Genomic DNA, 144179 nt, shown 5'->3' with positions numbered 1-144179 from the left:
GAAAACGAAACATCCCAAGTTAATTATTTGCCATAATTTTCATTAGATAAATTGAGACAGAAACATACAGTAATTGAAAATTTTATGTGATATGGGCCTCCCTGGTGGTGCAAGGGGTTAAGACGCAACCTATGAAGCTCTCCACAGCTACTGCAGCACAAGTTCAATCCCGCGGCAGCCCTGGGAGCAACCCATAAGGCACAACAGACCTCTCCTGACTCACCCGCTGCTCTCCTCAGCAATGTATTTCAGTCAATCTGCCTGTTCTGTTCCCCACTCTGTTTCTGGTGAATCCTCTCACCCCCCACAGCTCTGGTCAGTACCCCAGCTCTTGTATGTATTAATAAATAAATATTTTTTAAAAATTATGTGATGTAAAATCATTCTTCAAATATGTATCAATAATTTTATTTTATAAAATTAAAATTGAGTCATTCAAGATGCAAACATGTAAGAATAGTCAGTAAGGCTGTGTGTATAAAAATAAAAATTCCAGGGCCTCCCCGGTGGCGCAGCACTTGAGCGCTGTGTTGTGATGCTGCCCGCAGCCTCTGAAGCGCTGGTTCTATCCCCGGCTGCTCCCCGCCTACCAGAGGAGGGTCCCACATGGCGCATAGACCTCTTCTGCCGCCTGCTGCTCCCCTCAGCAGTGTACTTTGGTCCTTCTGCCTGCTCTGCTCCCCGCTCTGGCTCGGTGAATTCTCTCACCCTCCCACGCTTCTGACTGTACCCAGTGCTTGCATAAATAAATAAATAAATAAATCTTTAAAATAAATAAATAAATAAATATAACTAAATAAATAAATAAATAAAAATTCCAGAATGCTCATGGAAATATTCATGCACCTGAAAAAACTTGGTTAATATGCTCAATGGCGTGGAAAAATAAACCTCAAGATCATATTTGACCACCAAATGATATAAGAATTTACAGAGGGTTTTGAAAGGACACTGGATAAATAAACTTTACTCAGCATGTTAGCTGTCTTCAAAATTGGGAGATATGTAATCAATATCTTTTCCTTAAGATATAATGTCCATTATCAACTTTTGAAGGATTTTACAGTTTCATAGCCAAGAGGCACATTTCAAACATATTCATCATAAGTTATCGTGAGGGAAATGCAAATCAAAATTTCAGTGAGATAACACCTCACACCTGTGAAAATGACTTTTATTAAAAAGACCAGAAACAAGTGCTGGTAAGGGTATGGAGAAAAAGGAACCCTCTTCCACTGTTGGTGGGAATGTAGACTGGCCCAGTCCCTGCAGAAAGAAGTGTGGAGATTCCTCAAAAGATTAAAAATAGGGGCCTCCCTTGTAGCATAAGGGTTAAAGACAGCACTATGAAGATATCCACTGCCACTACAGCATGAGTTAGATCCCCGACAGGCCAGGGAGGTGATCCACATGGCTCAGCAGGCCTCTCCTGTCTCTCCTGCTACTCTCTTCAGCAATGTATTTCAGTAGATCCACTTGTTCTGCTCCCCACTCTGTCTCTGGTGAGTCTTCTCACTCCCACACCTGTGGCCCACACTCTAGTTCTTGTATGTATAAATAAATAAATCTTTGAAAAAAAGATTAAAAATAGATCTGCCACCAAAACTCAGCAATTTCACTCCTAGATATCTATCCAAATAACACAACACATTAATTCAAAAGGAAAACTACACTCTTATGCTTATTGTAGCACTATTTATAATAACCTATATATATGTACATTATATAAATAGGTTATTTTATATATATACACACACACAGACATAACCTAAGTGTCCAAAAATAGATGAATAGATAAAAAAAAGGTGTGGAATAACACTTAGTGATCAAAAAAGATGAACTTAAGCTATTTGTGGCAACTTGGATGGTGCTAGAAGGGATTATACTAAGTGAATAAGCCAGAAAGAGAAAGATAAATACTGAATGGGGTTGCTTATATATAGTATATAGAGAAAGCAAACAAAAGATCAGAGATAAACATTAAAACCAATCCCTGAAAGCTGACAATAGGTCTAAGGCATTCAGAGAGGGTGGGGGTGGGGGAAAGGCGATAATGAAGGAGTAGAGCACAATGTACATGGCAGAGGATTATGGGTGCCTTGGTGGAGGAAGAGCTACAGTCACCACAAAAAATAGATATATACCCAACTGTAGAACTGAGCCTACCAGAGGGGTAGGGTGGGTTGGGGAACAAAGTGGGGAATTGTCTATGATCTATGGTAGAGGTATACAGGTGATTTGGTGGTGGGTATACTGTGGTAACATTCATTTGAAATGATTTGAATGTACACTCTGAATAATGTACACTATTTAAAACCAAAATTACCTCAATTAAAAATTAATAAAAATATTCCCCATACAATTGCACCCTTCTTATTTTGACCCCACCCCCTCCTCTCCCCACTCCCCCCACCCCGTAATGTATCTCTGATTTATAATTGCTTGTTGATTTTGATTTTTTTCTTTATTATAGTTATTCTTTTTCATGGTCTCTTATTTAGGTTTTCTAAACTCCTGCTATGAGTGAAACCATCCGGTATTTTTCTTTTTCTTTCTGGCTTATTTCGCTGATGAACCCATTCCATTTGTGGCAACATGGATGGAATTGGAAGGGGTTGTGCTAGCCAAAATTAGTCAGAAGGCAAAAGACAGATACCAAACAGTCTCACTCATATGTGAAATATAGAGAAACCAAGCAAAAAGTCAAGAAAATGTCAAAATTAGCAAACTGTCCATAGAACTGAGGCATACAACAAAGGAGGGTGTGGGAGGGAAGGCAAAACAGGGACGATAAGAACACAAGGGAATATGGTGATGGTTCACTGGTGATAAGGTGGTGGGAGAACTATTGTGATTACAATGATGTAAGAAGAAAATTTAATTAATAAAAAATTTTTAAATGAAAAAAATTAATAAAAATACAAGAAATATTTAGGACATGCTTTCTTTATGATAATCAATTTAATATGATGCTTTCAAACATATCCAATACATATATATTCAAAACAAACAAAAAATTACAGAAAATCTATGTGCACAAGTGTGAAAATGTCTAATGACTCTTACCATTTTCTATTATATCCATACCTGAAAAACAAAGAAAGAGATAGGTCGAAAAATCAATTCATTCAGTCTTTGTCATTGAACTTTAATGCCATATTCTCTAAAGTACCATAAATATGATTTTATTCACACCTAGACCATCAGGGCAAAGAACTTGGAGGATAAGTCTGGCAAGCATCAATATGGCAAGTATCAATATATTTCTTGGGAATGATATGGGAAAATGAATGAACTTCAGATAGAAAATGTTTACTCCTTGCCTTGAATAGTTGAAAATATACATTATTCATAAGGTACATACCAACTTGGAAGCATACAGATCACAAGGAATTAATTTCAAATATGTTATCCAGAAAATGATGGTACATTTCAACAGTGGATATGTTGATCTAATTTTTCTCCTCTCAGTAACCTAAACATGAAAGTATAGTATGTTTCTGAAGCACCAAAGATATGTAGATAATAAAAGAAATGGAAGAGATTCAGCAAGAGATTCATTCTGGCCACTGAGTGAAGATGAAGATTTTCCTCCTCTGTGTATCTATCCTTACCTCCAGTGCTGCAGAAAGGAGCGGAGATGCTCTAAGGAAAGACAGAGGACTGTGGTATGCACCTGAAATAAAATTTATCGGAAGGGAGCCCTCACCTGGCTGTTGGCAACACAAAATAAGAAAACTACAGACCAATTTCCCTCTTGAAAACATGTGCAAATCCTCAATAAACACTTAGAAAACCAAATCAAACAGTGCATTAAAAGGATCATACATCTAGACCAAGTAGAATTCATACCATGGACACAAGATGATTCAATATCTGAAAGTCAATCAGTTTAATTCACCACATCAACACAGGAAAGATAAAAATTCGTCATATGAATACATGCTAAGAAAGCACTTGATAAGATCCAATATCTATTTATGATGAAAACCTTCAAAAAACTGGGTATAAATGAAACATATCTCAACACACTAAATGCCATATATGGATTTTAGAACAGGGACATTTCTCCAGTAAAGACTGCCTGAAAACAGCAGAAGGCTCTCGGAGGAGCCAGAGGTGAGCTGGGAAGTTCGCCCATGCCAGGCCCATTCTGGCCTGCAGTCCAAGCCCAGAGGGGGAGCAGGAACCCACCGCCGGGGCAGACCGGGCATGCAGGGAGTACGTCCAGTATCGCCATTTTAGAATAGGGACATTTCTTCAATAAAGACTGCCTGAAACCAGCAGAAGGCTCCCTGGGGAGCCAGAGGTGAGCTGAGAAGTTCGCCCATGCCAGGCCCTTTCTGGCCTGCAGTCCAAGCCCAGAGGGGGAACGGGAACCCACCGCCAGGGCAGACCTGGCACGCAGGGGAGCATGTCCCCACATTGGCATTTTAGAACAGGGACCTTTCTTCAGTAAAGACTGCTTGAAACTGACAGATGGCTCCCGGAGGAGCCAGAGGGGAGCAGAGACGTTCACTCAAGATGCCGGCCAGTCCCAGCAACACAGTGTCCCAATGCATATGGTAAATTAGAAAACAAACAGGAGGGAGTAGAAGTACCTCACACAACCTAGCAACTCCTCAGGAAAAAAGCACACCACAAAAAGAAAACCACCCCCAGATTGCAACGACAGTAACTTGGAAGAACTTCTGAGCCTTCCAGAAAGAGAATTTAAAATTCCCATGATTAAAAAACTGACAGAAGTCATAAAGGAAAACAATGATAAGGGAAAAATAATCAACAAACGGAAGAATGAAATTGAGTCCCTAAAGAGGGAAGTAAAAGAAATGCAGGAGATCAAAGAATTAATGGAGGCACTAAAGAATGCTGGGAAAAGCAATGAAAGCAGAATAGATGAAATGGAAGAACGAATAAGTACCCTTGAAGACACAGAAATAAAAAGAACCAAAACAGAAAAGGTAAGAGAAGTACAAAGGAAAAAGACCGAAGAAAGACTTCGGGAACTATCTGACTCCATGAGGAAAGGAAATATAAGAGTTATAGGAATCCCAGAAGGAGAGGAGAGAGATGTAGGAACAGAGAAAATATTCAAGGAGATAATTGAAGAGAACTTCCCAAATGTGAAGAAGGAGCTGAAAATTGATATACAAGAAGCAAGAACACCAAACTTCCATGATGAAAGGAAAAATACAGCAAGACACATAATAGTAAAGCTCCCAAGAATCCAGGGCAAGGAAAAAATAATGAAGCTGACAAGAGGGAAGAAACAGATAACATTCAAAGGAAAACCAATCAGGCTGACATCAGACTTCTCCAAAAAAACACTACAGGCAAGGAGAGAGTGGAGGGACATAGTCAACAGACTCCAAAAAAACAGATGCCAACCAAGAACACTCTATCCCGCAAAGCTCTCCTTCCTCTATGAAGGAAGAATAAGGACCTTCCCAGACAAACAGAAACTCTGGAATTTCATTACGACTAAACCCCCACTCCAAAAAATAATACAAGGAGTCCTAAAGCCAGAACCTCAGAGGGACGAATAACAACGAAAAAAGGCAAAAAAAAAAAAGTTATTAAAAGAATAAATAAATAAAATCAAAGGAAAGACAAACACAATGGCAAATACAGATGCTACCATACCAATATTAACTCTAAATGTAAATGGACTAAACTCTTCAATAAAAAGACACAGAGTCGCAGGCTGGATTAGGAAACAAAACCCAACCTTTTGCTATCTCCAGGAAACACATTTAGCTACAAAAGATAAAAATAGCCTCAAAGTTGAAGGATGGAAAACAATCCTACAAGCAAATGGACCAAAAAAGAAAGCTGAACAGCTATACTTATATCAGATAAAACAGATTTCAAACTCAAAAAGATAAAAAGAGACCCCAACAATCACTACATTATGATCAAGGAGACAATACTTCAAGAAGAAATAACACTCATTAACATATATTCACCAAACGAAGGAGCACCAAAATATATGAGACAACAAGTTTCTTCTCTGAAAACAGACATCAGAGAAAACATATGTAGTGGGAGACTTCAACACACCACTATCAACAATGGATTAATCAACGAGACAAAAAATAAGTAAATACACTAAAGCTCTAAATAAGGACCTAGAGCGCTTGGGCTTAACAGACATCTATAGAACACTAAACCCAAAAAAAACGGAGTACACATTTTTCTCAAGCGCACACGGATCATTCTCCAGGATCAATCACATACTGGGACACAAGACAAACATCAACAGATACACCAAGATTGAAATCATGCTGTTATAGGGCAGCCCTGATATTGAACGGGTTGCCTGGCTGTGGGTCCTCACCCGTGTGCTTAAAAGGGACTTATTAATACTCCACTACAGGCACACACAAAAGGTTAATAAAAGGTTTATTTACAAGGGAAAAGGAAATAAGGAAAATGTACAACTCAGGGAGAAAATAGGGAAATAAAGTCTTTAATGCGTCCTACCCAATCCGCCAACCTGGAAACCCAAAAGCACTCTCTGAGCTGGCCGGATGCTGCGAGCTGGCAAAGAGCCAAAATGGGTGACCCCCTCCAAAGTCCATGTGTCTGTCTTTATACCAACCTGGCTGTTTAACCCCACCCTCAGGTCCCAGCCACCTTCCCTTTGGTGGTGATGGGATTTGGAGTTCCCAGTGTCTTTGGCTCTGGCCTGGGGTGGGGGTGGAGTCCACAAAGCCTGTATGGAATTAGCTTTAGGACATCCTTTTCCCCCGAACAATACCAACCATCTTTTCTGATCTTGAAGGCATCAAACTAGAAATAAACCATAAAAAGAAGGCAAGGAACTCTCCTACCTCATGGAGATTGAAAACCACACTACTGGAAGACCACAGGACTAATGAGGAGATCAAAGAAGAACTTAAAAAATTCTTTGAATTGAATGACAAGGAGGACACCAATTTCCTAAATGTGTGGGATGCAGCAAAAGCAGTAATAAGAGGAAAATACATAGCAATAGAGGCTCACATCAAGAAACAAGAAAGAACTCAAAGAAACAACCTAATCTCATTGAAAAAATAAACCAGTTTAGTAAAATAGCAGTTTACAAAATCAATGCACAAAAATAAGTAGCCTTCCTATAGGCAAATATCAATCTAAAGAGGAATAAATTAAGAAAACTATCCCATTTACAATTATACCAAAAATTTAAATTCCTGGAAATAAACCTAAAAAATGAGGTAAAAGACCTATACAAAGAACATTACAAAACACTGTTAAAAGAAACAGAAGACAAAGAATTGGAAAGACATTCCCTGCTCAATGGATCAGGAAATTAATATTATCAAAATGGCCATCCTCCCAAAAGCTATATATACAGATTTGAAACAATTCCAAATAAAATCTCAATGGCATTCTTTGAGGTCATGAACAAATATTGTTGAAATTCATATGGAATCACAAAAAAAACCCACAAATAGTCAAAACTCTCCTGACTAAAATGGGGAAGAATGAAGGTATTACACTCTCAAACTTCAAACTATTCCACAAAATCATAATAAGAAAAACAGAATGGCGTTGGAACAAAAATGGACACACAGACCAATGGACTCAAACTGAAAGCCCAGAAATAAAACCACAATTAATCTCTGACAAAGGAGAAAAGAATATACACTGGAAAAAGGAGAGCCTCTTAAACAAATGGCCCAGGAAAACAGGACTGCCACATACAAAAGCATGAAAGTAGACTACAGTCTCACACCATACACAAAATCAACTTAAAAATTAATAAAAGACTTGAATGAAAGACCTGAAATCATAAAATGCATTGAAGAAAACAGGGGCAAAACATCCCAATACATAATCTGCAGAAACATCTTTCTGGACACATCTCCAGAAGTCAGGAAAACGAAAAAGAAGATAAACAGCTGCCACCACATCAAACTAAAAAATGTCTCTACAGCAAAAGAGACACCAGCCAAAATGAAGAAACACCAAACTGAATGGGAGAAAATATTTGCACACTATACAACTGATAAGGGACTGATATCAAAGATTTACAAAGGGCTTATACAGCTCAACAAAAACAAAGCAAACAACCCAATCAATAAATGGGCAGAAGAAATGCAAATGGCCAACAGAAATATCAAACAATATTTAACATCACTTTATTATCAGGAAAATGGAAATCAAAACCATAATAAGATATTACCTCACATCTGTGAGAATGGCCCATAGAAAGCAGTGTGGAGGTTCCTCAAATTACTAAAAATGGATCTACCATATGATCCAGCTATTCCACTCCTAAGAATCTACCCAAAGAATAGAAAAACACTAATGCTAAAGGTAAATGGCACTCCTATATTTATTGCAACACTATTTACAATAGCCAAGCTATGGAAACATCCTAAATGCTCCAAAACAGGTGAATGAATCAAGCAGATGTGGTATATATACACAATGGGATACAACTAAATGATCAAAAATGATCAACCCATGATATTTACAGCAACATGGATGGAGATGAAAGGGATTATGCTAAGTGAAATGTCAAAAAGAAGACAAATATCATATGGTTTCAGTTACATGTGGAACTGAAACAAAGGGTCAGGCATAAGACAAAACTTTAAACTAACCATAGATATGAAGCACACAGCAGATGAGGGCAAGGGAGAGGAGTCAAAACAGGGAAGGAAGAATTCAGGGGGGGATGGTGGAGGTAGATCACGGGTACTGTGGTGGGAGAAATATGGGGATTACACCTATGAGGAGAAATTAACAACAATGTAAGGAAATAAATTAATTAAATTTTTCTTCCTACATGTATGTATTTGAAGTAAATAAAATACCTAGGAGAAATAAAAACAAAGGAGGTGAAGGATCTGTACAAGGAAAAGTATAAGACATTACCTAAGTAAATAGCAGCAGAAATGAAGAAATGGAATGCTATTGCTTGCTCATGCATTGGAATAATCAATATTGTCAAAATGGCCATCTTACCCAAAACAATCAATAGATTCAATGTAATTCAAATAAAAATTTCAATCGCATTCTTCTAAGAAATGGAATGACCATTACTGAAACTCATATGTAACCACAAAAGTCTTCAAATAGCCAAAGCTCTCCTGATAAAAAAGGGGGAAAATGGAAGTATTATATTTTTAGACCTCAGACTACACCATAAAGCCATAATAATTAAAACAGCATGGTAATTGAACAAAAATAGAAACACAGACCAATGGAATAAAATTGAGAACCCAGAAATCAACCCAGATCTATATGGAAATTTAACCTATGAACTAGGAGCAAATAATATATAATGGGACAGGAAAGGTATGATGTTGGGAAAACTGGACTGCCACATGCAAAAGAATGAAACTAAACTCTCTCACAATATACAAATATCAACTCAAAATATTTAAAAACCTTGAATGTAAGGCCTGAAATGATAAAATACATACAAGGAAACAGGCAAAACAGTCCATGATATAAACTTCAGAGATATCATTTTGAATATGTCCCCAGCAACAAGTAAAACAAAACTGAATATAAACAAGTGAGGCTATTTCTTTTTTTTTTTTTTTTTAAGGAAACAAGGAGGTTGCATCATGTTTTTTTTTTTTTTTCTATAATGAGCTTTATTCATCTAATAGTGCTTCATTAATATTTTTCATTACTTGGCACGTATTTTTCCTTATCCCATAACCATTCTCATATTGATGGATATTTAGGTAATATCCAAATTTTGAACAGATGTAATGCTGCAAGGTATATGAATGTTTGAATGTTAATGCTAGTATTTCCCTAGGATAGAAGCCAGGAACTGAGGCTATTTCAAACTAAAAATCTGTTCACTGAAAGAGACCATGACTAAAACAGAGGGACATCCTATGGAATTGGAGAAAATATTTGCATACCATACATTTTACAAGGGGAAGGTACCAAAGTTCTACAATGAGCTCATACTAACCAAAAAAAACCCAAAAAACAAAAACAAATAACCCAATAAGAAATGGGCAGAGGAACTAAATAGACATTTCTCCAAAGATGACATAAAGATAGACAAAAAGCACTTGAAACAAAATTTCATCCTGACTTGCCAAAGAAATGTAAATCAAACTGTGACAACACATCACTTCATACCTGTGAGGAGGGCCCATAACAAAATGACCAGAAACAAACAAACAAAAAATGATACAGAAGATGTATCAAGAAAGGAACAATCTTATACTTTGGGTGGGGATATAGATAAAATATCTTAAGGCATGATGCTAAGATTGGTATTGAATCACAAAGAACATGATTAGTCAAAGCAACTTTGAGAAAAATGTACAAAGTTAGAAACATTATATCCCATGATTTCAAACTGTATGATGAAGTTATAGTAATTAAAACAATATGGCATTGGCAAAGAAAACAGCAACAATGGCATACACACAAAGGAACAGAATTAAGATCCCAGAAATACATTCACATTGACTAATATTTGACAAAATATCCAAGAATACTCAATGGGAAGATATGATAAATTTCTATATAAATGGTGCTCACATACAAAGGAATGAATATGGAACATTATACACTAATTATAAAAAGTAAATTGAAGTGGATTAAATATTGAAATATAAGACCTGAAACTACAGAACTCTTAAATTAAAACCCAGGGAAAAATCCTGGACATTAGTCTTGGCAATGATTTTTTCAATATGACACCAAAACCACAAACAACAAAATCAAAAATAAAAATCTACAAGCAAAAGAACAACAACCTACAAAACTTCTGCACAGTAGGATAAATGAAAAAATACAAAGAAAAAGGCAATTTACAGAATGAGAAAAATATATAGATCATGTATCTGACAAGGAGTTAATATCTAAAATACATAAGGAATGCATACTACTCAATAGCAAAACAAACAAACCCAATAACTCAATTAAAAAATGGGCCCAAGACCTGAATAATATTTTTTTTAATAAAAAGATAAATAAGTATCCAGTAGGTACATGAAAAGGTGCTCAACATCACTAATCACAAGGAAATAACAAATGAAAATCACAATGAGATATCATCCAACACCTATAGAATGACTATAAGTAAGAAAATCGATAGGAAGTTCAGATTAGGATGTAGTGAAAATGAATACATAGAGACTGTTGGTGGACATGTAAATTGAAACAGCCATTATGTATGGAGGTTTCTCAAACACTTAAAAACAATATCATCTTATGATCTAGTAGTCTAAGTTCTAGGTATACATCTGTCCAATGTATATGTATATTGGTGTTCAAATGGCTAATGAAAATGTGGTTTATATGTGTAATGGGATATTATGCAGACATCAAAAAAGAAATAAAATCATGCTATTTGCAACAATGTGGATCACCTTTGAGGGCATTGTGGTAAGTGAACTAATTTAGCCACAGAAAGGCAAATATGATCTCACCTATATGTGGAATCTAAAAAATAGTGAATTCATAGAAATAGATGATAGATTCTTGGTTACCTGGGATGGGGATATCTGGAAAATGGGTGAAAGTTGGTCAAAAGGTATAGACTTCCAGTTATAAGAGGAATATGTCCAGGGAATATAAAATATTACATGGTGACTATAGTTAAAAAGAAAATTATATTGGTAAGTTTATAGTTAGCAAAACTATTGTTAAGTGAGATCTTATAATTTCTTATAATATACACAATATTATAATTATGTGATAGAACTGTTAACTGTATTGTAGTAATCATTTTGTTATATATATATATATATATGTATACCCTCCTTTTAACTTTCTTCAGAAATTGAATACATATTTAAAAAAAATCTTGTCCTTATAAATCTTCCCTATCATGGATTACATAGTACTAACCTATTCTGGTTATACATTTACCTCTTTTTTTTTTAATCTTTCTTAAAGCTGTCAAAATTTGTTTGACAGAAAATGACACCTGAACCATTCATCTTCAATTGCATGAAAATAAATAGGATAAGCCCTTTTCTCCTTTATAAAAGTTTGTAAGACGATATAATCCTCTAAAATTTGAACATAAAATTTTGATTTGATTATTACAGACACCAGGAAAAAGTTGACTGAAGTGTAGGATATAAAAAATCATATTCAAAACCTGCTTCTTCACAAAATACAAAATAATATAAAGGTAGGGTGATAAATGCTACTCACTTTTTTTCTTTAGATAATGTCTCTGTAAAACAAAGAGTAAAATAAATGTACTTATTTATTCAGGTATCACATAACTTTTGAATGAGTTTTCTAGGAAATATAACACACAATTATTTTTAATTTTATTTCTTAAAAAACAATATAAGATTTAGTTCTTAAATTTAGAATTGGGGAACTTTTTCCACAGTTACTTTATCAGCCTCTGTCATGTTAGATTTCATAATTTTTTAGTTTAAGCAAGATATCCATGTGAATTTTATAGACATTTATAGTAAGCAGTACCATTTATAACCAAATATAGAGGATTAATTAGATTACAAACAATCTCATCTTCTTTACAGAAAGTAACTATAAACTTTAATGAAATATAAAAAGGATTGTGATTCTCATCATTACTGTTCAACATAGTTGAACTTAATTAGATAAGAAAGAAAAAAGAAAAGAAAAAGAATCAAAACTGGAAAAGAAGTAAAACTGCTGCTATGTGTAGATGACATGATAACATACACAGATATTATAAAAACTGCATCATAAAACTACTTGAAATAATAAATACATACTGTAAAATAGCAGAATAAAAATATCTATTTACAAAATAATCAGCTGCATTTTTATATGCAATGAAATAGAAAAAAGAGAAATTAAGGCAACAACCCAATTTACAATCATATCATAGAGGATAAACAACTTGGAATAAACTAAAAAAAAAGAGGTAAAAGATTTACAAGCTGAAAATGGTAAGACAAAGAGATAAAATAATGAAAAGATATTTTAAGTTCATGGATTAGAAGAATAAATATTATTAAAATGTCCTTCTTACATAAGGCAATTTACAAATTCAAAGAACTCCCTGTCAAAATCCCAGTGGAATTTTTCAAGGAAATAAAACAATTCTAAAATATCTCTGGTACCATAAAAGGCATTAAATAGTCAAAGCAATCCTGGTGGTGCAATATAGGGAAGAAAAGAAAAATGAGTATCTCACTTATTACTTTATGTTATGAAGGATAATAATCAAACAAGCTTTGTATGGGAAAGTGAAACTAGATCATTATTTAACATGATGCAAAACTTTAACTCAAAATAGATTAATGACATGGATATAAGACCTGAAACCATAAAATATATGGAAGAAAATTTAGGTGATGTCCTTCTGGACACTGTTCACAGAGCTGTCACTGGAGACTCAACCCCAACAGCAAAGGAAACAAAAGCAAATAAATAAATAGGACTTTATTACAAACTATTAATGAAAAGGTTTTATACAATGAAAGAAATCACCACAGAAAGGAAAAGATATTTTACTAACTAGGGGAAGAAATTTGCTCATCATATATCTAACAAGGAACTGATACTCAAAATCTATAAAGAACTCATCTAATTAAAAAAAATCAAAAATTGGGCAGAAGATTTGAATAAACAAACACTTCTCTAAAGAAGAGATTCAGAAAGTCCATTACACACATATAAAATGATCAACCTCAATAATTATTAGATAAACACAAATCTAAACTACAAGGAGATATTACCTCACACCTGTGAGAATAACCTATATCCAAAAAAAAGAAAGGAACAGCATGTGTTGGCGAAGACCTAATGAAAAGGAACTTTCATTCACAGTCAAATGTAAATTGATACTGTCTCTATAGAAAATTATATGGTGATTCCTTTAGAAATGAAAATACTATATGACTCAGCAACACAATTCATAAGTATTTAATTTAAGAATATGAAAGCCAGACATGGAAACAACCTAAATATTCAAGAAATGACTGAGTAAAAACACTGTTGTGTACTCTATGGAATACTAATATTTATAAAAATTAAATCTTGCCTTTTGTAACAACATGGATTTAACTTGAGATAATTTTGCTAAGCAAAATAAGTCAAGAAGTGAAATATAGGACCTCCCCAGTGTCGCAGTGGGTTGAGTGCAGTGCTGTGAAGCTGTCCGCAGCCTCTGCAGCGTGGGTTTGATTCCTGGCCGGGAAGAAACCCACATGGCACGCAGACCTCTCCCACCTCGTCCACTGCTCCCCTCAGCAGTGTCTTTGGTCCATCTGCCTGTTCTGCTCCCCGCTCTGTCTCTGGTGAATCTTCTCACCCTCCCACGCCTCTGGCCTGTACCCCAGTTCTTGCATAAATATATAAATCTTGAAAAAAAAAAAGAAGTGAAATATAATTATTGGGGTTTTTTTTTAAGATTTATTTATTTTTGCATTCAAGACTGGGGTACAGGCCAGAGGTGCAGGAGTGGGGTCGTAGTGAGAGGATTCGTCAGAGACAGAGTGGGGAGCAGAACAGGCAGAATGACTGAAATACACTGCTGAGGGGAGCAGCGGGTGAGACAGGAGAGGTCTGCTGCACCATTACTAGTTGTTTTGCTCTTATGTGGACTATAACAATAAAAACAAACAAGCTAATACATCTCAACAAAAATAACTTTTCTACTGAAAAATATGGTAATTACCTGAAGGGGGAAGGTAGAATGGAAGAAATAACAGGGAGAGATGGTCAATCTGCTAGTGGGAATGGCACTAGTGCTTTCATGATGGGTAAGGGGAGACTTAATCACACATGAGGATAAAGAGGTAACTCTGAAATTTATATAGTATTGTAATCAATGTCACATGAATAAAATTTTATTTTTTAAAAAAGGAAACTTTGGAAGACCAAAGGCAGTGAAAAAAACAGCTTTACAGTGTTGAAGGAAGTAAAATAAAGCAAAACATTTAAGAAAACCTCTTAATCCAGATCTATAATTTAAGCAAAAAAAATTTTTTTAAGATTGATGAATAATAAAAATAGTTTCTGGCATTTGAAATCCATGAGACTATCACCCTCAGACTTATACTTCAAAAAATGATAAAAGAAATTTTTCAGGCTAAAGGGAAAGAATACCAGAAAAAGCCAGAGCTTCAAAAATAAGTGAAGAGCATCAGAGGTGGTAAATATCTAGATACAAAAAAAAATGTAAAGCTATAGAAGTGTTTTACATATGAAAGACATAATATCAGTTTAACGATACCTGGAACATTGGAACATTGTCATGTGGTGTGTTTAACATGGTTTGATGATAATTATATCATAAATCATCAAAGGACCTATGTGGTTGCCAGGTTATTGTATTTTAAAGGAATATGATATAAGAATAATACAAAGAGTTGAAGCTAAAAAGTCAAATGATAAATTAGATAAAATAGGATCTAATTCTAAAATGATAGAAGTAATACAAACAAAGCAAACAACAACAACAAAAACAACCCAATTTAAAAAGGTAGACATAATAGAAAAGACATTAATAATTGCACTACTATACTGAAGCATATATTCCAGAAGAAAAGTGAATACAAAGTAGAAAAAAAGGAAATACTTACACTAGCTTGAGTGCTTTGGTAACAATTTGCCAATTTCTACAAAGCAACAGAAATCTATAAAATAAAAGGGATAAATAACTATGAAAATACTGGAAGCCAAACGATGGTTCTTAGCAAAAAGTAACAAATTCATAAAATCCTCATTTACTAGGTCAAGTATTTTTTTAAAGCTGCTCTCCTGACTACCTGTGACTATGCAGGTGTTTCTCTTCACAAAATTTTTCCCTTTGCAAAGCAGCAGCAGCAGCTCTTTCTGCCCTCTTGTGTCCGTGCAAGTCTTCTCCTTTCATTTTCCTAAATAACCTTCTCTTTCAAAATGTTAAAAAAAAAAAAAAAGGCACCAATGAGCTGTGATGAAGCATTATTTGCTTAGGTGGTGGGTGTGGTAAGGTAACGTACACCTAAAGAGTTGTGACCAACCTCCTAAATCATATACAGTGTTGTAAATAAAACTTACCTCATTAAAAAAAGATACAATTAAAAAAAAACACAAAGGAGGAATAAAAAAGATGTTGTCAATATAAATTCTCTGGTATAACAAAGTGTTTTGAAATAGAAAAGAAAAGTGTAATTGGCATAATTACTTTGTTTTTGAAAAATAAAGCTTCTATTTGGACACTGGTGTGAAAGGAAGAGAATTATGTTTTGAAACCTTACTGGAATCTTTTGACTTACAGTATAAATATTATTATTATGCTCTTTATCCTGCTTTAAATAATATTATTAGAAAAGTACTTAATTAAGAATATAAGGAAGAAGGCCTCCCCAGTGGCCTAAAAATAGTTTCTGGAATGAGTTCAATCCCAGGCCCAGTAGCTAACCCACCTGGCGCAGCAGACCTCTCCTGACTTGCCTGCTCCCCTCAGCAGTGTATTTCAGTAGATCCTCCTGTTCTGCTCCCCACTCTGTCTCTGGTGAATCCTCTCACCCCCTGTACCTCTGGCCTGTACCCCAGTTCTTCTATACAAAAGAAAAAGACTTCATGTGATAGATAGATAGATAGATAGATAGATAGATAGATAGATAGATAGATAGATAGGGAAGAGGTCCCATTTCTTTTATTCCTTTATGTGTGATTAATGTTAGGAAAGAAACAATACTTAGAATGTTCTCACCTGACTATAAAAGTCCTTGTTGTACAAACCATGATGGAAGAAAACCAGAGGTATGAAGGTTAATATAGAGACCAGGGAAGGGATTAGTGTGGAGAAAAAGGAACTCTTCTGCACTGTTGGTGGGAGTGCAAACTGGTCCAACCACTGTGGAAAGCTGTGTGGAGATTTCTGGACCTACTAAACATAGAGCTTCCATATGATCCAGCAATTCCACTCCTAGGTATTTACCCAAAGGACACAGAAACATCAATTCCAAAGAACACCTGCACCCCTATGTTTATAGCAGCACTGTTTACAATAGCTAAGCTTTGGAAACAACCCAAATGCCCAAAAATAGATGACTGGATCAAGAAGATGTGGTACATATATACCATGGAATATTACCCAGCATTCAAAAAAGATAAACACATGCAATTTGCTGCAACATGGATGGCGCTGGAAGGGATCATGCTCAGCGAAATAAGCCAAAAAGAAAAAGAAAAATACCGGATGGTCTCACTCATAGCAGGAATCTAGAAAACTTAAATAAGGGACCAGGAAAATGAATAACTATAAGAAAGTGAAAATCAAAATCAACAAAAAACTATGAACCAGAGACACTTTTAGGGGGGCGGGGGCGGGAGGGGAGGGATTGGGGTCAGAATGGGGGGCTGCAATTGTATGGGGAATATAACAATAAAATTTATTAAAAAAAAAAAAATAGAAGCAATAGGATACAGACAGTTTCTGAGGACCAGCACCTAGATCCGATGTTGGAGAGAACATCTTTTCTATAAGAATTCTAAAGGTTTTTCTAACTAGGGAAAGGAATAAATTAGAGGTGCATAAATCATGAGGAGGGAAGGAAGGAAGGCAGGAAGACAGGAAGGCAGGAAAGCAGGAAGGCAGGAAGGAAGGAAGGAAGGGCCTCCCGTGGTGGCGCAGGCGGTTGAGCACCACTCTGTGAAGCTGCCTGCAGCCTCTGCAGCGCCCGTTCGATCCCAGCTGGCCAGCGAGGGTCCCACATGATGGGCAGACCTCTCCTGCCGCCCGCTGCTCCCCTCAGCAGTGTATTTCATCAGTCTGCCTGGTCTGTTCCCCGCTCTGTCTCTGGTGAATCCTCTCACCCTCCCGCGAATCTGGCCTTGTACCCTGGTTCTTGTATAAATAAATAAATAAATCTTAAAAAAAAAAAGAAAAGAAAAAAAAGAAAGAAAGAAAGTCAAATAGGAAAGCAAGTGAGAAAAATTGCTTTATTTCTGACTGAAGCAGTGGGGTGTAGTTCCGCTATTGTGAGACCACTAAGAATTACAGGAAAAAAAGTTCAACAATGATAAAGGAATTACTGGAGAATCATTGAGATATTTTTTATTTTAAATCCTTACCTCATATAAAGAAAATTGTCTCTGCTTCCCCAATTGACATTAGCCCATGTCTCCCTCTGACATAACAATCCTATGTGCAACCATCCTTGCATTTTAATTTCTGACACTTTTTTATGTTTTGTGTCTGTGTTCACTTAAGTATGAAAACCATCTTCCAACCTGCTGGTGCCAGAATGCTGGTTGAACCAGGGACACTTCTTTTTTTTTTTAAGATTGATTTATTTATTTATGCATACAAGAACTGAGGTACAGGCCAGAGGTGTGGGGGTGAGAAGATTCACCAGAGACAGAGTGGGGAGCAGAACAGGCAGATTGTTCTCAAAGTAATAATCTATACATCTCAGTTTCCCAAAGTTTGCAGGTTATCCCATCACTGTTTGCCATGAGTTTGCTATCAAGTGTAATACAGAGTCTGTCATTCTCTTCCTATTCATTACCTTTTTTAAAAAATCATACAAATACTGTCAATGTCAAGAAAAAAAAATACCTGCAGCCATAAATCATCTACAACTAATGATTAGCAAAAATACCTGTGCTATGAATCAGCTGACATTTTTATTATTTAATCCATGAAACTAAGGAGGGGAAAATTTATTATTCATAGGAAAGTAATTTGATACAGACACTATTTTATGTTTCATTGTTTAAAACTGAGAGATTTTTCTAGGATTCCTATAAAGAAAGATAAAATACTAGGCAAAACAAAGGAACCAACAAAACTAAACCAAAACAAACTCTAGAAATATGACTGTAGGATAGAGGCTAATAGAGGGGGAGAGGGCATGAATAAAGTGAGGAGGAGGCTAGGGGGATTTTTAGAAAGTCTGAAGAGCAAATATCTGGAAGGAGCCAACAAAGCATTGGAAGATTATTTCTACACAAAGACATCTAAGATTGGTTATGGATTTAGCTGGGTCTATAGAAGCACAATTCTGAGCTCAGTTTGGGGGTTGTGAGAATTAGATACAAACCTCATGAAGCAGGGCAATGTGTGGGCCATTCTCTCATAAGGGCAAATGGTAACAAAGACAGAACATGATAACTGAGAGTCAAAAATGCAATGGAGAACCTGGGGTCCCAGTTAGAATCTACCATTCGGACAGCTTCCTCTTTTCTGGGGTTTCTAGACCTGATGCAGATGATGATTCTCTTCACTAACCTTCCCTAAAACCATTCACCACTCATCATATGTTAATAATGTATTTAATAATGTATTTAATAATGAATTGTGTGTCTGCCCAAGTAGGCTGATGGGAGGCAAACAAATTAGTCATCCTTTAAGGATCTTCTCAGCATGGAGAAGCAAAGTTTCTCCATTTTTTTTAAAGAGTTATTTATTTATTTATACAAGCACTGAGTATAGTCAGAAGCACAGGAGGGTGAGAGGATTCACCAGAGCCAGAGCGGGGAACAGAACAGGCAGACTGACGAAGTACAATGTGGAGGGGAGCAGCAGACACAGCAGGAGAGGTCTGCGCACCATGTGGGACCCTCACCCGGTGGCCGGGGATCAAACCGGGACTGAGGAAGCTACAGGCAGCTTCACAACCCAGCACTCAACCACTGCGCCACCACCGGGGAGGCCCAAGTTTCTCCAATTTGATGTCCCTATTGGAAAAGAGATTGTGTGACTAATAGTATCTGGAAGATTTCCCAGCTTGGTTCAATCCACCCATTGGTAATTGGTGATACTACCCCAGGGTAGCTCCTTTGCCCCCATCTTATATTATAAGAAGAAGCCATTCTTTTTTTTTTTTTTTTTTTTTTATTTTCTTTTTTTTTTTTTTTTTATAAATTTTATTGTTATATTCCCCATACAATTGCACCCCCCATTCTGACCCCAATCCCTCCCCTCCCGCCCCCGCCCCCCTAAAAGTGTCTCTGGTTCATAGTTTTTTGTTGATTTTGATTTTCACTTTCTTATAGTTATTCATTTTCCTGGTCCCTTATTTAAGTTTTCTAGATTCCTGCTATGAGTGAGACCATCCGGTATTTTTCTTTTTCTTTTTGGCTTATTTCGCTGAGCATGATCCCTTCCAGCGCCATCCATGTTGCAGCAAATTGCATGTGTTTATCTTTTTTGAATGCTGGGTAATATTCCATGGTATATATGTACCACATCTTCTTGATCCAGTCATCTATTTTTGGGCATTTGGGTTGTTTCCAAAGCTTAGCTATTGTAAACAGTGCTGCTATAAACATAGGGGTGCAGGTGTTCTTTGGAATTGATGTTTCTGTGTCCTTTGGGTAAATACCTAGGAGTGGAATTGCTGGGTCATATGGAAGCTCTATGTTTAGTAGGTCCAGAAATCTCCACACAGCTTTCCACAGTGGTTGGACCAGTTTGCACTCCCACCAACAGTGCAGAAGAGTTCCTTTTTCTCCACACCCTCGCCAACATTTGTTGTTGCTAGTTTTTTTAATATGTGCCATTCTCACTGGTGTAAGATGGTATCTCATGGTAGTTTTGATTTGCATTTCCCTGATGACAAGTGATGTTGAACATTTTTTCATATGCCTGTTGGCCATTTGCATTTCCTCTTCAGAGAAGTTTCTTTTAAGCTCTTCTGCCCATTTTTTGACTGGATTATTTTCTTTGTTGTTGTTGAGTCTCATCAGCTCTTTGCAGATTTTTGTGATCAGTCCTTTATCATTAGTGTTGGGTGCAAAAATGTTCTCCCAGTTGGTGGGGTTTCTCTTTGTTTTTGTTATTGTCTCTTTTGCTGTGCAAAAGCTCTTTAATTTGATATAGTCCCAGCTGTTTATCTTTGCCTTCACTATCACAGCTTTGGGTGATGTGTCTGTAAAGATGTCTTTGATGTGCAAATCACGTAGTGTTTCGCCTATATTTCCTTCTATATATTTTATGGTTTCAGGTCTTATGTCTAGTTCTTTAATCCATTTTGAGTTGATTTTTGTGTATGGTGTGAGGTGGTGGTCAAGCTTCATTCTTTTGCATGTAGCGACCCAGTTTTCCCAGCACCATTTATTGAACAAACTTTCTTTGCTCCAATGCATAGTCTTTGCTCCTTTGTCAAAGATTAGTTGACCATAAACCTGTGGGTTTATTTCTGGATTTTCTATTCGATTCCATTGGTCTGTATGTCTGTTCTTGTTCCAATACCATGCGGTTTTGATGATTATGGCTTTGTAGTATAGTTTGAAGTCTGGGAGTCTGATGCCTCCATTCCCTTCTTTTTTTTTCAGGAGAGCTTTGGCTATTCGGGGTTTTTTGTGATTCCATATGAATTTCATCAATAATTGTTCTATTTCTTTGAAGAATGACATTGAAATTTTGATTGGAATAGCATTGAATCTGTATATTGCTTTTGGAAGGATGGCCATTTTAATAATGTTTATTCTTCCAATCCATGAGCAGGGGATGTCTCTCCATTTCTTTGTGTCTTCTTCTATTTCTTTTAACAGTGTTTTATAGTTTTCTTTGTATAGGTCCTTTACCTCTTTTGTTAGATTTATTCCCAAATATTTGATTTTTTTTGTTTCAATAACAAAAGGGATGGTCTTTTTGATTTCTTCTTCTTCAGATTTATTGTTTGTGTATAGGAAGGCTACTGACTTTTGCGTGTTGATTTTGTATCCTGCCACTTTACTGAACTGATTGATGAGTTGAATTAGCTTTTCTGTGGAGTTTTTGGGGTTCTCTATGTATAATATCATATCGTCTGCAAATAGTGATAGTTTGACTTCTTCTTTTCCTATTTGGATTCCTTGGATGTCTTTCTCTTGTCTTATTGCCCTGGCTAGGACTTCCAGTATTATATTGAAAAGCAATGGTGAGAGTGGACATCCTTGTCTTGTTCCAGATCTTAATGGAATTGCTTTCAGCTTTTCACCATTGAGAATGATACTGGCTGTTGGCTTGTCATAGATGGCCTTTATGATGTTGAGGTATGTTCCTTGTATCCCAAGAATTTCAAGGGCTTTTATCATGAATGGGTGTTGCACTTTGTCGAAAGCTTTCTCAGCATCTATTGATATTATCATATGGTTTTTATATTTCTTTTTGTTGATGTGTTGGATAACGTTGATTGATTTTCGGATGTTAAACCATCCTTGTGCCCCTGGAATGAATCCAACTTGGTCGTGGTGAATTATCTTATGGATACATTGTTGGATTCTGATAGCTAAAATTTTATTGAGGATTTTTGCATCAGTGTTCATTAGGGAGATTGGCCTGTAGTTTTCCTTTTTTGTGTTGTCCTTGTTCGGTTTTGGTATTAGTGTAATGTTGGCTTCATAGAACGTGTTTGGTATTGTCCCTTCCTTCTCAATTTTTTGGAAGAGTTTGTGAAGGATAGGCACTAATTCGTCTCTGAATGTTTGGTAGAATTCATTTGTAAATCCATCAGGTCCTGGGCTTTTGTTTTTGGGGAGGTTTTTGATTACCATTTCAATTTTGCTAATTGTAATTGGTCTGTTTAGGTGTTCTATTTCTTCTTTATCTAGCTTTGGGTGATTGTAGAGTTGTAGGAATTTGTCCATCTCCTCTAGATTGTTAAACTTGTTTCCATATAACTGTTCATAGTAGTTACTGATTATTCTTTTGATTTCTGCTGTGTCCGTTGTGATTTCTCCTCTTTCATTGATGATCCTGTTTATTTGTGCTTTCTCCCTTTTTTCCTTTGTGAGCCTGGCTAGGGGTTTGTCTATTTTATTGATTTTTTCAAAGAACCAGCTCTTGGTTTCATTGATCTTTTGGATTGTTTTTTTAGTTTCAATTTCATTTATTTCTGCTTTGGTTTTTATTATTTCTTTTCTTCTACTGGTTTTGGGGTTTTTTTGTTGTTCTTTTTCTAGATCTTTGAGCTTCGAGATTAGGTTGTTTCTTTGCGTTCTTTCTTGTTTCTTGATGTGAGCTTCTATTGCTATATATTTTCCTCTTATTACTGCTTTTGCTGCATCCCATACATTTAGGATATTGGTGTCCTCCTTGTCGTTCAATTCAAAAAATTTTTTAATTTCTTCTTTGATCTCCTCATTAGTCCAATGGTCTTCCAGTAGTGTGGTTTTTAATCTCCATGAGGTAGGAAAGTTCCTTGCCTTCTTTTTATGGTTTATTTCTAGTTTGATGCCTTCATGGTCAGAAAAGATGGTTGATATGATTTCAATCTTGGTGTATCTGTTGATGTTTGTCTTGTGCCCCAGTATGTGATCGATCCTGGAGAATGATCCGTGTGCGCTTGAGAAAAATGTGTACTCCATTTTTTTGGGGTTTAGTGTTCTATAGATGTCTGTTAAGCCCAATTGCTCTAGGTCTTTATTTAGAGCTTTGGTTTCTTTACTTATTTTTTGTCTTGTTGATCTATCCATTGTTGATAGTGGTGTGTTGAAGTCTCCCACTACGTATGTGTTTTCTCTGATGTCTGTTTTCAGAGAGGACAACAGTTGTCTGATATATTTTGGTGCTCCTTCGTTTGGTGAGTATATGTTAATGAGTGTTATTTCTTCTTGAAGTATTGTCCCCTTGATCATAATGTAGTGACCATTGGGGTCTCTTTTTATCTTTTTGAGTTTGAAATCTGTTTTATCTGATATAAGTATAGCTGTTCCTGCTTTCTTTTTTGGTCCATTTGCTTGTAGGATTGTTTTCCATCCTTTAACTTTGAGCCTATTTTTATCGTTTGTAGCTAAATGTGTTTCCTGGAGACAGCAAAAGGTTGGGTTTTGTTTCTTAATCCAGGCTGCAACTCTGTGTCTTTTTATTGAAGAGTTTAGTCCATTTACATTTAGAGTTAATATTGATATGTTAACATCTGTATTTGCCATTGTGTTTGTCTTTCCTTTGATTTTATTTATTTATTCTTTTAATAACTTTTTTTTTTTTTTTGGCCTTCTTTCATTGTTATTCGTCCCTCTGAGGTTCTGGCTTTAGGACTCCTTGTAGTATTTTTTGGAGTGGGGGTTTAGTTGCAATGAAATTCCGGAGTTTCTGTTTGTCTGGGAAGGTCCATATTCTTTCTTCAAAGAGGAAGGAGAGCTTTGCGGGATAGAGTATTCTTGGTTGGCATCTGTTTTCTTGGAGTCTGTTGACTATGTCCCTCCACTCTCTCCTTGCCCGTAGTGTTTCTTCGGAGAAGTCTGATGTCAGCCTGATTGGTTTTCCTTTGAATGTTATCTGTTTCTTCCCTCTTGCCAGCTTCATTATTTTTTCCTTGTCCTGGATTCTTGGGAGCTTTACTATTATGTGTCTTGCTGTATTTTTCCTTTCGTCGTGGAAGTTTGGTGTTCTTCTTGCTTCTTGTATATCAATTTTCAGCTCCTTCTTCACATTTGGGAAGTTCTCTTCAATTATCTCTTTGAATATTTTCTCGGTTCCTACATCTCTCTCCTCTCCTTCTGGTATTCCTATAACTCTTATATTTCCTTTCCTCATGGAGTCAGATAGTTCCCGAAGTCTTTCTTCATTCTTTTTCCTTCGTACTTCTCTTTCCTTTTCTGTTTTGGTTCTTTTTATTTCTGTGTCTTCAAGATTACTTATTCGTTCTTCCATTTCATCTATTCTGCTTTCATTGCTTTTCCCAGAATTCTTTAGTTCTTCCATTAATTCTTTGATCTCCTGCATTTCTTTTACTTCCCTCTTTAGGGACTCAATTTCTTTCTTCTGACCATTGTTTTCCCTCTTTAGGGACTCAATTGCATTCTTCTGATCGTTGATTATTTTTCCCTTATCATTGTTTTCCTTTATGACTTCTGTCAGTTTTTTAATCACGGCAATTTTAAATTCTCTTTCTGGAAGGCTCAGAAATTCTTCCAAGTTATTGTCGTTGCAATCTGGGGGCTGGCTTTCTTTTTGTGGTGTGCTTTTTCTCTGGAGAGTTGCTAGGTTGCGTGTGGTTCTTCTCCTCCCTACTGTCTGTTTTCTAATTTGCCGTATGCGTTGGGACACTGTGTTGTTGGGACTTGCCGGCATCTTGGGTGGGCTTCTCTGTTCCCCTCTGGTTCTTCCAGGAGTCATCTGTCAGTTTCAAGCAGCCTTTACTGGAGAAAGGTCCCTGTTCTAAAATGCCGATGTGGGGACACACTCCCCTGTGCGCCTGGTCTGCCCCGGCGGTGGGTTCCTGCTTCCCTCTGGGCTTGGACTGCAGGCCAGAGGGGGTCTGGCGTGGGCGAACTTCCCCCGCTCACCTCTGGCTCCTGAGGAAGCCTTCTGCAGGTAGTCTTTACTGAAGAAATGTCCCTGTTCTAAAATGGTGATGTGGGACACACTCCCTGCGCTTCTGGTCTCAGGCACACTCTTCTGCGCGCCTGGTCTGCCCCGGCTGTGGGTGCTCGCTCTCCCTGTGGGCTCAGACTACTTGTTCAGAAGGGGCCCGGTGTGGGCTAACTCCCCAGCTGGCCACTAGCTCCTTCAGTAGCCTGTGCTGGGGTCAAGTCGCTAGGTGGCACCAGAGATCTCTCCTAGAGCCCTTGGGGAGCTGATTTTCCACCCCGTGGGACAGGGAGCAGAGCGGGGATGGTAGGGTACACCTCAACAGCTTTGGGGTGCTGTGTCTGCCTTGTGCCCCACCGTCGTGGGGAACCCACGCCCCTAATTTCGTGCCCCGGGTCTCAGTTCCAAAGCCCTCAGTTCCAGGACGCGGGCTGTAGCCCAGATCAGTGGCGCGGGAATGGCGCCTTTTGAATCCCGCTCCCCTGCCTGGGCGCCTTGTTCCTGCTCACTCAGGGAGGGCCTCGCCCGGGTCTCAGTTCCAAAGCCCTCAGTTCCAGGACGCGGGCTGTAGCCCAGATCAGTGGCGCGGGAATGGCGCCTTTTGAATCCCGCTCCCCTGCCTGGGCGCCTTGTTCCTGCTCACTCAGGGAGGGCCTCGCCCGGGTCTCAGTTCCAAAGCCCTCAGTTCCAGGACGTGGGCTGTAGCCCAGATCAGTGGCGCGGGAATGGCGCCTTTTGAATCCCGCTCCCCTGCCTGGGCACCTTGTTCCTGCTCACTCAGGGAGGGCCTCCGCCGTCTCCCCGCAAGCCTAGGTCGCAGGCGCAGGGGCCTGGGCAGCTGCAATCCGAGCGCCGCTTTCGCGCAAGCTTACCGGGCGGCCGGGGCTGTGTGCTGGTGCTGGTCTCCTCCTGGTGGGCGGGGCTCTCTTTTTAATGGCGCGTGGAGCTCACCTCCGCGGCGGATCCTGCAGGGTTCGCCTCAGCTCCCGTTCACGGGGTGTGGTGGCTGAAATAGTTCCTTTCCACTCACAGTCCCGCTTGCTGCATCCGTTTTTCTTGTTGGGCGTTTTGGTTTGTTGTTTCCCTGGTCTCTGCTGGTCGGAGAGTGCCGCCTCTGTGGGCGGGGGAGGGGAGCAGGGTTCTGCGCTTCCCTCCCTTCTCGTCCTCTTTTATGGCAACTTTCTTCTTCGGGCAGTTTGCTGGAGTCGTCCGTTTATCTTCCGTGTCCCAGTTCTCACTGGGACCTGCCTCTTTTCCTCCCTATTAACTTTTTTTAATGGGAGATCTTACTCGCAGCGTCTCCTCGCCGCCATGTTGCTCCGCCCCTCAAGAAGAAGCCATTCTAATCTTATCTTGAGGGTCAGTGAGGCCTGTGAAGGCTGTGCAGCTCCTAAGTAGGGGCACTGGCATCTTGAAAGGGAGTTTCTGCTGATGGGGTTCAAAGTTACCAGTAAGTGGTGGTCCTTCTTCCCATTCCTCCCCATTACAACTTTTGAGGTAAAGAGAAAATTATTCCCTTTTTCTTTGTACCGTCAAATAGACTTCTGCTTGTATGGTTTATGGAAGGCAACCAAAATTGTTCTTACGCAAACTCTTAGCCAAAATAAAAACTCACCTCCTCCCAAACTAGAGAAAACCATAGATCTCACACACACACACACACACACACACACATACACACGCATGGAGAATCATACTGAAAGCCAAGGACTCCTCTAAATTAGAGAGAGAAAATTCTGCCATGTCTCCAATAACAATGCATATATAGTGGCCATTTAAAGGAAAAGACATGGAAAATTCCCAAGCACAGGTGTCTGATCCCACACTGGGCACCAAGCTGAAACTGGGTAAACCCAAGGGGCATAACTCTGGCTGTGGATCCTCACCTAATTGCTTTCTATAACTACTTCAGGATATGACTCAAAACGAGACACACTGGGAAAAGCAATAATGGGATTTGTTTACAAGGAGACAAAACTTGGGAGAGGAGAGAGGGAGAGAGAAAGAGAATTTATTGGTTTGCCTGTGACCACATGCTATCTGACCAACCCTAGATAGCATTCACTGAGCAGAGACCAAGGTTCAAGACAAAACCATACATGGCAACCTGGCAGCTTCTCCATACACATCCCTCCTCAATAGTGTTCTAACTGCCAACGTACCAACAACTTTTTTAAACTGCCGACAACCCTGCCCCACCCCTATTTCCCATTAACTGCACAGGAGATCAGGGTTTGAACTTTGAAATCTCTATTTTCTACCACTGAGTTGGCTGTGAGTGTGATTCTCTGACTTAAAGGGTGTTCTTTGCTCGTCCTCTTATAGTGGCACAGAGCAAATAACCATTTGGGCTAAATTACAGGACATATGTCCTCATGATCCAGCATATAAAGCTTGGTTAGGGTCCCAAAGCATGACTTCAACTTCCTTGCCTCCAGAAGCACATCTAAGAGACACAGTGTTTAGGTCTCCTGTGTGTGGCCAATGACTGGTCTTCAGCTTGCTGGTTGCGAGCTTCCATATCTAATCAACTTGTCACGGTCACAGGAGAAAATGTCAGAATTGCTACTGTTGGGTGAGAAACAGGCACAACACACCCACCCCAAGTGGCTCTCATCCTGGATGGTGTGTTTGCAAATACCCAGAGTATTCCATAACTTAGTGATCTTATCTCAAGAACCAGAGATTATCTGCTGGTTGTCAGAGGAGAACACCACACTCAGAATATTCTTGGCCTACAAATCTGTGCCTGATAGTGGGTATTGTGAGATCATAGAGCTGCACAGTTACATCCCAGCATTCTGAGAGGGAAAACTGGCCATCTGAAAAGTGACTACATCACTAACTAAACGAAATTGACTCCAAAGAGCATGCTAAGGGATGCCATAATTGTTCTCATCCCTGGTCATTTTTCCATATGTTGATAGCCTTATTTTGAGAGGCAGAAGGTATCATGTCCAGGAACTGTGAAGTGGGGGTGATCAGTTACCCCTTAAAGGTGCCACAAAGAGTTGTCAACTTAGTCATGGTGATTGCAGTTGGGGGTTGTGGGATTCTGTAGCAACAAGGATGAGTCTGGATAGTTCAAAGAGATAAGCACCACATTGCTTCAATTTCTTTACTCAGATTGTCTATTTCCTCCTGATATAGTCTTGGGAGGTCATATCATCCTTAGAATTTTTTAATTTATTGACTACTTATTGACATGTAAATATTTATGGTAGTTTCTTATGATATCTTGCATCTGTTGTAATTTATCATCTTTTGTTTCTGATTCTATTTATTAGTTTTGTCTCTTTTTTTCTTAGTGAGCCTAAGTAAAGATGTGTCAATTTTTATTTTTTTAAAGAAACAACTCTTGATTTCTTGATATTTTGTATTGTTTTTCTGATTTCTATTTAATTTCCACTCTAATATTTTTATTTCCTCATATCTACTTCCTCATATCTACTGACCTTATTTCTTCATATTTACATTATGTGTAAGGCTAGATTATATATTTGGAATTTTTCTTCTTTCTAGATGCAGGCCTGTATTACTATAAACTTCCTTGTTAGTACTCTTTCTACTCTATCTTTTAGGTTCTTGTAGAGAATATCTTCATTTTGATTTGTCTCCAGGTAATTTTCTACTTGTCCCTTCTTTTCCTGGTTGATTCAAGGACTACTTGTTAACATGTTACTTAGTTTCCACATGTTTGAGGTTTTCACCCTTACTTTTTGTGGTTACATTCTATTCTCATATCATTTTGATCAGAAAGGATACTTTATATGATTTCAGTGAACATTAATTTGATACATTTTGTGCCCCAACACATGGTCTATCCTTGAGGATCTTCCATATTCACTTGAAAATAGTGCACATCTATACTTTTTTTGTGGGTGGAGTTTTTTCTATATTGATATATACAAATACCAATATATCTATTGATCCATATGTCCTAATGCATCATTTAAAGTCCGTGTTTTTTGTTGATTTTTTGTCTGGATGATCCACCTATTGATTTAAGGGCGGCATTAAAGTCCCCATTAGACCGTGAGCTGCTAACATCTTTCTTTTGGTCTGGAAAGCACCTGACCCATAGGTGAAAGAATCCCAAAAACCATCCTTACAATATTGGTCTCAGAGGTAAGAAGCACTAGGGAATAATCCCAGTTCAGGGTCACAAGTAGGTGCCATCCTGGCATCTCCTCGGTGCACTCTTTTCTTGTTCTTTTGCTAATCAGTAAACCCTGATGCCTTGCCTGCTCTCACCAGTATTTGTGGATCCCTGTTTTCAATCTTGATCAGGAAACCTTAAGAGCCCTTTCCCTCAGTCCATCCCTCTGACTCCGGGCCATGGGAACACTGGACAGTAACTGAGTAAGTTAGCTTATTCACCTTGTTTTGTGGGAGAGGTTGGGATCCCGCTGAGGAGCTACCCGACTGCTCCTTTGTCTGTAACATTGCTATTTAGCACTTCACCACAATTATTTGAGTGTTCTTGATCCACAATATTATCTTTGTAATTGTAAAGATGTTGTGTTGCCATACCAATAAAATTAATTTGTTTTATGCCAATAAAATTAATGAAGGTAGTTAACTGTAACTGTTGATCTTTGAGTAAAGTTATATAGAGTCTTTTAATTTTACCTTATTTCCTGTTCCTTATTTTTCTAAATACTCTTATTTCAAGGAATATATAAAGCAAGATGACCTCTGAAATTAGATTATAAAAACTAAGAGCTTACTTGTGAAGAAATTAAAGCTCATTACTCTGTGATTACACCAAATAAAATTTATTGCCATCTTATAGATATAGAGAATCCAGTCCAGACTTCCTTATGTATGTTATATTAGCTAGTCATTTTAATTTTGTGTGTGTGTTTTATATAAAGTTTTTACATAAAGTTAGAAGACTATGACTTCTACCTATCATTCCAGTATGTAAACTTATGAAACAATTCTGGAGAATCTTGTGGTCAGAAGCCTCTTTTACCTGCTGTTCATAAGTTTTTACTGCTATCTTCTTTGTTTCTGGTTTGAAATTTTATATAAAGCTCAGTATATTTGAGGTATCTAATCTTCAACTCAATTTGTAATGTTTATGAAAACTTCTCATGATTTCAGCTCTATTGATAACCATTAAAATTTCATCTCCATGTCAAAACTGTGATATTTTAAAGTCCCTCTTCCCCTTTGGATCAGTTTTAATAAAGTGGGTTATGAAATATAGGTCTCAATGTTTTAATATCCCTTGTGTGTTTAAGAACTTACAGAGACATTTAAGTTTTTAAAAATGGAGAAATTTTCTGACCTTCAATCAGACTAATAATGTCTTAAAGCTGATTCTTTTTTTTTTTTTTTTTTTTTTTGTGGGAACCTCGCTGGTGCCGAGGAACGAATTGGCGCAGCAGAGGCTGCGCGCAGCCTCGCAGCCCAGCCCTTAACCACTGCGCCACCAGGGGAGGCCCTTAAAGTTGATTCTTTTAAGGTACAGAATTTGGTATCATTTTTTAAAATCTCCAAAACAAAGGGCTTGATTTTCTCCGCACTTTTTCTAAAACCACAAATGCAACCTCAGTCACTAGTCATTTAATAAGAATGTCTTGCTTTTTCTGTCTTATTTTATTTTAAATAGTCAACAATGAATGTTTGATTGTGGGAGAGGCCGGTACAATAGATGGCCATAAGGTCAGTGAAGAGGACAACAGTGCAAAGGGGTTTGCATGGCAATGAACAAGCTCATTTATCTGCACTGCATGCTTGTATTTGGAATTATTACTGTCAGGACAGCAGCATACTTTATGTGCTTAACCCTCTCTGCATTCTAGTTTATAGTGACTGTTGGGGTTTCAGTCTAGATTTATCATTTTTCAGTTTATCAATTTAAGTCTCATTTTTCTCATCTATAAAATGGAAATTATATAAAATTCACAACACATTGTAAATATCTAATGAGATATTGTATGTGAAACAGTATGTCAGTTTAACAATGTATAAACACTCAATAAATGTTGGTTTTGATTTTGATCAATAAATTGTCAAGAGGGTACTTACGAAGTAATTGTATTATTCATATTCTCAGCAAAGTTGTCTCTTCATGTTTCCTGGAGTATTCTTTATCCCTTTATATCTTCACAGTCTTTTAAAAAAAAAAATTTGTTTATGTGTTTTGTTTGTTTGTTTATTTATTTATTTATTTATTTATTTATTTATTTATTTATACAAGAACCGGGATACAGGCCAGATGTGTGAGATGGTGAGAGGATTTACCAGAGACAGAGTGGGGAACAGAACAGGCAGACTGATGAAATACACCGCTGAGGGGAGCAGCGGGCATGACAGGAGAGGTCTGCAGTGCCATGTGGGACCCTCGCCAGCTGGCCAGGATTGAACCGGCACTGCAGGAGTTGCAGACAGCTTCAGAGCGCTGTGCTCAACTGCCTGTGCCACTAGGGGAGGCCCTATATCTCACAGTCTTAACTACTCTGTCCTGGGTAGCCAAGCAGGTGACTTTGAAGCTGGAGAAACCCTGCTGAGGGGTATGCCTAATCTTGCCTTTGGTCTGATTTTAGTCTTGGTTGGAACCTCATTAGTTCCTATAACCATCCTTGTAAGAAACAATTTATATAATTTCTGCAGATACTGGGCTAACAGTCAAAATTACTCCCTACTCCCTGAAATGAAGAAACCCATTGATTAATCCCAAAATAAGGAAGAGGAGAAAAACCCCGACATGTAGAAATCTTAGCTTGACTAAAATGATTCTGCCAAGCATTTGTAATGCATGTTAAACAGACTTTCCAGACCAATACTTTCATTATCTGAAGATTTGACAGATGGTCTTCTGGTCACACCCCTAAACCATATTCCAAATGTGCCTCATAATTTTAACAGCATATTGTTCCACTGATTTTTAGCTATCACAAACTATTTCCATGTATTTGCAAACAGCAGAGAATGCATATCAATACCACTTATACAAAATCTCACACTCTGGCCCAACAAGAAAGACCTGGGATTAATTTTGGGCAAATTATATTGTTCTCATTTTCAGTTCCTTTTTGCTCCTTCTTTTGTTTGTATTACTGTAATTGTCAACATTAGAGCAATCCTTTCTCTAGTAAAGGATTAGTAAACGTAGTAAATGAATAATGATTAACTGGATGAACAAACATTTTCTCCTGAAAATAATATATATTCAAGCTTTCATTCCTCTTGAACTATCAAAATTTCTGTTCAAATCAGTATATATTACATGGCTATAGATACCCAACAACATAAACTAGATAACAGGGAAAAGTGTGATTTCCTTTTTCCAAAGCAATTAGTGAAATATCCTCAAAAACTTCCTTTCAAATGCCTAATTTTAAAGTTCCTTTAAACTCTATATATTTCATAAAGGCTAAGAGTTATTTTGTTGTGATTTGTTACCTCGGGGGAGAAAAGGAGTTGGAACTAGGGGTAGAGGCTTCAACCTGATAGAGAGAAAGGCACTAGAATTTGATAAGTGAGATGAGGCTTATACACATATAGAAGTGAAGATGGACCCCTGAAATTTATATAGTTTTAAAAACCAATATTAATCAATAACATTTTATATATAAATAAATTTAGAAACAAAAATTTAAAAAAAATTTAATTTCTTATTAATAGTGCCAAACTTTTCTAGAATCAGTTCTCTTCCATTATTTCAGTAACTATTATTGTGCATGTTTTTTGCATATATAACACTTTACTATGTATAGAAGATCTTTTCTACACCAATTATTGCTCTAGTAAATAATTGATTACAGTACATAAAAAGAGCAACATAAAAATGCATCAATTAAAAATGCTTAGTTAATTAATACTCTAATTAGACTCTATCCTAGTGCTTATTTAATAACTATTATCTAATAACTCTGAATACCCATAATAAAGTTAACTCTTTCCCAAATAACAGAATACAATTATACAAATCTATAAAATAAATGGAATATAAAAATATTTTCATTACATCTTAGTTCATTGGTAATATTTTTGGCACTTGTTCAAAACATTCCTTTTGTCTCATAATTTTCAGTTGTCTATGTAGTTCTACATGCTATCATAGTAGCACATATTTTATTGGCAAGTTTTCAACAGTGCATCTATTTTAAATTACCATATAATATATTCCCCATATGACTCTATTTGTATTTTATTGGCATCTCTCAACAGATTAAAGCACACTGGAAATAATTTCTTTATTAGTTCCTGATTTAGGGGGAAATTTTAGAATTTTATTGAGTTAAATTGGTTCACATTGTTATTTATGATTTTGAGGTATAAAATCTCACCCCCTCAAAGTATCGCTACACCACATCCATGACCAAAGCAGCCTTAGTCCATCCCCATAGTTCCCAATGCTCTTTTGATACCTTGTTCTTGCTCCTCCCTGCCTCCCCTCTGACAGTTCCAATTTCATACTCAACATTTCAGGATTTGTGGTAATCTTGGCTTTATCACATCTTTTGGCGTCTCTATTTTCCACATATAAGTAAAAAGATCCAGTATTTTTCTTTCTTCTTATGACTTATTTCACTTAGCATTATCCCCTCCAGTTTCATCCATATTGCCACAAGTGGCAATCATTTATCTTTTTGATAGCTGAGTAGTATTCCATTGTGTGTATATACCACAACTTCCCAATCCCTTTATCAATATATGGGCACTTTGTTTGTTTCCATAACTTGACTATTAGAGCATGTTTCCTTTTGAACTAGAGTTTTTAAATTATTTTTTTGAGTAGATGCCTAGAATAGGAATTGTCAGGTTGCATGGATTATCCACATTTAATATTTTGAGAAACCTCCACACTGTTTTCCATAGGAGCTAAACCACTCTATATTTCCAGCAACAGTGTAAGAGGATTCATTTTTTTACTACATTTTCAGCAGCATTTATAATTTGTAGTGTTTTTTATATGGACCATTCTCACAGCTGTGAAGTGATATCTCATTATGGTTTTGAGTTGCATTTTCCCTCACAATTAGTGATGATGAAAATTTTTTCATGTGCCTGTTGGCTATCTTCATGTCTTCTTTAGAGCCATGTTTATTTAGCTTTATCTTCCCATTTTTTGATTGGGTTACTTATTTTCATTTGTTGTATAAGTTCTTTGTAGATCTTGTATATTGGCCCCTTGTCACATGCATGGTGAGCAAAAATTTGCTCCCATTCAGTAGGATGTCTTTTTGTTTTTATAAAGTATCATACACTACACTTTTCAGTTTCGTGCCAGTAATGTTCTCTTTTGTTTTACTTGCTGCTGTAAACAAACTTGCTGGCTGCTTTGATACCCATATCTTGTATTTTTTTTGCCTGTTCTCTTCCAAATATTTTATGGTTTCAGGTCTTACATCCAAGTACCTTATTCATCTTGAGTAATTTTTGTATATTATATGAGATTGTGGTCCAGTTTCACTCTTTTGGATGTGGCTACACCACCATTTATTGAAGAGGCTTTCCTAGCTGCATTGTATGTATATTGTTTGCTCCTTTGTCTTAGATTAACTGTCCATATACAGATGGGTTTATTTCTATGTCATTGATTTGTATATCTGTTTTGGATCCAGACCATTCTTTTATTATTATTATTATTATTATTATTATTATTATTATTATTATTGTATTGTAGTATAGTTTGAAGCCCAGTCAGGTAGTCCCACTATTTTTCCTAATTTTGTCAGGATTTCTTTGTCTATTCATGGTCTTTTTTGTTTACATATGAATTTCAGTAAAGTTTGTTCTATTCATTTGATTTGAAGAATGCCATTGAAATTTTGATAGGGAATGCACTGAATCTGTATATTGCTTTGGGTAGGATGGTCATCTTAATAATGTTGATTCCTCCAATCCATGAACAAGGAAAATCCTTCCATTTCTTTGTGTCTTCAATTTCTTTTAACAATCTTTCATAGCTTTTTTAATATAGGTTCTTCATTCCTTTGTTAACTTTACACCTAGGTATTTTAATTCTTTTTGGTGTTATCGAAAATGGGATTGTGTTCTTATTCTCATGCTCTTCTAACTCATTGTTTGCATATAGGAAGGCAACTAATTTTTTTTTATTTACTTATGCATACAAGAACTGGGCTGTAGACCAGCGGTGTGGAGGGTGAGAAGATTCTCCAGAGACAGAATGGGGAGTAGAACAGGTGGATCCACTGAAATACACTTCTGAGAGAGGTAGGTGGCAATACAGAAGAGGTCTGCTGCACCGTATGTGAGTTAGCTCCCTGGCCAAGTATTGAACTCAGGCCATAACAGTGAAAGTGTTGAGACTTAACTCGTAGGCCACCAGGAACGCCCAAGAAGACAACTGATTTTTGTGTATTTATTTTGTAGTCTGCCACTTTGCTGAAGTGACTTGTTTCAATTAGGTTTTTCAGATGAGTCTTTAGGATTCTCTATGCATATCATTATATCATCTGTAAATAATGATAACTTTATTTCTTCTTTCCCAGTTTAGACTCTTTTAATATCTTTGTCTTTTCTAATTGTTCTAGCTAGCACTTCCAATAATATGCTGAATAGTAGTGGTGAAAGTGGGCATCCTTGTCTTCCCAGATTTTAGTAGAAAAGCTTTAAGTTTTCACCATTGAGAATGATGTTAACTGTAGATTTGTTCAGCTCCTATTTACATTATCATGGTTCTTATTTTCCTTTTATTTTTGTAGTAAATTGCATTTACTTTTGTAGTAAATTTGCATATTGAGCCATCTTTGGATCCCTGGTGGATGACCCTTTTAATGTATTGTTGAATTTGGCTCCCTAAGATTTTATTAATTACTTGTGCATCTATGATCGTTGGGGAGATTGGGCTGTAGTTTTCTTTATCTGTGATGAATTTGTGTTTTGGTATTAGGATGATGTTGGCCTCATAAAATGAGATTGAGACTATTCTCTCTTTCTCAGTATTTTGAAGGAATTTGAGCAGTATAAGTATAGGTATTATTTTATCTTTGAATGTTTGGTCCAGCTCACTCATAAAGCTTTCTGGTCCTAGGCTTTTGATTTTATGGAGACTTTTGATAGTGCTCTTTTCAATTCCTTGCCCGTAATAGATCTGTTAAGATTTTCTATTTCTTCCCCATTTAGTCTTTGATGAATATTTATTTCTAAGAATTAGTCAATCTCTTCTAGATTATTGAATTTACTAGTTTATAAATGTTCTTAGAAAACACTAATAATCCTCTAGGTTCTGAAAGGTCTATTGTAACTTCTCTTTCATTTATGATCATATTTATTTTTTCCTTTATTTTTGGAAGTCTAAACAGCGGTTTGTCTATTTTGCTTATTTTTTGTCAAAGAACCAGTTTTTAGTTTGATAAAACTTTTAGAATCTCTATCTTGTTTATTTCTGCTCCAGTTTTGAGGTTTTTGTTCTTCTTTTTCTATATCCATAAAATGGGAAGTGAGTATTTATTTGAGCTATTTCTTGCTTCTTGATGTGTTGTGCTGGTATATACATTCCTCTTAGCACTGCTTTTACTGGGCCCCATAGGTTCTGGACTACTGTGTCTGCATTGTGATTAGGCCTTGAGGTATTTTTTAATTTCTTCCTTGATATTCTCCTTAACCCAATAGTCATTCAATAGTGTGTTTTCATTCCCCACATATTAGATACATTTCCTGCTTTCTTTGTGTGGTTGATTTCTAATTTGATACCTTTATGGTCAGAGAAGATACATGGTATGAATTCAATCTTCATGAGTTTGTTAATCCTGTCTTCTGACCCAATATGTGTCAATCCTGGACACTGTTTCATGTCTTCTTGAAAAGAATGTGTAATCAGTTTTTTTGAGGTGTAGTGTCCTGTATACTAAACCTAAGAGTTCTAATTCTTTGTTTAAGGCCATTGTATCCTTATTAATTTCATGTCTGATTGATTGGGCCATTGGTAAAATGGGGTGTTAAAGTCCCCACCAAAAAAGTTTTTTCCAATGTCCATTTTCAGATTTGCTAATACTTATCTATATATTTTGATATTTCTTCATTTTTGCATAAATATTGATAAGTGTTATCATCTTGATATATTTTTTTCTCTTTTGATATAGTGTTCATTTCTGTTTTTTATTGCCTTTTTTAGCAGGAAATCTATTTTATCTGACTTATATATGATTGTCCCTGCTTTCTTTTGGGTCCAATTTGCTTGTAGAATTGTTTTTCTGTCCTTTACTCTGAGTCTATATTTATTTTGGAGTTCAGATACCTATCATGAAGAGAGTAGAAGGTTGGATTCTGTTTCTTAATTCAACCAGATGATTGTTGTCTTTTACTTATTTACATATTTGTTTACTTATTTATTTTTACATTTTAAAAGGCAAGTTTATTAGGAAAAGGAGAAAGAAAAAGAGTCTATAGTCACAGGTACAGATATACCCTTGTCTTTTTTTGGCACATTCAGTCCATTTACATTTAGAATGATTATTGAGATATTGTAGTTTGTCACTACCATTTTGTCCTTAATTTGTTGTTCCATTTCCTTTTTCAGGAATTTATGCACTACAGTCACTTTTAGAATAATTTATGCACTAGAGTCACTTAATATTTTGGGGAATATAAAAATAAAATTTATTAATTAAAAAAATATTTTGGGGGGGGTCTAGTGTTTGCAAATTCTTTCAGTTTCTGTTTGTGTGAAAAGTTTTTATTTCTCCCTATTATTTGAAGAAGGGCCTTTCAGGATAGAGTGTTTTTGGCTGGCAATTTTTATCATTTAGTGTTTTGATCACATCATTCCATTCTCTTCTCATCCATATTGTTTCTTCAGAGAAGTCTGATATAAACATGATTAAGGTCTTCTGTACATTATCTGCTTCTTTCCTCTTGTCAGGGTGAGAGGTTCCACCAAAGACAGAGCGGGGAACAGAACGGGCAGACTGACGAAATACACTGCTGAGGGGAGCAGCAGGCATGACAGGAGAGGTCTGCAGGGCCATGAGGGACCCTCACAGGCTGGCCAGGATGAAACAGGCGCTGCAGAGGCTGCAGACATCTTCACAGCACAGCATTCAACCTTAGGGAAAGCCTTAAGTTCCATGTTTTTTAAGCCACTAAGTTTGCAATAGTTTGTTACAACAGCAATATAATATGGAATATAATATAATATAATATGGAAATATTATAATATGGAAAGGAGTGTGTAAGTCTCCAACTTATATCAACACAAATAATTGATTTGGCTATTTCTCAGTGTGGTTATATCAGTTTTTGTCTCAGGTATTCTGATATTCTATTATTGATACATACATACATACATACATACATACAGGTTTAGAATATGTTGTGTCTTTGAAAGAAATTAACTCATTTATCACTATGTATTGTTCTTTATCTGAAACTAATAAAAACCACCATTCTTTGATTAGTGTTACTATTGTACATAACTGTAGGGTAAATGATTGTCAGGCTTTTCTGCCCTCCTGCCATTAGGATTGATGATGGATCCCTGCTGTCCTGAATGTATGCCTGATGGTGTACACCTGGATTTTGTTACATTGTTATATTTAGTTGTATTCTATTTACTATTGTGGGCCATGGCTGCAGTATTTATATTCGCCAAGGGAAACTTGAAAAAGGGGAGAGAGCCCAATAAAGAGTGAGGATTTGCAGGGGGCCTGGGAGGTCTGCTAAGCTCCCAGACCCCCGGAACCCCTGTCTGCTGTATACCTGGTTACCTCACTACATGTAAAAGCTCAACAAAAGCCTGAAAAAGCCAAGGGCTCCAGGACTCTCCTTTACCCATCTGCTTGGATCAGAGAGAATCATCTCTGTGCCTTCCTAGCACTACAATCATCCTCCATATTTTTACTTCTAATTATCTTCATTTTTATAGTTTAAACTTGATGTTTTCTTGACAATGTATACACTAAAGCATTGTTTTTTCATCTACCCTGATAATCTCTGACTTTTGATTGGTACATTTAGATCATTCACATTTACAGTGGGTTTTTTTTGTATTTTTATTTTATTCTTTTTTTAGATTTTGATATTTCATTTATTTATTTTTAATTGAGGCAATATTGGGATAACCCAGTGAGATACTACCACCATAGAGCACCCAGCACCAACTCAACCATATTCTACCACCATAAACCATTGTGCTGCATTCTTTGTTATTTCTCCTCACCTGTCTTCTTCTCCCCACCCCATGCTTCAGTTCTATAGAGAGCTATTAAAGGTTAATTTTTAAACTTGTTTTTATCTGACTCAGTTTAATTATTTTATATTCCACATACTAGTGACACCATCCAATATTTATCTTTTCCCTTCTAACTTATTTCACTTATTCCTTCCAGTTCCATCTATGTTGCCACAAATGTCATAAGTTAATCTTTTTTCATTGTTCAATAATATTCCACTGTGTATATGTACCACATCTGGATCCACTCATGCCGCGGACCAGCACAGCAGTAGACAATGAGGCCACCTCAGGGTTGAGAGAAGCGTGCAGGGCGGTCAGGGCATCGGTGAAAGAAATGACAAACAGACACACTTCAAGAGTGAAAATCTGAGTGTAATTTTCTTTGAGTTTGTGACCAGTATATATATGTTTTCTAAAAGCACAGGGACAATGAATATCAATGAAATTAGCTTGCTCATGGGCTCAGCCTATCACCATCAGGGCGGTGATCTACATAACAAGCAATGAAGAAAGAAGGAAGTTTAGAAAGACAATAAGGGATTAAAGTTTGTAGTTCTAGAAAGATGGGATAAGGATTTTTAGTATTTTTGTAGTAGTTCCTGGTGGTCGTTATTTTTTGATAAGCTTCTGTCTTTTCAGGGAACTTCGCTGTACTTCCTCTGCTTCAAGGTGTTTTGCTGTTCTCCCCCTGCCCGCTGGTTGCCCAGCCGGACCTAGGGACCGTGGCGAAAGCCATTCCTAAAGGTCACTGCGGGGGGAGGTGCAGCAGGTATGTCTTCAGAGGGTTCTGCTGTTCTCCCCCTGCACGCTGGTTGCCCAGCCGGACCTAGGGACGGTTAACCCTAAAGGTCACTGCAGGGGGAGGTGCAGCACACTCATCTTGTTAGGGGGAAAGGATGTCCTGAGATAATCTCATACAGGCTTTGTGGACTCCACCCCCACTCCAGACTAAAGCCATCAGGACATTGGGAAAGACAAATCCCATCACCACCAAGGGGAGGGTGGCTGGGACCTGAGGGTGGAGTTGGGCAGCCAGGTTGGATATAAAAACCAAACACGTGGGCCTTGCTCGCTCTCTGGCTCGCGATCGCTCGCCTCCTGGCTTCACCGCTTCTGGCTGGCGGCCAACTCTGAGAGCGCCATTTTGGGATTCCTAATCGGCGGATCGGGTAGGACTCATTTAAAACTTTGTCTCCCACTTTTCTCCCAGAGCTGTACATTTCCTCATTTCCCTTTCCCTTGTAAATAAACCTTTTATTAACCTTTCACGTGTGCCTGCAGTAGAGCATTGATAAGTCCTTTTAAGCGCGCGGGTGAGGACCCACAGTCAGGCACCCCGTTTTGTATCGGGGTTGCTCTACAACAATCTGGTCTCAGACACCTAGTTTGTTTTCATAATTTAGCTATAGTAAATAGTCCTGCAGTAAACTTGGGAGTGAAAGTTTCCTTTTGAATTAGGGTGTTTTAATTTTTATGGATAGATGTTTAGGAATGAGTCAAGTGATAGATCCATTTTCAATATTTTCAGACACCTCCAGGAGTGTGAGATGGTTCTCTTTACTCAACATCCTTACAAACATTTGTTGTTTCTGGTCTTTTTTTTTTTTAAGAGGCATGTATTTATTTATTTGTTTGTTTGTTTGTTTGTTTGTTTATACATGCACTGGGTACAGTCAGAATCGCGGGAGGGTGAGAGAATTCACCAGAGCCAGAGCAGGGAGCAGAGCAGGCAGAAGTGTTAGGGGGAAAGGATGTCCTGAGATAATCTCCCGTTTTGTATCAGGGTTGCTCTACAACAGAAGGACCGAAGTACACTGCTGAGGGGACCAGCGGGAGGCAGGAGAGGTCTGCGCGCCATGTGGGACCCTCCTCCGGTGGCCTGGGAGCAGCCGGGGATCGAACCTGCGCGGCAGAGGCCGTGGGCAGCTTTGCAACCCAGCGCTCAACCGCTGCGCCACCGGGGAGGCCATCTGGTCTTTTTGATATCGGTCATTTTCACAGATGTGAAATGGAACCTCATTGTGATCTTGATTTGCATTTCTCTAATAAAGTGATTGTGAATATTTTCTCATAGCCTGTTGGCCATTTGCATGACTTCTTTGGAGACGTATCTGTTTAGTTCTTTTGCACATTTTTTGATTGGGTTATTTGTTTTCTTTGTGTAGAGTTTTATGTGTTGTTTATCTTTGGTATCAGTAAGACTTTGTAAGGATAATAATGAGGCTATTTTTCACCTTCCACACAACAGACAGCCTATACCTTGAAATGTTATGTTTTCCACCATTCAGAACATCTAGCAAACAATAGATGGGCCTTATATTTGTTTATCAAGTGTGTGGCTATGGGCTCTTAACAGTGTAAAGACAGCTAGGAATGTCAGTTGCTATTCTGCCTTTCAGTCTTTCTGTCTCACGGTGCCTGCCTATCTGCCTGCCTGGAATACAGACCTGTTTCAGCATTAAGGGCCTGCAAAATCCACCCAAGGCAATAAAGTTCTCTTCTCGTCTGCAACAATTGACAATGAACCAACCCAGCCTGGGATGCTTGTGTACCAGTGGCTGAAGCCAAAAGACTTGTTACAGGTGGTGGCCCCTGAAGGCGGTTGCTGCTGAGGATAGATAGCCCCAGGGAAAATGCTAAAAAGCATTGCATTTTGGGATGGGGCAATGGATAAGTAATATAAGGTACCACAGATGGGGAGTGGAGGCAGTCAGTCTTTAGGATTCAAGGTTTTTGGATCTTCAGCACTTAGGATCAGTGGATTCCAGTCCCCACTGTGCCAATCTTCCAGAAGGCTGTTGTGGGCCTCTAAAGGTGGAAGCCACCAGCAGCCAACCTTATAAAGAAAATTTTGGAGGCTTTGCAAGTAGCTGAGTTACTGAAACTGTTCCCTGTTTTGCTGCTGTTACTGCCTGGAAGGGAAGGCGAAGATCCAGAGCTGGGTGCCTCACTGAGCTGTGTGAGTGTGGCCATTTGTCGGGTGGTTGAGCTGCTACAGTTGCTGTCCTGATTGTTGCTTATCTGGTCCTGCGCTGCAGTATCCAGGCATCTCTGGGAGGATCTCCTGTTGCATCTTCTGTCTTCGTGAGTTGGAACCTGACCTAGAGTCTGGCTGTGGCATGCTCCAGGTCGGCATGTAACAGAGTGGTGTCCAGGAAAAGGGGGAGGTTTTAGGTTCCCTGCCCCATCTAAAGGAGGGTGGAGCTGAGCAGGGAGGCGAAGAAGCTGAAGAGGAGAATGGAGAAGAAAAGAAGCAGGATGGAGAACAAGAAGGAGACCTGGAGGAGGCACATGGAGCAGAGAGACATGTGAAAAAAGTGTGTTTGCTTTTTGGTCTTGGACTGGTTGAAACAGAAGTGGGTGAGGGACCCATGGGTGTGTTAACAACGGCAGCTTTGATTTTGAGTTTGATTTTGCTCTTTTCCTTCCAGACTTTCAGGCTCCTTCTGCCCCTTTCCAATGGGTCCTCACCAGGAGGTGCCTTAGACTTGTGGCAGGCTTTCAGGACTTGCTTTGGGTCAACCCTGCCTGCCTGGGCATTTATCCCAGAGGGGATGGGTAACTTCAGGTGATTTGGAAACTGTATTCCCCATTCTTCCCCTTTTCTGTATTGCACACTGATTATATTAAAGTTCCTTTCCATTGAAGGTCTTACACACTAGAATCTGTTTTGTCTTGATGTGACAGATAGCAGAATCTATGTAGAACAGGCAGGTTAGGGGTTCTGGGGTGCCCTCTCCCTACCTTCTAACAAAATGAGGAATGTCAGGCACCATCTGGGGCATGACCTGGGGAACGGTGGATCCTCGCTCACTAGTCAGTTCATCTTCACATTTTCTAAAAAGAAATAGTTTTCTGTTTCCACATAGGAGAAATTGTTAAAGCCACACAGGGAGGGTGTTAGCAGTTAACAGCAATTTGCTGAAAAGAGAATTTTTCAAAAGGAATTGTTTCTGCTTCACACCTTTCCAAATCTCACAGAAAAATATTCTCAATATCTAGCTTTCATGTCTTTATGTTGCTACGATATTAACCACTCACCATTCTGCAAATTTTAACCGAGAACTCACATACACACATCTACAATCTAGTTGGGGATATTCAGTCACTAAAAGTTTATTAAGAGCTTCCTGTGTGCACATAATTCTTCTGATGCTGGAGATACAAAGATAGATACAATTATAAATATACATAGATAGAGGTATAAATATAGATATAGATAAAGCCATCAAAGCACCAACTGATTTTCAACAAAAATGGAACATTTGTAGGGCCTCCCTGGTAGCGCAGCGGTTGAGCGCTGGGTTGCGAAGCTGCCTGCGGCCTCTGCGGCGCCAGTTCGATCCCCGGCTGCTCCCCGGCCACCGGAGGAGGGTCCCACATGGTGCGCAGACCTCTCCTGCCGCCCGCTGCTCCCCTCAGCAGTGTACTTCAGTCCTGCCTGCTCTGCTCCCTGCTCTGGCTCTGGTGAATTCTCTCACCCTCCCGCGCTTCCTACTGTACCCAGTGCATGTATAAACAAAACAAACAAACAAATAAATAAATAAAACATGCCTCTATAAAAAAAAATATTAAAAAAAATGGAGCATTTGTACAGATGAGCATTCTAGAGGAAGTGAGACTTAGAACATAGAGGGTGGGGTTCTCTTTCAGGTTGGTTAGAGACTGGTTGGGGAACAAGAATGATCGTGACACATGTGCAGTGGAGGGAGTGGCCAGAGGTGGTGGGTGTGGAGAAGAGTCCTGTTTGACAGAAATTGAAATTTCTCCTTAAATAATGCTGGGAGATCAAAATGAATGTGCAGACTTTTATTATGCTAAGAAAGACATTGAAAAACTATTAAAAAGGTTACATCTTTTATAGAGATGGGACTAGTTGCACAAAAATATAAATGAGAAAAGCTTTTAGAATTCCAAGGTTAGTTATGAGGAATTTGAGATAGAGATTAGTGTTATGACAATAAGAATGGACTATAGGAATGGACTATAGGAACCCCATGCATATTTTAGATTACCAGGCATGCATTAAACCTGATATTTGATGAATAGAGGAACATGGGGTCTTTTAGGAGGAATGCATTTTCTTTCCTTTTGCAGGTAACACCCAAAGGATCAGTCTCATATTGATCTGGGTGTTGTTTCTTTCCTTGTGGGTGAAACACTTTGGAGATAAAGGAGGGGGAAGATGGAGAAGGAGGAAGGAGAACAAAGAGAAGAGGGAGGAAGAGTAAAGAGGAGGGGATGGGGAAGGAAGGGAGGCAAAGAAAAGGGATTTACTGGAAATCCCTGTTCTCAGATAACGTCTTGTGCTGTCGTTTTAGTTTTTTTTTTTTTTTTTAACCAATGGGGATAAAGAATGAGGCAGCGTCACTAATATCTAGCAGATACATCTGCCCAGAAGGTCTGATTTGTAGTCTTGGGTAGAAGTTGGGGCTTACACAGGATGTTGATAAGAAAGACTAAAAATTTTCCTTCAGGGAAATGAGTTAGGAACTGATTAGGTGGTTAGTGAAGAAAGTGTTTGCAGAGTGAAACAAAATCTGGAGTGAGTGAGGATTGGAGGAGCTAAGCATTTAGAAAAATGGGACATAAAGCTTGATTTTTCACGTCTAGGTGTGAAGTCCTTGGCTATGATTAAAAAGCACAAATAAAAACTATGATGCTCGCATCTCCTTCTATTCCTGTCAAAAAGGAGATGGGGATTGTGAAAGAGATCTGTTACCCCAGACACTGAATGACACTCTTCCACAGATGAACAGTATCACACTCTATTTTCAGTTAACAGCTACGTCCCAGCACACTGAAAAATGCTGATCACTAGTGGTACTCAGTAAAATTTATTAAAAGGATCTGGCTAAAATATTAAATACTTTACATTTTAACACCTTATATAAAGTGTTATACATGTCGAAATAGACATAAAGCTTACATGTAGAATTTAATCTACTATTATAATGTTAATTATGCACATGGCAATGGAACCATCATCCAGATCAAGAAACAGAACATTGGCCCAGCACCCTGTGAGCCCATAATGTGCCTCTTCCCACCCACACTCCTCTCCCACCCCACCCAAATAAGTCACAATTCAGACTTCTACACCAATCATTTCCTTGCTCTTCAATGTACCTTCACAACTTGATATTTATCTATAAATATGCTAAGTAACATTATGTAAGTTTAATCATAAATGTGTTCCCTTTTGCCCATCTTTTGTGATCTAATTGCTTTCAGTTGAGCTCTCAGGAAAGGATGCCTTGTCAATAAAAACTGCTGGATTGGTTGGATATCCTTATTTTTAAAAATTAATAAAATTTGATACCTAAGTCATACTATATACAAAAAGAATTCCAGCATAATTGTATTAATTCCAGCACCTTGAAGAATTCTTTACACATTGCAGCATAAATATGCGTTTTTACTTATATTCCCCAAAGAGATTTTTTTCTTTTTGAAGTTAGGATATAATCCCCATATTCCCACTATCACTTCCAAAAGAGATGCAAAGTTTTATTTTTGAAGTTCTAATAATGATTAAATGAGATAATGAAAAGTGCCTAATCAGGGCTTAGGACTATGATTTCATTTTTATCCTCATAGCTGCACTTTCTCATGATGACCAGCAGATGGAGATAGGACTCTTTCTATTAATTCAGTCTTCCCCATCACAGATTAATTTTCTACTGGCAATGAGATGATAACATCATAGTCATTTCCTTTCCACTTAGCCCTGGCTAGGGGCTTTCCAATGATGTCTGAAAAGGAGCATGTATCCTGATTATGACACTCTAGACTCATTTTAATCATGTTTGACAGCCAAAAAAGGGACAGTTCTTAGCAATCCACATAATCGTGTCCTCTTTCTTCCTATGAATTCCAGGTATTAGACCTTCTCACCATATAACTCACCTGCCTCTTCTCTACTTTCTCACAGGATCTTGAAACCAGACTAACACTAGAAGTCACATTGCTTGATAAAGACAAGTGATGCTACTTTACCTACTGGTTATACAGGAAGAAAAAAGATAACTAATGGGAATTGTCATAAAGTGCCTTTGTTCAGCAGGTTGATTTATTTCATCATAAAAGAGAATCTAGGGGGCCTCCCCGGTGGCGCAGCTATTGAGCACTGGGCTGCGAAGCTGCCCGCAGCCTCTGCAGCGCCAGTTTGATCCCTGGCCGCTGGCGAGGATCCCACATGGCACGTAGACCTCTCCTGCCGCATCCGCTGCTCCCCTCAGCAGTGTATTTTGTCAGTCTGTGTGTTCTGCTCTGGCTTTGGCTCTGGTGAATTCTGCCCTGCTTTGGCTCTGGTGAATTCTCTCACCCTCCTGCGTTTCTGACTGTACCCAGTGCTTGTATAAATAAATAAATAAATCTTTTTAAAAAGAGAGAGTCTAGGATCCAGAATGAAGCAAGTTGGGGTTCAAGGATTGACTTCTTCAATGCTATTACTCATTAAAAAATAAAAAGAAAAAGGACAGTTCTAAAGAGCTCTATCTTGTCTTTCTCAAAAGAAAGAAGCTCTATCTTTTCTTTCTCTCATCCAATAATAGTGTCTCCTACAAGTGTGTGAAGACACAGGTATTCAGGAATACAAACCTGCTAATCTTATTGTAACCTCCTTAGCCTTGGTGCTCTTTCTATACCTGATACCTGACTTACCAACAGTTGATTTTGCTGCTTTGCATTTGTACATTTTTTTAAATTACTTTCCTAAAGAAATAACTGTTGTGTTCAGTCTCCTAGGCCTTAATGTAACAGGTTCTTTCTGAATATCTGCTCTTATCCCATGCTGTTCTGTAATCTGGACATTCATCATGGTCAATCTGGGTTTCTTAAGTTAATTTCTACTCTCTCCCCACACTTCTACATTTTCATGTTTCTTCTAAATACCGCACCCTATATAAATATGCTCTTTTTCTACCATTTTTAAATTTGGTTACTTTGAATTTATAGCCATCTATATTTTTGTTGTAATTTATAAGCACCTATATTTATCCTTAATGTATCATTTTATTAATTCAACAACTATTAACACCTACTCCAAACCAGGAGTTTCTCTGGGAACTGAGGAGAGAATGGTGTACAAAGAACATAACTTCTCTGACTGATGAGTTTTATGTTTGATGTCTGTTTCTTTCCTGATAGATATTGATCTTGAGATCTCCATCTTGGCTTCCTAGTCCCCCACACGCTTTTCAACATAGGATGTGTTCAATAACTCTTTGCTCTTTGGATTTCATCAGTCATACTCCATACTTCTGTAGTCACATGATACTTGACATAATATTTGACACTCACAATGAGACAAAATGTGCTATTTAATAGTTATTGTAGTATCAAGAGGAAATTAAAGTGGAGATTAAGGAAATGTGCCCTTCTCTGACTTTGGAGGTGATGATTAGGATGTAATCTCTGCCATGAGCTCTCCCCTGCCCTTTGCATCTGCCCATTTCAGTTCATCGCCTTCCCAAAGGTCACCTTGTTTCTCAAATTTAAATGTCACTTTTCTTCAGCAGACCACACACACTGTGGTCTTCCATCCTTCTTATTTCTGTTTACCCTAACTACAAACAAGGAGCCCAGCTCTGGCAGGCTTCTAGCATCAGTGTGATCTGCTTGTTGAATGTCCTTATAAGGAATTTTCCTAGGACATCACATGACACTCACTAGCTGTGCCCAGTCATTTCCTACTATAGCATTTAAATGTTATACTCATAACTATCCGTTAATATTTTTCCTTCTTTTAAATATATTCATGTTTTTAGTGAGGTAAATATACTTTGTAACACTGTATATGACTTAGAAATACAGGCTCATACCAAAGCACACAAAATCCTTTCCCCCTTTTCTAGTTACCCCTCCTACTTTGGTAGGTTCAGTTCTATGATCAGATTTCTAGGTTTTGTTTTGGTTTAGTTTTGTCTGTTCCTTTGTTTTGTTTCTCAATATTCCATATATGAATGAAATAATCTGGATTTTGTCTTTCTCCTTATTTCTTATTACTAATGAATTTTATGTCCTATTTTAAGAATATATTTGCTACTTCCAAGTTATAAAGATATTCTCTAATATTATCTTATAAAGATTTTATTTCATTGCTTTTTACATAAAATATACATTGCAAGGCTAACTGGTGTCTGTAGGTCTTGTTTCCTATGCACGCAGGGCCTACATAGTCTATCTATAATACACTCTGACTAGAGCTCCAATAGATTTGTTTAAAATGTACAGTAAGAGCATAACTTCGTGAAGCCATTAGTTTTCAAAATAGACAAAATTGTTTAAATGCTTTATAAATCTTTAAGCACCTTAAAAATAAATATGAGTTATCTTTGAATGTTGAGAGCAGAACTCACTAAAAGGGGAAAGGAAGTAAGTTTCGGGTTGATGAGGGTGCAGAAGGGGTGAAGAAAATATAAAGGAAGTACATACAGGGACAAGGAAAACAGAGGCAGACATGGAGAAGAGTCTTGATGGAGGCTGATGTGAGAGAGCATCAGCCCTTATTGAATGGGAGGAGAGCTATGGAGTGAAATCATCCCAACAAAACAAAGAATTGTATAGCTGCAAGAAGAAAGAGAAATGGACTAGGAAATCATTTTGTTGACTCCAGTGTAGTTACAAGATTAGGAAGCAACAGGAGGGAGGGTTTGGATTTATTAAGTGCTAAAATTCTTGCCGCTGTGCTAAGAATATCATGTAATGAAAAGGATGATTCCTTTCAAAATAATGGATCTTCTCTCTCTTTTTTAAAAAAGATTTATTTATTTATACAAGAACAGGGATACAGGCCAGAGGCACAAGAGGGTGAGATAATTCACCAGAGACAGAGTGGGGAACAGAACAGGCAGATGACCAAAAACACTGCTGAGGAGAGCAGCGCATAAGACATGAGAGGTCTGCCCTGCCATGTGGGTATCTCCCTGGCCAGCTGGGATCAAACCAACATTGCAGAGGCTGTGGACAGCTTCACAGCACTGTGCTCAACCCATTGCATCATGGGGAGGCACTGGAGGCCGACAGGCACAGCCCTCAAATCCAAAATCTGCCCATTAGTTAACTTATTTTCGTTCATTCTTTTTGGGAAAGCATTCCAGCTTTTTACACTAAGGGATTTTAAGAAAGAAAACCATGGAAATCTCCATCCCTTCATTGAACTTTCTCTTCAACCAATAAGAATAGAAAGTGAGGCAGCATCACCCCTCTCCAGCAGATGTAACTGCTAAGGAGGTCTGCTCTGATTGTGTCTTGAAGAGACAATGGAGAAGGGACACTGACCAACATGTGAGAGAAGGAATGGCTGGCTACCTACTTCATGGAAAAATGTGTGTCACGTGGAGAGTCAAAAACTACATTTTATAGTTGTGAAGCAGAGAGTAAGCATCTACCTCACTTAGTGTAGGTAAGGGAGGAAAAGAAGCTAATATTTTTATTAAAATACCTTGGTGGGAAGTCCCTGCTCAGTTTCAAAAGAGAAGGCAATGGCTATGATGCTGCACTCGCCCTACTAGGGATGCAAGAGTACCTGTGGTGGGTAACGTGGAAATTGTACAGAAGTCCAGGATCCCACCTGCTGATGGTCATAAATGAGTATACATCACATTATTATGCAATGATCATTTTGCTCTAGTAAAGCAGTGCTTCCAGATATGTTATTTCTCAATTAATCATCATGACAGATTTGCATGTTGTTAACTGAATCTTCAGCACCCAGAACAATTCTTAACAACCAATAAATATCTGATCAGTTAATGAATAAATTAGTAGTATACCCAAAATTAGTGACTTTAAAAGATATAATAATTTTAGAATTAGAATCCAAACTCAATTCTGCCTAAGTCCAAAATCCAGGAATTAAAAATATTTTATTGGGCCTCCCTTGGTGGCACAGTGGTTGAGCGCTGGGCTGCAAAGCTGCCTGCAGCCTTGCAGCACTGTTTTGATCCCCAGCTACCAGCGAGGGCCCCACATGGTATAGTAGACCTCTCCTGCCATGCCCGCTGCTCCCCTCAGCAGTGTATTTCGTTGGTCTGCCTGTTTTGTTCCCCTCTCTGGCTCTGGTGATTTCTCTCACCCTCCCGTGCTTCTGACTGTACCAGTGCTTGCATAAATAAATAAATCTTAAAATATATATATATAAATATTTTATCAGCAATCAGAAGAGAACTTGCAATAAAAGGTCAATGACCATTGTGTGAATTTCATGTATCTTTATTTAATGGTTCTACTTCCAACATTCTTACAAAAAGTAGTATTCCACTTAACCAGAGTTACCCTGGAACCAGTTAGCAAATGCATAGAGTAGGGTGGAAAATACACTATGTCATGAAATCAGGATTCTTGTCCAGAGATTTACCCTATAAAGCTCCTATCTCTTCACCACTAAAATTATGTAAAGTTATATGGTTTCCCAATTTAATACTAACTGGCTTCTGGAATGTAATAAATATTAATAGACATTTAATTTTGTATTCCACTGGCATTGATCATTTCAGTAACTGGAAATAATTACAGAAAGGAGGAGAGAATGACCTAAAAACTGACTTCAATTAAAAAATAAGAATAGGAACTCCCTGGTGGCTAGGGATTAAGTCTCAGTGCTACTACCACAATTGCCAGAGTTTTATCCCCAGCCAGGGAGCTGACCCACATATGGCACAGCAGACCTCTCCTGTCTTGCCTACTGCTCCCCTCAGCAGGGTATTTCAGTCAGTCTGCCTGTTCTGCTCCCCACTCTGTCCCTGGTGATTTCTCTCACCCCCCGCACCTCTGGTTTATACCCCCATTCTTCTACACAAAAATAAATAAAATCTTTTAAAAAATTAAATTTAATTTAAAAAATAAAAGTTAACGATAACATTTTTAATAAGCCTAGAGTAAAATAATCCATCAGGAGGTAAAACAATAGTAGCTAATAAAACTATTAGTCTATTTAAAATTCTTTTCAAGCATCCGTTGGAGGTATGCTTGTTTAAACTATCTTTGCGGTAACTGTGATCCCTGTAATTGAAGAGTTAACCAGGCCATTGCTAGTATTCTTTGTTTCTTAATGTAGAATTATGAGATGAATTATCTCTACCCTTTGGCTGAAAAATACATGTCTCCCAATTAGGCCATAATCTTTGTACCTTAACAAGAAATACTAGAAGTTCCTGAGGGTAAAGTAAGGACTAGGGGAGGTAATTTTAATCCACACAAAAAAACCACTGCTAGAAGTAATTAGGCAATTATTTTAAAGCATTATTAAAGTGTGCATTTTTTTCCAACTGTCTCTTAGCTGTTTTAAAAATCAGTTGTACTGTAGCCCAAAAGAATCCCAGACCCCTCCTACTCTGGCACCAAGGCCCTGCTTGAGATGGATTCGTCATGGCTGCTAAGTGAACCCTCTGGACCTTCTGGATGACTCCACAGCTACTGACTTCTCTGAATTTGCTACTAAGTCTCTTTTGTCTGCTGGGAAAGTCTCACTTGAAACTACTGACAGTGTCTTTGTGTGCAATGACATCCAGAGTTCTTCAGATGCGGCATCCTTGGCTTGGTGTAAGCATGGGAATTCCAAGAGACCCCAGCACTTCCTATTAACAGGCTTTGTTGCTCTGGCTTCCAGTTTATTGTGAACGGCTGTCAGGAAATCTATGTTAAAGATACTGAAGCAGTCTTGTGTGGAGGAACAGAAAATATGAGTCAGGCACAGTTACTACTGAGTCGGAAACTAGGTTTTGGGACCAAGTTTGTATCAGATCTTAAGCTGAAGGATTCTTTGTGGACAAGATTAACAGATCAGTAAGACAATTCCCCATGGGAATTACTGAAGAGAATCATGTTGCAAAACATAAAATAAACAGAAGATTGTGATAAATATGCCCTGCAGCACAGCAGAGATGAGAAAGTGCCAATGACTCTGGCTATTTTAAAAATATATGGGAGATAGGAATAATGGAGTTGAAGACTAGGAAAGGGAAATAGACAACGCAAGTAGATGAGCATGCACAGTCCCAAGCCACCCTGGAACAGTTAAATAAAATTCCTCTTATATTCAAGTAGGATGGAACCATTACTGCAGGGAATGCATTGGGGGTATCTGATGGTGCTGGAGCAGAATCATAGTTAGTGAAGATGCTGTTGAGAGACATAACTTCACACTACTGCCAAGAATTGCAGGCTATTTTGTGTCTGCATATGATATCTCTATTGTGGATATTGGCCCTGTCACTGCTATCGCTGGGGCACTGAAGAAAACAGGGCTGAATCTTAAGGGCTTGGTTTGGTGGGATTAAATGAAGCTTTTGTTCTGTAGTACTTAACAGTCATGAAACATTTGAATCTTGACCCAAGTAAAACTAATATGAATAGAGGAGTCATTGCTTTAGGTGACCCATTGGGAGGATTAGGATCACACTTTGGTTCATGGATTAAGGCATAGATATGGAAAACATGCTGTTGGATCAGCTTGTTCTGGAAGTGGCCAGGGTGTGACTGACTGCCTCTCTGGCCCACTCTGGCTTCATGTGGTTAGGTCTTGCCATTGCAAGTGAGTGAGTTTGAGCAAGGGATGGTGAGGCAAAGATGAACTTACCAGGAATAATAGTACATACCAGAATAAGTTCTCTCATTTGCACCAAATATGATGTATTTCTGAACTAAAATCCAACTAAAGAAAGCCTAAAAAAGGAATTTTGTCCTTGCCAAAGGACCAAATTTGTATCAGACATTTATAATGTCTTAGATAATAGTTACAATGACTGAATAAATATTGTCTTAACTTCAAAAAACCCAATCTATAAAATAATATACATATAATGTTCTGTGGGACCTATAATATTTGGAAATACATTTATAATGTATTTTTCAATAACAGCACAAAGGAGATGAGTAGGAACAAAGTTGTAACGAGTTGAGGAAGTGATGAAAGATGATAAAGTAATGACTATAAAAATGTATTGTTGGGTCTGTAACATTAGATTTAATGCATGTAACAATATCATTACATAAAGGGGCAAAAGGGAATAGAGCTCTGTAGAGGAACATTTCTAAATATTACTAGGATAACCTAGCATAATACTGTAACTGATTCTTTTATGTATATGGTAAACCCTAGAACAACCATTAATATATAATTAAATTAAAATGCTACATTAGAAAATATTCATTCATTGTAAAAGTATAGTAAAGGTTTAATAGAGAAACAAAAAAGATGACACACAGAAAACAAATTTAAATTGGCTAATGTAATTCCAACGATGTAAAAAAAATTAAATGTGAATGCATTAAATATTCAAGCAAAAGGCAAAGATTAGTACATCATAAAAATTATCCAACTGTATGTTGTCTCTGACATACGTATGTTACAAAGTCACAAGTAAGTTGAAAGTAAAAGAGTAGAAAAAGGGATTGCATGCAAGTAGCAAAAACATGAAAGGTGGAATGACTATACTAATAGACAAAATAGACTTTAAAAAAAAATCTATCAAAGACAAAGAGGATAATTTTATAATGAAAGCATCACTGCTAAAAAGGTATGTCAATTACAAATGTATATCAAACTAACAGCAAAACACCAAAATGTATGAAGTGAAAGAGATAGATAATCCAAAAATAACAGTTGGAGTCTTCAACACTCCACATATAGAATTAGATAAAACAGGGCCTCCCCTGGTGGTGCAGCAGTTGAGCTCTGGGCTGCAAAACTGCCCGCAGCCTCTGCAGTGCCGGTTCGATCCCCAGCCCCCAGAGAGGGTCCCACATGGCATGACAGACCTCTCCTGCTGCGCCCGCTGCTCCCCTCAGCATTGTATTTTGTCAGTCTGCCTGTTCTGTTCCCCGCTCTGGCTTTGGTGAATCTCTCAACCTCCCACGCCTCTGACTGTACCCAGTGTTTGTATAAATAAATAAATAAATCTTAAAAAAAAAAAAGAATTAGATAGAACAACCATACATAACATGGATAGGAATAGAATGAATAGAAGATAAGTCTAACATTTAACCAACCAGACCTAACAAACATCTATAGAACACTCTGCCCAACAAAAACAAAATATACATTCTTCTCAAGTATAAAAGGATCATTCACTGGAATAGACCATGTAGTAGGCAATAAAATAAACTTTAATGAGTTTAAAAGGATAGAAATATTACAAAATATGTTTTCTCACTCCAATGGAATGAAATTCGAATTCAAATAGGAAAAAAATGTGAAAATGTATGTAGAACTAAAATAATATATTCCTAAAAAACCAATGAGTCTAACCAATGATTCAAAGAAGAAATAAAAAGGAAAATAAAAAAATACTTTAAAATAAATGAAAATGAAGGCAAAATGCAATGAAACTTATGGGATACAGCTAAAATAGTGCTTAGAAAGAAATTTTTTGAGTATAAATATCTATATTAGTAAAGAATATTTTAAAAAATCAATAATTTAACCTTGCAACTTAAAACTGAAAAAAAGAGGGATGATGTTATCAAGTTATCACAAAAACAATAAATAAACAATTACAATAAACAATCAGGCTGTGAGTAGATGCTGAGTGTGTACAAGGGTGGAGCAATGTGGTGGGACCTTGCCACAGAGAATACAGAGTAGTTTTATGATCTTGCTACAAAGTTTTCATTTTATTATATGGTCTTGAATTGTTTATTCTTTGATGACTCTTTAAAAATTGTAATATACTCTTGCCAGCACTGCTCTGAAAAGTGATGCAAGTGTTTAATTAATTAAAAGTTAAGTTAGATTTCTAAAGAAACAAAACAATGTTTTTATATATATATATATGAAAAAAACTGTTTTTGTTTTTTTTGTTATCATATATATATATATATATATATATATATATATATGATATAACTTGAACACATAGAACCAGAAGACAGAAGAATGAAGGAAAAAGGGAGACTGTGGTCAAAGGATACAAAGTTTCAGTTACACAGGATGAATAAATTCTGGAGATGTAATGTGTTGTATGAGGTCTACAGCTAATAAAACTGTATTGTACACTTGAAACTTGCTGAAAGTATAAATGTTCTTAAGTGTGCTCATTGTACACACACACAAAAAGGTAAGCTATATGAAATGACGACGCTAGTTACCTTGATTGTAATATTTCATAGTGTATACACACCACACTGTACACCTTAAGTATATACAATTTTAATATCTCTATTACATCTTGAAGAACTGTATATTTTTTAAAGACTGGTCAAGTTATACATTTCAAAAATGCTGACAAGATTTATCCCAGTTAGTTACCAACACATTATCAAATGCATATAAATAAGAGTGGTATTGGTGCAGGGAAAAACATTATAGACAAAAGAACAAAACCAAGGGAGCCAGAACCAACCTATTAATACATGGAAATGTCACATATGTTGGAGTTGACTTTGGAATTCACTTAGAAATGGTATAGAATTGGTTAACTAGAAGGAAAACTCAACCTTGGATTCATACCATATAACATCCACTAAAAATCAATTCCATGCAGAATAAATACTTAAATGTGATCAAAAAAAATTTAATAGAAAATTTAGATTATTTTTATGAGCTTAGGTAAGAAGGCATTTCGTCACAGGAATGCCATGGCAAGAACATTTTAAAATATTGGCAGATTGACTTTACTACATTTTTTTTTAAGAAATGACTTTTTTGAAAAGATTTATTTATTTATGGCAGCAGGAGAGGTCTGCGCGCCAAATGGGACCCTCCTCCGGTGGCCAGGGAGCAACCGGGGATCGAACCAGCGCTGCAGAGGCTGCGGGCAGCTTCACAACCCAGCGCTCAACCGCTGCGCCACTGGGGAGGCCCTAAATTTACAAGTTTACTAGATGATATCTCAGTGAGAAAATACAAGTATAAAAGAGAAAATCCAACAAAAGCTAAAAAGGACCATTTCATGGTAACAATTATCTAGTTATAAACTCCTTGACATTGTATATATCTTTATTCAGCACTAGAAAAGAATACACATGTGAATGGGTGGTGAGACACATTATCTGTCACTGGTAACTTCGTGTGTCGTGCATGACCCTAACCTAGACTGCAGTTACCACTACACATTTGCTCTTGAGTCAGTTCAGTATAAACTAATTTAGCTCAAATGATCAGCTATCACTTTTCAAAAATTCTGTCATACAGAGAAAATTAGGACTGATTTATCAGATTTACTTATTATGTGAGGTGGAGAGGAAGGTGCTACCTAATTTTTCCCAGGTCCTAAAGATTCACTGTTTCAGAAAATATACTTGTGTCCTTATTGATGACCCACCCTATGCATAGGGCTCCAGAACTAGCCTCCAGCAGGGGGCTCTTTTGTTGCCTAAATCCTAAACTGGCTGCCAGCATGGTTTGAATCTCCTGTGAGCTCTACAGATCTGGTCATTGGTGAATAAGGTCCTCCCTCACTATTTAAGTCCAGTCTTTTTCAGATATTAAGCTAGTGGCCCTAACCTTGACTGGCCCAGAGCTGAACACAATCTTTATTATCACACCAAACAATTTCCCTTTTTATTTGGCGGGGGGTTCCCAAATGCTATTTTTTTTTCTTTTTCTAAAACCTCTACGATGTATTTACTAATGTGATGGATTCATACACCCAGAAAATGTTTTATAAAGTAAAACATCTTATTGAAAATTGCCTTCAGAATTGAAAGAATTAACTACACTCTCAGTATCCCCATAGTTTGTTCTTTCGTTCTCCACATCTCATATGAAGATTGTTAAAGGATTAACCAGAGACTAAACTATTATTTCAAATTTATATGGACAGTCTCAGAGAAATAAATAACCCATTTGATATATGCAGGAAGGGGGAGATGTCTGGGAAGAGGAAATCATTGTTACACTGCGGCCGTGGTTGAACAGGAAGGAGGAACACACAGATCTTTGCATAAACCACATGTACATGAAACCATGATATATCAAGAAAAACTTTAATTTCAGCTAATAAGGAGAAGGAGGGGAGTCAGCATCACTTGTATCTGGCAGACAAAATCATCAAGAAGACAAACCCCAAGTGGTGGTGGCAGGCAGGGATGGAGGCAGTGAAATTCCATTTGCATCTCAGTTTAATGAAATTTGTATATGTAACATCTGTATATGGAGACATGTGTGGGATTATGAAGTTGCCGGCCAGTGCTGTGTCAATTCTCCCCCTTCTCCCTTTCCTGCATGCATTCGTGATCCCTCCGGGATCATGGCCACAAAGTTTTCAATCTTAATTGAATCCTCATATATTCTTCCTATAAGTGAAACCATCCGTTATTTTTCTTTTTTCCTTCTGACTTATTTCACTGAGCATAATCCCTTCCACCTCCACCCATGTTGCTGTGAATGGCATGAGTTTATCTTTCTTCATTGCTGAATAGTATTCCATTGTGCATATATACCACATCTACTCAATCCAGTCACCTGTTTGAGGGCATTTAGCTTGTTTCCATATTTTAGCTATTGTAAATAGTGCTGCAATGAACATAGGAGTGCAGATTTCCTTCTGATTTAATGTTTTTGTGTCCTTTGGGTAGACTCCTAGGAGTGGAATTATGGGTCATCTGGTATTTGCATTTTTAGTAGTTTGAGGAACCTCCACACAGCTTTCCATAGTGGTTGGACCAGTTTGCATTCACACCAGCAGTATAGGAGCGTTCCGTTTCTCCACATCCTCACCAGCATTTATTGTTAGATTTTTTAATGTGGGCCATTCTCATTGGTGTGAAGTGGCATCTCATTGTGATTTTTGATTTGCATTTCCCTGATTATAAGTGATGTTGAGCATTTTTTCATGTGCCTGTTGGCCATTTGCATTTCATCTTTGGAACAGTGTTTTTTAAGTTCTTCTGCCCATTTGTTGACTAGGTTGTTTACTTCATTTTCATTGAGTTGTGTGAGTTCTTTGTAGACCTTTGATATCAGTTCCTTATTGGAACCACGCCAAAAAGGAGTGAGACCCTCCCAAAGAAGAAGACTCTATTATATCAGTGCAACCTCTGCACTGGCACTGGGCAGCAGTCCTTCTGTCCACCTGTGACTATGCTCGCGTTTTTTTTTTTTTTTTTTCACCTACCTTTTTCTTTAGTACAGCTGGAGCTGTGGCCCTTCTGCCCTCTTGTACCTATGCAGGAGCTCCTCCCTGCCAACTCTCTCCCTCTGCAGGGCAGCAGCCTTCCTGCCTGCCTGTGACCTATACCATGCAGTGACTTCTCTTCATTGACTTCCCTCAGCAGATGCAGCTCCCCTCAAGGCTGTGACCATGCAGGCCTCTCCTTAAGCAAATCTGTCCCTTTCGTGGCAGCCTTTTCTGCCCACTTGTGTCTGTGCAAGTGTCCTTTTCCTACTCTACCTTTTCATAATAAATCTGCCATTTCAGATATAACTAACGACTCTGTCTCATGGAGAAACTCTCCTGGGAAACTCACTTTGTGCTGCTGAAAGGGGAGCTCTGCCATTTCACAATGCTTAGGACATTTTTATTTTCACTGGAATCTAATTGGTAGAGTCCAGGGATGCCACCAAACATCCTATAGTGCCTAAAAGGACAGTCTCCAAAAGCAAAAATTATCTTGCCACTAATGTTGATAGTGCAAAGGATGAGAAACCCAGCTCTGAAGTCTTGTTCCTCAAAGTACAGTCTGTAAAATAGGAGTTTATTAAAATATCACATCTTAGGACCCACCCCAGAATCAGAATCTGCATTTTAACAATATCCCTAGAAGATTCATATTTATTATATAATAAAGTTCTAGAAACCTTGTTTGGGAGTAGTGGCCTCAAACAGACCCACTCATAAAACTCATGTGACACCCAGCCCTCCTTCCTAGACAGTTAAGTAAGAATATCTGAGAGGGCCTTCCTGGTGGCGCAGGCAATTGAGCACAGTACTGTGAAGCTGTGCGCAGCTTCTGCAATGCGAGTTCAATCCCAGCCAGCAGCAGAGATACCCACAGGCCTCTCCTGTCTTACCCGCCGCTCCCCTCAGCAGTGTATTTCAATCAATCTGCCTGTTCTGTTTCCCACTCTGTCTTCGTTGAATCCTCTCACCCGCCCACACATTTGGCCTGTACGCCAGTTCTTGTATGCATGAATAAATAAATCTTCAAAATATATATATATGTATATTGTGGTTTCGATTATAATATAATATTATATTATAGTATTATATATAATATATAATGATGCAAGCCATGCTACTCATGTCATCTGACAAAGGTCCTGGCATGGGGTAGATTTCTGAAAAGTCAGGAATCTCATTAGCTGACTCCTGCTAAATTCTTCTCATTTGTTTATGGCTAGTTTCTACCATTGTTAAAATATGCATTTAAAAGTAAAACTACAAATGCTGTTTGATCAATTACTGAATAACCAATTTGATGGCAAATGGCACTGCATAATACAAATAATACATTTTCTAAAAAAATCAGTAATTCTCTGCCAAAAAGCAGTAATTCAACATTTGGCCTTACATTAACAAGTGAAAAACTTCCTGGAACAAAAGGCTATAAACATCCCTTGGCCAAGTCTTTTGATATGTTTGTGGGTCTTTTGAGGCAAGGGCCATAATGGAGAAGGAAATTATTTTGCTTTGAAGTTAGAGATAGTAGCTGGATGGCAGCCACAAACTATGCTCTAAGTGTGAGGAAATTTGTGATAAGCCAGGAGGCTCCATAACTGGCTCCTGCTAAATTCTTCCTGTTTAGGGCTGATTCCCCTGGATGTGACAAGTGGTATAGTAGTTGTTAGAGTATGCATTCAAGAATAAGTCAACAACAACTTTGTGACTGATTGAGTTGATAACCATGGCAGCACAAATAGTGCACTTGGAAATAGTTAATGTTACAACAACTGATGTGTCACGTATTAACCATTATGGGAATCAGAAAGTATAAACATCTCCAGCCCAACGATGAAATACTTGTAGTTACTTGAAACAACAATCAGCAATCTTATAGGAAAAGGAATTTTCCCTTGATCGTAAAGTTAGATACAGAAACTAGGATGACAAGATAAATATAGAAGTAATAGGCAGAAAAACTCCTTGTTTGATTAGAATTCCTCCCTTAATTGAGAGCGTGGGGCTAGGGAAAACTCAATGCAGCTTGTCTGACACTGACGCCCTTCAGGCCCTTGGTTCCTTGATTTGAATCAATATTTTAGTAAAACAATGTATTATTAGATGATGATTTCTATGTGAAATCCTTCTGTTTTTGCTTTAATCACATGGTTATAAGTTAGTCTTAAGTTTATAAGTTAATTAGAAAAAAATCCCTTTGTCTCCCTTTCCCCAGGTAACTTCCCATCCTTTGTTTCCCCTAGCCCTTGTAGATATGGAAATGTTAGCCTTTAGTCACATAAGTTTTTTCTTGCTAGCAGTAGGTGATTATTTGGTTAGTTAAACTAGATAACTATTCTTTTTTTTTTTTAAGAGGCATGTATTTTTTTTTTTATTTGTTTGTTTGTTTATTTATACATGCACTGGGTACAGTCAGAATCGCGGGAGGGTGAGAGAATTCACCAGAGCCAGAGCGGGAGCAGAACAGGCAGAAGGACCGAAGTACACTGCTAAGGGATGCAGCAGGCGGCAGGAGAGGTCTGCGCGCCATGTGGGACCCTCCTCTGGTGGCCCGGGAGCAGCCGGGGATCGAACCAGCACCGCAGAGGCTGCAGGCAGCTTCGCAACCCAGCGCTCAATCGCTGCGCCACCGGGGAGGCCCTAGATAACTATTCTAAGAACACTTTTGTTTAGCAACTGTGCCTTCTTTAAAATAAAGAATAAAAAATGTTACAACCTTTGCTGGAGAGCAAATAGACCCCTGGCTGTTCTTGGGTAAAGATGTGATGATTGTTATCTTCCTGCTTTAATATATATGCTTATGTATTCTCCCCGTTTACTTGTAATCTGCAAAGAAAGAACTGCTGAAGCCCTCAGCAGAAGATACTTGCACCGGACAAAGTGTCTGGTGTCTGTGTCTTCTCATTTCCTTTCTCCTCATTTCTCAATTGCGCCAACGCTGTCCCATCCTTCAGGAACCCCTGACAACCAGTTTGCCGGAGCTGGCTTCTGGCAATATAATATATAATATTATATAATATAATATATATATATATATGTAAAAGAATATCTGAGAGTAGAGCTCAAACATATTTTAAAATCTCAGCAATGAGCATTCTGCCCAGCCAGGGCTGAGAACCACTACTCTCAAGACATAAAAAAGGACATGGTGTATCGCTCCAATCAGTCACAGTAGAGAGGAAAGAGCCCTGACCTGCAGGCTTTGGGATCTGATTGGACACTCAGGAAACAAGACAGTTTCCAATGTTATTGCAGATTTAGAGTCACAGGCAGAACTGCAGGGAAGGAAAGGAAGCAGGACCCTGATCTCAGGCTAAGGGAGCTGTCACAGACAGTCTAATCACAAGATCCCCCTCCAGAAGCTAAGAATAACACCTCAACAATATCCTCCCTAATTTGTCTCTTCCATAAATTCAGAGCAATTAAATGGCTGTATATGAGAAAACATTGTGTGTGTGTGTGTGCACTCTAAATTACCCTTCACAGTCAAGAACAAATAAATAATTGGAGATTCTCTCTCTCTCTCTCTCTCTGTCTCTCTCTCTCACACACACACACACACACACACACACACACACACACAAGCAAGCACTCTCTTATAGATGACAGATAGATAGATAGATAGATAGATAGATAGATAGATAGATAGATAGATAGATAGATAGATAGAAACATTTGCAAGTACAAATAACCTTTTTTCCTGAACTCATTTGGGAGTCATTGTTGACCACTACTCTTGAATACTTTAGTGTGTATTTCCTACAAACAAGTATATTTTCTACATAATGAAAATACATACATAATCAAAATCAAGAAAAGATACCTCACTATGATCAAATTTTCAGATCCCATTCAAGTTCCATAAATTATTCCAATAATTTATAGCCTTTTTAGCAAACTATCAAGTTCTAAATCATCAGCTACATTTAGTTGCCGTGACACTTCTGTCTTCTCTAACATGGAACTGGTGTTTCTAGTTTCTGACATACAATTATCTTCAAATTTTGAGATCAAGAAATTAGAATTCCTGGGATTTGTCAGGAATTACTGAAATCATGTTTTCTGTATCTTTGTCCTATTTCATTAAGCATTTTAAAATAATTGTTTGGCCATAATAATAATAAAAAGCAGTGAATTATTTTTTTTCTGTGACAGGGTTATTCTAATGTTCCAGAGGTTATTCTGTAGAAAGAAAAATGTACAAAAATAAGTTCATAGTACATTGTTACAAAACAATGCATTATAACAATATATTGTAAAATAATCTATTAGAAATTTATTTAATATAAGCATTTAAGAATAAAAACATTAAGAGAACATGCGTGGAATACAAATGCCAAAAGAAACCACTTAAAATTTTTAAATATCACAAATATCTAATACTTAAAAGTAGAAAACTTAGGTCATATACTAGTTCATAAAAGAACACTCTCCTTTTTCTTTGACGGTAAGTGATGATGAGCATTTTTTCATGAGCCTGTTGGCTATTTGTATGACTTCTTTGAAGAAATGCTTATTTAATTTGCCTGCCCATTTTTGATTGGGTTATTTGTTTTCCTTTTGTTGAGTTGAATGAATTTTTGATAAATTATGGATATTAACCCCTTATCAGTTGTATGATGGGCAAGTATTTTCTCCCTTTCGGTATGTGTCTTTTTCTTTTAATTTTTTAAAGATTTATTTATTTATGCATACAAAAACTGGGGTGTAGGCCAGAAGTGTGGGCCAGGGGGTGGGTAAGAGGATTCACCAGCGACAGAGCAGGGAGCAGAACAGGTAGACCCACTGAAACACACTGCTGAGGGAGGCAAGACAGGAGAGGTCTGCTGTGCCATGTGGGTCAGCTCCCTGGCCAGGGATCTAAGTCATGCTTCAGTTGCTTCATAGCACTGAGACTTTAACCCCTGTGCCATAAGGGAGGCCCGTGTCTTCTTATTTTAACGATAGCTACCTTTGCTTTGCAGCTTTTTAGTATAATGTGGTTCCATTTGCATATTCTTGCTTTTGATTCCCTTGTTGGTATTGTTGAGTCCCCAAAGACATTCTTGAAGCAAATGTCACAGTTTTGCCCATTTCTTCTATTTATTCTATGATTTCAGGTCTGACATCCAAGTAATTAATGCATTACAAGTTAATTTTTGTGTGTAGTGGGAGATAGTAGTCTAGTTTCATTCTTTTGTGTGTGATTGTCCAGTTTTCCCACCACCATTACTTGAAGAGATTTTCCTTTTTCATTTTATACTCTTGGCTCCTTTGTTGTAAATAAACTGTTTATACAGGGTTTATTTCTGGGCTTTCAATTCTGTTCCATTGGCCTATGTGTCTATTTTTATTCTAATACCTTATAGTTTGGGTTACCGTAGTTTTATAATTGCATAATTTGAAGTACAGAAGAGTGATATCTCCATTCTTCACTTTTGTCAGAATTACTCTGGTCATTCAGGGTCTTTTGTGGGCCCATATAAATTTCAAAAATGTTTCCTCCTCTTGAAGAATTTGGTTCAAAACTTAATAGGCATTGCATTGAACTTACACATTGTTTTGGGTAAGATGGTGATCTAAACTGTTAATTTTTCCAATCCATGAACAGGTAATATCTCTCCATTTCCATGTAGCTTCTGTTTCTTTTTAAATGTCTTATAACTTTCATTGCACAGGTCTTCACATCCTTTGTCGATTTTATGGCTTGATAGTTAATGCTTTTTTTAAAAAAGATTTATTTATTTATACAAGCACTGGGTACAGTCAGAAGGGCGGGAGGGTGAGAGAATCCACCAGAGCCAGAGCCAGGAACATAACAGGCAGACTGATGAAGCACACTGCTGAGGGGAGCAGCGGGTGCGGCAGGAGAGGTCTGCACACCGTGTGGGACCCTCGCCGGCAGCCGGGGATTGAACCGGCGCTGCAGAGGCTGCTGGCAGCTTCACAGCCCAGTGCTCAACTACTGCGCCATTGGGGATGCCCGATATTTAATGCTTTTTGATATAATTGTAAATGGGATTGTTTTCTTGTCTTCTTTCTATTCTACTTTTATTTGCATATTAAAATATAACAGGCTTTTGTATATTGATTTTGTAGCCTGTTATATTACTGTATTGATTTTTTTTTTCTAATAGATTTTGTGGAGTCTATAGGTTTTTCTATGTATTTTATCCAGTCATCTAAAATAGTGATTGTTTTACTACTAAAAATGGAGCTACTGTATGACCCAGCAATTCCACTGCTAGGAATCTACCCAAGGAGCACAAAAACATTAATTCAAAAAGATACCTGCACCCCAATAAAGCAGCACTATTTACAATAGGTAAGATATGGAAACAACCCAATGCCCAACAATAAATGACTGGTACAAGAAGATTTGGTATATATACACAATGGAATACTATTCAGCAATCAAAAAATATAAACACATGCCTTTTGCAGCAACATGGAGGGAGCTAAAAGGGATTGTGCTCAGTGAAAGAAGCCAGAAGGAAAAAGAAAAGTATCAGGTGGTTTCACTTATAGGAGGAATATGGTGGAACCAAATAAAGGATCAGGAAAAAAATAACAATAATGCATACATACATACATACATACATAAATGAAATTAACAGGCAACCATAAATCAGAGATTTTCTGCAAGGGAGGGGGAAGAAGAGGGATCAAAACAAGTGAACACAAGGGACTGTGGTGATGGTTCATGGGTGAATTGGTTGTGGAGCATACAAGCATACACTACACAAAAATGAACAATGATGTAATATATATATATAAATAAATTTTAAAAAAGAAAAAAATTTTGAAATAAAGAAAAATAGTGATTGTTTTATTTCTTTTTCAATTTGGATTCTTTCTACTCCTTTCTCTGGCCTAATTTCTGTAGTAGGGTATTCCAATATGGTGCCCAACATGGGGCTTTTCACATCATATGGTGCCCAATATGGGGCTTTTCATGTCACTTGGGAGAGCCTATGATTGTGGACCACTGGGCTAAGGGCCCAACTAGTATGCAGTGTGCACATATATAAATGCAGACATCTGGGCCTAAGATAGGAGAAACAAAGGAGAGAAGACAGAGAGAAGTGATAAAGAGAGCACATGAAGGGAGCATGGGGACTGGGGGGCAGAGGGGCTCAGTTGTTGCCAGCCTCCTAGCACTCCTGCCTTCCAGCCTCCCTGCCTTCTTTCCCACTGCTGTACCTGTGTACCCAGTTCTCTGCTTCAGCATTAAAGGCATGTCAAATCTACCAAGGGTCCCAAGATTCTTTTCCATTTGCCCAAATCAATTGTGAACATGACCAGGCTGGGATGGTTACCCCTACACCATTTAAGGAGCCCTGAATTAGTTGAGTTGCAGAGCATGACAGAAGGAAATTCAGGGTTACGATCCTATCGACACTGATGGAATGTAAAATACACACACAAACACACACACACACATAAAACAAAATAAAGATAGAAACACTGATGTTGATTTAAAAATACAAATGAGGAGCCTTCCTGGTGGCACAGAGGTTAAAGACAGCACTATCTCATTATCACCAGCTACTGCAGCATGAGTTCTATCCCTGGCCAGCCAGGGAGCTACCCACATGGCGCAGTAGACCTCTCTGACTTGCCCACTGCTCCCTTCAGCAGTGTGTTTCAGTTAATCTGCCTGTTCTGCTCCCCACTCTGTCTCTGATGAATCCTCTCACCCACCCCCAAAATTCTAGCTTAAACCCGAGTTCAGGTATGCATAAATAAATAGATCTTTAAAAAATACAAGTGAAGGCCTCAACAGTAGCAAAAAGAGACAAAAAAAGAAATTAATGAGCTCAATAAAATAATGTTGGAGAACATAAGAATAGAACAAGAAAGAGGGCAAAGAATTTTCAAAACTTCATTTAAAAAAAAAAGAAAACTGTAAGAATTCTTTGGGACAACTTGACAACTTGAAAAGAAATACTAGCCATATCATGGGGATCCCATTAGGAGAAGAAAAAAGGCGAATGGCATAGAACACATATAAAAAGAAATAATCGCTGAATGCCATCTCAATCTGGGAAATGAAGCAGAAGTTGTGATCAAAGAAGCCAAAGATTTATTTATATGATTCAAAATTGTCATTTTTTTTCCTACTTGTTCTGCATGTACTTTGTTACATTTTTCCTGTTTGTGTTTTGATTTATTAAATATTTTATTCAGCTCTCCCTGGTGGTGCAAGGGGTTAAATCTCAGCACTCTGAAGCTATCCGCAGCCACTGCAGCATGAGTTCCATCCCCAGTCAGTGAGGTGACCCACATGGTGCAGCAGACCTCTCCTTTCTTGCCCACTGCTTCCCTCAGCAATGTTATTTAGGTAGATCAGCCTGTTCTTCTCCCTACTCTGTCTCTGGTGAATCCTCTTACCCCCCACACCTCTGCTCTACACCCCAGCTCTTGTATGCATAAGTAATTCTTAAAAATTAAATAAATAAATATTTTATTCTTTTGTATCGCATATTGTGCTTTGTTGTTTGTGGCTTATAAGCATTCATATTGACTTATAACATTCTAAATTCCAATGATATTTGATATATCAAATGATATCATATGTCTAATATGATATTTACAGCAATAATACTTTCATGTCTTCCTTCCTGGTCTCTGTGCTGTGGAGGTCATATTAATGAGAAAATGTATTACTGAGCAAATGGATATAATAAAGATCCCTGCAGAACTTACAGCCTAGGTGCAATGAACACACCAATGCAGGCATAATCAACAAGTTTGCTTACTTACTGCTCCTTCCTTTTCAAGATTTATGGCCAGGCCCTCAGCACTCTTATCCACAAGGTCGGGCAGCCAACCAGCTGGTCTCTCTCTCTAAGACCATCCCCAAATGCCTGCATCTTTCCCCCCTTGCCTTGCCCCCCTTGTCTGGAGACTTTGCAGCAATGGTTGTGCCTGCTGAAAAACGATGTTATTCATGTAACAGATATGGACACAGTTGTATATAAAAGGAACCCTTGGTCTTTAAACCAGTGCTCAGACCTTATGGGGTTACCCAGGTCTGGGACCTCATGCATGAGTAATAAATCTTCTCCTGACCTTACCATTTCTGAAGTACCGCTTGTTCTTCTTCTGCCTGGCTAACAGGCTAGAATTTATTTCTACAACATTTTGGTGTGTTGACCAGGAACAACAAGTGCGTTGTCCCTTTGAGCCATTGGCTTAGGGGGATGCGGAGTGGGGGAGGGGAAGGAGAACCAACAAAGGGGAAGCTTGCTCCACTGAGGACTTTCAGTGGTCTCTGACTTGGTTGCTCCTGCCCAGCCCCCACGGCACCTTCCCAGCCAGCCTTCCAAAGGGCTGAGCGAGGCCGGGACTTGGTGCCAACATCGGATCAGGTAGGTCCCAGGATCCTGGTTCCCATGTGGCCTGCCCAGAGTGGTAGAAGAAGAGGCTGATCACCTCTTAGGTAGACCTAGAGGGTCTCACTTGGTTTTGGTCAGGAACCTTGGAGCTCCCAGAAAGGGAGGGATGGTTGTGTGTGTGTGTGTGTGTGTGTGTGTGTGTCAGAGAGAGAGAGTGGTGTGTTTGTGAAATGTCCACAGCTGCAGCTGCAGAGATAGACTGGGTTTTTACCTGTGGTTCTGTCAACAAGTCATGTGGCTGAACACTGACTGGACGTGTCAAAATCTCTGAGAGGGGGATGGCCAAGAAAGCATCTGTGTGCTCCCCCTTCCCTGGCTGCAGCATCGAATACAATGGGAGGGAATTGGAGCAAACAGAGGGTCCTCAAGACCATGCTTTAAAAAAAAAAAAAAAAGGAAACTGATAGGCAATTTTCTGCCCTACTTTCTTTACAACCTACAGGTATTTTTACAAATATAACTTGAGAAACATTTTCTTACCCGAAGGAGGTAGTTAAAAATAAATATTTAAGAGCAAATTAATAATTGTTGTCAGTATTGTCAGAAATATTGGTAAAATAACTATCTCTAAAAATCAGTGCAAATGGCCAAAATTCTAAATGGAAGAGATTGCTATATCTGTGTTTTTGCCATTGTATCTTTTGTCTCTGGATGGTTGCTGTGTCAAAATATGATAAATAGCACCTATATAAATTCTAATAGAAAAGAACCCAAATTTTGAGATCACGATCTAAAATTTTTGGTAAACATAAATTAATTCAAAATGCAATGGTTTAATTGAAGCATGCACATCTTAAATTTATAATGTTTTGAGCTAATAGTTCTATTGTATGTTTAAATGTGTTTATTTGAAGAAAAAAAAAACACCTTGGAGTAGTCAAAAAGAGTTATGGACCTGGTCTATGTTAACAGAGATAAATGTGGATAAATGTGGTTTTATTTATACCTGGACTTCTTTTGATAAAATTCTTTTCTAAAAAGACTAACCCACTATTTCTTCCCTTAAAAAAAGTAGTTTTGTTCCCCAGGTAAACACCTTCATTGATTTTTTTCTTCCCTTGTCCCAGCCAAAAAACCTCTAGTATATGAAACTGTTTCATTCGCAATTCTGAACGTGCTAGCCTAAGAAAAACTAAAGCTACAGTTGGTATCTCTATCTTAAATCTGTTCTTTTATCATTGTTTAAGTGGTGGTATAGTTCTCCTAGAAAACTAAAGATCTACTAAGTTTAATAATAAAAATTTGTTGACTTAATGAGGTTTTGGTGTACTTTTGCTTCTTATTTTAAGAAAACCACTTTGTTGTCATCTCACCTAAAAAAAATAAAAATAAAATGTGTTTATGTATGAGTTTTCCAGTACAAAGGAATAATTGCATAGCAGCTCTTACAATGTCTTGAAGTGAAAAATGTGAGGCTGACCTGTTAATTAGCTGAAGTTATGTTGGGACAAGGCCTCGGTATGGACTAAAAGTTTCAGGAAGTGACTGATGGACTTTCTCTGGCCAGGCGCCTGACTTGTGTGCCCCAGGTGACCAGATGACCTCTTGGGAGTCTCATGCTTCTATGCTCCCTGCTTGTTTTACAGTGTGAATGTGCCCGCATTGGGGCAATGGATGCTCTGTTGCCTAATTTACTGCGGGGAGTGGTTGGAGGCATGGGTCTCAGACTTTGGGAAAAGGTCTCCTCTGGGCCTGCAGGGATAAATAAAGATGAAATTCTGCCATAACAGTCTTACAATCTAATAATTAAAAACTAGAATGTTGTAACTCTAAATGCAAATAAAGTTAGGTGTGTTAAGAAATGTATTTAAGACAGATATGTTAAAGGTCTTGAAAAATTTAGTGTCAAAACAAAATGGCTATCTTTGAAAAAAATGGTGCAAAATAGGAAGGAAAAAAATGTTGAAAGTCTGAAGGTCTCAGAGAAGTATCTTAAAAAATGCTATGTGCTAGAATGACTTGCTTTAAAAATATTTAAGTTTATTATCAGTAGTGTACTTATGAAAAACCAAACTTTAATTTCTTTTTCATTTGCAGTGAAGACTCAAGTATTCTTAAACTGCTTTTACTGTTTTTTAATGACAAATAAAAAAAAAAACTGTCTAGTTTATCTAAAATTTTGGTTCTCTTTTACTCTCAGACCTGATTAACTGAAAAACATAGTCTTGTCAGTATTGTTGAGCACTGTGAAATTATAGCTACTTTTTCAAAAAAAAAAAAAAACCTCTAGTTATCCCTCTGGGTCATTTAGTGTTGCTTAATAAAAATCTGTATATATTTATTAAGCCTGTGACAAAATTTTTCTTGAAGTCGTTTCAAAAATAGTAAAGGTTTTGATCAGTAAAAATGATTTAATATGTCTTAGGAATCTTAATAAATTATTTTTCCCTGTAGGAAAATGCTAAAATGCATTAGACCAATAGAGAGATGTTAAAACTTCATAGAAAAAAATTTGTCATTGAGAAAAGAAAAGATTGCACCTTTTCAGCATATATAAAAATTGATTAAAGTGTTCTATATATGAGACTTTTAAAACCTAGTATGTTCCAGTATAATATCATTGGACGATTCTGGTTATTCTGAAATATATGTGTGTGCATGTCACAAAATTGAGCAAACATCCTTGTCTTTTGCTTTAAACCATTTTCAAGTTTTTGTTATTTCTAAAGTTTACTTGCTGAGCTTTGTCTTCAGAAAACTCACAAAAAGAATCTGACAATATAGATATGTTTTGGAACTGAGAACACCCACCAACCTTAAAAAAAATTGGATTTTTAAAAATTACCAATAGAAGATCAAAACAATACACAGGAGAACTACACTGAGGAGGATTTGTATAATATTTAATGACTTTTTAAAAAAATATTGGTCTTTAATATTTTGTTTTGTTTTGTTATCTCTAGAAAACTTGTCTTTAAACTGGGCTATCATCTTAACGTGGCAATTTGCATCTTTTTTATGAGCAAACTGGAACATTTGCTTTTCTCTTTTCTCATCCCCAAAATGTGTAGGCAATATTTGCACTTCTCAGGACAATGCCTATCTTTGCAAAATCTCAATAGGGAATTTTATTTCTCCTTAAAGTAGAAAATTAAACATTTTTTGTTACAAGGTTTTGATTGAAATTCTTCTGGGAGTAAAATTTGAGCTGAGTTGAGAAGAGCGAGCCAAGAAGAGCCTGTCACCTTGCTTACCGGGGTCCACAGACCTCCATGAAAGATGAGGAAACTGCCTCCATTGGCAGGACTGGAAAAACCCTGGAAAAGCCCTGGGAACCTTGAGGAGAGGAAATCTCAGGTGAAGTCTGGTGAGACTGTGACTTTGATGAAGCCTGCATTGACTGGGTATTAGAAAGCTTACTCCAGGCTGTGGAGTTTTCAACAAAGCCAACAACATTCTGCTTGGTTATTCTGCCCTGTGAGTTTATGCAAATATAGGTAAAATTATTTAAAATTATGTTTGGTTTACTATTTTACAGAATTGGGATGAGGGTAGATAAAAATTGTGTCTCAGTAACTATATTAGTGAGTAGTCCTCTTCAGTTAGGGCTGTATCCTAAATGTCATCACCTTGAAGAAGGGAAAAACCCATCCCTATAACATTTATGACTATGATACGTTGTGTACTTTATTATTGCCACCCCGCCACCAAAGCCTTAACATCATGTCGGGAACTGTGGCACCAGCAAGCGCAGGCCTTCCATAGTAAACCCACCACCACAACAACCCCATATTCAGCAGGAAGCAGCCAGAAGGTGCGACACCCCTTTCTCCCATAGAAATGGAAGGTCATAACAGAGAGTGGGGATTATGACGCAGTTAACAAGTTTGCCTTTCCTGTATCTTGCAATTCCCACCTTGTTTGATATATGTGATGCCCTGTGGGAAACCCACAAGGGCATCGAAGTGAGGAATGATGTCCAAGGAAAAGGGAGTTAAACAGCAGAGCCAGCTGGTGCCCGCCCATCTCCGTGCCAAGCCCACCTCCCTCCCCTTTGCATACTCTTGCCCATCTCCCCTTTATTTTTTCCTTTGTAAAAGTCTCAGGTTACACCCCCTTGGGTACATCACTCTGAAGTGAAATGTGCCTACAAACCAGAAAAAGGACACTTCAGCCAGCAGATGGACAGCAGCCCCTGATCCAGAGGATTTGTAGCCTTCACTTGAGGCTACAAATGAATCAACCCATCAAGGTGGCCTGAGACATCAAGCCCTGCTCTGGCCACATTCGGGAAGCTGGTCGGTCTACACACAGCAGAAGCTTGAGGACATTCTACATGTGTGACCTCTTGTTATTTTCACTGTTCCTGTAGTTACCGTCTTTGCAGTCGGCCTAGCCACTGTGGAGTTTTGACCACTAGGATTGGGAGGCCTTCTTGCCTCCGGTTTGACACTGTGTGTGGACATAATTGTTTTCAAATGTTTGCTAAAATGAGCCTGCTTGCCAGTGTCCTCCTACGCCTGCACCTCACCCCTCTTCTGTATGTGAGGACTTGTCTCCCAAACCCTGAGTAAGTGCAATGAAGCCAGGGTTTGTACCCAGCCTGACAGGAGGGCCACAAAGAACAAGGGAGCTCTCTGGTCTCCCTCCTCCCTGGGCTTCTTCTGGTCCATCCCAACAAACGCCTGTGTCCCAGCTAATCAGTGCTGCACACATGGCTTTCAACCTCTCAAATGCAGCTCTTGCTTTAGATTGAGGGATTTGCTTAGGGCCAGGTCCTGTCCAGTATGAGGGAGTCATACTCAACCCAGGTTTGTTCCCTCCAAAGGTATCACCTAACTCCTCCTCAAATCTCATCCTAGGTCCTGTGTCTCTGTGGGAAATGCTACAAACCCTTTGACTCACGCTTCTAAGATCTATGCCGCAGACAACCCTTACCTGGCCTGTGCTGAGGGAGTGTATCAGTGTGTTACTCCACACAAACAATTGTGCTTTGTTCTAAATTTGTTGCCTAACTTGTCTGTTGTATGTTTTAACTAGAAGAGATACACTTTCAATGCTAAAATCCCCTCACCAGGTTAAGAGAGTCCCCCTGACCATCCCACTCATAGGGGCCTGCTGACTGCATCCAGAGCTGCTGAGGTGAGAACCTCAAATCCATCATAAAGGGCTGGTGCCTGACTCAAGTCAAATTTGAATGTTCTCATTAGATCAGTCCTAGCCCTCCAACGCCAAGGTGACTCCTTGGCAGCTGTAATGCTCCAGGACCAGCAAAGACTAGACCTGTTCACTGCTGCCCAAGGAGGTATCTGTATGGCAGAGAAGAGGCCCTGCAGCAGCCAACCAAGTAAGATTCATCCTCCACAGGGTTCTGGTGACTCTCACCTCATAATGGCCACTGGGTAATGATCAGGGTTCCCTTGAAAAAAGCTCTATAGGTGATGCCCTATGAGAAAAATAACTCACAAAGGCATCAAGGGGGGAATGATGAGAAAATATATTTTTGAGCAAATGAATATAATAAAGATTCCAGGAGAACTTACAGCCCAGGTGCAATGAACACGCCAATGCAGGCGTAATCAACAAGTTTGCTTACTTACAGCTCTTTCCCTTTCAAGATTCATGGCCAGGGCCTCAGCACTCTTATCTACAAGGTCCACCAGCCAACCAGCTGGTCTCTCTCTCCAAGGCCATCCCCAAATGCCTGCATTTCCCCCCCTAACCTTGGCCCCCTTGTCTAGGGACTTTGCTGCAAATGGTTGTGCCTGCTGAAAAACGATGCTATCAATGTAACAGAAATGGAGACCGTTGTGTATAAAAGGAACCCTTGGTCTTTAAACCGGTGCTCAGACTTTACAGGGCTGCCCAGGTCTGGGACCTCACGCATGAGTCATAAAGCTTCTCCTGACCTCACCATTCCTGAAGTACCGCTTGTTCTTCCTCTGCCTGGGTAAAAGGCTAGAATTTATTTCTACAACAATATATTTAATTTTTGGCCTCTGTTATAATTCCCTTACATGATACAATTTTTTGGTAAAAGAGTCTTTTTTTAAGCAATAAGAAGAAATCACTCTATAATTATCCATGCAGATGCCATTTCCAGTGTCCTTCAGTTTTTTTGTATAGATCCAAATTTCCATTGATTGCCATTTTCCTTCTGCCTATAATTAATGCTTTTAGCATTCTTGTAGTAAGGGTCTATTAATGATGACTTTTTTCCTGCTTGTTTATAAAGGAAAATGTCTACTTTACCTTTGTTTCTGAAAAATATTTCCCTGGGCATTAAATTCTATTTTACCAACATATTTTCCAGTATTTTATGATGTTCCCCCAGTGTTTTCTCATTTTTTTTTTTTGTTTACAATAACTATGCTGCCATCCTCATCTTTGTTCCTCTGCCTGGAATGCTATTTTAAACTCTGACTTCTTTACATCTCTCGTTTTGAGAAATGAGATTTTTATGTGCCATGGTATTTTCTTCATTTTTATGCTTTGGGTTCAGTAAAATTTACTATAGACTGAAGGTTTGTGCACCTCCATATTTCATGCTCTGATAGACACCAGAGCGCTGCATGTGAGCACATTTGAGGATCCAAGAGGATGACAGTTTTCAGTGAGCCAGGGACCTGACTCTTACCAGACACCAAAAATGAAAGCTACTTGATCTCAGCTTCCAGAACTGTAGCAAATTATTTATGCTTCTAATCAAATTATTTATGTTTCTAAGCAAATTATTTATGTTTCTAAGCAAATTGTTTATGTTTCTAACAAATTATTTATGTTTCTAGTTTATGGTATTTTTGTTTCAGCAGCCAAATCAGACTCAGAAAGTTAATTGCATAAGAAGTTAATAATGATCGAATTTAGAACATATTTTTGGCTTTTATTTCCTCAAGTCTTTTTCTGTCCAATTTTCTTCTCTCTTCAAGGAAGGACACAAATTACCTTTGTATTAGGCCTTTTCAAGTTTTCCACAACTCACTGATACTCATCACTAAAAAATTGTTTTAAGTATTTCCTTTTCAATAGTAATTAATCAAATTGAATGAAACATTTCTGTCTTCAAGTTCAGTAACAATTTATTTCTGCAATAGCTAATCTGTTTTCTCCCCACAGGTGCGGTCCCCACACTCCCACCATCATATCAAATACTCTACAAAAACAGTGATGTAAGAAAATAAAAATAAGTTTAAACAAATAGTGAATCAACAGATAAGATAATTCAATATAATATAATTTTCATCTAATACATTATTTTTTCCATCTCTTGAAGTTCAATTTAGGACTTTCTTTTTAATTAATATCTCTAGTGAACTTCCTGAGTATCTGGAATACAGTTATGACTGTTTTAATGTCCCTTATATGTTAATTCTAACACCTGTATAATTTCCGTATAATGTTAATTTACTGATTTTCTAGTATACATTGTATTTTCCTGCTTCTTTTCATGCTCGATATTTTTTTTTATTTTGAAAGTATTGTGACTTTTGCTTTGTTGAATTTGCTCTGGAATGAAGTTAAGATACTTATAAATAATGTGACTTTTGGGAGTTGCCCATCAGTATTGAATGGATTTTTAGTCTAGTTCTAACTATTCCCTGCACTGAGACAAGACTCTTCTTCACTCTGTGCAGGTTTTCTAACACTGATAGAAACTCTCTCCTCATCCATGTTTAAGCCATGAGTACTATTAACTCCCTCTAATCATTTCATTATTAATATAAGTTTTGATTACGGGAGAAGGAAAATTTTCACATCCATTGGTAAATATACTTAGAATTCCCACGAATACAGAATATTAATTTTCCTTATTAATATCTTAGGCAAAGCAATAAGATTTTTCTTTACCTTCAATAAGATTAATACCTCAATATATTCTCACCTTATTCTGGTTTCCCCAGATTTCCATCATGTTCACATTTTTTAGAATTGTATTATGATTTATATATATATTTATTTATTCTTTTCTCAAATTACCCTTGAACTTAAAATATTGCTTAGCTTACTCTCAATTTCAGTTTAACTATTCTCCTTCAACATTTGAAAATAGCATTCTTGTCACTTTTATTCAATGTTGCTATTGAGAAATGTGAAGTTAATGTAATTTTTATTCCTTTGAATGTTTTCTTAATAATGATACTTAAAATAGGGTCCTAAGACCAATGCCTGATACAAATAATCTTACCAGTTCTTTATGAGATAAATCTAGAAAAAGTATTATAAAACTTTTAGAGTAAATGGACAGAATATTTCAGGTTTATTGAATTTAATAATAAAATAATTACCAACTTCAATTTTATGCCTTCCTTTTTTCACTTCATTTTCCCAGTTTATTTTTTTAAAGTATCACTCAAGTCTTTGATTTATACTAGTATAAAGCAAGACATATATACTTGTACAAAAAGTATCATTTTGTGATATATACTAGTATAAAGCAAGACATATTTACATATACAAAAAGTAAAAATGACTCATCTTTGCAGACTGTTTAAGATATATTGCTTAATGATCAGCATCTCTGGTCATGGATACTCTTCAAGGAGTCTCAGGGTCAAGTGGTTTCATGATCAGTGGACCTGTCAGGACTGGAGTCCTGGGGTTACAGAGAAGGGCTACTCTCTTCATTATATAGGCTCTCCTGCTAATTCACTATTATGCATTTCGGGAAAGCTCCGTGGACTTACGTTTGAAGTAAGGATAGAGTGACCCAGAGAAGGTATCCTTGGTGAAAGAGAAGATATGGTTACCATCAGCCATGTTGTAGAAGGAAATGTCACTATCCTCATAATCCAAGAAAACCATAATCTTATTTGGAATCTTTTCTACCTCAGCAGGTTCTTCGCGGGAAATCTCTTGGAGACAATAGGAGAGAATCCTATAATTATTCCCCTTTTTCTCTAAGATTCTAAATTTCTTCTTTTGTGAATCTTCAGATGCTCCACTCCTCTTTGTGGAATCCTCATAAACGCCTACAGTCCACTCCTCTGTGTCCTCAACATCCACCTCCCAATAAAATCTCCCTGAAGTGATGTCTTCCTGGTTAAGTGTGATCAGGTTGCTGTCTCCTTGATTACTGGGAGTTGTTTCCTCTTTGTCGTTTTTTACAGTCAAGTTGACTGGAAGAGAAAAAAGGAAAGAGCCAACTTTGTACATTTCTGAAACCTGTTTGTAGGTTAAGGTAAAAGTATCAGGCTTTTCTGCCCTCCCGCCATTAGGACAGATGATGGATCCCTGTGGTCCTGAATGCATGTCTGATGGCGGGCACCTGGAGTAGGGTGTGAGCATATGGAGATAGGATTCACCTGGACTAAGACTGAGCCTTTAAAGGTGGAGTCACGGGGACGCCAGCAGAAGCAGCAGAAGCAGAATGAACAGAAGAAGCAGAACAAAGAAGCCGAGAGAGAAAGAACAGAGAAGCAGAGACCACCAGAGAATGCCGGAGAGCCCAGACAGAATAAAGACTTGCCGGGGGCTGGGAGGCCTGCCAGCCTCCCGGCGCCCCAGCACCCCTATCTGCCACGTACCTGGTAAATCCCAATAAAAGCCTTCAAAAGCCACTGAGGGCTCCAGTACTCTCTCCCCCTTTACCCCGTCTGCATAGAATCATAGAAAACCTGCTCCATGTCCTGCCTCTGCCCCCTACACTGTTGTACAGGTGACATCTTAAAGAAATGGGCAAATGTGATTGGAGTAGTAAAAATAAAAAAAGCCCCCTTCTGACAAATGTGTTGGCTGAGGTGGAGCTAGGAGTCAGGGATGGAAAATGTTGTGTTCTTACCTGGGTTCTATGCCAGGTATCTCAAATTATCTTATCCATCAGTCTTTCACAGAATGCCTGAGGAAGCCCCAAGCTTGAGACTAGTATTTTTTATTTTAGACTAGTATTTTTTCCCCAATTCTCTACAAATTAGATGTATCTGCATTTAGTAGCAGGCTCCGTGTGAGCTCAACCATTTAAAAGGAACAGCTGAGCTGCTTTTAACTTATTTGGGGGGTTCTCCTCACCTAAGGGACTATGTTAATTTTTACTTCAGAAGCAAATTAATCCCACAGACAAGAAATGTGGACCAATATATAAACAATATATGGATGTGGAAACACAAGCAAAATAGCTAATCTTAAAGCAGTTTCCAATTCCAGCTACTATTTCATGATCTCCATGTTCCTCCCTTTCTTTATCAAAATAATGGTGCCTGTCTTTTCATTGATGTCAGGAAGGACAAAACAGGATGTCAGAGGTCAGTTCAAATGGAGCCAAAAAGATGAAGCACAACTCACCGGACTTGAAATGCTCCTTTCTCCAGTCTGAAAGAGAATGACATAAAGTGAGTCTGAGATAGAAGCAGGGAGTGAAAAGGAGGCAAAATGTCCGCTTCCCTGGCTCATAGCTTGGTCCAGCTACCCTCACTCCCTCGTCTTAGGCCCTTAAATTCTAAAAACTACAGGACGCCTGGTGTGCTTCCTGGGCTCTGTCTCAGATTATGAATTATCCCTAGTTCAACCCAGTTCTGGGCGAACAAGGTTGTCCAGCCTGAGCTGGGTTCGGACGACACCTGGATCTACCCTTAAGACCTTTATGGGCTTCCTGAATGAGGATGGCAGCGACAGAATGGCCTTTCATTTTGTTTTACTTTGGGTTTTCCAGTCAATAACCTTCTTAGAGTAGAATTTAAGCTTATGAGTAAGGCTTTTAAACTGACCCTATCATTTTGACCTTTATAATCAGATTTTTTAAAATATTTTTCCCTACAGATAGATTCCTCATGGAATCTCTGTTCCTCATCTCCACTGTTTCTGCCTGGGGCCACTTATCTTATGATAGGACTTGTGATTTTATTTCAAGATGAATATTCTCAGTGAATCTCACTGAATTCACTTTGACAATAGGAAGATAAGGATAGCCATAATTCTTAAATAGAACAGAGGAAACTGCTTATGCAAAAACTTTGACCCTAGGGAAGGGCTCCTCTGTCCTCCTCTTATCAAAGCACTTATCAAGTTGTGTGCAATTGCCACTGGACTTTAATTGCCATAGGGCAGATGTAAGAGTTTATGCCACCAATTTCCTGCACAATGGCTGACATATAGAAATTGCACAAGTTTATGTTCAAGGAATGACCTAGTATGTTTTTGAGGTCCACAGTATATTACACACATACAAACACACACTTATAAACCCACACAATATATAAACACAAATATTAGAAGGTACAAAGATAGTAATTTCTCCCTCTACCGAGTTATATTTATTTTTACAGGGCCTCCCCGGTGGCGCAGCGGTTGAGCGCTGGGTTGCGAGGCTGCCCGCGGCCTCTGCGGCGCCGGTTCGATCCCCGGCTGCTCCCCAGCCACCAGAGGAGGGTCCCACATGGCGCGCAGACCTTTCCTGCCGCCCGCTGCTCCCCTCAGCAGTGTACTTCGGTCCTTCTGCCTGCTCTGCTCCCCGCTCTGGCTCTGGTGAATTCTCTCACCCTCCCACGCTTCTGACTGTACCCAGTGCATGTATAAACCAAACAAACAAACAAACCAGCAAACAAATAAATAAAGCATGCCTCTATAAAAAAAAAATAAAATAAAAAAAAATATATATTTATTTTTACAAATGATATTAAAATATTTTGAAAAATTATTTTTCAAAGTTTTTCAAACAAATTTATATCCCTGAATATTGAACTTCACTTACTTTATCTTGAATACAAGTAAAATCATAGTTCATACATTTTTAAATATAAAATATAACACAATATATATTTCTTAGAACTTATTTGCAATATAGAAATATTGCTATAATAGGATATTTTTTATTCTTCTCAAATTCAAAATCACTCTGAGTTCTTTCCCTTCCTTCTTCACAGTGGATGGGATAACAACTTGTGTTGAGCCTTATCTTGGCCATGTTGTAGAATTTACCAGTTAGCAACTTATTTTTTCTTTATCCTGAGACCTGAAAAATCTTTGATTTTTTGAGCCTCTAAGTACATATAGAACAGACTAGAGATTAGTACTAACTAAATCTTCGCAATTTGCAAGAGAACGTGTGCGCGCGCACACCAATTATGCTCAGAATACCAGGGGTACATGGCAATATCCAGGCCAGAGAAAAGAGTTTCTTACCAGGGTATATCAGTGCCTTCTTCCAATCTGAAACATAACAAATCCAGGTAAGATAAGTAAGACATTAATCTGGGGCCCACATTCCTCCCCTCCCACTTATCTTTCTTCCATCGATCACCATTAAATTTTTCTGATTTTTCCTCTAAATAAAGGAACCAAGAAAGCGTTGGGTGTCAGGCCATCAAGTGGTATGGGAAACGCAGAAAAGTCTCTTACCTAAATCATATAATCTCTTTCGCCGAGCTGAAAGAAACAACATGCAGTGAGGGATTTAGGACAGATGAGGAAAGGGAACATATTCTACACAAAGAATGAGAGGAGTAAGACTTACCAAGCTCTTCCTTGAGTTTCCCTGTAAAAAGGAGACATAAAATCATCAAACTGGGATTACACTTCCCCTGAGTTTTCAGTAGTTAAATTCAGTGAGAACTTCTGTGTCCCACAGTGAAGTAGATGAGAAAGTCCAGCACACGTGTGTGTCAAATCTAAAATGTTGAGTGCTGAGAGTTACATAGGGGTGCTGCGGGGCCACAGAGAAAGGAGTGCCCAAGTGTCATGGGAGTATATGATTTCTTAGGTGTTTTGCAGCCTATTCTTGATGAGCACATAAAAGACATGAAAAGACATTTCCACACAGAGAAACAGCAGCACAGGTTGGGGTACAGATGTCTGAAAGAGCATAGTGTGGTCTTAGGGTCCCCACTTTGAGAAATCATGACCACTGTCCACAAATCACTTTCCCTCCCTCATCTACCCCCATGCATGCGCACACAGACACTTGGTTCTCCTTCCACAAGACTCCCAGTTCTGTGGAATTCTTGACCCCATGTTTTCCTAGGAGTCCTTTGGCAACTTTCAATTTCAGCATCTACACTATACAACCTGTATTCCCAACTTTTCCATGAACCTCTGTTTTGCCCCGTTGTCCCAATTTACATCTGGTTTGAAGGGCCGCTTCCTTTTCAATCTTCATCTGATCTCTCTCATCCAATTCCTTCTTCTTTCTAATTATTGCTCTCTCTTTGGCTTGATGTTTTCTCCAGCCAGTGTAGCTGACCCCCGCGAGGAGAAGCAGCAGCACAGGGACTGTCCCAAGCGTGGCTGCCTTCCATGGACACATCCTGGGGAAGAAGGGTTCTGACAGGGGACGTGGAGACATGGTGAGGACTGGCCTGAAAGAAGCCCTGCTCTTTCCAAGTCTCCCTTCTTCTCCCCACACTCCTGCCCTTACTACACCTCCAACTCTGCCTTGAGGTCTGGACCTCACTGACCTGGGAGGATGATGGCTGATGCTATCTGCTGGCCAGAGAGGGGATTCTGGATGGAGCAGGTCACATTGTTCATTGAGCTGTCTGTGACAATGACAGATGACTCCACGTGGAAAAGCCCTTTGTCATCTTCAGTGAAAGACTCAGGGAGAGACTTCAGCTCCCCTCCAGCCTTGTTAATCCAACGCACACTGGGTTTTGGGAACCAGCCACTTGAGGAACATAGGACTCGAATCCCATTTTCCTCAGGCCCCGTCATGTAAACTTGAGGGGTAGATCCCAAACCTGAGAAGAGAAAGCATGTGCCTTAGACCTTTGGTCCCCAGGGCTCAGGAGTCCCTGAAACTGGAGTTTGTACTCCCCTTCACAAGATTGGTGGATGAACTGAAGCTCAGAAGTCAGAAAACTGCTCTTAATCAACATTAGTTAAACAGTGATTCCGTTTTGAAATCACCTTAATATCTTTTCCCTACACTTGGACTAAGAGAACTTTTATGTCAATCTGAGAGAAGAGAGAAAACTAAACTTATAAAAAGGAATTTAATTCTATTAGTTTTTTTTTTCTCTCCTGATTGGGTGAAAGTTATAATTTAATGTGCTGATACCTATCTGAATTAACATTAATCAATAAGCTACAAGGTCTTTAAGGAAATCAAAATATATTCAAGGACATTGCCCTGTTGGTGTTTAAAAACAAATAGAATATGTAGCCTTTTCCTTACTGTACATGTAGGAAATTTACACTCCACAAAGTAAAGCAGCAGTGTATCCATAGAGGATCACAAGAAATGTCAGAATAAAATGCAGATGTACTGACCTTTCTCCTCACTTGACATCATGACAGATTGTGCCAAACTGACATACCTATAACTTGCAGCTGCACGGTCGTCTCTTCGGACATGGAACCATCCTTAAATTGACACCGGTACTGGCCATCATCAGAGGCCCGGACCTGCTGGATCAGTAGGGACGCATCCCCTTTGTCGATAGAGGTCCCCAACAGCTTGGTCCTGTCGCGGTACTCCAGCATTTGCTCCCCGTCTTGCTCCTGCCTGTCCTTGTATACGAGCACAGCGGGGGAGAGCTGGGTTCGGTACCACCGGATATGCATGTTGACTGCGCTCTGCTCAGGGACCAGACTACAGGGCAGAGTGGCGTCTGCCCCCAGCAGGGCTCTGACAGGCTGGGATGGTCCCTTCACAGAAAACTGTGACACTGCAAGAAAGTCAGACAGATTACGGGAATCAGCGAGGGGTGGTGAAATGGAAGACACATGTATTATTTTTATTTAAGGACCCAAACATATTTCTCATATTTCTTCCTTATTTGTATTATTTCCCAAAAAAGTTACAGTATATTACTTTTAAAATAATATGTAATCATTATTTTATTTTTATATATAATATGTATGTATATTTATATATATATATATATATAACTTCTTCAGCTGTATTCCCCAGAAGCAACACCTATAAATGGTTTTGCATTTTTCAAAAGATCTTTATTTTTTGGTTTTTATTTTCTTCCTTTCTTTTTTATTTTTAATTGAGTAAATATCTGGATACTCTCATCAGGTATTATCACCATAGTGCCTCAACCACCAACTCACCCATAATCCACCACAATAGTTCATAGGGCTTCCTTCCCTCTTTGCTCTTACCCCTGCCCACCCCTCTGGCACTTCAGTTCTGTAGTCAGCTGTCAAAGGTTAGTTTTTAAGTTTGTCTGTATCTGACTCCTGGTTTATTAGTGAATTCCACATATTAGTGACACCATGTGGTTCTTATTTTTCTCCTTCCAACTTATTTCACTGAGCATTATGCCTTCAAGCTATGCATTTACAAATACTATTTGTAGATATGTTACATAAAACCTATGTAAAAGAGATTTACTGAGAATTATATGGAGAAGTAATTTAGTAAGCAGTTATTCTTTTGGGGTTTGGAGGGGAATGGAAGGTGTTTTTCTCCTCAATTATCCCTTTGTGCCCAGTTCTCTTCTCCAAAGACTGTAAGTAGACATTTCTAACCTGGATTTTAAATAACTGTGTGTTTGGTGTGGCTGGGGCAAGGGGAGGATTAAATGCATTTTATCCCAAAGTGAAAAGTAGAATTTGTAAGTTTTTTAATTAAATATACAATAAAGAATATCATACAGTCATATAATCAGCTCTGCTTGACTGACTATACCATCATGTTTAAACTTATCCTATATCAGTGAATATTTATATTGATTAAAATTTATTGCTACTATAAATAGTCTTGCAATGAACATTATATATGACACGCACATATATTATATATATACACATATATATACACACACGTATATCCACATATATATATGGATGGATACATATAGGAGAGAGCTTCTCTTGACGACAAATTTTTGTAGACTTGCTGAGTCAACATGTATGGAAATTAAATGTTTCGATATTAAAATTGTGTAACTGGGGCCTCCCCGGTGGCGCAGCGGTTGAGCGCTGGGTTGCGAAGCTGCCCGCGGCCTCTGCGGCGCCGGTTCGATCCCCAGCTGCTCCCCGGCCACCAGAGGAGGGTCCCACATGGCGCGCAGACCTCTCCTGCCGCCCGCTGCTCCCCTCAGCAGTGTACTTCGGTCCTTCTGCCTGCTCTGCTCCCCGCTCTGGCTCTGGTGAATTCTCTCGCCCTCCCGCGCTTCTGACTGTACCCAGTGCATGTATAAACAAAACAAACAAGCAAACCAGCAAACAAATAAATAAAGCATGCCTCTATTAAAAAAATAAATAAATAAATAAATAAAATTGTGTAACTGGCTTCAAATTAAAGACATGGTAACAAAACATGTCACTGTTGTGAGCTCATAGAGTTTCTCTATAAACCAAAGTCTGAAAACTTCATCCTGAAAGGTCCTCTTTTTCATGAAGGAAGGACTCATGTCCCAGAAAGAATATGTGATTTGCCCAACATCATCACCAGAGATAGTTCAGGGATATATGTCTACATTCTTTTTACTGAATTAAGTTTTCTCGGCATTGTGAACACCACAAATAATATTTTAACAGTTTAAACCACCCATACTCAATAAATTCAAAGAAATACTGCAGCAATGACTTTTATATTGTCTTCTCAAAGGAGAAAGGGATATTGATAAGAAGGGGATCTGACACCTCAAACTTCTTGCCCTCAACAATCAGTTTCTCCAGAATATGAAACCTTTTTGGGATGTGGTAGAGTTGCTTGATGCCTGATCAACTGTATTTTTTAAAGATTTATTTATTCATGCGTACAAGAACTGGAGTACAGGTCAGATGTGTGGGAGGGTGAGAGGATTCACCAGAGACAGAGCAGGTAACAGAACAGGAAGATTGACAGAAATACACTGCTGAGAGGAGCAGTGGGCGAGACAGGAGCGGTCTGCTGCGCCATGTGGGTATCTCCCTGGCCAGCCGGAATCTTTTTTTTTTTTTTTAGATTTTTTTTTTATTTATTTATACAAGCACTGGGGTATAGGCCAGAGCCACAGCAGGGTGAGAGAATTCACCAAAGACAGAGTGGGGAGCAGAACAGGCAGAAGGACTGAAATACACTGCTGAGGGGAGCCACGGGCCAGGCAGCAGAGGTCTGCCATGCCATATGGGAATCTCCCTGGCTGGCTGGGTATCGAACCAGTGCTGCAGAGGCTATGGAGAGCTTCACAGCACTGCGCTCAACCCACAGTGCCACCAGGGAGGCCCACCATCAGGAATCTAACTGGTGCTGCAGAGGCTGAGATAGCTTCACAGCTCTGTGCTCAATCGTCTGCGCCACCAGGGGAGGCCCTCAACTGTGTTTTTTATATGAGAAGATCTATTGAAAACAGGGCAAAATTAATAATAAAAAATAATAACATGAGGGAGAACACTCACCTGCTGAGCTCCAGGTACACACCTGGAAAAGAAGGAGGACGAGAAAACCAGCTGGAGAGATACCAGGAAAAGCCGCCATCTTCAAAGCAGAAAGTGAAACTCCGAACGCAGAAAATGTTCACTCTGACAAGGAGCTACTCTGTAGGCGAAGGCAGTGAGAAAGAAAGCCAGCAAAGTGAAGAGGCTCAGAAAAAAATCCCCTGTTCAAAGACTTACTTTCATACACAGTTTTTTGAACATTTTCTCTCACAGCCTTTAAGACAAACGAACATCACCAATTCCCACTCACTCCCCGTGGGTTTTCCTTCCCTCTTCTTTCTGAAAACCAACTACTAGACCTCAGCAAGTGTAGAAAACTGCAAACCATTCTCCTGTGTCCATGGGCTCTATATTATCTAAATATTTGCCTTCTCATTGGGGCTCTCATGAAACTGAAAGCACTGAGTTCAATGCTGAGAAATGAACACACATACAAAATTAGTCCACACCTCACAGTCTATTTTCCCCTTTCTTGCATTAATTCATTCATTTATTCATTTATGCAGTTATTTATCAAGTTATCTTGTTAGACCACAACTCTTGTGGCTTAACTCCCAAAAGGGAAGGTAGTTTGCCCACTAGGAGACCCAGAGCTCACATCCTTCTTTTGTTCAGAACCCACTTGTCCCACAGACACATGCAGATGAGCACACATTTCATTCTCTTACCACCCAGTCTGAGCCAGGAGAGGGGATTTTCTGGAAACTCCTGGTCTCTTTGGTACACGTATAAGTTCCTGCTGGAGACACAACCTCCAGTTGATCTCGTGGTCAGCATCCAAGAGGTGCTTGGCTCAGGGTCTGGGAGCAGCAGGTTTATCCATCCCTGGATGGCAAAATGTTCATAAGAAGGGGGGCAAACAGGGCTGCCGAGAGGCACTGGCACTGAATGAGCCCCCAAGAACAGGTCTAACTAGGAAGCCAGCCTCCAGCTCTTCTAGTTATTTTGAAAGTGAAATTAATGAAGACCAATCAAAGAACTTTGAACTGGGCTGAGCTACAGAGTGATAGAAACGCCCAAATTGTCTTTACATAAAATGCTTAGAGTAGCTCTCTCCTGCCATCTACCAAAGGCTGAAATCACATTATTCAGAAAGGGAATCATCTTTCCATATAATATTATATCCGATGGTCATCTTAATGTTCAACTCACAGTTAACTTGATTTAGAAATAAAACCAAGAAAATTCTTCCTCCTACCACAGCACTTAGGGCTCACAAAGTAAGAGGGATATAATAACACAACTACACAGTGACAGACACAAAGTGTGCTCAAAAGACATTTTCTTTCCATTTCAAATTATTCCCAGGTTTATATTTCTTCATGCCACACAAGGTGAAACAAACAAAAATCTGCTTCCAGAGTCCAGAAAATGTGTTTTTTACAAAAGGAATCAGATTCCATCATACATCTTTTCATTCAACATTCATTGCTGGAAAACAATTGAATGTGATCTTTACATTCCTGAATGAAAATTAGAATTATTTTTTTAAGATTTATTTTATTTATACAAGAACCGGGGTACAGGCCAGATATACGGGAGGGTGAGAGGATTCACCAGAGACAGAGCAGGAAACATAACAGCCAGTTGATGAAATACACTGCTGAGGGGAGTAGCGGGCGCGGCAGGAGAGGTCTGCTGTGCCATGTGGGACCCTTGTGGGCCAGGATCCAACCAGCACTGCAGAGGCTGCGGACGGACAGCTTCACAGTGCTGCGCTCAACTGCCTGCGCCACCAGGGAGGCCTGAAAATTAGAATTATTTCAGTAACAAAACTAACATTTAAGTGTAAGGGCAAATAAAAGAAAGTTCTGGAAGTTTTATCATACATCTCTTAAATGAACAGTGACAGTTACAGGTTTTGAATGAGGAGAAGGGAAAAGGTGAAGATACTTCTGGGAGACATCTCATGTTCTGTGCACTCCTGCCCACATGGTCACTGTTGTTTGAGTTAAGATTTAGCAGATGTTGTCTATTGAAATCAACCACCTGGGAATAGAGGAGTCACCTACTGACTTGATCTATTTTCTTCTTTTTCTTGTAGCCTCTTCCAATAGAACAGTTGTCTTTAGAGAAACTGAGTTTCCTGGGGTGGTGACAGATATTTGGTGTTTATTATTTAGACAGACTTAGGAAAGTTTTAACACTTCAACATAATGGAGAAGGCGTTCAGTACGTATCACATTGGCTTACTCTGAGAATCCATCTTAATAAACTGAAGTGGATTTATATTTTCCAAAATGTAGAGAAAAAGGGCCTCCCTGAAGGTGCAAGGGTTAAAGTCTCAGCATTATCTAACATCACCAGCCACCATGACATGAGTTCGATCCCCAGCCAGAGAGCTGACCCACATGGTACAGCAGACCTCTCCTATCTGGCCTGCTACTTCCCTCAGCAATGTGTTTCAGTCAATCCACCTGTTCTGCTCCCGACTATGTCTCTGGTGTATCATCTCACATCTCCCCCTCCCCGGGACTGCACCCCACTTCTTGTATGCTCAAATAAATAAAAATAAATCTTAAAAAAAATTTAGAGAAAGTGTTGAATCTCACCAGTCATAACTTAAAATATTTGAACTAGCATAGCTATTATGTTTATTAAAAATCCCCCTAACTTCAATTATATGTTCTGTAATGGTTTTGTTAATTTGTGATTAATTGTGAGTATAAATTTATTTTTGATTTCCCAACTGATTTTACATTTTTAATTCTGCTGTATTTTTTTATTAGCAACATGCAATTCAAGAAAGTTACACAATTTTAATGAATGTCTCCATTTGAAAAGTAGAACTTGTTTTTTCAAATGATTCTCCCTGAAAATTATAATTAATATTAAAATAGCTATCATTTTGTTAGACTGTGTCTGGTTTGTATTTGTCTGTTTCTTGTTTTGTTATTTTGTTACCTCTCTTATAAACCATATAGTGATGTTCCATGTTAGATCCAGAACTTCAAAAATGTAAACCAGAGCTTTCTTTATTCTTTCAGACTTTAATTTAGAATGCCTACCCATAATTCTAAATAAGAAAAATAATTATTACAGAATTTACAGGACTTGAAGGATTCTCAAAACAAAAATGAATTATATAGACAGAGGACAACAAACTCATCCTCATTTCTTTTTATTGTTTACAGCATAGAAAGAAAATGAGAGGTTTCAGGGAATCATCTTGGAAATTTTATACAGTTTTACTTTCATCCTGGTCAAGATGGATATCATGGCAGTGAATTAAATTTCTATTTCTGGGAGGAGAGTCAGATAGTATGAATGACCCATGAAATGAGGGATTTACTGGCAGATGGAAATTTATCAACAAAAAGGTAGATATATTGAAGTGAATTGAGCAAGATGTTAAAATAAGATTTATTAACACACAAAAAATTATATATTACTAACACTCTTATAAGCACTTGATCCATGCAGTTCTGATGGAAAACTTAGGGTAGGTGAAAGGATTGGCGCGGCAAAGAGAAGGAGAGCCAGGCCAAGTTTCTGACAGGCAAGAACTTTGCTGAGCCCCTAGGCCAGGTCACGACCCTCACCAAGGTCAGCAAAGTTGCGCCTGCAGTGAGGGAAGGATGTCCTTTTATAGGCAGGAAGTTGGGTATGCAACCACAGTTGTTTTTCTGAACATTCTGTTTTTGGTGGTTTCGGTTGATTGCTATTAGGTCCTGTTTGTGGAGGTCTGTGGTTCCAGAAACTGAAGCAAGGGTAGAACTTCCCTCTGCAGTTTCAAGGCCCCCCTTGTGACTGTAGCTTGGGGCCCCAGCATGTCCCTGCGCCAACCTTACATTAGGTACTTTATCAAAGTCATTGCCTGATGAGGAAACTGAGGCACAAAGAGGTGGGGTACGAAATCATACTCTCAAAAAACAGGCTCACCAGAATTTTGACTCATTAACCTGGTACTGTACTTCTCAGAAATAGTGAACTCATTTCTTTTTGATCCTCTCTTTACCTTGTATGTTTTTATTACCTTGTTTTACTTTCCAGGCCAGGTCAAAGTTTTATATCTATAAGGTAAATGATATTCAGGCTTTCTGCCCTCCAGCCTGTAGGATTACCCCACCTTAAGGGGCACCTGCATTTGTTACATTGTTATAAGTGTATTGTCTACTTCTGTGGGCCATGGGGGCAGATAGTGAGATATTCAGGAGAGAAGCAGAGGCAGAGAGAACAGAGAGAAGGGGAGAAAGAAAGCCAGAGTGAAGACTTGCCCAGGGCTTGGAGGCCTCCTGGCCTCCTGGCTCCACAGCACCCCTGCCTGCCATGTTCCCAGTTGCTGCACTACATGTAAAATCTCAATAGGAGCCTGAGAAAGCCACCAAGGGCTCCAGGATTCTCCTTTACCCTAATCTGCTCGAATCATCCATATCCTGCTCTGTGGCCATTCTGCAGCTGTTAAAGAACAACCCCGAAATAAAATGAGTTTCCTGACTGTGGGCCCTAACCCGCAAGCTTAAAGGGGCCTTATTAATGCAGACACACACAAAAGGTTGATAGAAGGTTTATTTACAAGGGAAGGGGAATGGGGAAATGAATAGCTCAGGGAGAAAAAGAGGGAGGTAAGTTTGTAAATGTGTCCTACCTGTTCAGCTGACCTGTAATCCCAATGACCCCCCAAGCTGGTGAAAAACCGAGCATGCCTGCCGTGTGGCCAAGAAGAGCGACCCCTGGCCGTAAGGCTGGTTAAATACTCAAACAGAGAACATAGTTGCTTAACTCCACCCTCAGGTCCTCGCAATCGTCCCTCTGGTGATCATGGGATTTGTAGTTCCCAGTGTCTTCATGGAGTCAGGGTGGAGTCCACAAAGCCTGTATGGACTTTGCTCAGGGCATCCTTTCCCCCTAACACTGCTACACTCTCCTTACTTCACTTTCAGTTTTCGGTATGTTGGAGTCGCCAAGGAGAAATACACTGCCGAGAACACCCTGTGCAGGGCTAGTCTTTCTTCCAGTTGTTTGAAACCCTTTAAAAGACCACTCAAGGTTTCCTCCAAGGCTCCAACTTTTCTGACTCCTCAAATTCCCTTGGCCTGTTAGAGCAGCTCTCACAGGAGAGACCTGTGGGAGAGCCCAGAGCTGGTAACCAGAAGGAATGGCAGAGAGGATTTGTTCCTGGTGCCCGCAGCAGTGGTGAGAAATTCAAGGATGCTGTCATCTCTGTAAGAAGAGCTTAAAATATGTGAGTGTTGCATTTTGGGTGATGGGCAAGAGGGAGAGGAGTGAGGAGATCTGGGTGGAGATCCTCAGGGCTGAGAAAGGACAAGTCACAGTATAACTGCACCTTTATGATGAAAGAATGTGTGGAGAGAAAATCTGTTGAGCCCAGAAGTAATGTGTGTGGCCATCTCTCTCAGGGGTTGTTGTTGTCCCCTCTCTGTCTCTGTCCATTGGGTAAAATGATCATGAATAAGAGTTTAAAGAGATTGTAGCTGGCTTCATCACCACAGAACATGGCTGCTGAGATGAAGACTGTTTTCTTGGAAAAGCGAAACTAAAGGTCTTTTCTGTGAGAGTTAAAGGCTTCCCTGAGTCCTCTAAGAATGACCCCACCATTGTACGAAAGCTTCAAGAGGCCATTTCTTAGAAGAACTGTGAACCAACCTAATTTGAGCTTTATCCTGTTGCTCTCCTTTTGCCTTTACTCCAGCTATTCTCAGGACGTCCCTCTGTTCTTAACCCCAGGGAAGATGAGGGGTTCTCTGCCGAGAGAGCTCTTCTCACTCCTGCTTCTCCAGGTGTCCATGTGGAGCTCAGGTGAGAATATTTTTATGTGGTCTGTACCTGAATTCTCCTTATTCTCTCTGATCAGAAGGATCTTGATTCTTCTGATCCACTGTTGCTTCTCATACATGCCTGGCTTAAATCCAAATCCTTTATTTTGATATAATGATTTATTTGTCCACACATGAAAGCAAGTAAGCTATTATGTGATGATTTTTTTTTTTAAATGAGGTCTTTTTTTAAAATTTATTTATTTATTTACACAAGCACTGGGTGGTAACGTCAGAAGCGCGGGAGGGTGAAAGAATTCACCAGAGACAGAGCGAGAAACAGAACAGGCAGACTGATGAAATACACTGCTGAGGGGAGCAGCGGGCAGCAGGAGAGGTCTGCATGCCATGTGGGACCCTTGCCAGCGGCCGGGGATCTAACCGGCGCTGCAGAGGCTGCGGGCAGCTTCGCAGCCCAGTGCTCAACCACTGCGCCACCAGGGGAGGCCCTGTGATGATTTTTAAAGAAAAGGCCCAGGACAGATTACTTCACTAATGCTTTCTAATTCACTCAGTTCTCTGCTGCATGTGGAATGCATTTTCCGATAGTCAAGAACTTGAAAACTCTAATTTCATGATTTCCCAGCACTCTTCCCTGGTCCTTCATAGAATGTACCACCATTACAATTAAAAAATCATTTGTTTAATATGAGATTGTCTTGGGGGTTGGATAGAAATCCTCTGTCTTGCTCACTACCATCTCCAGCCTGGAGGAGGGCTACCAGCAATTGCTGTGTGCATGAGTGAGTGTCCTGGGGCTCTACTGGGCCAGAAATGCCGTGTTCTAAAGGACTCAGGCAAGTCTTCCTGATACCCTCCACTTCTCCGTCTTAAACAGATTCATTCTCGGTGATCGGCCCCACGGAGCCCATCGTGGCCATGCTGGGCAGTGACGCGGTGCTGCCCTGTCGCGTGAACCCGCCCATGAGCTTGGAGAACATGGAGCTGCGGTGGTTCCGCGCGCAGTTCTCGGACGCCGTGTTGGTGTACCGGAATAGAGCGGAGCAGCTGGGAGAACAGCTGGTCGATTATAAAGGCAGGACAGAGTTGATGAAAGACTACATCACTGAGGGAAGGGTAGCTGTGAGAATCCACAGCCTGCGAGTCTCTGATAACGGCTTGTACAAGTGTTTTTTCTAAAAAGACACCGATTTTGAAGAAGCCGTTCTGGAGCTGAGGGTGATAGGTGAGTAAAATCTAAGAATGCAGATCCGTCTAGGGGAAATGTCAGTCTCCTGCATTTAATGCGGAGGGAGGAGAGGGATTAGGAGAGAAACAAAAGGGTAGCTAGCTTGGAGCTGGACAACATCCTGGGCACTGGATTTGACCCCAAATCCTCCATCTACTTGCTCTTTTCTGACCTGCACTCATTTAAAATTAAACTACTTCCATAAATAGCTATCATAAAAGTAGACACTTATTTTCCTCATGTCTGTCCTCACACCTTCCTTCAACATGGCCCCTTCCCTCAGAGAACAGAAGCCATGTTGGCTGCTGTGATGGCTTCCAGCTCCCTGCGGTGTGAATGACGGAGGCCGAGTGCAGGGGTGCAGGGAGTGACGGGGAGGGTTGTGATAGGGTGGGCTGGTATTATGGAGGGGGGAGGGTGGAAGTCTTCTTTCGAGGATAAGGTCATAAAATAATCAATATTCAGTGAAGAAGTGAAGCAGAAATAGAGAAAAACCATTCACGCTGTGGAGTTTTTGAGGTCGGAATAAAAAGGCCCTAAAGGCAGGGGCTGTTGTGAGAGGCTGGTATGGAGTGAGCATTGGTCCACAGAATTGACTTCTGTGAGTTTTATCATCACTGGGTCTGCTACATGTTTGATCACAGTAAATTATAACTTCTTAAGTCAAACCTGAACAGTTCTGAAAAGTATGAAATATAGATTGGTACCCCTCCAATATTTCTTGTTCTCTGCTGAAGTAACTACTAATACCAGATTGTTCTATGTGTTTTTAATTATCACCCTTTTTTCATATATTATATATAAAAATCAGAAACTATACAATATAATAAAATACATATTACAGAACATTAATGTTATATAACAAATATTAGCTCTATAGAACCTCTTATCTCTATTGATTAAGTAATCTTCAAAAAAGTTTGTTTACTTATTTAAAAACAAAATTAAATGTCTTTGAACCCTCAGACAATCAGAAGGTGTTCTTACTCGTCTTCCTGCTCCCACCTTTACATTGTGCAATAGCTGTGCAAGGGGCCTTGTAGTCTGGTAAAGCCTGTGGCATCAGGATTCAGCAAATCCCATCCAGATTTAAACCTTTACTATTAGATAAAGACATTTGCCATCCAAAATCTTACCTAGAATCTAATAGTTTTCCCCCTTCCAGTCATGATTTCAAGGAAAATAAATATTTCTTTACACTTTTCATGGCTCTGAATATATTTCTTTAATTTGTTGACATTTTTATCAGCTAGAAAAATCTCATCACAAATTTGTGTTATCCTTAAACCAAATATATATAGATTAGATATTTTTTCATGTGCTTCTTACCTGTTCGTATGCTTTTTTTCCTTTTAATTTCCTGCTTATGTCCCTTACTGAATTGTTTTTTTCTGGGAGAGATATTTTTTAATATTTTATTGATTTGTAGTTGCTCTTTTATGCATAAATGTTGAAAACATTTTTATAGTGTGTATTTCTCATATAATTTTATGTATCTTTCATTTATAGAAGTGTCAAAGTAGTATGTACTCAACATTTTCCCTGATAATCTCTGAGAAGTTTAAGGGAAACATGTTTTATGCCTTTATAGTTTTATGGAGCTTGTAAATGTATCCTTCTATACCAACAATATTTCACCTGCCCTTTCTTTTGTAATACCTCATCTGTAAAATATATTTAATGTACCAATCAAACAGACTTTAAATGTGATGTTTAGTAAATTTTCATATAGTGAATACCCCTGAGAAACCAGTATCCAAACTAGGAAACAGAGCCTAATTAGAACCCAGGAATTACTTTTTCCCCTTCCAGTAATAATGTCATCAAAGAAATTCACTGTTTTGATTTCTAAGCTCATAGATTAGTTTTGCCTGTCTTTAAATTTCACATATACAGACTTTTATATCTGGCTTTTTTTGTGCACCATTATGTTTGTGAGATCTTTCTATCTCGTTAATTGTACATAGCTGTAGTTCATTTCTGTGTCTTTTTTATGTTTTGCTTTTTGCAGTTAGATCTTTATAGAAATGTGGAGTTTCATTACAAAGTTTCATTAACTGTTCAAAATATTTTTCTTTAATGTATATTCATTTATTTCTATACTATTAGCAAATAACATAGATAATTTGCACCAACTTACAGCTGTATTGCTTCCCATAAACTTCTCAGAGTTGCCAGGGAAAATTCTAAATTCTCTTTGTGGTTATAGAGATTTATCTTCCATTTCTTTGATAATATCATACCTTTTACATTTATAAGGCTTTGTAGTATCTGCCAAGGCAAACAAGCTGGCGTTTTTTGTTTGGTTGGTTTGGTTTTTACTGCTGTGCTTTTCTTCTTTAAATATTTTAGGCCTACCTTAAATTAATATTTCTAATTTGACTCTATCTGAGAAGGTACCTAAAGACTCACTTAATGCATATTTTGTAACTTTAATACAAAGAATCCAAATCCATTATCCCTTTCCATTAGGAAAGATGACAAACTCTTAAGCCATGTTGCTTTGATACCATATTAGTATTTTCCTGAAAAGTGTTCAGATTTTCACAGTGCCAGAAATAACCTCATACCTGTTCATTAACTCATATGTATAAAGATAAGCCATTGGTTGATTCTATATCCACACTTATCTTCCATTCAGTTAACCTTTGCTTCGTGCAGCCACTCCTGTGCTCATGAAAGCCATCCCTTCTTTCTTCTCTCCCTCAACATGGGTATAGTCTTATCTACTCATTTGAACTTGGAACTTACTTTTTATGTAAATCCAGGAGGTTCAAGGTCTAACTGGTCTATTAGTTCTTGTTTCCTAGGCTTTAATCTGCTCCATTTTGCTCAGAATGAGTTTCACTCACTTCTATTCATGCCTTTCCATGAAAAGAGTCAGCAGCTCCCTCTGGCAATTCTGAGAAGATGGATTATCTTACAGACTGTTTTCTGTTTTCCAGAAGTGTTTGCTCCCAGGGCTTGGTTGTAAAAATTATTAATTGTTTTATGATTTTTAACCAAAAAAAAAAGGGTAATATGCATGGGATTCCTATATATTACAGACATCTGAGGAATTGGAGTAAGACAGAGACATACATAAGAGAATCCATACTTTGGGATATGATGCTGTAAAAAGACAATACATAATCTTAAAAGTCAGGAGAGCTATTATCTTTGAAAGGACAGTGGAGTCCTCCTGCAATCTAGTCGTGTGGTGGTATGGATGCTGGTGATATGAGTCCGCGGGTAGCCCCAGTCTGCAAAGAGTTGAAGAAAAGAAGAGATGTGGAGGGGATAATATGGGATAAGAAAAATAAAAAGCAATTTGATTCCCTCACAGACTCACTTCATCTTGCTACCTTTATCTTTCAGATATTTCTCTACTCAGAGAAAGAAAGAAAATTTGGAAAAAAAAAAAACAGCTTAAGGACAACTTAAGCATAGAAATACACTCTTTCTGGAGACTCCAATAAAATAGGATAGACAGATAAATACATATAAATATAGAATTGAAATAAATTTACTGATTTCCTTCTGGAAAAAACATCAACAATTGGCAAATTTTATTCTTCTCCTTTCCTAATATCTATGACCAACTGCAGATATGCCTGGGTAAAGGAGATGTGACAGGCATCCGTTTCAGTCCTAATAGCAATATCAAGTCTCATGTGATTTTGAACCAAATATATCCATTTACCTTATGAAAGTAAAAAATAAACCTTTGCCTTCCCACCCAGAAATATGGTGCTTCATCAACCTCCCCACAATGGTGTTTTTGTGTAACATTAGGAACTTGTGGAGAAAAACTCTCCAAGTCTTACTCAGATGAATGATTTTCCTCACCAGGTCTGGGTTCTGGTCCTTTTATTTCCATGGTGGGTCCAGAAGACACAGGAATAAGACTGAAGTGCACAGGCAAGGGATGGTTTCCCCAGCCTGACATACTATGCAAAGATGCAAAGGGAGTGAAGATATCACCTCTATCTGAGGTCGAGACCCAGGACGATGATGGATTGTATCAGATGGAAGTATCCCTTATTGTCAGAGACAGCTCAAACAGAGACGTGTCCTGTTCCATGAAGAACCCCTTCTTTGAACAAGAGCAGGAGGAAACCATTTCCATCCCAGGTCAGTGTTCCTCATTTGGAGGACAGGACAGAAGTGAGAAGGGAAAATTGAAATCTGGGATGGGGTAGGCTTGCTTTGTATATGTTTTTGATTGGGTTTTGGGGGTTCTGTGTCAGAGCCCTTCTTCCCTAGGACCTCCCCTTGGAAGATAGCATTTGTGTTGACTTTTATCATACTTGGGATTTTCGTGGGCACTGTTGTGTTCTTGGCTTGGAAAGGACAACAGAAAAACAAGAAATTACAGGAAGTCAAGAAGGAAAAAGAGAAAGAATGTAAAGAGAAAGGTAAAATTGCAATTAACACTTGGTGGGATCTATGAGTTTATGGGATTCTTAACATGACTGTGCAAACAGATGGCTCTGTTAGAACAAGGTATGTGTAGTGCTAAGTTACAACTCTGAGATTTCCAACAAGACATGGAACCCAGGAACACTTTGAGAAAAATCACAATGGAGTTCACTAGAAAGAGAAAACTCATTAATTTAAATTTGGAGTTAGGAAAAAATGTTCATAGTAATTTTCAACTAAGGTAGATTTTTTGATCATATTATATGCAAGTAGCATTCAGGTTCTGTACTTAGTAACATCAACTAGAAAGCAAGCCTTGGACTTTGTGAAAACTGTTTTTCTATTTGCTTTCCTTTTAGAGAATTTCCAGAAGGAGCTTGGTAAGTTTTACATTTTCTTTATCCCAAAAAGGGAAATAGAATCCTTATTCCCTGCTGTGTTCTTCACATCTCACTGGATGTTATTACTTTTCAGAGAGAAGGAAAGAATTATATAAACATGGTGAGTTAAATTGATGTTATGACTGAGTCAGCATCTCATCTGTCTTCTCGCTGATCACCTCCTATTTACCTTGCTGGTGAGAGGGGATCCCCCACCCTGAATGGAATAAGATGGTCAGATGCATGATCTGAACACTGGACAAATAAGATTGACAGCATTTTAATTATCACATATATTCACATCCTATGGTAGGAGGATGCACATGCCATAAAGGACACATGGGGTCACACAATGAACCAGTCAGGGCTGCAGGAGGCAGAATTAGTAGTAACAAAAAATAAGGTGCCTCCATTTTCTGTGGAAATAAGTGGTTGCTTGTTTAAATAATTTGCAAGCTGATAAGGAGTTGAAAGCCATTAGGTCAAAGATTAGGCTGGGGGAAGGTTCAGTTGGCTTGGCCAATAGGGGATAAGCTTATTGGGGAACTTTTTCTGCTGGGGGGGGTATATATGTAAAGATAGAGAACACACATTTATGTGTTTGGCTCCTTGTGAGGCTAAAAGATGTCAAAGCAACACATCAAATTTTAGGATTAACACTCACAACTAAAGCTTAGCTTCTTTCTCTCAAAATAACTGTATCATCACACATTATCACAGATATGTTAGTAGAATGAGGAAAATATGAGAAATAGAAGAGTTGTAAAAGAAAGCAATTATCCTATAACTAACATTGAGGTGATAAACCCAGAACTTATAGCATTATCATAAACCATCAGATTCCTTACTGTTGTAGCATATTCATACTCTGAAGTGAAGGTCCTATGATGCAAAAATCTAATTCCTTTGTTTTATTTCAGACTGGAAAAAATCACAGTTATATGCTGGTGAGTAACTGACATGGTCTTGGGACTTCAGGTACTCCAGGACCTCATGAATAATTTCTGGGGAATTTTTTCAGAGACGTGTCATCTTCTAGAGATTAAATTTGAAGTTGGGAGTCCAAAAATATACAGGGGACAAGCATCCCTCTAGGTCAGGGAACACATTCTTGGCATATTTTCCCATCTGGATTTTTTTTTTTCTTTTTAGACTGGAGAAAGGAGCAGTTCATACCAGGTGAGTGGCCTTATTATTTTGTCCCACATAATCTCTTCCACACAAATGAGAAAACTTTGCATTTGTATAAATTCCCAATAATACCTAGTTGGTTATTCATTTCAAGCTTGCTTCCACTTCTGTTTTAATCTTATCCTGAAATGTTAACAAATTTCTTACAGTTGTGAATATCATTTGTTCATTCATTAAGCATAAGTTTATACAACTACTTATTTGGTGTCAAATAAATTAAGCAGTTATGATCTCTGACTTCACAGATACATACATATAAATTGTAACTGATGTTATGATGGAATAAGATTTCATTAGAAAAAATGGTGGATTAAAAAAAAAATAGCCCCAGGGCCTCCCTGGTGGCACAAGGGGTTGAACGCTGTACTGTGAAGCTGTTGCAGCCTCTGCAGCACGAGTTTGATCCCTGGTAGGGAGCTACTCACATGGCTCAGCAGACCTCTTCTGACTTGCCTGCTGCTCCCCTAAAAGTCTACTTTGGTCTATCTACCTGTTCTGTTCTCTGCTCTGTCTCTGGTGGATCCTCTTACCTCTCATACCTGTGGCCTGTACCCCACTTCTGTAATCATGAATGGATAGATCTTTAAAAAAAAATAGTCCCACCAAAAATTAATATTCAATCTGAGACTTAAATGATACAGTAGATTCATTCATGTGAATAACATAGAAAGAATAGTTCAATCAGAAGGAAGTCTATTGTATAACCAGCCTGAAATAGAGAAGAGTTTGTTGTATTTCAGTGTGGGAGGAAAATGGCCGCTGGCCATCTTAGAGTCTTTCCAGAATTATGAGTTGATTATCAATTTCTATGATACTTTACTCTGACTATCCCTGTCTCCATAAACATTTTGACTTAATTTAATCCTCTCAAATTTAAAACATATCCTTATATCTTAAATAGAAATTCTTTTTTGAATTTTTAATTTATTTTTTTAAACATCCTTGTTTATTTTTTCACAATATAGCATTTCTCCCCTCCTGTGCAGTCACCATTGTTTTCCCATCACTGTGCCTGCAGTCCTCCACATACTAACTCTTATGAGGAAAACATTAATTACTGAAGATGCTTAGTTTCACAAGCAAATAATCACTACTAGTACTAGTACTATTGCTGTATTACTACTAGTATTGATGTTACTGTAAATATTGGAAGAGGGCCTCCCCTGGTGGCGCAGGTGGTTGAGCACCTCTCTGTGAAGCTGTCCGCAGCCTCTGCAGCTCCAGTTTGATCCTGGCTAGCCGGCGAGGGTCCTGCATGGCGAAGCAGACCTCTCCTGTCTCGCCTGCTGCTCCCCTCAGCAGTGTATTTCATCAATCTGCCTATTCTGTTCCCCACTCTGTTTCTAGTGAATCCTCTCACCCTCCTGTGCATCTGACCTGTACCCCGGTTCTTATATAAATAAATAAATCTTTTAAAAAAATAAATATTGGAAGATAAAATTTATCAAGTGTCCATCATAAATAAGACATAGTACTAAATCCTGTACACATTATCTCATTTATTTCCCCCAGCAGTCTTATGTTGAATTATCACAGTTATGTACATCATGATGAAGTAAAGTGAAATGTCACTTTAGAAGCTAAATAATTTCACTAAGGTCACAGCTAATAAGGGCATAGTGATTATTATCAAAATTAGATCTTTATGATCTAATTAGAATTTCAACCATTAGAAATATGAGTGTGTGAGAAGTGGATTATTAGTTATTACATAAGCCCACATAAAAAATGATAACAAAAATGTGTATATGAAAGTAGATACACCATTATTGGGAATATGACAAAGCTCAATTATTAAGGACAAGCATCAAATAACAGATATTTGAAGGAGGACAGCAGGACCCCATCCTGAAAAGCCTCACCCTGAGTACATTCAGGTGAGACTGGCCTCTTTGTTAGAAGGTGTTGGCCCATAAGGACCTGACCAACCCTAATTGATGTGGGAAGGAATGTAAATTGTTTTAGCCAGTCCCCCATTGGCTACCTCCATTCTGCTTTATCAGTATTTTCATCTTTCTTAAGGCCAACCAGTACCCATTGTGGAATGACCTTAATTTCTTTTTCTGCATCTGCAGTGGATGTTACTCTGGATCCAGTCACAGCTCATTACAACCTCCACGTATCTGAGAATAAGAAACAAGTCTCAATACAGAGTCAAGACGAATCTGAAGACATTTTCAGTGTTCTGAGCCAGAATTGTTTTAGCCAAGGAAGACGTTACTGGGAAGTAGAAGTAAATTTGGAGGGGAATTTTGGACCTGGAGCTAGATGGGCTCTGGGTGTTTGCTCTGATACAGTGAAGAGAGATGGGTGGTTTGTAGAAAGTCCAGAGAAGAATTTCTGGGTGGTGAGCTACAAGGAGGGAGAATTCAGGATTCCCATCTTAAAGGAACAACAAGGAGGGAAAAGTCAGGATTCTCATTGTCTGTCACTGAGGTGTCTCCCCAAGAGGATAGGAGTTTTCTTAGACTGGGAGGAAGGGGATATCTCTTTTTATAACATGCTTGATGGGTCCCACATACATTCTTTTAGTAAAGTAAAATTTTGTGGGACCCTCTGTCCTTATTTTAGCCTTCAGGGTGTTGGCACATGTATGACCATCTGCTCCGAAAAGCATCCTGATTCCTCTCCAAAGACCCCTGAAACTCACTTGACAAATTGTGATACGGATGTCCCGCAAGAAGCTAATTCTTTATTATCTCTTCCTTAAGTGAAGTGTTAGCATCTCTGCTCCTCTTCTCATGTTAATTATAAGAATATTCTCTAAGAAAGCTGACCTGGTGGGTAACAGGTCAAGTTTACTAGTTAAGATTTCAGACCCTTTCAAAGGAGAGGCAGAGAGGGGAAGGGACAACTGGAAAACATCTGGGAATTTCCTTTAGTGTTACTTTTGGGGAGAAACAGTATCTTTGTGAGCAGCAGCAATTTGTCAGAAGAACATGAAGGGCTTTGTGGTGGAGGTTGGGTGCTTAGCAGTGTGAGTGTCATGGTAATGGAAGGGGGGACCTATACTTTTGAAATAGGAACTATGTAAATTAACATTATCTCAATTTTAAAAAGGAAAAGTGCGAACAAATACATGGCATCTCTTCCATCTGGTGTTCAGTATGTGTTGAGGTAAATATGTGTGTTTTAAAGTATTCTTTTAATTGTATGTGCCGAAGTATTCTTTTAATTGTGGTAACATTAGGATTTCTCCCTTGAAGTATTGCCATGATAGTGCACCCACCACCAGATCATCCCTATTCCGCCACCATCATCCCATCATCCACCGTGTTTCCTTCCTCTTTGTCTTATTCTTTACCCCCTCCCACTGAAGTAAATATTTTTAAGCTATAATAAAAGGGAAAAAAAATCTCTTCTTACTGTTTTTTTTAAATCAAATATGAAAGAGGTGTGGTGTTTGAAGGGAGGGTCACAGTTGAGTGAATTCTTAACACGTTACAATTGTTAAGGAGACACAGAATCTGGTGTTTTGAGAGTTAATAACTCAGCTTGTCAATTCTTTTTGTTTTTTAAGATTTATATTTATTTGTTTGTTTGTTTGTTTGTTTGTTTGTTTATTTATTTATACAAGAACCGGGGTACAGGCCAGATGCGTGGGAGGGTAAGAGCATTCACCAGAGACAGAGTGGGAAACAGAACAGGCAGACTGACAAAATACACTGCTGAGAGGAGCAGCGGGCGAGACAGGTGAGGTCTGCTTCACCATGTGGACCCTCGCTGCTGGCAAGGATCAAACTGGCCAGACAGCCTCACAGCACAGTGTTCAACTGCCTGCACCACCAGGGGAGGCCCCTCAGCTTGTCAATTCTTTAAGCTCTAGTGTCCATAGATTTCTAAATTTGTACTTTGCCACGGGGTAACTATAAACCACTGATAAATAACTATAAACAGGAGACCATGCCTTCTGGTAAGGAAGAGCCCTTTTCTTAAATAATTCTCCCTAATAAGCAAGTTCAGACTTGTGTCCTGTGCAAGTATGTGAATGAAAAAGGAATTGCTTTTGTGATTGATATTTCGGAGAAAAAAAAAGTCAAATGCCTAAGAGAACATGTCACAGTTAACACTTGCATTTTTTTTTTCCTTTCTGAACATGTTCTTCCCACTGTTGAGGGTTTTCTTTGCCTTTGATATGACTAAGCTTCCCAATTCTACCAAGTTTATGTTATTAGGATATAAAATTAACTTATTCTACTAAGTCTGCTCTTACTGATTATAAAATAGATCTATTTAGATATTTATACATTATTGACAGATCTTTAAACCACAAGCCTTGTTATCAACCTCTGTTGCAACAAGTATCTCCTTAGTGAAATTTCTCTGGCTGGAGGCTTCGCCAGTGGCTCAACGGTTGAGCGCCACACTGCGAAGCTCTCCGCAGCCTCTGCAACACCGATTCGATTCCCTGCTGGTCAGGGAGAACCCCACATGGCGCAGCAGACCTCTCCTGCCTCACCCACTGCTCCCCTCTGCAGTGTCTTCAGTCTGTCTGCCTGTTCTGCTCCCCACGCTGTCTCTGGCCCGTTTGCCTGTTCTGCTCCCCACTCTGTCTCTGGTGAATTCTCTCACACTCCCGTGCTTCTGACCTGTACCCCAGTTCTTGTATAAAATAAATAAATAAATAAATCTTATTAAAAAAAGAAAAAAAAAGAAATTTCTCTGGCACAGTAAATGCAAAGTCAGTATTTGAACCCAGAAAGAATAAATGCAAAGTCCAGAATATTAACTGACAGTAAAGTCAGGGTTTATACAGCAAGCAAGAAATAATAAAGGCAAGAGAGGTAAATGAATGGTGGGAAAATATGAATAACTATAATAAAATAGATGTGAGGAGAGACTTTTGGACATGAGAAACTATACATGGAGCTAACAACAAAACTGAAACAATGGAGATTAGAACTATGAGAGAATTACAAGAATAATGAGCTCACAATATATTACTTTTCTTATATACTCAGGACATTCAGTGTGAGGTTTCCAAATGAGAGTTTATGCTTCTTACAGACACTAAATTCATATAATGTTTTACTACATGATTTATTCTACCTATCACCTCTCTACTCATTTTAATTTTTTGTGAGTTTTTGTTGTTGTTGTTGTTTGTTTGTTCTTCTTAGCTTAGAGAGCATAGGCTGGTTGGAGAGCATAGGCTGTAGGAAGACAGTTAAAGAAAATGTGATGACTAGAATTCATCCAGAATCAGAGTTATGTAAATATCAGAAATAACGCCCATCATATCTGCATATCTAGCTGTGGGTAAATCAACAAGCAGTGAAGAGTCTCCAAGTAAGCCATGGTTTTGGCAAGAGTAAGGTTAAATTCACCACCTGACTTCATCAATTAATTCTTTATAATTGGACTACCATTTCAAGTACTGTTTATGAAGTTATGAGAAGACTGTCAAAATACAGAAACTTCACTAGAATGAAGAAATATTTCAGGCTAGGAATTATGTCTCTTTCCACATTTTAACTCAGTGTTTTAGCGTAGTGCATTCTACAAAGAGGTACTCAATAAATACCCTATTTAGGAATCTGCTCATGCAGTCCACAAATGTTTATTCATCAACTAATGTATGTCACTTTATAGATTGTGAAGATACATTAAAAAAGTAAAATATCATCACCCTACTCAAACTTAGAGTCTACTGTCAAATGAGGAAAAATGTCCTGGAGGAGAGTTAAGAAATTTAGTCTCTGGGCCTCCCCAGTGGTGCAGCGGTTGAGCGCTGGGTTGCGCAGCCTCTATGGCACCAGTTCAATCCCCGGCTGCCAGGCGAGGGTCCCACATGGTGCGCAGACCTCTCCTGCCGCCCGCTGCTCCCCTCAACAATGTGCTTCATCCGTCTGCCTGTTCTGCTCTGGCTCTGGTAAATTCTGTGGCCCTCCCATGCTTCTGACTGTGCCCAGTGCTTGTATTAATAAATAAATAAATCTTAAAAAAAAAAGAAATTAATCTCTCTGGTTTCCTCCAGTCCTCCCCTTGAAACTGAAGTCCATCCAATTCTTACTTTGACTTTGATTTTACCTGCCACAGTCAGCTCTCTGAGCTTCAAGAGTGAGGACACGGGACCCTTGAGGGCCAATCAAATTGTTCATTCATTAGCTACAGTTTCACTAAGTGGGGCATTTACTCAAGACATGAGTCATTCTCCTTCCCTGTGGTTTTTCTCAGTGGAATTGGAACTAGGAAAGTAAATTAATCCCTCTTTTGGGAACCTAATGAAGATATGTTCCTTGAGAGTGAAAGGAATTCACTAACAAAAATACACATAGATTTATATACAGGACGTGCACAAGCACAAAAGATTAACAAGCAAAGAGATGATTAGGAAGACAGACTAAAAAAAAAAAAAAAAAGTCTTCGGTTAGGCAGAGCAACATGGCTGCGAGGAGACGCTGCGAGTAAGATCTTCCATTAAAAAAAAGTTAATAGGGAGGAAAAATGGCAGGTCCCAGTGAGAACTGGGACACGGAAGATAAACGGACGACTCCAGCAAACTACCCGAAGAAGAAAGTTGCCATAAAAGAGGACTAGAAGGGAGGAAAGCGCAGAACCCTGCCACCCTCCCCCACCCACAGAGTCGGCACTCTCCAACAGAAAGGAGGAAAAAAAATAAACCAAAACGACCAACAAGAACAAACTACGCATCAAGCGGGACTGTGAGTGGAAAGGAACTATTTCAGCCACCACACCCCGTGAACGGGAGCTGTGGAGAGCCCTGCAGGATTCGCCGCAGAGGGGAGCTAATGGCTCTGGGCGCCATTGGAGAACAACAGAGACCCCCCCGGAGACCTGCACACAACCCTGGGCCGGCCGGTAAGCTTGCGCGGAAAAGTTGCGCACTGGGAAAGCAAAGGCGGATCGCGGCTGCCCAAGTCCCCACGCCTGCGACCTAGGATTGCGGGGAGGTGCGCGGGGGCCCTCACTGAGGTGAAAGTCCTTCACTGAGTAATCAGGAACCAGGCGCCCGGGCACAGGAGCAGGGTGCAAAAGACGCCATTATTGCAGCCACTGAACTGGTCTACAGCCCATGTCCTGGACTTGAGGGCTTTGGAACTGAGACTCGGGGCATGAAATCCGGGGTGTGGGTCCTCCATGTCAGTGGGGCACAAGGCAGACACAGCACCCCAAAGCCATTGAGGTTTTCCCTACCACTCCCACTCTGTTCCCTGTCCCACGGGGTGAAAAAACAGCTCCCCAAGAACAATAGGAGAGATCTCTGGCGCCACCTAGCTTGAAACAGGCAAAAGGCTCCTGGAGGAGCCCGTGGCCAGCTGGGAAGTTAGCCCACCCCAGACCCCTTCAGACCAGCAGTCTGAGCCCACAGGGGGAGCGGGCACCCACGGCCGGGCAGACCGGGCGTGCAGAAGAGTGTGCCTGAGACCGGATGCGCAAGGAATGCGTCCCGCATCACCATTTTAGAACAGGGACATTTCTTCAGTAAAGACTGCCTGCAGAAGGCTCCCTTAGGAGCCAGAGGTGAGCGGGGAAGCTCGCCCATGCCAGGCCCCTTCTGGCCTGCAGTCCAAACCCAGAGGGGGAGCAGGAACCCACCGCCAGAGCAGACCAAGCGCACAGGGGAGTGTGTCCCCACATCGGCATTTTAGAAAAGGGACCTTTCTTCAGTAAAGACTGCTTGAAAACGATGGATGGCTCCTGGAGCAGCCAGAGGGGAGCGGAGAAGTTCACCCAAGATGCCGGCCAGTCCCAGCAACACAGTGTCCCAATGCATACGACAAATTAGAAAACAGACAGTAGGGAGTAGAAGAACCACACGCAACCTAACAACTCCTCAGGAAAAAAGCACACCACAAAAAGAAAAACACCCTCCAGATTGCAACGACAGTAACTTGGAAGAACTTCTGAACCTTCCAGAAAGAGAATTTAAAATTGCCATGATTAAAAAAATGACAGAACTCATAAAGGAAAACAATGATCAGAAGAAGGAAATTGAGTCCCTAAAGAGGGAAAACAATAGTCAGAAGAATGAAATTGAGTCCCTAAAGAAGGAAGTAAAAGAAATGCAGGAGATCAAAGATTTAGTGGAGACACTAAAGAACTCTGGGGAAAGCAATGAAAGCAGAATAGATGAAATGGAAGAACGAATAAGTACTCTTGAAGACGCAGAAATAAAAAGAACCAAAACAGAAAAGGAAAGAGAAGTATGAAGGAAAAAGAACTAAGAAAGACTTCGGGAACTATCTGACTCCATGAGGAAAGGAAATATAAGAGTTATAGGAATACCAGAAGGAGAGGAGAGAGATGTAGGAACAGAGAAAATATTCAAAGAGATAATTGAAGAGAACTTCCCAAATATGAAGAAGGAGCTGAAAATTGATATTCAAGAAGCAAGAAGAACACCAAACTTCCACGATGAAAGGAAAAATACAGCAAGACACATAATAGTAAAGCTCCCAAGAATCCAGGACAAAGAAAAAATAATAAAGCTGACAAGAAGAAAGAAACAGATAAAATTCAAAGGAAAACCAATCAGGCTGACATCAGACTTCTCTGAAGAAACACTACGGGCAAGGAGAGAGTGGAGGGACATAGTCAACAGACTCCAAGAAAACAGATGCCAACCAAGAATACTCTATCCCGCAAAGCTCTCCTTCCTCTATGAAGAAAGAATAAGGACCTTCCCAGACAAACAGAAACTCTGGAATTTCATTACGACTAAACCCCCACTCCAAAAAATAATACAAGGAATCCTAAAGCCAGAACCTCAGAGGGACGAATAACCACGAAAGAAGGCCAAAAAAAAAAAAAAGTTATTAAAAGAATAAATAATTAAAATCAAAGGAAAGACAAACACAATGGCAAATACAGATGCTAACATATCAATATTAATTCTAAATATAAATGGACTAAACTCTTCAACAAAAAGACACAGAGTTGCAGCCTGGATTAAGAAACAAAACCCAGGGCCTCCCAGGTGGCGCAGTGGTTGAGCGCTGGTTTGCGAAGCTGCCCGCGGTCTCTGCGGCGCCGGTTCGATCCCCGGCTGCTCCCCTGCCACCAGAGGAGGGTCCCACATGGCGCGCAGACCTCTCCTGCCACCCGCTGCTCCCCTCAGCAGTGTACTTCGGTCCTTCTGCCTACTCTGCTACCTGCTCTGGCTCTGGTGAATTCTCTCACCCTCCCGCGCTTCTGACTGTACCCAGTGCTTGTATAAATAAATAAATAAATAAATAAATCTTAAAAAAAAAAAAGAAACAAAACCCAACCTTTTGTTGTCTCCAGGAAACATATTTAGCTACAAAAGAAAAATATAGACTCAAAGATAAAGGATGGAAAACAATCCTACAAGCAAATGGACCAAAAAAGAAAGCAGGAACAGCTATACTTATATCAGATAAAACAGATTTCAAACTCAAAAAAATAAAAAGAGACCCCAATGGTCACTACATTATGATCAAGGGGACAATACCTCAAGAAGAAATAACACTCATTAACATGTACTGACCAAATGAAGGAGCACCAAAATACATCAGACAACTGTTGTCATCTCTGAAAACAGACATCGAGAAAACACATACATAGTGGGAGACTTCAACACACCACTATCAACAATGGATAGATCAACAAGACAAAAAATAAGTAAAAAAACTAAAGCTCTAGAGCATTTGGGCTTAACAGACATCTATAGAACACTAAACCCCAAAAAGACGGAGTACACATTTTTCTCAAGCACACATGGATCATTCTCCAGGATCGATCACATACTGGGACACAAGACAAACATCAACAGATACGCCAAAATTGAAATCATACCAACCATCTTTTCTGACCATGAAGGAATCAAACTAGAAATAAACCATAAAAGAAGGCAAGGAACTTTCCTACCTCATGGAGATTAAAAACCACACTACTGGAAGACCACTGGACTAATGAGGAGATCAAAGAAGAAATTAAAAAATTCTTTGAATTGAATGACAAGGAGGACACCAATATCCTAAATGTGTGGGATGCAGCAAAAGCAGTAATAAGAGGAAAATATATAGCAATAGAAGCTCACATCAAGAAACAAGAAAGAACTCAAAGAAACAACCTAATCTCAAAGCTCAAAGATCTAGAAAAAGAACAACAAAAAACCCCAAAACCAGTAAAAGAAAAGAAATAATAAAAACCAAAGCAGAAATAAATGAATTTGAAATTAAAAAAACAATCCAAAAGATCAATGAAACCAAGAGCTGGTTCTTTGAAAAAATCAATAAAATAGACAAACCCCTAGCCAGGCTCACAAAGGAAAAAAGGGAGAAAGCACAAATAAACAGGATCATAAATGAAAGAGGAGAAATCACAACGGACACAGCAGAAATCAAAAGAATAATCAGTAACTACTATGAACAGTTATATGGAAACAAGTTCAACAATCTAGAGGAGATGGACAAATTCCTACAACTCTACAATCACCCAAAGTTAGATAAAGAAGAAATAGAACACCTAAACAGACCAATTACAAGCAGCAAAATTGAAATGGTAATCAAAAACCTTCCCAAAAACAAAAGCCCAGGACCCGATGGATTTACAAATGAATTCTACCAAACATTGAGAGACGAATTACTGCCTATCCTTCACAAACTCTTCCAAAAAATTGAGAAGGAAGGGACAATACCAAACACATTCTATGAAGCCAACATTACACTAATACCAAAACCGAACAAGGACAACACAAAAAAGGAAAACTGCAGGCCAATCTCCCTAATGAACACTGATGCAAAAATCCTCAATAAAATTTTAGCTATTAGAATCCAACAATCTAACCATAAGATAATTCACCACAACCAAGTAGGATTCATGCCAGGGAAACAAGGATGGTTCAACATCCGAAAATCAATCAACGTTATCCAACACATCAACAAAAAGAAATATAAAAACCATATGATAATATCAATAGATGCTGAGAAAGCTTTCGACAAAGTGCAACACCCATTCATGATAAAACCCCTTGAACTTCTTGGGATACAAGGAACATACCTCAACATCATAAAGGCCATCTATGACAAACCAACAGCCAGTATCATTCTCAATGGTGAAAAGCTGAAAGCAATTCCATTAAGATCTGGAACAAGACAAGGATGTCCACTCTCACCACTGCTTTTCAATATAATACTGGAAGTCCTAGCCAGAGCAATAAGACAAGAGAAAGACATCCAAGGAATCCAAATAGGAAAAGAAGAAGTCAAACTATCACTATTTGCAGATGATATGATAATATACATAGAGAACCCCAAAAACACCATAGAAAAACTAATTCAACTCATCAATCAGTTCAGTAAAGTGGCAGGATACAAAATTAACACGCAAAAGTTGGTAGCCTTCCTATACACAAACAATAAATCTGAAGAAGAAGAAATTAAAAAAAACATCCCTTTTATTATCAAAACAAAAAAAATCAAATATTTGGGAATAAATCTAACAAAAGAGGTAAAGGACCTATACAAAGAAAACTATAAAACACTGTTAAAAGAAATAGAAGAAGACACAAAGAAATGGAAAGACATCCCCTGCTTGTGGATTCAAAGAATAAACATTATTAAAATGGCCATCCTATCAAAAGCAATATATAGATTCAATGCTATTCCAATCAAAATTTCAATGACATTCTTCAAAGAAATAGAACAATTATTGATGAAATTCATATGGAATCACAAAAAACCCTGAATAGCCAAAGCTCTCCTGAAAAAAAAAAAAGAAGGGAATGGAGGCATCACACTCCCAGACTTCAAACTATACTACAAAGCCATAATCATCAAAACTGCATAGTATTGGAACAAGAACAGACATATAGACCAATGGAATCTAATAGAAAATCCAGAAATAAACCCACAGATTTATGATCAACTAATCTTTGACAAAGGAGCAAAGACTATGCATTGGAGCAAAGAAAGTTTGTTCAATAAATGGTGCTGGGAAAACTGGGTTGCTACATGCAAAAGAATGAAGCTTGACTACTACCTCACACCATACACAAAAACCAACTCAAAATGGTTTAAAGAACTAGACATAAGACCGAAACCATAAAATACATAGAAGGAAATATAGGCAAAACACTACGTGACATTCACATCAAAGACATCTTTACAGACACATCACCCAAAGCAGTGATAGTGAAGGCAAAGATAAACAGCTGGGACTACATCAAATTAAAGAGCTTCTGCACAGCAAAAGAGACAATAACAAAAACAAAGAGAAACCCCACCAACTCTGGGAGAACATTTTTGCACACAACACTAGTGATAAAGGACTGATCACAAAAATCTGCAAAGAGCTGATGAGACTCAACAACAACAAAGAAAATAATCCAGTCAAAAAATGGGCAGAAGAGCTAAAAAGAAACTTCTCAGAAGAGGAAATGCAAATGGCCAACAGGCATATGAAAAAATGTTCAACATCACTTGTAATCAGGGTAATGCAAATCAAAACTACCATGAGATACCATCTTACACCAGTGAGAATGGCACATATTAAAAAAACTAGCAACAACAAATGTTGGCGAGGCTGTGGAGAAAAAGGAACTCTCCTACACTGTTGGTGGGAGTGCAAACTGGTTCAACCACTATGGAGAGCTGTGTGGAGATTTCTGGACCTACTAAACATAGAGCTTCCATATGATCCAGCAACTCCACTCCTAGGTATTTACCCAAAGGACACAGAAACATCAATTCCAAAGAGCACCTGCACCCCTATGCTTATAGCAGCACTATTTACAATAGCTAAGCTTTGGAAACAGCCCAAATGCCCAAAAATAGATGACTGGATCAAGAAGATGTGGTACATATATACCATGGAATATTACTCAGCATTCAAAAAAGATAAACATATGCAATTTGCAGCAACATGGATGGCGCTGGAAGGGATCATGCTCAGCGAAATAAGCCAGGAAGAAAAAGAAAAATACTGGATGGTCTCACTCATAGCAGGAATCTAGAAAACTTAAATAAGGGACCAGGAAAATGAATAACTATAAGAAAGTGAAAATCAAAATCAACAAAAAACTATGAACCAGAGACACTTTTTGGGGGGTGGGGGGCGGGAGGGGAGGGATTGGGGTCAGAATGGGGGGTTGCAATTGTATGGGGAATATAAAAATAAAATTTATTATTTAAAATAAAATAAAAAATAATAATTAATGCTTTGTAATATAGTTTGAAGGCTGGGTTTTAAATCCTCCATTCTTCCATTTTTCAGTCAGGAGAGATTTGGCTGTTTGATTTTTGTGGTTCCATATGAAATTCAGCAATATTTGTTCCATTTCTTTGAAGAATGCCATTTAGATTTTTATTAAAATTGCATTGAGTCTGTTAATTGTTTTTAGTAGGATGGTCATCTTTAATATAAACAGGGAATGTCTTTCCATTTCTTTCTGTCTCCTTCTATTTCTTTCAATGATTTTTTGTAATTTTCTTTATATAGTTTTTTCACCTCCTTTATAAAGTTTAATTCCAGGTTAATTTTTTGAGGGGAACAATTATAAATGCAATAGTTTTCTTGGTTTCTTCTTCTTCAGACTGATTGTTTTCATATCAGAGGGCTACTGATTTTTGTGTGTTCATTTTGTAAACTGCTGCTTTACTAAACTTATATATTGTTTTAATTATTTTTTCTATGGAAATTTTAGGGCTCTTTCTATATATTATCATATCATCTGCAAATAGTGATAGTTTTACTTCTCTTTTCCCTATTTAGATTCCTTGTATGTCTTTCATCTGCTAATTACCCTAGCTAAGACTTCCAGTACTATATTGAAAAACTGTAGTGAGAGTAGCATCCTTGTTGTCTTGTTCTAGACCTTAAGGGGAAGATTTTCAGTCATTCACCATTAGGAATGATAATAGCCATGGGTTTGTCTATATGGTATGTTCCTTATGTTATGTTCCTTCTATTCTATGAATTACAAGGGCCTTCATCATAAATGGATGTTTAACTTTATCAAATGTTTTCTCATATTCATTTATATGATAATATGATTTTTTCTTTTTCTTTTTGGTGATGTAGTAGATTACCTTAATTGATTTTCAGATGTTGAACAACCCTGTGTCCCTGGAATAAATCCCACTTGGTTATGGTGTATTATCCTTTTGATGCATTGTTGGATTCAGTTTATAAGGATTTTATTGAGAATTTCTACATCTGTGTTCATTAAGGAGACTGGTCCTCATTTTTCCCTGATAGAGGAAAGAGAGTTTTACAGGATAAAGTATTCTTGGTTGGCATTTTTTTGTCTTTGAGCTTTTTCTATTAATTTTTTTTAACATTTATCATTTTTTCAATTTTTTAGACAATATTTGTTTCCCCCCACCCCTCAGATTGAGTCCCCACAGAATTTCCTTCCCCAAGGCACCCATGCACCACCACCACAGTCCCCTGTGCTCTTCCCTCCCTCCCTGTGATCCCTCTCCCACCTCCTCCCCTGCAGTATGTCTCTGGTTTATAATTGTCTGTTTTTGCTTTGTTGTGTTTGTACTGTTATTATTTTTTTATACTGATGTCTTATTTGGTCCCCCTATATTCCTGGTATAAGTGAAATGATCCGATATTTTTCTTTTTCCTTCTGGCTTATTTCATTAAGCATAATGCCTTCTAGCTCCATCCATGTTGCTGTGAATGGCATGAGTTTATCTTTTTGATGGCTGAATAATATTCCATTATGTATATATAACATATCTTCTTGATCCAGTCATCTATTTTTGAGCATTTAGGTTGTTTCCAGGTTTTACCAATTGTAAATAGTGCTGCAATAAACATAGGTGTGCTGGTGCTCTTTTGAATCAATGGTTTTGTGTCCTTTGGGTAGATCCCTACTAGTGGAATTGCTGAAACGTATGGTAGCTCCATTTTTAGTAGACTGAGGAAACTCCAGACAGATTTCCACAGTGGTTGGGCCAGTTTGCACTCCCACCAGCAATGTAGAAGAATTGCTCTTTCACCAAATAAACCTAACAAAAGAGGTGAAAGACCTATACAAAGAAAATTATAAAATACTATTAAAAGAAATTGAAGAAGACACAAAAAAATAGAAAGACATCCCCTGCTCATGAATTGGAAGAATCAACATTATTAAAATGACCATCCTCCCAAAAGCAATATACAGATTCAGTGCTATTCCAATAAAAATCCCAATGACATTCTTCAAAGAAATAGAATAAATATTGATGAAATTCACATGGAACCATAAAAAATGAGGTTTTTGACTATATTACTACATTCTCTTTTTTCCCATAGTTTTTCTTCAGAGAAGTCTTATGTCAGCCTAATTGGTTTTCCTTTATAGGTTTTCTGTTTCTTCCACAGCAGCTTAATTATTTTTTCTTTGTCTTCAACTCTCAGTAGCTTTACTGTTTCTTGCAGTAATTTTCCTTTCATTATGGTAGTTTTCTTTCCTTCTAGCTTCCTGTATGTCTATTTTCATTTCCTTCTTCAGGTTTGGGAAATTCTCTTCAATTATATTCTTAAGTAGATTTCCAGTTTCTGTGTCTTGCTCTTCTCCATAGGATTCCTATGAATATTTCCTTTCTTCATGGTGTCAGATAAATCCTGAAGATTTTCTTCATTATTTTTCCTTTGTATCTCTCATTCTTTTTCTTTTTTGGTTCTTTTTATATCTGTATCTTTGAGAGTGCTGAATCATTCTTCCCTTTCATCTATTCTATTTTCATTGCTTTTTCTCAAAATTTTTAGTTCCTCTACTGACCTTTTAAGATCCTATGTTTCCTTCATTTCCTTTTTTAAAGATTCAATCTCATTCTACTGTTCATTGATTGTATTTATCATATTATTTTCCTGTTCTGCTTTTTCTTTTAAATCTTTGAGTGTTTTCATTATAGTGAGTCTGAACTGTTTTTCTGACAGGCAAAGAAATTCTTCTGTGATGGCGTGGTTGGGTTCTGGATGCTGACTTTCTGTGATGTACTATTTCTAGGAAGCCTTGCTTGACCATTTGCATATTTCTTTCTTCCCATTGTTTGTTTTCAGGGTTGTTCTCTGCATTGTGCCACCATGCTGCTTGTGTCGGCAGGTATGACTTCTGGGTGCTCTTACTGGGGTTTGTATCTATCTGCCTTTTGCCTTGGCCACTTTGGTTAGGTATGTGTCTATTGGATGGCTGATTCCAATGGTCAGTGATCCCAAATGCTCTTGAGGGGCTCTAGGGTTGCTGTTGTGAATGGGGCATGAGCACAGGAGTTTCCAGGTGCTCCCACCTGGGTACATAGCTACTGAATGGCTACTGCCAACTGACTGGACTCCCAGGTGCTCTTTGGGACTGCTAGGGGGAGATTCTGTGGGCAGAGCTTAAGCACCAGGGTTTGGTTCCACTCCCACCTGGGCGCACAGCTATGGCTACCGGATGATTGGTGGTGACTGGCGGGACCCCCAGGTTCTCCTGTTGGGCTTTGGGTTTGTAGTTGATGGCCAGACTTGAGCATGCTCAGGGGCTTCATTCTGCCACCACCCAGATAGATGCAGGGTTCCCAGGTACTCCTGAGGAACCCTGGGGGGCACTGCTGAGGGTGGGGCTTGAGCCCAAAGTCACCATACTTTTATTTTTTTATTTAAATTTTATTTTTATATTCCCCGTACATTTACAACCCCCTTATTTTGACTCCAAGCCCTCCTTTCCCTGCCCCCTACCCCCCATAGAGTGTCTCTGGTTCATAGTTGTTTGTTGATTTTGATATTTCTTTCTTATAGTTATTCTTTTTCCTGATCCCTTATTTAAGTTTTCTAGATTCCTGCTATGAGTGAGACCATCCGGTATTTTTCTTTTTCTTTCTGGCTTATTTCTCTGAGCATGATCCCTTCCAGCGCCATCCATGTTGCTGCAAATTGCACGTGTTTATCGTTTTTGAATGCTGAGTAATATTCCATGGTGTATATGTACCACATCTTCTTGATCCAGTCATCTATTTTTGGGCATTTGGGCTGTTTCCAAAGCTTAGCTATTGTAAATAGTGCTGCTATAAACATAGGGGTGCAGGTGCTCTTTGGAATTGATGTTTCTGTGTCCTTTGGGTAAATACCTAGGAGTGGAGTTGCTGGATCATATGGAAGCTCTATGTTTAGTAGGTCCAGATATCTCCACACAGCTCTCCATAGTGGTTGGACCAGTTTGCACTCCCACCAACAGTGTAGGAGAGTTCCTTTTTCTCCACAGCCTCGCCAACATTTGTTGTTGCTAGTTTTTTTAATATGTGCCATTCTCACTGGTGTTAGATGGTATCGCATTGTAGTTTTGATTTGCATTTCCATGATTACAAGTGATGTTGAACATTTTTTCATATGCCTGTTGGCCATTTGCATTTCCTTTTTAGAGAAGTTTCTTTTTATCTCTTCTGCCCATTTTTTGCGAAGTTACCATACTTTTAAAGGCGTCAGTGATCTGTCAAACGAACAGAATTTCAGTTAAGTCTCAGTACTCATCCTTAAGTATGCAAGACTATGCCATGATCTTTTCCCCCTTTCTCTCTTACCTACATTACTTGGGAAGTTTTGGTTCTATTATCACTATAAATTCTGATCTCATTCAACATTGACTCTGGATTACATTAATATAAGTCATGGACTCTTACATGTCATTAATTATTGAATAGTCACTGAATGCCCCCCAAATGTGACAGTTGAAAGGAGAGTGATGAAAAGTGTACAGTAAAGTTCCAACAACCAAGTGTGTTCCACACTCCTTTAGTTTACATAACGCACCTTTTTAAGATGGCCTGTGAAGTACAGGATGATCAGGATGAGTAGGACTACAAATGCACCAGGATATGAAACCAAGATATTCACCATCCATGATGTTGAATCAAAGATTGATGACCTGGTATCTAAAATAGAATCCCCAGAATAGCATTAAATCATGAAACTGGGAAATATTTGGAGCTGTCCTTTTCATCTCAGCAGCTCATTGCCTGGAGAAAAGAGTAAGATCATGTCTAAAGAGGAGGAAATTGGTCTGCTCCTTCCTGCTTTGCACAGGTGGGGGAACAACTAGAAGTTTATGCTAGCTTTATAGCTTGCTTCTCTCAGGAATATACACACATATGTATATACACAATCAAAAATATATACACCCAGAGACATGCACACTCAAATACAGGCACACACACATACATTTCCCACTTCCTTTCTCCAATTATATCACTGAACTCACTGGAATAACAAGAATGGCAAAAGGATAAAATTACCCAGTCCATAGTCTTGAAAATGGCATAAGGAAAGTTAATTTATAACCCAGAAGAAAATTCCACCACTAGGGAAAAAGGAATACCATAGTTTTTACATCACAAAAAAAAAAATGGTGCAGATATCATGATAATAGTGTCAATTCTTAGAATTTAGTATAAAAAATGTAATCTTAGGACTTTAGTTGGAGATGTCAGGGAGAAATTCAGACAACTAGGATCTGGAGGTATCCTGAAGATTAGCAAGAAAGAGTAGAAGACCTCATCTGAAAGAAGAAAATAAAAAAGAAAGAATAGCAATGAAAAGATAGATCTGGGTTGATCCTCACATTTATTTCCCAAAGTTGAGAGGGACACATGGAATTACCAACCTGAGGGAGAAAATGCTGCCGTTTTCTCCTCGCCAAGAAGTAGGTTGCTGATGGAGCAGGTCACATTGACAAAAGAGCTGTTTGTGAGCAGCAGGCGTGTCTCCACCTGGAACAGCCCATGGCTGCTTTGAGTCAGGGCCTCTGAAGACGATGGCACAGTCCTCCCTTCCATGTCCCTCCACTGCATGTGGGGCTGTGGGAACCACCCTTCTGAGGTGCACACCAGCTGTGATTCTCCGTCCTCCATTTCCTCAACGGTGATCAGTGGGGACGAACCCACAGCTGGGGAACAAGATCAAGGACTGAAACCTAAAGTCTGTTCAAATGGTTATTTGGTCAGTGAGTTTATTGAGAAGGAAGAAGGGGATTCAGAGGCTTGGGGACGAAAGCAAAGATAATGGAGGAATTACATTCCACTGAGGGATAAGACTAGTTGGAGGATTTTCCTCCTTTGTTTGCCTATTATTTTTATTTTTTTGTATTCCAAAAATCGTCCTGAGACATATTAAGAATATAAAATAACTTTCAAATCCTGTGTTTTTCTTCTACACCTGAAAGAAAAATGACTTTGACCAGGGCATGGATCTCATGGCCAGGATGAAGGGAGTGAGATAGTCTCGAAGATCAGAATCTTGTAAATATGTTTGTCCAATGGTAAAAATGAAGTCCATTAATTTCTCAACATGTGCTCCAGGAGATATTTGTTAAATATGTTTATTAACATAGATAATCCATTGAAGAAAAAAGTAGATTATCTAACATTTTGGTCTTTTTCACAATGGCATTTCCTAACTTTGAAAATCAACTGAAACTCACAAATACAGACAGTGAATAATGATCATGCAGGGAGCAACTTCCCTCCTCCATCCTGTGAATAATGCCCGTATTTAAGACTTTTGTTTGTATGGTGGATTGAGTTCAAATCATCATACTTCCTAGTAATTTCACATTTCCCAGAATTTTTAATAACACTGAAATAATGAGTCCTATGTAAAGTTATGCAGTCAAATTCTCAGATTTCACTCAATATCTTGTTACTTTATGGAGATCGTGGGAAGGATATAAATGCTATACTCCCAAAATTAAATCTGGTCAAGTTGAGTTTATGGACTCTAAGTATCTATGAAAATTGTAGCATAGTGGAGGGTTCATTTTAAATTTGATGAGTAAATGAATATTAAAAAATTTCAGATTCCCTGGTGGCACTAGGATTAAAGTGTCAGCACTATTAAGCTATCACCAGCCATTGTGACATGAGTTCAATCCCTGGCCAGGGAGCTGCCCGCATGGCACAGCAGGCCTCTCCTGTCTCACCCACTGCTCCACCTCAGCAGTGTATTTCAGTAGATTAGTGTGTTCTGTACCCCACTCTGTCTCTGGTGAATCCTCTCACCCCCCACATCTCTGGCCTACACCCCAGTTCTTATATGCATAAATAAATAAAAATAAATCTTTTTTAGGGGCCTTCCCAGTGGCAGGGCAGTTGAGTGTTGCACTGCGAAGCTGTCCGCAGCCTCTGCAATGCCGGTTCAATACCCTGCCAGCCAGAGAGAACCCCACATGGCACAGCAGACCTCTCCTTCCTCGCCCGCTGCTCCCCTCAGCAGTGTCTTCGGTCCATCTCCCTGTTCTGATCCCTGCTCTGTCTCTGTTGAATTCTCTCACCCTCCCCTGCTTCTGACCTGTACCCCAGTCTTGTATAAAATAAATAAATAAATCTTTTTTAAAATAGAAAATTTCAGATTCCAGGGAAATACTCTAGGACCTATCAAGTTAAACAGTGGGAACTCAGAAAAACCCACAAATATATGGACAGTTAATATATAGCAAAGGAGCCAAGAACATACACTGGAGCAAGGAAATCATCTTCAGCAAATGGTTGTGGGAAAACTGGACAATCATATGCAAAATAATGAAACCAGCTCACGTCATACACAAAAATCAATTCAAAATGGATGGAAGACTAGGATGTAAGATCTGAAATCATAATATACATAGAATAAACCATAGGCAAAAACTATTTATGATGTAAGTACTGAACAAAAACAGACATACAAACCACTGAAATTAAATTGAAAATTCAGAAATAAAACCACATATATATAGTCAATTAATCTATGATAAAAAAGCAAAGAATATGTACTGGGACAAGGAAAGTCTCTTCAATAAATGCAAGAGAATGAAACTAAATTACTATCTATCACTGTACACAAAAACCAACTGAAAATGAATAAAAGATTTGGATATTAAGTCCTGAAACTATTAAATATATAGAAGAAAACATAGGCAAAATACTCAGTGCCATAAATGTCAGAAATGGCTTTAAGGATTCATCTCCCAAAGAGAGAAAAACAAAAGAGAAGATAAACAGCTGGGACTACATCAAACTTAAAACCTTCTGCAGAGCAAAAGAGACAGCAACCAAAACAAATAGACACCCTACAGACTGGGAGAAAATTTGCACACCATACATCTTATAAGGAACTGATATAAAAGATCTATAAGGAGCTTACACAATTCAACAAAAAAAGACAGAGAGAGAGAAAGCAAACAACCTAATCAAAAAAAAAAAAAATGGGCAGAAGAGCTAAAAAGACACTTCTCCAAAGAAGAAATGTAAATGGCCAACAGGCATATAATCAAAACCACAATGAGATACCACCTCACACCTGTGAGGTTGGCCCATATGAAAAAAAAAAAAAAACCAGCAAGTAACAACAAATGTTGGCAAGGATGTGGATGTGGTGAAGAAGGAATCCTCTTACACTGCTGGTAGGAATGCCCACTGGTCCAGTCACTTTGGAAAGCTGGACAGCTGAGTAGAGGCACCTCACAAAAGTGAAAATGGATCTACCATGTGATCCAGCAATTCATTCCTAGGAATCTACCCAAAGGGCAAAAAACACTAATTCAAAAGGAAATCTGCACTCCTATGTTTATAGCAGACTATTTACAATAGCCATGAAATGGAAATAACTTAAATGCCCCCCAAAAGATGAATGGATCAAGAAGATGTGGTATGTGTACACAATGGAATATAACTCAGTGATCAAAAAAGATAAATTCATGCCATTTGCAGAAGCATGGATGGAGCTGGAAAGGATTATGCTAGCCAAAATAAGTGAGAAGGAAAACGATAAATATCGAATGGTTTCACTTATGTGTGGAATATAGAGAAACCAACAAAGTGTCAGAAGAAAAAGACAAAACTTGCAAGCTGACCATAGATCTGAGATATATTGCAGGGGAAGGTGAGGGAGAGGGGTCAAAAAAAGGGAGGAGAGGGCCTCCCTAGTGGTGCAAGGGGTTAAAACACAGCACTATGAAGCAATCTGCAACCGTTGTAGCACGAGTTCGATCCCTGGCTAGGGAGGTGACCCACATGGCACAGTAGACCTCTCCTGACTAGCCCGCTGCTCCCCTCAGCAGTGCATTTCAGTCAGTCACCCTATTCTCTTCCCTACTCTGTCTCTGGTGAACCCTCTCAACCCCCACACCTCTGGCCTGTACCCCAATTCTTGTATGCATAAATCTTTAAAAAGGGGAGGGGGCCTCCCCAGTGGTGCAGTGGGTTGAGCACAGCACTGTGAAGCTGCCCACTTCCTCTGCAGCATGGGTTCGATTCCCGCCTGGCCAGGGAAATACCCACATGGTGCGGCAGACTTCTCCTGTCTTGCCAGCTACTCCCCTCAGCAGTGTATTTTGGTCCATGTGCCTGTTCTGCTCCTGCTCTATCTCTGGGCCTCTGGCCTGTACCTCAGTTCTTGTATAAAAATAACTAAATCTAAAAAAAGGGGGTGGGGTAGAAGAGCACAAAAGACTTTAGTGATATATCATGGTTGCTATGGTGGTGGAAGAACTACAGAAACTACACTGGAGTGGGGAAATTAAATACTATCCAAAAATTAACAAAGATACAAGAAAATAAATAAGTTAGTATAAATAAATAAATAAATAAATACATCAGAAACAAGTGCTGGTGAGGATGTGGAGAAAAAGGAACCCTATTACATTACCGGTGAAAATGTAGACTGGTCCTGCCCCTATGGACAACACTATTGACTTTTCTCAAAAGATTAAAAAAATAGATCTGCTATATGACCTAGCACTTCTACTCCCAGATAACTGCCCAAAGAACACAATTTGAAGGGAAACTGGCGCTCTCATCTTCATTGTAGCACTATTTACATAGCGAAATTATGGAAACAACCTAGGTGCCCAAAAACATGGGTGGATCAAAAATTTATGGAGGGCCTCCCCGGTGGTGCAGTGGATTGAGTGCAGCACTGTGAAGCTGTCTGCAGCCTCTGCAGCATGGGTTCAATTTCTGGCTGGCCAGAGAGATGCCTACACGGTGCGGCAGACCTCTCCTGTCTCTCCTGCTGCTCCCCTCAGCAGTGTTTTCAGTCATCTGCCTGTTCTGCTACCCCCTCTGTCTCTAGTGAATTCTCTCACCCTCCCGCACCTCTGGCCTATATTCCAGTTTTTGTATAAATAAAAATAAATCTTTTTAAAAAAATATATATGGAATGTATGGGATACTACTCGGCAATCAAAGAAAAAAAGATGAAACTTTTGATGGCAGAATACAGATGCCATATGTGGCAACCTGGAAGGAGCTGGAAGGGATTGTGCTAAGTGGAACTCGGGGAAAAAAGGATAAATACAAATAACAGATGATATCACTTATATGTGGACTATAGAAAAAAACAGACAAAGGGTCAGATAAATCCAAACCCAAAAACTAACACTTGAAAGTTGACTGTAGAACTGAGGCATTCAGAGGGGAGGGGAAAGATGAGGGATGAACAAAGTAGGGGGAAGCACGACAGACTGTGGGGGTGAACTACAGGTGTTTGGGTAGTGGGAGTGCCACGATGACATCAGCGGAGGTGGGCTCCTGCACTGCCAAACTATAAACAATGATGTGAAACAGCATTACCTTAATGAAAAAAAACTTTAAATAATAATCACAATGCAAGTAGTCATAGAACAAAAGGTATAAATAAATAAAACAGAGGGAAATGCTATAGACTCAAAGACATCTATCCAGAAACTTTACCTACTATCTTCACATCCAAATTGGCCTCCTGGTAGACACCATCTTTTTCAAAGAGGCACCGGTACTGCCCGTCATCTGAAGTTCTGGCATTGTGTATCTGCAGGGTCACACTCCCCTCATCAAGGGCCTTGCTCACGAGGGCGGTCCTCCCTCTGTATTCTGCCATCTGCTCTCCAGCCACATGGTCCCCATCCATGTACACATGCACAGCAGGATAACGGTGGGATCGGACCCACCTCACCTCCATGCTCTGGGCATTAGCCCTGGGGGACAGGATGCAGGTTAGCTGTATGTCTTCTCCCACTCTGACAAGGATGGGTTCTGAAGGTCCAGTCACTTTTAAGGAAGCTGTTAAATGCACAGGCAAAACCCAATGAAAGAGTCAAAATGAAGCAAACAGTGTCATCAGGTAGAGCACCTGGAGTGGACTTTAGGAGCTTTTAGACCTGAGGGACACCCAGGGGACCAGTGAGGCTCACGGTCACCCTTTGTAGAAGGGGAGGTTTTGGTGGGATCAGAATAGAGGTTGATTCCTGTGATCCCATGATGTGTGTTGGTTTAAAAAAATCCACACCTGGTCCTACCTCATTTTATTCAGTTTGCAGCCCAGTAAAAAAAAAAATTTTGCTGTTATAACTCCCAGAATAAATTTACCACCTTATCACTTCAAATCTGCATGACCTTAAACTACATAATCTGTGCGTGCCTCCTGCCCTCAAAGTATAAAACACATATATCACTGTCAAAATCACAAGGTTGTCTGGAGTTACACAAATTATGTACAAGGAGCTTGGACAACCACGCGATGTGAATAAGCAATGAACACATCTGTGACACAGATGGTGCTCGTTCTTACTGGTCTGTTTTATTTTTGAGTTTTGGATATGTGTTATTGAAATACGTTCCGAATATTCACTGAGAAATTAAACCCTTTCTGAGTATGATGTACACTGAATTCTACATTAATTTCTTGAAACCTGATACTCTTCCCATCATATCATATGATCCTCTTTCAATCAGCATATTAAATTGAGTGTACACTCACTCCCTACACTATATTTATTATATTATATTATATTAACTACATTTTATTACATCACATCATATATTATTGTATCGAGACTCTGAGTCTGACAATAAATTAGAGAACACAACAAGTTCATTTTAAAGATGAGAAAAATAACAACCAATGAGCCTATAAACTCACAGATAATTTTTTTATAAACTTGGACTTAAGTCTGACACTACTTAGAAGGTGAACATCACAATGTCCTAGTGGTTTCAGAAGACTACATGTCTCTAAGTTTGTTTCCCAATTGTAAAATTAGAATAAATCTATGAACCATTATAATTATTGTAAGAAAAAATAATTCCTAGTAGGCAGTTAATATGTATATTTAATATATTTTTTAAAAACTCATTATCTTTATAAACCAGTAACATCATTTGCCAGGGTAGGAACTGGGGTGTCCTCTGCTGCTGTTGTCAGCTGCTCTTTGCAGCAGGTCCCACCCTTGATGTCTGTTTTGTGAGATTACTACAGAGGCAGCTGAGATGCTCCTGATCTCCTCAATCACCAGCACACCCTCAAAGCTCTGAGGGCACAATGCTCCTCCCCTACCTCACCCGCTACCAAGGAAACTCTGTTGTTTCTTCCAATTTTATTGAGGCCCCTAGAGGTCAGCAAACTTAGGATAAGAGGACAGAGGATTGTATTTTCTGTGCTGAGTCTCCAAAGGCCTGCTATGTGGGTCAAAAACTCAGAAGTGACTCTTAACCTAAAATCTCCCTAAGGGACGGAGACAGGTTTCAACTGGCCCCAAATACCGGCTTGACTTTCTGATCTGTAACTGACCGTCTCTGCTTAGCGTTTCCTTCTGATCAGGAACAGATGCCACCCTAATGCTCTGGATGTAAATACAGGAGTGCAGCCCTCTTCAGACTGGAGCTACCTTTGGCCTCTCTGAGGCCGCTCCCTTTATTCTATGGCCTGGTGGAGTCAAAAGTAACACACTACTCTCTGCCACAGGTTAGGGTGTGTTTGCATATTGATTTTCCTCCAAAACTCCTACATAGGCTGAAAGTGTGCTGAAGTTCACCAACGTGCACACCATGCTGGTGCCTGCACATGCGCAGGCAATCCTGTGACCTGAGGGAGTTCAGGGTGTGGATGGAAGAAGCGATACAAGTTCATGTGCACCTGGGAGGGAACAGGCAGATGGTCTTGGGCTGGGAGAAGAGGTCACAGGAAGAAGGAAGCTGATAAAGAGGTAAGAGAGAACCTGGCAGACTCAAACATCAGTTGGTTATTTTTTAAGCCACTTATCTTGACTGTAATAATGTGATACCTTCACTCCAACTGTTAAATTATATATATATATATATATATATATATATATATATATATCTCAGCCCAGGCCAGGTTTCAAATGGCACAGGAGAGGCAACAGCTGCCTCCCGAGCTGGGTGAGTGAGGGGCAGGTGGGACATCACAGCCCGCATGGGTACTGGGTGGGGACCTCCGATCGTCATGGTTACACCGCCCTCACCCTGGAACTACTTCAAAGAGGTCTCCACAGCTGGGCAGCTGTCCTGTGCCATCCTACACCCCCCAAAGGCAGGTCCTTCCCTCCCTCCACAAAAGCAGAGATTATGTTTGTGCCCCTTAGAGGCACCTGCTGAGCCTCATGGGAGCGCCTGAATGTGGCAGGTTACTCTGTGTGTAGGAGCTGAAGGAGGCTGTGGAGGCCTGAGCTTGTTGGTCTCCTGGGTACTAAGAGAACCTGAGACTTGGGAAGTCACCCTTCAGTTTCTCATCACGATGAGGGGCCGCAGCAGCTCAGCTGCGCTGTCCCTGGAGCACCACCCCTCTGGGGAGGACTGAGGCTCGTCCACATTGGTGGGTGCCCACATCTACTTACCAAGCTCATTCTGGAGTTTCTCTGAGAAAAGAATGAGAAAAGCTTATTAAGGAATTTAGTTAAAAGAGAAAGGAGAGAACATTTAAAAAAAATAAAAGCAAGTTCTACATTTTATTGGAAAGTTCAATTCATCAAAAAGAAATTAAATGCAGGAAAATACTGATTCTTTCCCCATGGATCAGCTAATGAATCAACATTTCTCTAAACAGCAAAAGTAATCCAGTTCTATCACCCCATGATTCTGTTTCTGCTTATATCTAACATATTGATATTTAACTATCTTAGAAAAATAATAGATATTCTTTTTATAAATGCATGGGAAGTATAAAAATACATGGACATAGACAATTATTACCTATGATTATAAATTGAAAGTAAAATATATACACAAAAAATAAAATTTCACCCCATTAATATTATCATATAACATTTACTTTTAAATTTGTTCCTATACCCATTTATATGAATAAAAATTATCTACTTACATCTTTATATCTAAATATAGAGATGTCTCAAAGTTCAATGCAGTATTGTTATTTAAAGGCAATAATCTTTATATGATTAGAAATGTCTGTAAATAGATGATGATGATGAAAATAGATGATGGGTAGATAGGTATGTAGATGAGAAAAAGAGAGGTGTGGGTGGACGGAGAGAAAGATATAACTTTAATCACAGACTAGCCTAATATAAGCATAGATTTTTTTATCACTAAAATATCATTTTTCATCAATGCTATAATCTCTAGTAGCATAAGATACTACACACCACTGCTGAATTGGTTGCTTTGGTTATTGTCTTTGTTGTATTTACCAATAAGACCAGTAAGACTATTATGTAAACAGTCATTTCCAGCTCTGACTATCTTAAAATGATGTGCTCTTATGAGTACTTGGCACAATATAGTCTAGGAAAACATTTCACTAGAAAGAATATAGTTTTAATATTTCTTGTGATGCATGCTTGTCAGCAAAGAAAAAAGCCGGAAGACAAGGCAGAACTTGAAAATAATTGAAACACCATTAATAGCAACTCAACCAAATATATATATATATATATATATGTGTGTGTGTATGTATATATGTGTATGTATATAGATGTGTGTATGTATGTATATATGCATATGTATATATATCCAGTCATAAATGTTTTATAGCCATTAATACATATTACTAAGTGCTAGCTATTTTCCTTGATAACAATACACTAGGTGCTATGGAACTGTGCCTGGCACCTGTGCTGGTAAACCTGAGGGTCTTGCCTGAGAGGTAGAGCACTGACCTGGGATGGAGATGTCAGAATCCTTCTCCTCAGTGAGGACTTCATTGTGGATGTAACACGACACTGTCCCTGCATTATCAGCTTTGACCACAAGAGAGGCTTCCACATAGAACAATCCGTCTGCATCTTGGATTTGATGCTCAGAGAGAGTGGGCAGCTTCTCTCCCATGATGTCCTTCCAATAAACCTGGGGTTCTGGGAACCACCCCTTTGCAGTGCACACAAGCTGGACTGTACTTCCTGCAGGCCCTTCCATGTGGATGTCAGGGGCAGAACCCAGACCTGTGGGAAAACACAGCCCTGAGACCCAGAACCCAAAGAGGCACAAATCACAGATACTGAGATCCCAATGGCCCTGTTCACAGGGAGGGGAGAGATGATCAAGGGTCTGAAGAGCAAAGGGTAGCCCAAAGAGTTATTCCCTTTTACATTGGGGTTCAAATGCACTTTTTTTGTCCCCCATCTGGATCTTTATTTTTTTAAAGATTTATTGATTGATTGATTGATTTATTCATATATACATACAAGCACTGGGTACAGTCAGAAGCGCGGGAGGGTGAGAGAATTCACCAGAGCCAGAGCGGGGAGCAGAGCAGGCAGAAGGACCGAAGTTCACTGCTGAGGGGAGCAGCGGGCGGCAGGAGAGGTCTGCGCGCCATGTGGGACCCTCCTCCGGTGGCCGGGGAGCAGCCGGGGATCAAACCCGCGCTGCAGAGGCTGCGGGCAGCTTCGCAACCCAGCGCGCCATCGGGGAGGCCCCCCATCTGGATCTTTAAATTTAGCATCAAACAGTACTTGTCTTCAGATCCAGATGAATAATAAAAAGAAAGAGGCTTAATGACACTGTGCTTATGCCTCTAGCACTGCAAACAAGATGTGTCATGATTTATTCAACTCCCCCATCTTATGAATTCAGCTTTTTTATCAATTTTATCTGTGTCAGGCATTTGTCTGGGATTTGGGATGATACTATGTGTCTTCTTTAAACAGAACATTTAATATGAAGTCAGAAATCACCTTCATGGGGGCTGTTCTTCCCATTTCTTTTGTTGGTGGCTGTGATGGGGATGCAAAGAGATAAACTGGACCATGTGATATGGGATGCTCCACAAGGAGTTATCAAATCTAAGCATTCTGTTTAATGGAAAACTTTTTTTTTTTTTTGAGAAATCCTAGTTTTATATAATCATGAAACTTTTTTCTAGGAACACAGCACTCACATTCCAATGAATTGGCCTGTATTTTCAAGAGATGGAACTTCTGTCTCTACTGCTTACTGCAGGAGAGAGACCCACTTCCTTCACCTAGAGTCTTAGAAAATGTGTGGCTTGTTTCAAATGTCCCTGATCGTGAAATGCTGTTATCCTCCCTGCAAATCTCAAAACTACATGGATTCTTTCATCCATTTTTGAACCACCTTGAGCATAATAGCAGTATATGGCATAGTCAATAGATATTTAAAAAATAAAAGTTAGGAAGGGGCCACCCTGATGGCCTGGGGGTTAAGTCGCAGCATCACAATCACGAAGGCCCTCCATTTCAGTCTGAGTTCAATCCCCAGCCAGGGAGCTGACCCACAACATTACACAGCAGATCTCTCCTATCTCACCTTTAGCAGCGTATTTCAGCAGATCTTCCTCCTCTGCTCTCTACTCTCTGTCCTGCACCCCATACCTCACCCCAGTTCTTCTATTGTAAATAAAAATCTTACAATAAAGGAATAATTCTTTAAAAAAATAAATAATAACAATAAATAAAAGTTTAGGAAGCAGCCTCCTGGGGAGCAAGGCAGGCAGCAAAGTCAGCCAGAGATGTTAGCATCAACATCTCCAGAAACTTTACCTGATAAGGTAAGTGGATTTGCCTGATTTCCAGTTTAGTATGTGGAGAAATTTTTCCTGCCAGATAACCAATGACAATTTTCTTTTCAGATATCTATTCTTTTAATGTAAAGCAGATCCTTTCTTCAGTCATCCCTACTTCCTGACTGCTCCCTACTATGTAAACATAAATGCTTCCTACGGAACCTTGCCATTCAAGGTACTGTTCAAAAGCATCCATGATTTATAGTTGCTTGTTGACTTTGATTTTCACTTTATTATATAACTTTTTTTTCCATGATCCCTTATTTGGATCCTTTACATTCTTCCTATAAGTGAGACCATCCAGTATTTTTCTTTTTCTTTCTGGCTTATTTCACTGAGCATGATCCCTTCAGCTCCATCCATGTTGCTGCAAATGCATGAGTGAGACTCCAACTCACTGAACATTATTTATGATCATCTCCAAAAAAAGCATACTGCCTTTTACCTCTTTGGTCTCTTCACTAGTTTTATTTTGTGTTGCTGTTGTCCTTTTTGTTTAATCATATTATGCTTACTGAGGTGACATTAGTTTATAACACTGCATGTGAATTAGGGGTATAGCTTCATACTTCCTCAAGGTATGTTAACAAACCACACCCCCCACCAGGCACCCACCTCCTCTGCCATCATCCTCTAGTATTCTCACTTTGCTACATAAAGAAACAAAGTGTCACATCTCCCTTACACATCTCAGTTACTGCAGGTTTGAGGATGAGACAGGAATGATGGGCAGTAGCTAGGCTCCCTGGAAGGTATGCAATTGACTTACCTCACAGGCCACCCTCAAGTGACATAAAGTATAGTCAAAACTGTCAATTTAGACAGTTTTAATTTAAAATTTTGGAAAATTAATTGTTTATAAATGAACTTAGTCTGAAGACTCAGAACTACCTGTCATCAAATTTAGTTACCACACTGACTAAATTAAGGACTGGCTATTAAGAATTGCCTTGATGACTTTTTTAAAAGACTTATTTCTTTATGCATTCAAGAACTGGGGTGCAGGCCAGAGGTGTGGGGGTGAGAAGATTCACCAAAGACAGAGTGGAGAACAGAACAGGCAGATTGACTGAAATACACTGCTGAGGGGAGCAGCCAGCAAGTCAGGAGAGTTCTGCTGTGCCATATGGGTTAGCTCCCTGGCCTGCGATCTACACAGCAGTGTAGTGCTGCAGTGCCTGCCCATAGCTTCACTGTGCTGTGCTGAACCGCTTGCGCCACCACGGAGGCCCCTGCTTTGATGATTTATAGAGTATTATTAAACTGGTAGTAAGCTTGCCACAAATTAATTATTTCTCCCTTCAAGACCCCATGTCTTTCTCCAGATACTCACCTGCAACTTTGAGCAACAAGCTTGTTTCCCCAATGTAGTTCCCGTCTTGGAAACGGCACCAGTATTGCCCGTTATCAGATAGTTGAACGTTGTAAATCTTCAGAGCCACCCGTCCCTCGGCAATGTCATCCTGCATCCACTCGACCCGGCCCCTGTACTCCTCCATCTGCATCTCCGTCGCCTCAACTCCATCCTGCAGCGCAAGCACCTGTGTGCTGGGCTCCGAGCGATACCAAGTCACCTCCATTCTCACGGCCGTCCTCTTGGGGAGGAGATGGCAGGATAATACGGCATCTTCCCCAACCCTGGCCACGATGGGATGGGCAGGACCAATCACTTTAAAGTTATCTACAAAACAGTGTGGGAAAGATGCAGCGCGGGGTCAGGAAATGCCAACAGGACTGATGTGCTCGCTTTCAATGTCCTGCCTGTTAAATCTGAGGCACCTGGGTTGGGGGGGGGGGGTTGATTTCCATTATTTTAGAGAAACCCAGCAGAATGGTTTGCACTTTGGGCTGTTACAGAGTTAATCTTATGTACTAAAAATTGCCTGCCAGTCAAAAATTTGAGTGTCAGTGCTGAATCTTAGCATCCCTGTGATTTGGGGGCAAATCCAGGATTTCCAGTGAGACTCTGAAATTTGGAATGTCAGTTTCTTCATATGTAAGATATTAAATCCACCATTTCTAGTCATTTCACCCCTAAATAAGTTAACATTTAAGTTAGTTTTTTGGCAATTTATTAGTTATTGATTTATTTTACATAGTGATTTTAGAGTTAGCAATTTCATTATTTGTTATTGACTGGCACTATCATCACTTTTCCTTAATTTAGGTAAAAAAATCAGTCATTAGATTCTTCAGCTGTTCAAAATTGCTCTTTTCCTAAGTAAGAAATCAAATTATTTTTCTTTTCTTCTCTCATAGATACACACACACACTCACACACACACACACACACGTGTCTAGAGTGGCAAGAACACACGTATATGTCTAGAGTGGCAAGACACCAGTTACTGGGACTATGTTCAATGCAGATTTTACAGGGACATTTTGTGGTGAATTAATTGCAGTGGATTGTTTAGCTTTTTAACTTTCCAATGATATTTAAGTGTTATGTGACCTCTTCTTTATTCTCTGCAAATTGTAGAGCTGTTTAATAATTATGTATGTTATTTTGTTTAATAGCATCATATATCATGTATATCATGTTCTTCCTCATCCTAAAATGCACCAGGTCACCTGCACTATTCTGTGAAGACTCAATCCTCAATAGAAGGGACCTCACCTGGCTTAATTACTGCTCACTATCAACTAGGAGCCGTTCAAAAGGTCACCAGAGACTTGAATGAAGATCTGCTCACAGTCTCACTGATGGAGTCTGCACATGACGGAAACCAGCATGCTACCACCTGACTGACGTCTAGACAGGCCAAGGAAGAGCAGTGCGGACGGGGATGTGGCCTAACCACCAAACCTGGTGCCCAGTGCCACTTGGGCTAGAGCCTGTACCATCACATGTCCTGTCCAGCAGTTCTCCCACTGGAGAGTCCAGAGTCCCCTTGGGGCTCTGCTGTTACCCACTGACACTGACTTTTCCTAGTCCTTTTTCAAGGTATGATATTTTGGCGAACATAATTCAGCACTGAGATTTCTAAGTCCATTTCATGGAAGTTTACTTCTAGTTTCTTGTTTCCAACTTTGTGTTATTTTGTGTTATTTAATTTATGCTAAAAAAAAAAAAAACCAAAATAAGAACTGTCTTGCCCCCAAAGTGCTGTCTGCAAGGAAGCAGGAGAATGGATGGATATCCTGATACCCTCCAGGTGCAGAGTCAACGACTTCCCGTGCTCAGCCTCAGTTATTCCTGAAGCCTGGGCTAGTCTAAGAGCAGCAGGTATGTCGTGATTCTGACCATATGATTAATGAGGAGACTAAGGGAGCACATGAGTACTCAAGTAACTTTCCAGGGTAACACACTCAGAAGGGGAGGAGCCCTTTTGGAGCAGACACACATGTCGCTAGGCCCCCTGCTCTAGATACTGCACTAGCCCCTATGAGTTAGGACTCAACATTCAGACCAGATCTCCCAGCATATTAGGATACAACAAGGGAAGAGGGCGTCCTACCTGGCTGCTTCGTGATGAGCAGGACAAAGAAGACAGAGGCAAGCAGGCCAGACACACTGTACCCAGGAACATCAGCCATCCTCTCCTTGGAGCAAACACAAAGAAAACCTGTACCTAAATGCATGTAAAATACAATAGGTAAACCGAGGGATCCACAGTTACACAATGAAATGAACGAGGTTCCATTTCTCTGCAGTTCTTCGTTGTGACTGATCCTTTACCTGCTGTGTTTTACTTGAGTCATATTTAAGTCTAAAGGAAGATTTCTGAATGAAATGAAAAACCCTCATGGACTAAAAGCAAAATATATATAAATACATATATATATATACACACACACACATATATAAACCAGGGGCCTCACTGGTGGTGCAAGGGGTTAAGCACAGCACTATGAATCTATCTGCAGCAAGAGCTCATCCCAATCCCCAGGCAGCCAAGGAGATGACCCACATGGCACAGCAGACCTCTCTTGACTCGCCCGCTGCTCCCCTCAGCAGTGTATTTCAGTTGATCTACCTGTTCTGTTCCCAACTCTGTCTCTGGGTGAATCCTCTCATCCCCCTCATCTCTGGCCTGTACCCCAGTTCTGGTATGCATAAATAAATAAATATTTTTTAAAAACTCTTAGGCCCATCCATTAGAACCTGCAGAAATGATAGAGGAGGATTTAAATAATTCCCCTCACCTTCCCACCCTCCCAGCCCTTCCTGTGAATTCATTCATTGTCACAGTTTCCTAGAAGTAGAAGAAAGAGCAGGAAAGTCCTATATCCTCACCTGAAGCCAAGAAGACCTCACTAGTGCCTCAGGAGGACTCCGGGGCTAGGGGCCTCAGAGAACAGTGAAGGAAACAACTATAAAAACACTGCAAAAGGAGATGCCAAACACAAGTCCCTAAATGGCTTTTCAGCATTGTCTTGAAGACACACGGGTATGAATAAAAGAAACAGCCTAACTGGCAGAGATCGGCAAATCCAACACGCCCTTTTACCAGCATTATGAAAACACATGCACGCAGCTAAAACATTTTAAAACTATCAGGATAAAATGGAAAGCCAGCTTTCATTCTGGAAAAGGAAAAATTCAGAGTGAAAGAGTCTAATGTGATGTGTCGTGTGTCTTATTGAAAGAAAATATTTCAATATTGAAAGAAAAACACCAAGTAGAAGAAAAATGATAAGCTGGCTATTGTTTCATTTTCCCCAGAAACTAATGCCAGTGAGATCTTGTAAGGGGGAAAACATGGAGATTATGAATCAAGTGGCTCAAGAGAGTGTTTTTACACTGTTCTGACTTTTTTTGCTTTCAAAAACGATAATGCGGGCCTCCCCCCTGGCGCAGCGGTTGAGCGCCGGGCTGCAAAGCTGCCCGCAGCCTCTGCAGCTCCGGTTCAATATCCCCGGGCGCCTGGCAAGGGTCCTACATGGCGCACAGACCTCTCCTGCCGCCCGCTGCTCCCCTCAGCAGTGTACTTCGTCAGTCTGCCTGTTCTGTTCTCCCTGCTCGGGCTCTGGTGAATTCTCTCATGCTCCCGCATTTCTGACTGTAGCCAGTACTTGTATAAATAAATAAATAAATAAATCTTCAAAAAAAAGTTTAAAAAAAAAAAAAAAACAATAATGCACTTTCATCTGAAAACTCTAGGGAAACTGAGAAAAGCCCAGGCAGAAAACCCAGAGCTGAAAAAGCACTGAAACATTTATATGAAAATGAGACTGAGTGTCAGACAGCACAGCACACAGGGAGCCCCACCTGAGATTCCCAGTCCTTCCCCTGAATGGCGGGCGTCCTTACTCCTCTTGTGAAAACAGGAGTGTTTTGTTACATCAAGTCAGAAGGAAGAAGCCAGCCATGCCTGGGCCAAGCCCCATCGCTTGGTCCACTAAGAGCCCACACCCACTACACATGGTTTATAGGTCTTTATTTTCATGCACCTAGGAAAACAAAAATTACCCAGACAAATGAAACCTTGAAGCAAGTTTTGTAAATTCATCTTAACCATCACTGTTTCTCAGAGGGAGATCTGTGAGCAAGGAGAAGCAGGAGTTTAACTGGGTTCCCATTCTAAGGAGCTGGTTTGCCCTTAGGGAACACTTGCCAATGTCCACAGGCAGTTTTGGTTGTCACATGTGGGGGAGGGGGTCAGAAGGGTTAGCCGAGGGTTGCTGCTGACCACCCTAGTGCACAGGGAAGCCCACAGCAGAGATTGTCCAGCCTGATGTCGGCAGTGCTAAAGGAAAACACTGACATGGACAAGCTAGAGACGGTGCTGAAATCTTAGACACATTATTTCGCAGATCAGCAACGGGACTGAAATTATAAACTTTAAATCAAAGCATTTTAATCTTGAGCTTAAAAATTGAAATCTCGGGTCTTTCTGGTGACGCAGGAGGTTAAAGACAGCGCTATCAAGCTATTGGCAGCCACTGGAGCCCGAATTTGATCTGATCCCCACAGCCGGCCAGGGAGCAAAACACAACATGGCTCAGGAGACCTCTCCTGCCTTGCCCGCTGCTTCCCCTCAGCAGTGTATTTCAATAGATCTGCCTGTTCTGCTCCCCAGTCTCTCTGGTGAATCCTCTCACTCCCTGCACCTCTGGCTTACACTCCAGTTCTTCTATGCATAAATAAATAAATCTTTAAAAAAAATTGAAATCTCTATTTTACCATTTTTTAAAGTTTTTTAAAAAATTATTTATTTATTAAAGATTTATTTATTTATTTAAAGATTTATTTATTTCTCAGAATGTGCCTGTCCTTGAGCAACTCATAAGTGTAACTGACTAGTGAGAATAATTTTATTCAGCTCACGAAGTCTGTAACTTATATTCTATAGAAACTCTAAAAATAGATGTAATTTATCATGTTAAAACAGCACATCTTATACAAAGAAAGCAAAGTAAAACAGGAATTCTAGGTGATAAGGTGACAGAATCTCAATTATTTTAGAACTTCTCCTTTCTCTCCTCTCTGATGGAGACAATTATTCCTAACATTTTCCAGCTGTTTGGGCACCATGTGAGGGCAGGAAAGGAGGCTCCAAGACACAGCACACCAGGCAGGACAAGCAAAGAGCTCCTTCCTGGTTTCCTGAGTCTGGATCTAGTCCCCTTCCTTGCTCAGCCTGATCACAGAAGTACCTCAAGAATCAGGGAGCTCTGGGAGCACTTTGAACACTGCAAAGTGGGGAATGAGTATGAAATACAGGGAGACACCCCAAGAGTCCCTGACTGACTCAGACCCACATGCTCATCTGCTCGGCTCCCCCAGCAGCCCCGCCATCTTCCCCAGGGACGCCCCAAGCCACTCACGTGTGTCCCTGTCCCTGGAGGCTGAAGGGGGGCTGCAGGGGCTTCTCCTCACAGGGTCTCAGCTGTTCCCTCCATCCAGGCAGCAGGTGTCCATGTCAGAGCTAGACTGAGGCTGGAGAGAGAACTGTGGGGAGCCAGTCGGGGTGGAGGCGTCCCTGGTTCCCCCAGGCTTTGGGTGAAAGAGGATTTCTGGGGCCTCCCTACGCTGATGGGAGAGCCAAGGGGTGGGACCCAGCTCTGAAAAATAAGGTTCCAATCAGAGCAGTGTGCTTGCCTCCCATGAGCCTGTTCCTCTGCAAAATGAAACTCAGAGGACAAGTGAACTTTGGATTAGGGTGAGTCCTTTGGGCCAGGAGACCAAACTGTGACTAGTAACCTTCTCTTCCCCAGAGAATGGGGACCCTCACCTTGGGCCGCATTGGACACCCCATCTAACCCTCACCAGGTGGTCCTCACTCCGGCCTCCTGCAGGTGGGTGTCCTGTCTTCACCCTCCCTCCAGCCCCCCACATGTCAAGGATTCCACACTTCATGCAAGATCCCCCCTGAGTCCACTGTTTATAGAGCTTGGATTTGGAAGCAAGACTGAAGACCAAATAAATACCCCACTCCTCATTTTACTAATGAGAAACAACAGGGACAGAAAAATTAAGTGCCTTCTGAGGATCAGACACCAGAACAAGGTTCTCTGTGTGCTGTTTTATTGCCCTTTTTATCACTGGTGCTTTATCTCCTCTGCTACGAAATACTTTACTTTACTCTGCTACGAAATACTTTAATTACTCTCAGACATTGACCAAAGAATTTTTTTTTTCACATTATTGTTCATTTTAAAACAATATTTGCTTCCCCCAACCCCCTCAGGTATAGTCCCCATAGAATTTCCTCTACCAGTGCATCACCTCAGTCCCCTGTGCTCCTTCCTCCCTTCCTCTGATCTCTCTCCCTCCTCCTTCCCTGCAAGATGTCTCTGATTTATAATTGTCTGTTTTTCCTTTGTTGTGTTTGTTATTATTTTTTTATACCGATGTCTTATTTGGTTCCCCTATATTCCTGCTATAAGTGAAACCATCTGATATTTTTCTTTTTTCTTCTGGCTTATTTCACTGAGTATAATTCCTTCTAGCTCCATCCACATTGCTGTGAATGGCATACGTTTATCTTTTTTGATTGCTGAATAATATTCCATTATGTATATATACCACATCTTCTTGATCCAGTCATCTATTTTGGGACATTTGGGTTGTTTCCAGGTTTTACCTATTGTAAATAGTGCTGCAATAAACATAGGGGTACACATGTTCTTTTGAATCAATGTTTTTGTGTCCTTTGGGTAGATCCTTAAGAGTGGAATTGCCAGGTCATATAGTAGCTCCATTTTTAGTAGACTGAGGAAACTCCAGACAGCTTTCCACAGTGGTTGGACCAGTTTGCACTCCCACCAGCCATGTAGGAGAGTTCCTTTTTCACCACATCCTCACCAACATTTGTTGTTGCTAGTTTTTTTTTAATATGTGCCATTCTCACTGGTGTAGGTGGTATCTCAATGTAGTTTTGATTTGCATTTCCCTGATTAGGCTGGATTTTTCTGTAAATTCCCCTTGGGTCAGGTTTTATTGAATCAGTGTAAAAAATACCAATCGTGGTACTTTCTGTATAATTTCTGTATACTTTCTGAATATCTGTAGCTATAGTCTCAGGAACTCAGGATTTCTTCAAAATCCCTTAAATTTCATGCTAGATGTTTACATCACTATAAAATATAAGGAGATGCTGCAATATGACATGGTAAGGGCTAAGCTGACTTTTTTTCCCCGTAGTGTCTCTTCCCCTCCTGTTACCATCAGCCATATTTGGGCAACTAATCTGAAGTCACTATTCTTTATATAAGAATATTTCTCTCCTGCCTTTAGTGTAAAGATCCTTCCCACTATGGAGGATGAGGGGTCTAAGAAGGAGAGAGAATTGATTAAACACCTGGGAGAGTCCCTTTACCCTGTCTCTTCCTCTCCGTTGGAGCAGAGGCCATAGTGCACACCTGACCTGTGGTCCCCATGGGGCTGCTGTGCACGGGATCCCCCATGAGCCATTACAGCCCTGAGGAGCAACAGCAAAAAAAAAGGCTGCAGGAAGCAGGCCCTGCAGCAGGAAATGACCCAAACAGAGAAGAGCAATGCTATGGACGTGTAGGTCACAAGTGTGGGAGCAGTGACCCGAGACTCAAAGTGGCTGGGCACACAGTGGGAGTCAGTGCTGGAGTATGAGGGTTCCCCCCACCAACCTGCCCCACCCACCCCAGCAAGTAGAACTAACCCTGGGTAGGCTGCTTTTAAATTATTAATCATTGTGAAAGCCCCTGAGTTTATCAGCACATTTCTAGCCTAAATTCTCTCCTATAACACATCATTGTGCTTGACATAAAAGTCAAGATAATAGGAAAATAGAGAAGTTTGTTTTTTTACACCCAGATTTCAGTGTGAAGATATTCTAGCCATTGCACATATTCCTTATCGTCTGATGACATATGTCCTGTGATTCTTCCCAAGTCTCAGAATTTCTCTTCACTTTTCATTGCTAGTTACTTTTGCACCAATGGACCGTCTAAAGAACCTCTGAATTTTGAGCATTTCTTCTCAAAGAGTCCTTATATTTTCTCAAGGATCAGCCAGTTTTGAAATGAGAGTTATATCCTGAATTATGCTGTAGATTATGTATAATCATTTTGTGTAGAGACATGTTCGTGGGTGAGAGGAGTGGCTGGAAAACAAGACATCACACCAAGGAGACCAGGAACAAGATCCCAGGGAAGGCAGGAAGGGGAATCCATGGGAAAGCGGTCATGCACCCTATGGCCACTAGAGGGCAGCAGGACAAGCTTAGGGTCCTGGCCCTCAATACTTTCAAGACCTCAATCTCTCCTCCAAAGGCTCCTTTCATGTGTGACTACGTTAATGACTCCGCCACCAGTAGATGACAGAAGAAGCCCTGGGTTTCTGAGGAGATTTTAATCCTAGATTGCTATAAATTTGCTAATATCACTATAAATTTGCAGTAAATGTGTGATTTGAATAAATGTTGATTACCGATTCATCAATTTGCTTAGCTTTAAAATAAGGGTAAGATGTGCTCTACTCACATTGAAACATTCCTAGAAGGGTCATATGAGAATATAATCGTGACTCAAAGATTATATTAAATAAGGACAGTGTAAGCAATATAGGAGATGAGAAATGAAAATAAGGAAACATTAATCCAAGATAATAAGAGTCTTGCTATGAATTTAGAGACATTGGGGTGATAGTCAATAGTCTTATTCTGGGGGACCTGGTGGAATCCTTTTTCGAGAGCTATCAGGTCAACTCACTAGAAATATCATAAATATTTATGAGCTCCCCGGGCAACAGGACTCATAAATGTATTTAGAGTTTATTCATAGGAAAAACAGAAAAATTATCAACGCTCATAGGCTGGTGTAGTGTTATGTCTTTTCCACATTCCTCTCGGTTTCTTTTTTGACTAGAGGGAAGAAAGCACTAGGACAGCCTGAGACACCCACCCATGTACTGGGTCTTGGATCTGGTGTCCCTGAGAATACTGAGGGGAGGGTTGAGGCTCAGGGGTGGACAGTGTCCTTTCTTCACTAGGGTGACCAAGTTCAGGAGGAAGGAGATCCTGGTCTTTGCACTCCCCCCTCTTCCATTACCCTCATGCGCTGGAAGAACTACAGACAAGAAAGTCTGATTTTAGTTGTTTGGATGAAGGGCAAAGTTTTAATTTTTTTTTCCTCTTACAAAATGCATTTTTCTGACACAGGATTAAAATAATTGGTTTTGAGAGAGGGGAATGTTTCCCTGACGCTAAGGTAGCAGTCAAGCCTGAAATGATGTGTTCAGGCAGGCCGTTACAGGGTCAGGAAGGGTGGAAGTAGATTCTGGAGGGATTATATGTGCAGGAGAGATCAGTTAACCCAGGGCAAACCAACACCCCTCACTTGTTAGAAGGCTGTTCTCCATTCTCCAGAGTGGGGTATTAGCTCAAGTCATGAAGGACGGGAATAATTCTGTATCCATGACTATATGGAGGCACCTTATGGCATCAAGATGGAGGTGACACAGGAATGAACTATCAGAAAATATCACTGAGGTCTCCTTGATAGAAGTGTATGCCTTCTAGTCTTACTCTACCTAAGCCAGTGTTACCTTGACCTCAGCAGAGCACATAATGGACATGACATTGGCCTTCCCCTACAGAGATCTTCACGGATTTGAGTCATGACAATCCTCCTTCAAATCAAAGGGAAACAGCACTGCCTTCTGGCCAAGGGAAAAAATGAGTCAGTGATAAAGTGAGATCTTCTGGATTGAGGAGTCATTGAGAGGACAATGAAGGTGGTGATTTCTAAAGTTCATGCTACAAGAATAGGAAAACTAACTGTAAGATTCTAATGGACCCCAGGAGTCTTCTAGACACAGTCCAGACAGCCTTCTCAGCAAAATTTCCCCATGTTATAAATTTGCCAAGTCAGAAAAAAAGAAATAAATAAAGCAATAGGACTTCCGCAGATTGGCACTTGAAATACCCATTTAAGGATGGAGGGACTGAAGCAGTTCCTAGTTCCAATGGACCTGCAGTCTAAATATGGTGCTGTCAAAATAATTAATCTTAAAATCCAAAATGTGTCTAGAGAATAAATTTCTCTTGCTGCAGGAGGCCCTGTAGCCCCAGCCAGATAAACTACTGGCAAGCAGCGAAGCTCAAAGGGCCTCACACCATGGGGCCGAAGTTAAAGGGCCTCACACCGTGGGGCTGAAGATTCCTTGTGCCTCACACCGTGGGGCTGAAGATCTAACATCCCTTCACTTTTTGTTCTTGGTCATAAAAGGAGAAAAATTTCCCAAAAAGTACATCAGGCGCTACATTATATGCATCAGTATACAGTAAATAAACTGCATGGAAAATTATCTCTTAAAAACTAATTATTAAACAATTTGGCCCACTTGACAATGGGAGACAAGTTATTGAACATGCCTGACAAGCATTACAATACAACTATTATTCTAAGTCCTTCTTTTGCCTTCCCTTGAAGTTTCTTGGGAAAGTTCTTAAATGAAGCTATTTGAGTTAAGGAGTTTCTAGGTAGAGGAAGTTCTGATAGCTGAGTAGCAGCCGGCCCCTGGTGTGAAGGCCATGAGAATAAGAAAAGTCTTTCTTTGCTTAGGCTTTAGCTGATGAGGATGTTCAGGTAGCTATCAATTGTCTTAGGTTATTGTTTAGCTGAAACAATGAATTTTAGTGTAAGACTTAGTTTTTTATTAACCTTGAAGGTTGCCTTCTTGCTGAGAGCATGGAAAAGGAGATGCACTGATTGTTTCTGCTTTGTTTCTATGCACTTGATAATGTAATCTCAATGCTTGCAAAAAATGTATAAATAAAGAACCTGCGGAGCCTTTCGGCAGAAGATACTAACACCTCACCAAGTGTCCGTGTCTCCTTATTCCCTTCCCCTCAGTCCCTAAGTTTCAGATCATTCGTATTCACCGAGGCCGTCTCATCCTTTCAGGAACCCTAACACGACATTTTGCCGGAGGCTGGTCCCCAGCATTCTCTAAAATTTTTAAATTTAAAAATGAACTTTGAAATTTACTTTTTATGAAAAGGTTGCAAAAGTATATAGAAGCAATCACTAATTATTCAGGATTTTTTAAAATGATGAAATTATATAGAATTGACTCTGTTGCAGTTTTAAAGCCAGTAAGAGTGAAGTTATTAAGAAGAAGAATAGGCATTGGTGAAATCACACCAGTCCACTACCAAACCAGCGCAGAAGCCTCCCTTAGGAGGACCACAGAATGCCACTAATCCCTCCACACTCCTCCCAGGACTCACCCCAGAAATGGACTCACAGAGATAGCTAGGCAAGTCTCATTCTGGAAACAGGAGAACTTTTTGAATGTTGAGAGCAGGTTTTGTTAAAGGAAAGCACAACAAACTGCCATACCTCTGGATTTGCACCCAAACCTGGCCACACTCCCGTGGTTCACATACCGACCTCTGAAGCCATAAAGGAGCTGGTGCAGTTCCGCATATGACCAGTAGATGGCAGGTTGGTCCAAGAAACCGGCCCTGGGGATTCAAGGAGGCCCAGCAGCTTCACAGTTGGAGGAGTGGAGGGAGCTGGACAGAATTGCACCTTAAAAACCCCAAGATCTAAACTTCTAATCTGTTGCTTTCCTAAATTATGCTTTGCTATTTCGTGATAAATGCAATTCAAAACCCCAGAATGGGGGCAAAGTTCGCTGACTCAGTCTCCTGGGGGCCCAAGGGAGTATCTGACAGAAACACTGGAGGTGGAGGCAGGCGGGTGTGGGAGAGGGAGACTTGGGGAGAGAGACTGAAGAGCAGGAAACACTGATTGAGGGAGAGGCTGCCTCCTTATCCTAAAAGTACTGTTTGCATAATTCATTACCAGGCACTCTTAAGGAAGGAGACAGTTAAAATATTATAAATACAGCTCTCAAGGGCATTTAGAGTTTGGGAAAGACAAAACATAGACATTAAAATTAAAACATTTTTTTAAAATTTTCCTACCTCGTCGTTCATTTTTGCACAATATTTGATGTCTCCCCTCAGGTGGAGTCCCCCTAATTCTCCCACCACCACAGCACCTGACACCATCACCACAGTCCCTGTGTCCTTCTCTCCCCTGTTTTGGTTCTTCTCCCTTTCCCTCCCCTGATGTATGCCTTGGATATATGGTCAGACTGCAATAAAATTATAATTTTATTTTTTGCAAAGAAGAACTGGGATGCAGTTCAGAGGTGGGGGTGGGGGGAGTGAGATGTTTCACCAGAGACAGAGTGGGGAGCAGAACAGACAGATTGAGTGAAATACACTGCTGAGGGGAGCAGCGGGTGAGACAGGAGAGGTCTGCTGTGCATTTGATGACAAATGAAGGAAACAAGGAAATCCTCATAAAGGAGGCACTGATGGGACAGAGCACAAGGAAGAGTTGGTACCTCATTCAGTGCTGGGGGGCAAAGGCGGTAGGGGAGGGGAGCATCTTCTGTTCAGGGCTATAGCTTTCAATAGTGGGGAATATTCACTGTGGCACATTTGAGAACAAAGAGAATTCATATATTGATAGAAAGAAAGGAAACCTATACCCTTAAAGATATCCTGGTGCTTAAAAATTATTTAACTTGGAAAATCGAAATAATTGATGCTAGTTCCATGATGAGGCATAAATTATTTAGCTAACTGCCAGGTTGTAAATTTAACATAAAGCTGGGCATGAGAAAGTCTTCGAATATTTTTAAATTTTTAATTAAAAAATTAAAAATTGGGCCTCCCTGGTGACACAGGGGTTAAAGTCTCGGCTCTATCAAGCTATTGCCAGCCACTAATGGCATGAGTTTGATCCCCCACCAGGGAGCTGACCCCCATGGGAGTCATCCCATGATCCCTACAGACCAGAGAACATAGCTGCAATGGCCTTCCCCTGAGGCGCTGAGTGTGGTGTTTCTGAAGCTGCTCTTTCCTCCTAGCTGCCTCGTGGGCCTTCATGTGCAAAAGCTGGGGGTCCCGTGCCGCCCCTGCCATGTCACAGCACCATGATCACCCCCACCTGCTGGAGGGAGCACCCCAGGAGAAACTCAAACGTCCAGGGTCTTCACTCCTGGCCCACAAAGGACCAGCTCTTTGGAAGCAAACCTGGTATATGGTAACAGGCATGTCACCGAGAGTCAGGAAGCACAAAGAAACTTCACACCAGGGAGCTGGTGTGCACAGGGAGGACCCTTCTCTTGTCCAGATAAATTAGGGATGAAAACAATTCTGGGGATTTTATCATGAAGAAATGTCTGGATTAGCAGAGGGTGACCGGGGGAAGTCCAGGTGTGGCTGGTGCAGCGAGGCAACTCTGCATGGAAAGTCTGTCTGCCCTGTGCTCAGTCTTCAGGCTCATTATTTCTGGCTGGGACCTGCTCCAGCTTCTGCCTTCAGTTTTGGCTGCTGTGGTTACCAGGAGCTGCAAAGCCTACTGCCTCTCCTCCCTGACCTCCTAGTTATATTTAACAGGGGCCTGCACTGCGGCTTGTAATGAACTTTGAATCTTTTCCAGTCTTTGTGTTAGACATAATTTTGCAATGTAAAGCCCCACACGCCCCTGGGAACTTTCGCTATGGTGTAACTAAGGATCATAAAAACTAAGTAGGGAAGAAGAACAGCGGAAACCTTTGTTGGGAAAGTGCTGGAGGCCCCTCACCCCTGGCACTCACCTTAGTGGTTCGGAGGCAATTCTCTTCTAGATATACAGGCACCGGCTTCCTGTGCAATGTTGTTCCATTTGCCAGAGCCTCTGACCTTGAGCCTGCAATGGTGGGAGGAAGCTTTAGGGGCAAATATGCCTCCAGAAACTGAACACTCGAGTTCTTAAAATCGGGCCTGTCTTGGGAAACTCACAACAAGGCATGACACCCTTCACAAAAGAAAATGTGCATCTGGGGCCTCCCTGGTGGCACAAGGGGTTAAGATGCAGCACTGTGAAGCTATCTGCAGCCTCTGCAGTATGAGTTCTATGCCCGGCCAGGGAGATACCCACATGGCACAGCAGACCTCTCCTGACTTGCCCGCCGCTCCCCTCAGCAGTGTATTTTAGCCAGTCTGCCTGTTCTGTTCCCCACTCTGTCTCTGGTGAATCCTCTCACCCCCTACATCTCTGGCCTGTACCCCAGGTCTTGTATGCATAAATAAAAATCTAAAAAAGAAAATGTGCATCTCTGTGGCTCCTACCTCTATCCAGTATCCTGCACTGTGTGATGGACCTTGACGGAGGCCCATCCTTATGATCCAGACTTGGAGTCTGAACAGGCAGTGTGGGGATGAGGCCAGTGGCAGCCCTAACACCTCCTCTGCCCTTACCTCACTGTCTGCCACTGCACACCTGTCCCTGCTTGAAACCTCACCCTTCACCTGCTCTAGGTGGGAGCCAGTCTAAAGCAGAAGCTCTACTCTGTACAATTCGATTTAGTGCCTGATTATCATACATGACTTTTACCTTGGTCTCTAGATTTACCAAATTCCTTGCATTAGCAGGTCTCTAGCTGCTGACCATGACCATCAGTTGCTTTGGCATCTCATGCAGAAAAAGCAGCTCATGTTCAACTAACTACATGCAGTTATTGTCCCACACATGAGAGTTTCACGGAAGCCTGCAGAACTAAAGCCAAATGCAACAGGTGTGCCATCGACTCCCACCCAGTGGGACACATGGGGACAGCATCACCTCAGGCCTGGTTGGTGAATGGGGCAACGTGAGTGCTCTGGTGCATGATCCATGCATGTTGCAGTGCGAGCAGAAATGGACAGAATATCCCCCACCATCCCTCTGGGGTCACTGTCACACTCACTACAAGGACTATGAGATTTCCTACCCAAGACTTGACCCCCAAGGTGATGGGCAGTACGTGCCCAAAGTGTCAGTGATGGTAATTCTCATCTGGCTTGTTCAAGGAGACCCCCTGCTTGCCATGTCCCCACCTCTTTCCCCAGAATCCCAAGTGTAATTTCAGAGCCCAGGCGAGGATAACCCATGTAAGGGGTGGAGGGTCCTTTTGCCCATGCCATGCTAGCAGAGTCCAGAGGCCCTTTAAGGAACCCTGCAGCTTTGTCCTGGGGGAGGCGCCAGAGCACTTCTCCCTGGCATGGAGCATCAAGACCATCCCAGGATAACCACAGAGATCTGAGTTTTCAGTGC

The 144179-nt window shown here is 39.5% G+C and overlaps 3 protein-coding genes across 3 annotated transcripts; 1 reads left to right on the top strand and 2 right to left on the bottom strand.

The window, feature by feature from the left end:
• Positions 1-76371: 76371 nt before the first annotated feature.
• LOC311188039 (butyrophilin-like protein 1) lies at positions 76372-85066 on the bottom strand (the record flags this gene model as incomplete). Its single annotated transcript, XM_084259326.1, has 6 exons — positions 76372-76835; positions 77998-78024; positions 80165-80185; positions 81105-81386; positions 81966-82316; positions 84988-85066. 6 exons carry the CDS (start codon positions 85064-85066, stop codon positions 76372-76374), a joined length of 1224 nt encoding a protein of 407 aa, XP_084115452.1.
• A 4602-nt stretch (positions 85067-89668) lies between these two features.
• Positions 89669-100586, top strand: LOC311188031 (butyrophilin subfamily 1 member A1-like; the record flags this gene model as incomplete). The annotated part of the gene is given in 9 exon segments (XM_084259325.1): positions 89669-89705; positions 91642-91940; positions 91944-91989; positions 95824-96105; positions 96222-96389; positions 96753-96773; positions 97926-97952; positions 100040-100197; positions 100536-100586. Coding segments are annotated over 9 exon segments (1089 nt in total).
• A 15929-nt stretch (positions 100587-116515) lies between these two features.
• Positions 116516-131192, bottom strand: LOC311188020 (butyrophilin-like protein 2; the record flags this gene model as incomplete). The annotated part of the gene is made up of 6 exons (XM_084259324.1): positions 116516-116805; positions 121586-121933; positions 124507-124527; positions 125788-126069; positions 128986-129333; positions 131114-131192. 6 exons carry the CDS (start codon positions 131190-131192, stop codon positions 116516-116518), a joined length of 1368 nt encoding a protein of 455 aa, XP_084115450.1.
• Between the last annotated feature and the right edge of the window lie 12987 nt (positions 131193-144179).

This window comes from Talpa europaea (assembly GCF_964194135.1).
Source record: "Talpa europaea genome assembly, chromosome: 2".
Lineage (NCBI taxonomy): Eukaryota > Metazoa > Chordata > Mammalia > Eulipotyphla > Talpidae > Talpa > Talpa europaea.
The sequence above is the reverse complement of the archived record's forward strand: the minus strand, read 5'-3'. Positions and strand labels throughout refer to the sequence as shown.